Raw genomic sequence first — 144,179 nt, forward strand, 5'->3', positions numbered from 1 at the left:
ATACAATTTATTCACCACTCCATAAAATCGCAACGCGTTTTGCGGTCAACAGTCCCGCTTCATCAGGCAGTATAGGAGCATAAAAAACTGTAACATATACAAGCATGCATATCAATATACCACAGATATGGACCATTAGCTCAAAAATATAAAATATAAAAAATGCGAGTACAAATTTATGCGAAACAACTAGGTATTTTTAAGATAAAAAAACTCTGTGTTGTGGATATTGCATGCATCTACATGCATGCATATGAATATACCACAGATCTGGACCATTAGCTGAAAAATATAAAATATAAAAAATGTGAGTACAAATTTATGCGAAACAACTAGGTATTTTTTTTTTTAGGAAGCAAGATGATCCCTCTCCCCTTCTCTCTAGTATAGGTAGCCAGATGACTCCTCCCCCCTTTCCCCTGTATAGGTAGCCAGATGACTCTTTCCCTCCAGTATAGGTAGCCAGATGACTCCATTAATCCCTCGTCTCCGCCTTTCAGTAAAGGTAGCCAGCTCGCAGAAGCTTCCTCTTCCTTTCCGTCTACAATGCTGGTCCAGTCCATAGCCACCGGCCACAATGCAAATGTACACAAAGAGCAAGATGGCTGCTGCACAGATAGCTAGCAGCAGAGTACCGAGGTCAGGCGCTCGCTTGCAAGCTTGCAAATGCTGCACCAGTTTAGCCTGCTGCTTTGGTGCCCTTCCTCCTGTTGTGCCCTAGGCCATGGCCTAGGTGTCCTTGGCCTAAATCCGGCCCTGGTTGCGTGACCACACCCATTTTTCGGCGTTTCAGGAGCTTTTATCAATATAAAATATCCGTTGACAGTAAGTTATTATCTTTGTCTGTAAAAAATAACATGAAAGGTTGGCAACACTGGTACAGGGCCCCATAATCTCCTATTGCCCGGTAGCCGCATAAGTTGTTAGTCCGCCCCTGGTTCCCTCCAATGCATTATTATTATTATTACTAGCCGACCCACGGCGTAGCATACGCCGCATAAGAGGGTAGAGGGCAGGAAGGGAGTATTGGGCACAGCGGTGGGGAGGGGGGTTGGACCCCCCTCAACTGGGTCCCTCATGTGTGCTCTACCTCCAGCTTAAGCTCAGCAGGAACCCCCCCCCCCCTCACCTGGGTCCCCCATGTGCACTCCCCCTCCAGCTTAAGCTCAGCAGGACCCCCCCCCCTCACCTTGGTCCCCCATGTGCACTCCCCCTCCAGCTTAAAGAGAAACTCCGACCAAGAATTGAACTTTATCCCAATCAGTAGCTGATACCCACTTTTACATGAGAAAAATAATGATTTTCACAAACAGACCATCAGGGGGCGCTGTATGACTGATTTTGTGCTGAAACCCCTCCCACAAGAGGCTCTGGTACCTTACGGTACTCTGGGCAAACTGCCACAATGTAACAATGTTCAGACAGGAAATAGCTGCTTACAGCTGTCTGTTAAAGCCAGACCAGCTACATAATTTGCCCACAGTAACAATGTCACCATGTAAAACATGTCAGAATGTGAATCTGGGAGAGGAAAGATTTTACAATGAGCAAACACTGACTAAATCATGTATACATAATTATTGTAAAAATGAAGCACTTTTTTTATTACATTATTTTCACTGGAGTTCCTCTTTAAGCTCAGCAGGACCCCCCCTCACCTTGGTCCCCCATGTGCACTCCTCCTCCTGCTTAAAGGGAACCTGAAGTGAGTAAAATTATTTAACATAAACACATGACGTAGCTGTAAAACAATACTACATACCAACCTCACTGTCAGTTCCCCTCAGAAGCTCACCATTTTCTTCTTACAGTGATCCCTTCCAGTTCTGACAATGTTTTGTCAGAACTGAAATATATCAGTTGCTGCCAGTTACAACTGAATGTGCAAGTTAATGTCCATGTTTCCCTATGGCTCAAGTGGGTGATATTATAGTTTAACAGTGTGGTGACCTGGAAGCTGTTATGGGGTAATGGACATTTTTAAAATGGAGGATGGAGCGTTCCATTGATCACAGTGGACAAATGGGAGGCAGTAGAGGAGAAGGAGATTGAGTAGTAGACTACACAGGAGGTAAGTATGAACTGCGTATGGTTATTTTGACTTTTTATTTTCAGTTCAGGTTCTCTTTAAGCACAGTAGCAGCCGCCACTATTAGTAAGAGGCAGCGGGCGGGGATGACTCACCTCTTCCGTGTTCCATCGTGCGTTCCACTGTCGTCACTTCCTGCAATGCCACACACTGTATTGGTGTAATTTGCCTTTTTAAAACAGAAGGAAATCTGCAATAATTCAGCTATAAGTGAACATTTGTGTTTACCCACAATGCACTGTTACTAAATATGAAAATTACCCCTTCTCCCCCTTGGAAAGCCAATCAAGCATCCAGAGCCGCTGGTGTCAAGCAAGCATATAGCTTTACATTTTACACAGTCATATCAAACCCACATGTAGACAGCCTGTTTCAGGACTTTTGGTCCTCATCAGTACATGGCAGGGATTGATACAGCTGAATGAGATAGGGCTTGGACCAGTACAACAGAGTAACCAAGCAGCTCAGGGTGACCCTAACCACTCGTAATGTATAGGGGGATAAGAGGGACCAAAAAGACCTCCTACTAAAAAAAGCAAAGCTTGGTGTAATTTGCCTTCCTAAAACAGAAAGAAATATGCAATTACTCAGCTATAAGTGAACATTTGTGATTACCCACAATGCACCGCTACTAAATATGCAAATTATTCCTTTTCATCCTTAGTAAGCCAAGCAAGCCTATAGCTTTAAGTTTTACAGTCATATCAAACCCACATGTGACAGCCTATTTCAGACCTTTGGTTCTCATCACTACATAGGCTATCATTCATAAAGCATTTCCGCATACGGAAATGCTTAAAACAGCTGACTTTCCCGCACACGTAGCAAAATCTGCATTCATAAAGGCTCCTTCCGCATCAAAAGCTGACATTACCGAGCAGAGCGATAAATCACCGCCTTGTGCGGTGATTGTTGTAAAAAATGTAGCAAAACGTTAATTCATAAAGATCACCGCAAGCGGTGTGAGGTCAGGAAGTACCGCTCCCTCTGATGTGGCGATAACAATGTTAAGTGAATGGAGACACAGAGACCGCCCAGGCAGCAGCAGTAGAGCGGAACACGGAGAAACGTATCAACTCAGCAGCTTCCGTGTCTCCGCAAGCCTACCGCCAGCCTAGTTCGGGGAAACTCCGCACTGCTACCGCACCTGGATACTTTTTTATGAATCAGCAGCCAGAAGTCTAAAACACCGTAAGCAGTGTTTTCCCACACTGATTTTCTATACCGACAGCACTTTCATGAACGATAGCCATAGCAGAGATTGATATGGCTGTATGAGATAGGGCTTGGACCAGTACAACAGAGTAACCAAGCAGCTCAGGGTGACCCAAACTTCTAAAAATGTATAGGGGATAAAAGAGACCAAAAATCCCTCCTACTAAAAAAAGCAAAGCTTGGTGTAATTTTCCTTCTTAAAACAGAAGCAAATCTGCAATAATTCCGCTATAAGTAAACATTTGTGGTTACCCACAATGCACTGCTACTGAATATGCAAATTATCCCTCTTTGCCCTTGGATTGATATGACACTACTTCTTCTTCTTGCTTGGACCAGCCCCTTCTTCTTGCTTGGACCGGCCCTGGGGGCAGGACGATACTTCTTCTTTTTGTTTGAAGGTTGAGGCACTTACTCAATTATATATATAGATTATTATTACTGAATATTTATAAAGTGCCAAAATATTCCGCGGCGCTGTACAATGTAAGAAACAAACATGGGGTACATAATACAGACAATGGTGTACACCAATATACAAGATACATAATTAGTGACAAAATACAAAAAAAAGATACAAAATACAGAATATAAAAAATATAGACTTGGTAATAACAGTGATAAAAGTAACATGATAAATAAAATGTATAAAGACAAAAAAGGGGGTGAGAGCCCTGCCCTTGCGAGCTTACAATCTAAAGGGAATGGGGAGAAACAAGAGGAGGGGTAGTATACGATAAAATATAGAGAGGCAGTGTTTTTTAGGATACTTAGTAGGAGTGCAATTTGGTCTTAGGACAAAGGGAAGTGGCCTAAGTTGGCCCAAATTAGTTTTTAGAGAGCGTTTAAAGGTAACAAAGGTTGGTGAGTGACGGATGTGTTGTGGGAGGGCATTCCAGAGGAGGGGTGAAGCACGTGCAAAATCTTGTAAATGTGAATGTGAGGAGGTGATTCTAGAGGAGGACAACAGAAGATCATGTGCAGATCTGAGATTGCGATTGGGTTTGTATCTGGAGATTAGTGAGGATATGTACCGGGGAGAGAGATTGTGGAGAGCTTTGTAGGTTAGGGTTAAGAGTTTGAACTGGATCCTCTGGTTAATTGGCTGCCAGTGAAGAGCTTGACAGAGAGGGGCAGCAGAGGAAGATCGAGAAGAAAGATGAATGAGACGAGCAGCTGAGTTCAGTACCGACTGGAGCGGGGCCAGTCTGTTAGAAGGTAGTCCACAAAGTAGTATGTTGCAGTAGTCCAGACGAGAAATTATAAGGGCATGTATTAACATTTTCGTTGTGTCTTGAGTGAGAAAAGGACGGATGCGAGATATGTTTTTGAGTTGGAGATGGCAGGAGCTGGTTATGGAGTTAACATGAGGAATAAAAGAGAGCGGTGAGTTGAATATTACCCCTAAGCACAGTGCTTTGGGAACTAAAGTTATGGGAGTGTTATTAACATTTATTGTTACTTCAGGCAGAGAGGTGGACAGAGACGGTGGAAAAATTATTAGTTCTGTTTTGCTCATATTAAGTTTTAGGAAGTGAGAGGACATGAAGGAGGATATAGCAGACAAGCAGTCAGGAATGGGGCAGCAATGTACTGCTGCTTCTTCTGAAAAATCTGGGACTGGAACTCCAGTTGTGTCTACTGCACATGCCCAGTCATGTCCGTGCACCTCCTGCACATGCGCAGTTCATATAAACCAGGGGTGTAACAATAGACCCTGCAAGAGATGCAACCGCAGGGGGCCCCAGATGCCACAGGGGGCCCATGGGGGGAGAAGTTTCTTTTTCCTGTCCTGCAGTGGCGTATCTAGGTAAGACAGCGCCCATGGCACATACTAAAATTGCGCCCCTCCACACACACACACACACACACACACACACACACACACACACACACACACACACACACACACACACACACACACACACACACACACACACACACACACACACACACACACACACACACACACACACACACACACACACACACACACACACACACACACACACACACACACACACACACACACACACACTAGTATCCTGCCTAACCTTTTTGGACAGAGTAACCCCTTCATGCATTCAGAACACACACACACAAATACCAGAATGTAACAGTCACTGAAATAAATGAGGCTATCCTGCTGATCCTCTGCCTCTAAAATTTTAAGGCAGGGAACATACTTGACTGTTTTCATACGCGTTTTCTGCACAGAAGAACTTGTGTTAATCAAAGGACTAGTTCACACTTACTATGTTTTTCTTGCACAGAAAAAAAACTGACATTCTGCATGATAATGCTGCACATTTTGTCAGTTTTCTGTATCAATTACACTGTTGTGAAAAAAACGCATGTGTTTTTCTGCATAGAAACACACTTGGGCCTTGATTCACTAACCAGCACTAAGCTGGTTAGTGAGCCTTAAGTCCTAGTGGGCGCAAACCACAGAGTTAAGTGGTTTGCGCCCACACATCGTGCACTGCCCAGGGCAGTGTGCGCGCAGCCGTTAATAATGTACAGTGCGACAATAACGTCGCACCCACTGCCCTGTAAGCGCATCGGGTGCCCCCGAAGCGGCACCCGATGCGCTGTTTTCATCAGGGCAGCAGGTGCGACGTTATCGTCGCACCGCGCATTATTAACGGCTGCACACACAATGTAGCTTTGCGGAACTATTAGTGCCCGCAAAGCTACTTATGGGGCACTAAGTGGCTGTTCACTCCGGCGCTATCACTTAGAGCTGGTTAGTGAATCAAACCCTTGGTGTGCAGAAATGGTACGCAGAAAAAGGCGAGCTGAAAACTGAAAGACAAGTGTGATTCCTGCCTAAGCCATAGACCCTGAACTATGAGACATCTGACAAGATTAGCTGCATGCTTGTTTCAGGTGTGTGATTTAGACCCTACTGACCAGAGTATTGTTTAACACACTTGGCGTTATGATTCTTTCTGGATTTTAGGGCCTAAAAGCTGTGCAATTTTTTTGCACCCTTTCAGACCCTAAAACCTGGAAAAAAAAATCATGCTGCCAGGGAGATCTGCAGCAGTTCTGCAATCACTCACCTCCCTGGCTCCAGTGCTGCAGTTATGCCTCCATCCTCCAGGTGGCGCTGCAACTCTAAAGTGAAATTGCTGGCTGTTGTCATGACGACAGCCAGCGATCTCACCAGCAGGAAGCAGAGCCCCGGAGGAGAAGAAGAATGCCGGCCGACGTCTGAATCCCCGGGAGGTATGTAGAAACGCTCCCGCTGCGCGCATTGCTCTGCATACAGCCTCCGGAGGCTATCCCGAGCAGAGGTCGGGATTACTGCTTTTAGCTACGGTTTTCCACCCCGACCCTATCTCAGGATAACCGCCAAGGAGGTTAAAAGGAAATAAATATGGCAGCCACCACTCTCATATGAATGAAAGCAATGAAACATTTGCAGCAACGATTATAACATAATAAAAGCCTGACAACCTATTAAATATCAGTAGATAGATACTGAGCTAGAAATGTAATGCATTTTAACTAATGAGGTACACTGTACAAGAGAGAAGTTGTTAAAACTGGCCACAGATATTCCAGCAGGGTAATGGTTAAAGGGAACCAGAGATGAACGTTTCACACAAAATAAACATATCAGTTGATAGCTTGTAAAGAATAAATGCTCTACCTGATAATTTTGCCGCTCTGGTGTGCCTTTTTTAGTGTTTTTTATCCATTATTGCTCCAGGAAAAATCAAATATGGCCGCCGGCTCATATCCCTTCTCCTTCTGGGTTATCAGTTGTTCTGGATGTGCTGTCTAGGCTATATGAGACTATGCTGCTACCTAGGCTAAATGCAGCCTTTCATCTATGTGCTTTCATTTTGGTATGATGTACAGCTGCCTGTAGGAAGTCTCTCTCATAGAAATGAAACTGCCGTTATTATCAGTATCTAGTGCACACAGAGCACACAGGGATCATATTACAGCCACAGAGCTTCTCTCTCAGGAGCAGCAGCCTCTCCCATATCATCACAGCTCTCAGTATGCAAAGCAGGAAATCTAAGCCAGGAGAGGGGAAGGCTTGGGCTTGAAAAGACTACACAGAAGAGTGACTCAGCTATAATGATTCCAGGTCAAACCTCGACTGAATAGTCGGTGGATTCTTATCACAGTTGCTAATAGACTAATTAAGCAGATAACAATGAAACTAAAAGCAGGGTAGGTGTTTACTGTCATGTTCCCACTGATAAATGTAATAAAATACATGAGGGTGCTTCATCTCTGGTTCTCTTTAAAGTGCAGAGAGTGTCATAAATAAAAGTAAGTAAACAGAACATTGAGATAAGGCTGAGGAATGTGTGAATGACATGACTGCATCTGCTTAGCCACTGATAAGGAATCATACAAAGATTTGTAGACAGTCTCTATTCAGTGTGCAGCAGGCTCTTGTGTACAGTGCCCTGCCTCCAACCTCTCTACCCTTCCCCAACTGCTACCGTAGCGATGCTGGAGAAGTCTGCAGAGCTAGTTTTGCTCCATCAGAGGTGGACTGAGTGAGTGTTCTGCACACCATATGTATGTGTGAAAACATGCACATTCACAAAAGGTAATGTAATCGATAGAGAACATGCTCCCAGTGCTTCACTGCTGTCTGTTTTTATCTGCATGAGGAAAACAAATTTGAGTGTGCACTGGTCAATTGAACAACATTGGTTCTCAGTTTACCTGTGCAGAGAGCGGGGGGGGGGGGGGGGGGGGGACCCAGAGTTTTCTAGCTACTCCCCTGATAAAGACTTTTAAATGTGCATGTGCACAGTACTCCCGATTGCAGAGGCACCTGGACAGGACCGTACATGCACAGTAAGTAAAAATACATATATTTTGTTCCTATACAGGTGTGCAGTGTGCCCCTCCGCGTTTTGTTGCATGCTCCAAAAATGAAACAAGACTACTCCTTGCTTTAGGGCCTATTCACACTGGGGCGATTTGCGTTAACCACTGATCTCTGAACCACCCCGCAATCGCTACCGCCTTAAAAAAAGCTAGTGTAATTAAACGCATCGTTGGCAATTTGCGATAAAATCAAATGTGGTGCATGCAGCTCTTTTAGAGCAATAGCGATTGAAATGTTTAAATAAAGCGATTTGAATCGTTTAAAAAACATGAAAATGTCCAATAAAAATATCCGTTAATCGTGAAGAAATCCTCGTCACAAAATGTTAGCGATTTTGCTAGCGTTTTGCAGTCCCCAGTGTGAATGGTCCCTTAGGCTATGTTCACATTATAAATCGCCAGCGCTATTGCAAGCGCTGGGCGATTGTTTTTAATTGCGTGCACTTTTTAAGCGCTTTTGCATATCGATTCATAAATACAATGGGCTTGATTCATTAAGACAAATAGCACACCTTATCAAAGTTAACATGCCTTATTAGAGTAGCATAGCGAGCGTTAGGAACCCACAGGGGCTCAGGGCAGGACGAGTGGAGCTCTTGTCATTGCCAGTTAGCAGGCATAAGTTCGCTATGCTACTCTGATAAGGCATGTTATCTCTGATAAGGCATGCTATTTGTCTTAAGGTGGCCACACACCATACAATTTTTTAAATATCTGTTCAATGTAAGAATTGCAATAAATTTTTCCGACTGATTGTTACATTTCAAAAATCTGACCAATGTACCACACACGTATGTTCAATTTTTTTCCAATTATGATTAAAATTATTGGAATCTCTGACAAAATTGCTAGGGTGTTTATATTAATAAATTGACAATCTAACACACACCATACAATCTTCAGAAAGGTTGAAGAAAAATATCTGGCATTGCGGATCGATAAAAAAACGAAGAAAACGGGAAATCCGATCGGATTTTTCAGTCGAATGAAAAAAAGCTTTTGATTTTTTCGAGAGATCCGATCGTTTTTATCGAATTGCCGTAAAATCGGCCACCTTTAGTGAATCAAGCCCAATGTATTTATTCATAGAAGTGCTTGGGAAATTGCAATACGAAGCGCTTTGCGATTACCCTATACCTTCCATTGACCCAAATTAATGTGATGCAGAGGAGGGGATTTGGTCCCAAAACAGGGCGTGTCCCTCCAGATACAGCTGGAAGCTATGTCCTCAGAGGGCCACGTATATAATATTATACGCCTAGGAATGAAGAACATTATTTGAGAAATGCACTTATGATTGAAATAATGTTTAGGATGATTCCTGCCATCGCCGTGGTCCTGCAGCCCGCCGTGACAGCACTCGAGGGTGACAGGGGACCCCGGGCTGCCAGCTGAGCACCCTCACTACTGACCGAACAAGTGATTAAAACAGAAGCAGAATAACCTCCCAGAGTAAAGGTTCAAATGTGGCATTTAGTGCTGAGTTTGCTGCGTGCAACTGGCCAGTAAATGAGACATGGACGCTACGGACACAAGGCCTGACCCCCTCCAGCTAAGGGTTGCCTAGCAACCGAATAACCCGAGATTTCCCACTGGCCTCTCTGCTCTGGGGCCTGCACGTTCTGTAGCCTGCAGACTTCTTCAATCAATTCTCCCTCTTCAATACATGATTAGATATTTGTGGGACTTTATTTTTTTTAAACCATCTCTTGGCAAAATGTTTTCCACGTTTTTTTTTTTGCAGTCATACACATGGAATTATCTAGGCTAATATCCATTATGAAGGAAGATGGTTACCAAGTACCCCCCCCCCCCTCTTCCCCACTGTTGTGGAAAACACCCTAACAGATTCCCATCCAACGCATCTTGCCAAACATACGGCATATCTAGATTGGTTAAAAGGAACCTAAACTGAAAAGGATATGGATTTTCCCTTTTAAAATAATACCAGTTGCCTGACTCTCCTGCTGATCCTATATCTCTAATACTTTTAGCCACAGCCCCTCAACAAGCATGCAGATCAGGCGCTCTGACTGGATTCAGACTATGGCCCAGTGCACACCGAGCGGTTTTTGGAGCGATCCGCCGGCCGCATCCGCCTCTAAAAACGCTTGTCTAATGTATCGCAATGGGATGGTGCACACCGGCGGTTTGCGGTTTTTGCCAAGCCGCAAACGCGCCTCCTGCTGCGCGTTTGCGGTTTTCGGAAGCGTTTCGTCCTCAATGTAAAGTATAGGAAAAAGGCAAACCACTCTGAAAAACGCTAGTTCAGAGCGGTTTGCCAGGCATTTTTGTTACAGTAGCTGTTCAGTAACAGCTTTTACTGTAACAATATATGAAATCTGCTACACAAAAACGCACCCAAAACCGCTAGGTATGTTTAGAAAACCTCTCTAAACATACCTAGAATCGCTCTGAAATCAGCTCCCAAAACCGCTAGCGTATTGCGGATCTGCTAGCGGTTTTGGTGTGCACTGGGCCTACATTAGCTGCAAGCTTGTTTCAGATGTGTAATTCAGCCACTACTGCAGCCAAATAGATCAGCAGGACTGCCAAGCAAATGGTATTGTTTAAAAGGAAATATCCATGTCCCTCTCAGTTAAGGTTCCCTTTAACCCTTTGAGGACCACCTGCATTAGATTCTACGCCGCACTTGTGGCTGTTCTAGCCTGATGCGGCGTCGGATCTACTCCACCCGCCGTTACCGCTCCCCGACGCGATCGTGCGCACCGGAGAGGGAAGATTAAGCTGTCATATGACAGCTGACATCTCCCCTCAGTAATCAGCAGCCATCGCATATGGCTGCTGATCATGTGATCACTATGATCGCCGGTTGATCATAGTGATCACTTACAGAACTGCAGCGGTGGGGGGGGAGAAGAGGTTCCACTCACCTCCCTGCTGTTCCCCCGACGATCGGCGCTCCCCACCGCTCTGGCCGCATCTCTGCTCGCTGTGACGTAAGTACCGGGCTGTGGCTTGTTGACGTCATCCTGTATTCTACGCTAGGCGGTCCAGTAATTCAGCCAGTCAGTGCAGGCGCAGTCCAGCCTCCACACGCTCCTCGGTTGCACTTCCAGCGATGGGAGCGCAATAGGAGTCGGACACGCACCTGTTCAGTTCCCCCCCGACTGGCTGAATTACAGGGAGGAGGATCCAGGGGGCCTGGGAGGATGGCGAGGGGCCGCTGAGCCTGAAAGGGGCTGGAGGAAGCCCCAGGTATGTATATATATTTTTTTCTATATCTCAGGTTTCCTTTAACAACCTGTGTTTACAAATTAGCTGCTCTGCCGAGATTCCTTAGATGACACAGTTAAGAGATAAAATTAAAGTTGTGAATAGTCACAGATGCGGGGAAATTAGACAAGCTAAACCAGGCATGGGCAAACTTGGCCCTCCAGCTGTCAAGGAACTACAAGTCCCACAATGCATTGCAGGAGTCTGACAGCCACAGTCATGACTCATAAAGGCAATGCATTGTGGGACTTGTAGTTCCGTAACAGCTGGAGGGCTGAGTTTGCCCATGCCTGATCTAAACTCTCTAAATGCATACACGGGGCATTTCTTTATGTTTTCCTTCTATCCTGTACAAGAGGTCAGGTTCACTTTAAAAGCACTGTATGATTAGATTTGAATGCTTTCCAGATATTCTCATGCGCATTGATTAACTAAAACCTAGTTATTCAGGTAGTTTTCTTTATACAGGTAGTCCCCGGTTAACAAACAAGATAGGGACTCTAGGTTTGTACTTAACCTGAAACAGTTCTTAAGTCAGAACACTGGCATCTCTGTCCCCTGTACCCCCCCTGTGCCTCCTTCTGTCCACTTTGTGCCTCCTTCTGTACCCTTTGTGCCTCCTTCTGTACCCTTTGTGCCTTCTTCTCTTCCCTTTGTGCCTCCTTCTCCTTCTGTCCCCTTTGTGCCTTATTCTGCACCCCTTTGTGCCTCCTTCTGTCCCCTTTGTGCCTTCTTCTGTCCCCTTTGTGCCTCCTTCTGTCCCCTTGGTGCCTTCTTCTGTCTTAGCGATAATTGTAATGTGCTAATTTTGCTTATGCAAAAATCCACACAAAATTTTGCAATTACTGTCATACATAATTTTAATTTTGAAGTTAAATTGATTTCACGTAATTCACGCAAACTTCCAAAGGTCCCAATTGCTGGATAACAGGTTTGCTTTGAGTTGTGTATGCAGAACTCAGGACTTGGTACTGTATATAGTATAGTGTAACGCATTCAAATATATATCTCTAATATGGCGCCCAAAGCAGAGAAAAGGGTGTCCGATAAACATAAATTTCAACATTAGAACAATAACGTTTTTGAAATATGTTATCGTTTTAGAAACTTGCAACGTTATAGTTTTGTCATATTATTTTGTGCCTATGTACAGATTTTACGTTATCACATTTATTATCGTTTTTACGTGTTTAATGGTGTTTGTGCAGGTGGAGTGGTTAGAGTTAGGCACCACCAGGGGTGGTGGTTAGGGTTAGGTAACACCTGGGGGAGGGGGGTGGTTTGGGTTAGGCACCTTCAGGGGGGGTTAGGGTTAGGTAACATGGGGGGGGGATAGTTAGGGTTAGGCACCACCAAGGGAGGGTTCTGTGTAAGAGTAAGGTTAAGTTAAGCTGTATTCTTGAATAATGTAAGAGATTTTAAAGTTAATATCTTTTTTTGTTTTGATTTCCTGTCTGTTTTAAAATGGTATTTATTGTTAACCAATTTAGTTAACAATGTTTATCATTACTGAGAATTCGTTATCCACCAAGACCAATTTGTTATCTAGCAGTGCCCTTTTTCCTGTAGCCCTTCTGTCATGCATGCGTTTATATATTTGAACGCTCTGAGACACAGGTACAGATTGTTACATTGAGCTGAGAAAATGTTTTTTCTTTCAAGTTTTTAAACATAACATAAATCTGTGTGCTATCTATAAGTCATTTTTAGGAGTAGAAGGATAGATACAATTGCTTATCTCATCACTTTTGTTTTCACTTAAGTTTAACTTTAAGCATATTTTCCGTTCTTAAAACATTCATTTAACATTTATTTATTTATTATATTTATAAAGCGCCAACATATTACGCAGCGCTGGACATTAGTTTAGGTTGCAGACAATATTTAGGGGTGACATACAGCAATATGACAATACAAGAATACAAGAAAACCAGGTCACACAGCACAGTATGAGTACAAGGTAATGCTTAGTCACTGGATGGGAGCATAGAGATTAGGCAAGTTAGGTTCACTCAGATGCATAGCATGGGTGCACAGTAATGGAGGTGCAAGATCAGGTAGGACACAAAAGGAGGAGGACCCTGCCCAAAGGCTTACAATCTAGAGGGAGAGGTAAGGACACGAACGGTAGGGGACCAGAGTTCAGCTGCGGGTTTAGAGCACTTGTGAGGTGTAGTAGGCCAGAGTGAAAAGGTGAGTTTTGAGGGCTTTCTTGAAGATGTTGAAGGAGGGGGCTGCCCTCATGGGTGGAGGTAGGGAGTTCCATAACATGAGAAAATATTCATAATAAAAACGTTTTATTGGTCTATGAATGTTTAAAGGTATGTTTTTACAGCAAATACAAATTGTCACATTTACTGTGTGTAAAGGTTTTATTGATCTGTTATAGATTGAGGTACAGGCGCAATCTCTCTGCCTTGGATTGTGTGTTCCGGATTCGAGGTATCATTCATGGCTTTATTTAGCCTGTAAATCGATATTAAGGAATGGATTCCCATGGAAGGAAAAATGGGGACTTGATCCCTTGGGCAACAGTTATGGGGCATGTCTGTACAGACAAACTAGCCTGCAGGCTAGCGACAGGTTCCGTTGCTATGCTATGGAGAGGGGAGGAGAGCTGATGGCACAGTGCACTATGTAGTGGGTGTAAGGTGTAGAAGAACTATGCCCTCATCCTGCACTTGGCTGACAAACTGCCAGTCAGATGAATCGCTGACGCATTGAACAGCACTGCTGTACACATGTTAGATTCTTCTTGGCATAGGCAGCCATACCTAGTCGCCTAGTAGGCTACCTGATCCGGGGGGCTGGGCGGATCAGGTAGCCGCAAAAAACATTGCTCCCGTGGGCCGCAATGGCCCACTTCATGACCTATAGCTCACGACACTGCACTGAGAGACTGTGTGTCTCTCACAGTGTGCAGGGAGGCGGGGGAGTGGCAGGGGGCGCGGCCAGGGAGAGAGATCTGCCCAGTGGGAGCTCAGTCAGGAAACCCTGCAGGAATGCCCCGGGCAGTCATTTTGAACAGGAAATCTCTCTCCCTGTGTTTACGTTCGAGATAGCGACAAACATCATCGCTAATCTCACGGGGCTATAGCGTGTGGGGGGGGGGGGGGGGGGCAGAGAGCGGCCGTGTTGGGACACAGAGGCATGATATGAGGCAGAGAACATGCCTCTCTGTCCCATCTGCCCCCCCCTCCCCCCAAGAACCACCTTGGGTTTTCTTTAAAGTCAGGGGCGGACCTACCATGAAAGCACCTGAATCACGTGATTCAGGAAGTAAAATCTATTGGGGGGGAGGGCGTTTGAAAAAAACAGTCTGGGGCACCTGGCGCCTCCTCTCAGCTTTCCCGCCATCCTGGCACACACACACTACCCTCCTCATCCATGCATTCCCGAATCTCCGTCCTCAATCTGTGGCACCTGCCGCCCTTCACTATGACATCATAAGCAGGTGAGGTGTTGATATATGCGTCTTATCGAGGCATGCTACGGTAAAACCCCATCACCAGCGAGAGATCACCATGGCCAGTCAGAGGGGAAGCTTCGGCATGCGAGCAATCAGGAGGGGGTTCTGGCACCAGACCAGCCACTAACAGCCGTCTGCTGCTTTTTTTTGCTAACTGGTGCAGATGGTCTCATTGGGCCAATCACTGCACTCGATCAGTAGCAGTGACATCTGATAGGTCACTGCTAGTGATCGAGTTCAGTGATTGGCCCAATGGACTACTTTTTTACTAATAAGGATATCAAATTGATTTGCATCAATATCTATATTAGGACTTTGAATGTTCATTGAAACGGAAGATATGCAGTTTTTGCATTGAGCTGCGTGTATAGTATCCTGTGACCATGGAGATGAATCAGGTGACCGAAGCTGTAGCCAAGACTACGGGTGACGCCTTAGCCACGCCTGCTAAGCGTACCTACGTACGCATAAATCACTCTCCTGCCCGCCACGCCACGCATCCTGACGAAGCTCACAGTGAGTGGGCGCAACGCGTCGGTGGGCGGGGATACACCCGGTGTGCGTTCTGAGCGCTTGAACGGGCCGGACGCGCGGCAAAAGTATTTTGTTCTATACCGCTCCTGCTCCCCGTGGCCATGCTGTATGTCGGGTAGAGCTGTGAGCCAGATGGAGGCAATCACCTCTCACCAAAGCTGGAGACTAGGAGCAGCAGGGTAAGCTCCCCGCAGCACTGGTTACGCTACATTGTTCAGCCAAGAGAGGAGCGGAGAATCAGCATATCCAGGAAGGGATCGCTGATGATCGGAGAGGATATTTCTATCTGCCGGGTGGTAAGACACGGAAGGCAACTGTCAATCATTACTGCGGTCTGTTTAGCTGGAAACTTGAATTTGCTTGTGCTTTGCTGGCCCATCTTGAATCCCCAGGCAGCTATACCTATCTCCGCACTCTGAAGACAAAAGACAATTGGTACCCGGTACCAGGGTGAATGGAGTGAATGTGGGTTGCTGTGTTTGGTGATTGTGAGGAGCGTTCCGCACTAATTTTAAGTGTTTTTAGGGTAGGATTAGTGTATTTGGTTTTTGATTATGACAATAATAAAGGTGTTTATACTTTTGGATTCCCTGAGCAGCAGTATAGTTTTGTTTTTTCTAATGGCCCAATCACGGTGCCACGGTCCTGCCAACGAGACTATCGGCACCAATTACAAAAGGAGCAACGAGTGGCTGTAACAGTCCCTGCTTAAAGTAAATCAGAGATTAACGAAAATAAACAAAATAAATAACAAAAATAAATGAGTTAGATACATATAGAGAGGGAAGACTCTGGACTCTGGATAGCATAGAGCAGCCTTTCTCAACCTCTCTACCCTGGAGGAACCCTGCAAATAACTTTTGGATCTCAAGGAACCCCTACAAATACTCTTTTGATCCCAACGTTACAACCAAAACATGTAAAATTCGACAAATAAATTGGTTGTGTGAAAATATCGATTGTTTTTTGTTTATTTGAAAACATTTTTAGGGAATTGCCATTTTCTCAAGAATTGTTGATCAGGGAGGTTGGAAAATATGTCAATTTGTCCAGAAATTGAATGATGTGCGGTACGTTGTATGAAATGTTTTCAACCAAACAAATTGTATGGTTACATTCAAGATGAAAGTAACTATTTGTAGTAGGAATGAAAAAGACAACAGTAATGAATAAGAATGGGATGATCTTAATAGATGTAATAGATGTAAAGTTGATTGATGAAATGTTTTTGAGAAAAGTTGATAGGAAATAGATTTGAGAACCCAAGGCCAAGCTATAGAAGTCATGTTTAGGCAGAAACACATACAAAGCAAACACTCCAAACTTTCAGGGAAATACAAGCCCATTGCATCTTTAACCCTCCTGGCGGTCTATTAAAATCTGCCAGGGGGCAGCGCAGCAGTCTTTTTTAATTTTTTTTTTAAATCATGTAGCGAGCCCAGGGCTCGCTACATGATAGCCGCTGTGCAGCGGCATCCCCTCGCCCGCTTCGATCGCCTCCGGCGATCTCCTGAAAGTAGCAGGGACCAGCATACAATACAGCTGGTTTACAATCAGTAAAGGCACAGAGTAACACCTTACACTGTACACACTGGAGGTAAATCAGCACACAGTGCAGGCACTAGAGAACAGCGTATACTGTACATACTGTAGGCAGCAGAATTCAGCACACTGCAGCTAGCGTGCCAAAAATATGAGGATCACGTTGTGCGGCGTGCTCATCGCACCGCACCGCAAAATGGGTGGGCCATGGACCAGAATATAGGTGTGGTAACGGGTGGAGACAAATTTACATGAACCTAGCAATGGTGGGACATTAGATTATGACAGTGGTGGCGAACCTTTTGGAGGCCGAGTGCCCAAACTGCAACCCAAAAGTCACTTATCTATCGCAAAGTGGCAACAGCAATTTAAACTAAATACTGTACAAACGTTTTAACTCATACATGAACATTATGGAAAATCCAAGTTGAAAATAAACTGTGGAGATAAACAATTTCATCCATCCTACTCCTGAAAAATGTATTCAATTTTTTAGAACCTCCCAGTTTTATTTTCTGTTTTAAAAAGCTAAAAAAGTAGGTTTAATGCTATTGTCTCATATGATAAGGATTCAGCTTTTCCCATAGTCTCGCAGTTAGCAATCATGTGACCCCCAACAAGACAAATTCAGCAATCATGAGGCCCCCAACAAATCATGAGGCCCCCAACAAGACAAATTCAGCAATCATGAGGCCCCCAACAAATCATGAGGCCCCCAACAAGACAAATTCAGCAATCTCGAGGCCCCCAACAAATCATAAGGCTCCCAACAAGACAAATTCAGCAGTCATGAGGCACATAAATAGACAGCATTTCACATAAATAGGCAGAATGCACCCTTAATATGGTAGCCCCCCAAGTTAGGTAGTGAGTGACAGGGACCCCCAGGTTAGCTAGTGAGTGACAGGCGCCTCCAGTTAGGTAGTGAGTGACAGGGATCCCGATAGTGAGTGATAGGGAGCCCCTTTAGGTAGTGAGTGAGTGACAGGGAGCCCCTTTAGGTAGTGAGTGAGTGACAGGGAGCCCCTTTAGGTAGTGAGTGAGTGCCAGGGAGCCCCTTTAGGTAGTGAGTGAGTGCCAGGGAGCCCCTTTAGGTAGTGAGTGAGTGCCAGGGAGCCCCTTTAGGTAGTGAGTGAGTGAAAGGGAGCCCATTTAGGTAGTGAGTGAGTGACAGGGAGCCCCTTTAGGTAGTGAGTGAGTGACAGGGAGCCCCTTTAGGTAGTGAGTGACAGGGAGCCCCTTTAGGTAGTGAGAGAGTGACAGGGAGCCCTTTTAGGTAGTGAGTGAGTGACAGGGAGCCCCTTTAGGCAGTGAGTGAGTGCCAGGGAGCCCCTTTAGGTAGTGAGTGAGTGCCAGGGAGCCCCTTTAGGCAGAGAGTGAGTGCCAGGGAGCCCCTTTAGGTAGTGAGTGAGTGCCAGGGAGCCCCTTTAGGTATACTGGGTGCACCTACCTATCTAACATTTACTGTGGGCACCTACCTATTTAACCCATACTGGTGGCAACTATATGGGCTACCCTATACTGCAGGCACCTACCTATCTAGCCTATACTGCCGGCACCTACCTAACCTATACTGCAGGCACCTACCTATCTAACCTATACTGGGGGCAACTACCTATCTAACGTATACTGCGGGCACCTACCTATCTAACCTATACTGCGGGAACCTACATATGTAACCTATACTGTGGCACCTACCTATCTAACCTATACTGCGGGCACCTACCTATCTAACCTATACTGCGGGCAAAGACCTATGTAACCTATACTGTGGGCACCTACCTATCTAACCTATACTGCGGGCACCTACCTATCTAACCTATACTGCGGGCATCTACCTATCTAACCTATACTACGGGCACCTACCTATCTGACCTATACTGTGGGCACCTACCTATCTAACCTATACTGTGGGCACCTACCTATCTAACCTATACTGCGGGCACCTACCTATCTAACCTGTACTGTGGGCACCTACCTATCTAACCTATACTGCAGGCACTTACCTATCTAACCTATACTGGGTGCACCTACCTATCTATCCTTTACTGTGGGAACCTACCTATTTAACCCATACTGGTGGCAACTATACGGGCTACCCTATACTGGAGACACCTACCTATCTAACCTATACTGCAGAGACCTACCTATCTAACCTATACTGCAGGAACCTACCTATCTAACCTATACTGCAGGCACCTACCTATCTAACCCATACTGGGGGCAACTACCTATTTAACCTATACTGTGGGCACCTACCTATCTAATCTATACTGCGGGCACTTACCAATCTAACCTATACTGCGGACACCTACCTATCTAATCTATACTGCAGGCACCTACCTATCTAACCTATACTGGGTGCACCTACCTATCTAACATTTACTGTAGGCACCTACCTATTTAACCCATACTGGTGGCAACTATATGGGCTACCCTATACTGCAGGCACCTACCTATCTAGCCTATACTGCAGGCACCTACCTAACCTATACTGCAGGCACCTACCTATCTAACCTATACTGGGGGCAACTACCTATCTAACCTATACTGCGGGCACCTACCTATCTAACATATACTGCGGGCACCTACCTATCTAACCTATACTGCGGGAACCTACATATGTAACCTATACTGTGGGCACCTACCTATCTAACCTATACTGCGGGCACCTACCTATCTAACCTATACTGCGGGCACCTACATATGTAACCTATACTGTGGGCACCTACCTATCTAACCTATACTGCGGGCACCTACCTATCTAACCTATACTGCGGGCACCTACCTATCTAACCTGTACTGCGGGCACCTACCTATCTAACCTATACTGCAGGCACTCACCTATCTAACCTATACTGGGGGCACCTACCTATATAACCTATACTGCGGGCACCTACCTATCTAACCTATACTGCAGGCACTTACCTATCTAACCTATACTGGGTGCACCTACCTATCTATCCTTTACTGTGGGAACCTACCTATTTAACCCATACTGGTGGCAACTATACGGGCTACCCTATACTGGAGGCACCTACCTATCTAACCTATACTGCAGGCACCTACCTATCTAACCCCTACTGGTGGCAACTATACGGGCTACCCTATACTGCAGGCACCTACCTATCTAACCTATACTGGTGGCAACTATAGGGGCTACCCTATACTGGAGGCACCTACGTAGCTAACCTATACTGTGGGCACCTATACCTGGCTCCACGGGGAGTGGAGGCGATTTTTACACCCTCACCCTGGGAGAAATTTAGCCTAGAAACTGCCCTGCGTGTCGTTTATTTCTTCGAATGCTTGTGTCAAACACCAGATGTTGACAGTTGTTTCGGGGCCACGCAGGGTCCCCTTCTTCAGAACAGTGCAGGCAAATGCTCCCCAAGCCTTCCAAGGGCCCCGGGAGGCGATGTCACTTCACTGGGGAAATAATCATATTTCTGAAGATAAAAGTACTGTGGTTTAGGAGAGGCTTCAATCAGCTCTGCTGGGCATGTATAATTTTGCTGAGCAATATCCACTTTAGGTGTACTTTCAGCTAGCTGTTGAAGTACTTATAACAGGAAGAACAAAAGACTGAAGCACCACCGGGATTTGCAGTTTTGGGTCTGATTCATGCAAATTAGAGCAAAGAAAATGGATCTGTGCAGCCCTGAAAATTACATTAAAGCTTAGCATCAGACAGCAATCCAAATACATACAGATAGCTAAATTGCTACTGCATTCGTTGTCTGAAGTGCACCTGCCACTACATTTACCAAAGTAAACAAAGGTCTGCATTATGGACTCTCGGGGCCTGATCTAATTCACTTCTTCTACAAGTTTTCACCTAGGTGATATTTGCATATTCAGCAGTGTTGCATCGTGGGAGACATCAGTATGCTCAATCCGAAGACATAACAACAAAAGTTGTTTAGGTGACACCTTTAATGACTAACTGTACAAGATTCCTTTGCAAGCTTTCGAAATTTTAAGTTTCTTCTTCAGGCATGTTGCAGAGCTGGATCAGAACATTCCTGAACAAGAAACTTAAAGTTTCGAAAGCTTGCAAAGAATCTTGTACAGTTAGTCATTAAATGTATCACCTAAACAACCTTTGTTGTTATGTCTTCGGATTCTCCTCATGACCAACACAGGACCACACGCAACTGGCATCCGTAGGCTCACTCCAACATTTTAATAAGGCAAACTTTAGTTTTGCTTAACATTTTAGTAAGGGGGCTTTTTGGTCCTTTGTAGCCCCCTTACACACTCCTAGGATTTCTGGTTGCCCCCCCCCCCCCCCCCCCAACACAAGACCCTGATGCACACTTGGGGACTGTCTCCAAACCTTTGTATCATTCCATATCAGTGGCTAAGCAGACGCAGTCATTAGAACAACTGTGCAAAGAGCAGACAGCTTTTTTTCTCCGTACCCGTCCCTTTGTTGTCAGGCTCTCTGAACAGGAAAATAAACTTTTTCCCCCCTGGGAAGATTTACAGCATTTGTAGACAGCTCTGCACTCCAGGGGCAGGGCCGGCCCGCTCATGAGGCGGGGTGAAACTTTTGCCTCAGGCGGCAAAATTCCAGGGGCGGCACCCGCCCGTCCGTGGGTGCGGGGAGCCGGCCGCCGAGCTGGAGGGGTAGCTGGCAGGACGGGGGTATTGGGCCTAGCGGCGGGGAGGGGGGTCGGACCCCCCCCTCCCTCGCCTGGGTCCCCCGTGCTCCGCTCCCCTCCAGCCTTAAATACAAGCAGCCGCTATGTGTAAGAGGCACGGGCGGGGAGGACTCACCTCTTCCTCGTTCCAGCGTGCGTTTCACTGACGTCACTTCCTGCAACGCTGCAGGAAGTGACGTCTGTGGAGCGCACGCTGGGAAGAGGTGAGTGTCCTCCCCGCCCGTTCCTCTTACACACAGCGGCTGCTTGTATTTAAGGCTGGAGGGTAGCGCAGTTTGGGGGACCCAGGCGAGGGAGGGGGGGTACGACCCCCTCCCCGCCGCTAGACCCAATACCCCCGTCCTGTCAGCTACCCCTCCAGCTCGGCGGCCCCCCAGAGCGCGCCCCCCACCGGGGGGGGGGGGTGGCGGAAATTTTTTTTTTGCCTCAGGCGGCAAATAGTCTAGGGCCGGCCCTGTCCAGGGGATGTCAGGATGGTCTGAGTGACAGGCAAGCTAGTGCTGCTATTGAATGACATTCAGAATGTACATTATACTAGCAAGCATCTCCCTCAGAACTTGCAGTTCTAGTCAAGTGTCTGATAAGGGCTTCATGTGCTTCATGGACATGGTAAGACCCCCCTGACAGGGCCCCAGAATGCCATGGGCACCATACACCAGTACCCCATTGATGGTCTATCGGCAGCCCTGCTCCCTGCTGATGGTTCCCGACATCAGTGTGTGTAATGACACAAATTTCAGGAGAGTTGTGACTTGTGTGGGCTTAGAAAGATTGATCTCAGAACGATAGTACACTGATATCAGTGGCAGAGCAGCTAATTTGTAAACATAGGATGTTAACCCTATGTCTGCTCCCATGAAAGCAGGAAGTAGACACACTGCAGATTTATTGCACTATTTGTATCAGTTGTAACGAAGAAATGTCTTTCTTTAAAGGTTATTATGCAGTTGCTTATCTTTTAGAGCCGATAGGAAGTTCTGAGTTCAGGTCTGCTTTCAAGTTAACCTCCAGACTTAACATTTTCTCTGCTGCACTGAAAAGGCTTGGTGTTCCTTTACCCACTTAAGTCTATCTGGACGGATATATCCGTCCAGATAGACTGTGCAGCTCCTGCTGCCTGACGTGCGCCGTGTGTGCTCCCGCCGCCTGCCGTTATCCCCCCCCCCGATCAGTGAATGGGAATATAGTTCCCATTCACCGATCTAAGTCCCCCGCAGGAAACCCGACGGCCTCTTTCTAGTTCCTGGAAGCGTGATCACACGCTTCCAGGACTTTTGACTGTAATCTGTACCCATATACATTTTGTATTAAATAATTACATTACATTACATTTAAAATTAGCTGTTTACCTCCCACACCAAAAATTACCCAAATACATTTTTTTAATAAAAAATAAATAAATAAAATTACAAAAAGAAAAAAAAAAAAAAAACCAACAACATAAATAGTTACCTAAGGGTCTGAACTTTTTAAATATACATGTCAAGAGAGTATATTATTATATGTTTTTAAATTATAAGCTGGTAAATAGTGATGGACGCAAATTGAAAAAATGCACCTTTATTTCTAAATAAAATATCAGCGCCATAAATTGTGATAGGGACATAATTTAAACAGTGTAATAACCGGGACAAGTGGGCAAATAAAATACATGGGTTTTAATTGCGGTAGCATGTATAATGGCCAAAATCTGAGAAATAATGAATTTTTTCCATTTCTTTCTTAATCTTCCTGTTAAAACGGATTTAGAAAAAAATAATTCTTAGCAAAATCTACCACCCAAAGAAAGCCTAATTAGTGGTGGAAAAAACAAGATATAGAACAATTAATTGTGATAATTAGTGATAAAGTTATTGGTGAATGAATGGGAGGTGAAATGTGCTCGGATGCATAAGGTGAACAACACTGTAGGCTGAAGTGGTTAACCATTTCACAGCATCAGAACTTTGTTTTTCTTACCCAAGCCTCATTTTTAGCTGCACAGAAGCTAAGCTCCGCCCCATCAAAGAAATCTGCTTGGGCATTTTTCCCCTGATGCTGTGTAAAGCATGATGGGATTCTGATGTTGTTGTTCTCGTTGCCTAGCGCGCGCAGCTGGGAGGGGTGATCAGGAGACAGGACAGTTCACGTTCAAAGCTTTTAGGCGTGATAACTGAGTTATCACCCTTTTGTGAATCGAGCCCTTTGACTATCTGTGTTTTGGGAGGAAACTCTGTCCCACTGCCTCAAAGTTACATTACAGTTTGCTCCGCCCACACCATGTCATGGACATGCCTAGTTTTCCACTATGGTCATGGACACGCCCATTTCCCATCCCAGGTTGAGCATAGAAAAATCTGGTCATTGTAGCTTTAAGTATAAGCACATGAGCACTTTAGCACCTGTTTGAGCTGCAGGGTCCATTCTTCACGCTTCTGGTTTGTATTCATTACCTCTCTTCCTCCACTGACCAGGGCCAGTCATATTATTACTGCTCATCCAACCTCACAATATTTCAGTCATCTCTTCAATTAAAGGAGGCCAATGCTCTATTAACCTTTTGCCATTTTTAACATTATTTATTGCACCGAGAGACAGCGATTGTAAACCGTATGATAGAAAAGCATATATTATCCAGTTCTGGGCCATCTCTGAAGGTGTAAGTGTTCATTTTTCCTTCTGAAAAAAAGCAGAACGTTTCATCAAATCCATGACCTTTGAGGGACCTTGTGATGCGTTTGTTGCAGGCGGAGCTCCGCTACCACCAGCAGGCAGCATGAACGTGAATGCACAATTAGGGCTGGAGGCGCACATGACTCTGTGGTCAATTCTCACCTGTGTAATTGGTAAAACAAACAGAAAGTGGACCTGAACTCTTGCACAGGACAGAAGGAAAACCTAGAGAAATGCACCCTGTATGTATTGAGAGAGTTTAGCCTGGCTTGCTGAGCACACAGTACAACAGTCCATGGAAAAGAGGCCTAAAGGTGGCCACTAATGATCCAACCTTTTTCATCCAATCTTACCATTTCTATGTAATATAAGGGAACTGCTGAAATGATCCATTTAGGCTACTTGCACACCAAGACGTTGCGTTAGGTGCCACGTTAAGGTCGCATAACGTGCACCTAACACAACGTATGGTGCTGCAAGATAGGACGGTAGAGTGAGCCGCGTTAGGCGGCTCTATCCCTATAAGGTCTCCCAGAGTGGCGCTGATTGGCCGGCGGGACCACGTGATGCGGAGCGAGACACTCCGCATCACGTGGTCCCGCCGGCCAATCAGCGCCCGCCAGTGCAGTGAATATTAAGTAGCCATGTGCGCGGCTACTGTAGCTGGCTCTCCCCGCCTCCTCTCTGCCCCCCACTGCGCATGTGCAAACAGTCTAACGCGGCTATAGCCGCTCCAACGCCGTAGCATGCTGCACTTTGCGGAGAACATGCAGCGTTACATGTAACGCAACGTGGGCTGTGTGAACAGCCCACTTGTGTTACATTGCTGTGCGTTGGGGGAGCGTTACAGGCGCACTAACGTGGGCCTGTAACGTCCCTGTGTGTAAGCAGCCTTAATGTATTCTCTCAATTCACCCTTCTACTACATAGATTTGGTAAAATTAGATGAAAAAGATTGGATCATTAGTGGCCACCATTAGGCCTCTTTTCCATGGACTGTTGTACTGTGTGCTCAGCAAGCAGTTACCAGGCAGCAGTGAGCAGTTAACAGGCAGCAACAAGCAGTTTCCAGGCAGCAGTGAGCAGTTGTGAGAGTTTGAGAGGCATTTCACTGCGTATCAACAGTCCATGGAAAAGAGGCCTAATTCCCCCTCCTCTCTGACTAATCACAAGTGTAATTTGATCTCAGCTGAGTCAGCTGTCTGACTTGGCAGAGCAGCTAATTTGTAAACACAGGATGTTAACCCTATGTCTGCTTCCAGGAAAGCAAGAAGTAGATACACTGCAGATTTATTGCAGGATTTGTATCAGCTGTAACAAAAGAATGTTTTGGTTATTATGCTGTTGCGTATATTTTGTGTATCTTTTAGAGCACGTTATGAGTTCAGGTCTGCTTTAAATATTAAAATTAACAGTATGCAGCCAACAATAAGTTTCCAAAAGTGTAAACAAATAAAAGGATGCTTGTTTGCCACCTATGGCAGGCTAAGGCCTAGGACCTACTAGTGCGATTTCAGTAGCGTTTTAGGCACTAGTCGACTTTAGTCATACCTCCCAACCTTTTGAGATTAGAAAAAGGGGCACTTAAGCCACGCCCCTGCCACAGCCAGATAACTAGAGATTAAGGTGCTGGGGGGGGGGGCTCTGGGGCACCTTAGTCTACTAGCAATCAGTGTGTGACAGCTGGGGTGGGAGGGATGGAGGGGCGCACTTTGGTGTCTCAGCCTTGGGTGCTGGAGGACCTCGTCCCAGCTCTGGTAACCATGTGCATTTCTAATAGCATTGCGGTAACACACAAGCCACTAATGGGTTAATGGCTGATGCTCCCCCCTGCGCCAGTGACAATAATAAAACAAAACACTTTGCTGTACTTTAGCGCATCAGGCCCAGCGAATCATCAGATACATAGAAGGCCCAGTGCACACCAAAAGCCTCCAGCAGATCCGCAAAACGTTAGAGGTTTCTGAAGCAGATTTTCTGAGCGATTCTAGGCATGTTTAGAGAAATTTTCTAAACATGCGTAGCGTTTTTGTGTAGCAGATGTCATATTTTGTTACAGTAAAGCTGTTACTGAACAGCTTCTGTAACAAAAACGCCTGGAAAACCGCTCTGATCCAGTGTTTTTCAGAGCAGTTTTCCACGTTCCTATACGTTAACATTGAGGCAGAAACGCCTCAGAAATCCAAAAAATGCTGCAGGAAAGGAGTTTGCGTTTGTGGAAAAAACGAATCGCTCTGGTGTTCACAAGCCCACTGAAATACATTAGCCAAGCGTTTTTCTATCCCCAGTCGTTTTTAAAAACGCTACAGAACCGCTCTGGTATGCACCAGCCCAAAGTCTGTCTGCACAAAGCAGAAGGTAAAAGTTATGGAAACAGTAAATTCGGGCGCCTGAGGCTAGTGGACAAATCGGGCGCCGCCATTCACTCCTATAATAAATATCGTTTAATGGGCGCCCGATAGGAAAAAAGGGCGCCAGAGAAAAATAACGTTTTAAAAGCGGCGCCCGGACACTTAATGTTTTATTACTGTTTCTCATGATTACACATTATTTAATGATTTATACATTTTTAAATTTTATTTTTAAACGAAAAACAGTACAATATTTTTTTTCAAACATTACTTTTAAACGAAAAACAGTACATTTTTTTTTAACATTATTTTTAAACGAAAAAACCAACAGGGGGGTCTTAGGTTTAGGCACCAACAGGGGGGTCTTAGGTTTAGGCACCAACAGGGGGTCTTAGGTTTAGGCACCAAAAGGGGGGTCTTAGGTTTAGGCACCATCAGGGGGGTCTTAGGTTTAGGCACCAACAGGGGGGTCTTAGGTTTAGGCACCAACAGGGGGGTCTTAGGTTTAGGCACCAACAGGGGGGTCTTAGGTTTAGGCACTAACAGGGGGGTCTTAGGTTTAGGCACCAACAGGGGGGTCTTAGGTTTAGGCACTAACAGGGGGGTCTAGGGGTTAGGGGTAGGTACAGGGAGGGTTACTTAGGCACCAACAGGGGGGGTCTTAGGTTTAGGCATCAACAGGGGGGTCTAGGGGTTAGGGGTAGGTACAGGGAGGGTTACTTAGTAATTTTTTTTTTTAACGTTATTATACGTTTCACTATTTAAACGAAAGATTAACGTTTTTACAATTGCCGATTTAATGCACATTATTTAATGATTTATAACTTTAAAAAACATTAATTTTAAACGAAAAACAGTACAATATTTTTTTAAACGTTATCCATGCTTATCGTTAAAAACCCGGCGCCCTTTTTTCCCAGCGCCCCTTTTTAACGTACGCAAAAGTTATGCCCTGTGCTGTCTTTATAATTAATGATTTGAATGTTTCCATTCTGCATTCTGTCCCAGAATGGGAGGCACTGATGTTCTCTTTGAAAAGGAACGTGTGTGGAATGGGGAGGGGGGGGGGGGGGGTCACCTGATGAGCTTGAAGTTTACCTTGTATGTAGCCCATAAAAATCTTATGGATTCTGATCTTTAGTCCTGTCAGGTAATCTCTGCGGAATGTTCATTTACTGAGAGTTCCAAAGCTAGTACAAATAATACCTGGTCTTCTAGAATGGTCTGGGAGGAGAATTCCGTACTGTCATTAAGGGCTGGGACCCACTTGGTAGCATTTTGGGATCGTCGGCAATTCCCAAAAACACTTTGCCAAGGAAAGTGAGTGGTAGGGAACCCACTAGTGGGATTAGGATTAGGGTTAATCGCAATTCACAAGACATGCAGCATTATGAGCGCCCAATGCTGTATATAGTAGTGGTGCAGTTGTCTATTGAAAATCTGTCCAGATGTCCGTCTTCTGTCTGTAGCCCCACCTCTAGCAGATGAGGTCACAGGCGATTCTCTGATTGGTCCTAGAGAAGCACCTATGACCTCTTCTTTTAGGGGGCGGGGCTACTGACGGAACCCAGACAATCCAGACACCTGGTAAGTATAATTAAGTTTATTTAACACAAAAACCGTGCAAATCACTAGTCGGACGCGCTGTACTGTTTACTGTACAGGGATTCTAAGTGCGGGTTCCAGGCCTAACAGTGAATTTTACTGTACTATTTACTGAATTTTACTGCAATAGTGGTATATTTACCTCCGCTGTTAAAAGAGAACTGTAACGAGATAGATGGAGGCTGCCATATTTGTTTCCTTCTAAGCAATACCAGCTGCCTGTTAGCAGGAGGAGCGTAGCAATAGGGGGTGCAGATGTTGCGACCGCATCGGGGCCCTTGGGCCAGAGGGGCCCCGAAGGGCCCTCCCTCAACTGCAGTATTAGCTCTTTATTGGTCCTGTGCTCATAATAATCACTTCTATAGATACATTGAATAGTGGTAAACATTAACAAACTGCTCCCCATCCCCTTCTTGCACCTCTGACTCTGTAGTTGCCATTGGCAGGTTTTGGTGCGCCGCATCAGTTGTTATGTATAGAGGTGCTTGGGGGGCCCCATTGTAAAACTTCCATCGGGGCCCACAACTCCTTAGCCCCCTTGCCGTTCCAATTATGTCGGCAAGGGTAGGGATGGTCGGAAATGCCAATTTCAGATTCCGCGGTAATTCCGCATACCGCCATTGCCAAATACAAATTCAGCTTTCCGCTACCAATTTCCGCATTCCAATGCCCGACTTTAACATCGATTTTCTCAAAAACTATAAGGTCTTTTTAAAAACTTTTTTTGCATTTTGTTCAGAAGATTCTGTTTATTAAACGCTGAAAATTTGGTGTTTCTAGGACTTATGTGGGCTTTGCTATTACCTGTTAAAGTCTGCGGATTTTTACTGTATTGTAAATACAGAAAATAGGCAGAAGCAGATATTCTGCATTTTACATTACAGTAAAAATCCGCCGACTTTAGCGGTTAATAGCAAAACTTTTTTCAAAAAGACCTTATAGTTTTTGAGAAAATCGATGTTAAAGTCGGGTGGAATTTCCGCGATTTCCGGCGGAAATCCGCCTAATGCACTTGCATTCCCGATTTCCACATTCCGATGCGGAAATGCAATTTCCGATCGGAATTTCGGAAATTGCATTTCCGCGGAATCTGAATGAGCATCCCTAGGCAAGGGGGTGGCGCAGCACTTTTTTTTTTTAATTCATGTAGCTAGCTTAGCGCTAGAGTTGGGCCAAACCTCCGATTTTAGGTTCGCGAACTTCCGCGGAAGGTTCGGTTCGCGTTAAAGTTCGCGAACCGCAATAGACTTCAATGGGGATGCGAACTTTGAAAAAAAAAATAATTATGCTGGCCACAAAAGTGATGGAAAAGATGTTTCAAGGGGTCTAACACCTGGAGGGGGGCATGGCGGAGTGGGATACACGCCAAAAGTCCCGGGGAAAAATCTGGATTTGACGCAAAGCAGCGTTTTAAGGGCAGAAATCACATTGAATGCTAAATGACAGGCCTAAAGTGCTTTCAAACATCTTGCATGTGTATACATCAATCAGGTAGTGTAATTAAGGTACTGCTTCACACTGACACACCAAACTCACCGTGTAACGCACCGCAAACAGCTGTTTGTGTAGTGACGGCCGTGCTGGACTGGTGCGCACCATGGCGAGAGTGCAGGTTTTGGTGGCTTTACAGCCCATATGGTCGCCTGGCTGATGTAGCTGAATGACAGAACAGTGACTGTCCAGCTGATCAAATTTGGTCTGACCACAATGAGGCAACGACCTTATTATCGTGGGTGTGCCCTGCGAGACACTCATCTAGGCGCCGGTCATTGCTTCATTGTGATACGCAAGCCCCTTCACCACGGCAAGGTAATGATCACGAAGGGGAATGGGCGCATGTACATGCCTTTTCTTTTGTTGTTGCAGCTGCCCGCAGTGCAGCCAGAAAAATTAGGCAGTCATGTTCACGCACCAGAAAAATTATTACAGCGGCCGCTGCTAGCAGCGGCCTAAAAAATTCAGCAATCCGCCTGGAGTCCCGGACCCTGTTGGTGGTGGCGGAGAAGGTAGTCAAGCGGCATGCAGGCAGACATGCTGTGTGGAGGGACTGGGAGCGACTTAGTCTTCTTGGGGCAGGCCAGACAGCCAGTCACACGGCGTGCAGGCAGAGATGCTGTGAGTGCGGGGACTGACTTAGTCTTGGGGCGGGCAGCAGCCCTCCGGGATCCATGCCTCATTCATTTTGATAAAGGTGAGGTACTTAACACTTTTGTGACTTAGGCGACTTCTCTTCTCTGTGACAATGCCTCCAGCTGCGCTGAAGGTCCTTTCTGACAGGACGCTTGCGGCAGGGCAGGAGAGAAGTTGGATGGCAAATTGGGACAGCTCTGGCCACAGGTCAAGCCTGCGCACCCAGTAGTTCAAGGGTTCCTCATCGCTGTTCACAGCAGTGTCTACATCCACACTTAAGGCCAGGTAGTCGGCTACCTGCCGTTCCAGGCGTTGGTGGAGGGTGGATCCGGAAGGGCTACGGCGAGGCGTTGGACTAAAGAACGTCCGCATGTCCGACATCACCATGAGATCGCTGGAGCGTCCTGTCTTTGACTGCGTGGACACGGGAGGAGGATTAGTGGCAGTGGTACCTTGCTGGCGTTGTGCCGTCACATCACCCTTAAAGGCATTGTAAAGCATAGTTGACAGCTGGTTCTGCATGTGCTGCATCCTTTCCACCTTCCGGTGAGTTGGTAACAGGTCCGCCACTTTGTGCCTGTACCGAGGGTCTAGTAGTGTGGCCACCCAGTACAGCTCATTCCCCTTGAGGTTTTTTATACGGGGGTCCCTCAACAGGCAGGACAGCATAAAAGACGACATCTGCACAAAGTCGGATCCAGTACCCTCCATCTCCTCTTGCTCTTCCTCAGTGACGTCAGGTAAGTCAACCTCCTCCCCCCAGCCGCGAACAATACCACGGGAAGGTTGAGCAGCACAAGCCCCTTGCGATGCCTGCTGAGGTTGTTCTCCTGCCGCTGTCCCCTCCTCCTCCTCCTCCTCCCCCAAAGAAACACCTTGCTCATCATCCTCTGAGTCTGACTCGTCTTCTGCACACGACTTCTCTTCTTCCTCCTCCTCCCCCCTCTGTGCTGCCGCAGGTGTTGAGGAAACAGCTGGGTCTGATGAAAATTGGTCCCATGCCTGTTCCTGCCGTAACGGTTCCTGGTCACGCTCATTCACAGCTTCATCCGCCACTCTACGCACAGCACGCTCCAAGAAGTAAGCGTAGGGAATTAAGTCGCTGATGGTGCCCTCACTGCGGCTCACCAGGTTGGTCACCTCCTCAAACGGCCGCATGAGCCTGCATGCATTTTCCATCAGTGTCCAGTTGTCGGGCCAGAACATCCCCATCTTCCCAGACTGTTTCATTCTACTGTAGTTGTAGAGGTAGTGGGTCACGGCTTTCTTCTGTTCTACCAGGCGGGAGAACATGAGCAGGGTCGAGTTCCAGCGAGTCGGGCTATCGCAAATGAGGCGTCTCACCGGCATGTTGTTTTTGCGCTAAATTTCCGCAAAGCGTGCCATGGCTGTGTAAGACCGCCTCAAATGCCCACAGAACTTCCTGGCCTGCTTCAGGACATTCGCTAAGCCAGGGTACTTTGCCACAAATCTTTGAACCACTAGATTCATGACATGTGCCATGCAGGGTATGTGTGTCAGCTTCCCCATATGCAAAGCGGCAAGCAGATTACTGCCGTTGTCGCACACCACGTTGCCTATCTCCAGGTGGTGCGGGGTCAGCCACTCATCCACCTGTTTCTTAAGAGCAGCCAGGAGAGCTGCTCCAGTGTGACTCTCCGCTTTGAGACAAGACATGTCTAAGATGGCGTGACACCGTCTTACCTGGCATGCAGCATAGGCCCTGCGGAGCTGGGGCTGTGTAGCTGGAGAGGAGAACTGCCACTCAGCCAAGGAGGAGGAGGACAGCGAAGAGCATGTAGCAGGAGGAGAGGAGGTGGCAGGAGGCCTGCCTGCAAGCCGTGGAGGTGTCACAATTTGGTCCGCTGCGCCCTGCTTGCCATCGTTCACCACCAGGTTCACCCAATGGGCTGTGTAGGTAATGTAGCGGCCCTGCCCGTCCTTGGCAGACCAGGCATCCGTGGTCAGGTGTACCCTTGACCCAACGCTCTTCGCAAGAGATGACACCACTTGCCTCTCAACTTCACGGTGCAGTTGGGGTATGGCCTTTCTCGAAAAATAAGTGCGGCCTGGCATCTTCCACTGCGGTGTTCCGATGGCCACAAATTTACGGAAGGCCTCAGAGTCCACCAGCCGGTATGGTAACAGCTGCCGAGCTAACAGTTCCGCCACGCCAGCTGTCAGACGCCGGGCAAGGGGGTGACTGGCCGAAATTGGCTTCTTCCGCTCAAACATTTCCTTCACGGACACCTGACTGCTGCTGTGGGCAGAGGAGCAGGAACCGCTCAAGGGCAGAGGCGGGTGCCTGTGAAGGTGGAAGGGAGAAAGCGGCAGAAGCAGATAATGCACCTGATGGAGGAGGAAGAGGAGAAGGAGGGTGGCTTTGCTTTTGTGTGCTGCTGCTGCTTTTGCTCAGGTGGCCATCCCATTGCTGTTTGTGCCTTTTCTCCAGGTGCCTTCGTAAGGCACTTGTCCCTACGTGAGTGTTGGCCTTTCCACGGCTCAATTTTTGTTGGCAGAGCGAACAGATGGCTTTGGTCCGATCTGAGGCACACACATTAAAAAATTTCCACACCGCTGAGCCACCCTGGGATGTGGGCACTATGGGGACCTCAGCAGCTGATGCTGAAGGGCAAGTTGGCTGGCTGTACATAGGTGGCGATACATGGTGCCGGACTCTGCCACCAGCTGTTTCTGACGAAGAGCTGCCCCAGCTTCTTTCAGCAACTTCTCTCCTCCTACTACTCTCTGACTCCCCCTCTGAACTGTCCCCCTCTTCATCTCCTCTATTGGGAACATACAGAGGATCCCTATTACCGTCATCATCGTAGTCATCCTGCCCAGCTTCACTTGCCTCAGACAAATCCAAACTTGCACCATCAGTAGGTCCTTCATCCTCCTGACACGTTACATCCATAGTGTTGCCGCGTAACTCAGACATATGAGCTGGTGAAAATTCATCTGGCTGTAACAACAATGGCTGTGCATCAGGGATTTCACCACTAAATAATTCTTGCGAAGTGTCAAATGCAGCGGAAGTGGTGCTAGTAGTAGCGCTGGTGGCTGAGCAAGATGAGGTGTTCTGTGTCGCTAAATACTCAACCACGTCCTGACAATCTTGGGAGGTGATGGGACGTGCCTTCTTCCGAGCACTGTACTGTGGGCCAGGTCCACACGAAATTACATTTACACGACCTCGCGCAGACCTGCCGGGTGGCCTTCCTCTGGCTCTGGCACTACCTCTTCCTCTACCTGTTTTGTCCATATCGGGTATGCACGGAGTGGTATATCACACTGCGTGCACTCACGTAGGTAGGTGGGTTCACTTAGCTGCACAGGTATGCGCACTGATGCGGTGGGTTCACTGAACAGAACAGGTATACAGTGGCGGGTTCACAGAACAGGCATGCAGTGGCAGGTTCACTGAACACAACAGGTATGCAGTGGCGGGTTCACTAAACAGAACAGGTATACAGTGGCGGGTCCACTGAACAGAACAGGTATGCAGTGGCGGGTTCACTAAACAGAACAGGTATACAGTGGCGGGTTCACTGAACAGGTATACAGTGGCGGGTCCACTGAACAGAACAGGTATGCAGTGGCGGGTTCACTGAACAGGTATACAGTGGCGGTTCCACTGAACAGAACAGGTATGCAGTGGCGGGTTCACTAAACAGAACAGGTATACAGTGGCGGGTTCACTAAACAGAACAGGTATACAGTGGCGGGTTCACAGAACAGGTATGCAGTGGCAGGTTCACTGAACACAACAGGTATGCAGTGGCGGGTTCACTGAACAGGTATACAGTGGCGGGTCCACTGAACAGAACAGGTATGCAGTGGCGGGTTCACAGCACAGGTATGCAGTGGTGGGTTCACAGAACAGGTATGCAGTGGTGGGTTCACAGCACAGGTATGCAGTGGTGGGTTCAATGAACAGGTATACAGTGGCGGGTCCACTGAACAGAACAGGTATGCAGTGGCAGGTTCACTGAACAGGTATGCAGTGGTGGGTTCACAGCACAGGTATGCAGTGGTGGGTTCACAGAACAGGTATGCAGTGGTGGGTTCACAGCACAGGTATGCAGTGGTGGGTTCAATGAACAGGTATACAGTGGCGGGTCCACTGAACAGAACAGGTATGCAGTGGCGGGTTCACTGAACAGGTATACAGTGGCGGTTCCACTGAACAGAACAGGTATGCAGTGGCGGGTTCACTAAACAGAACAGGTATACAGTGGCGGGTTCACTAAACAGAACAGGTATACAGTGGCGGGTTCACAGAACAGGTATGCAGTGGCAGGTTCACTGAACACAACAGGTATGCAGTGGCAGGTTCACTGAACAGGTATGCAGTGGTGGGTTCACAGCACAGGTATGCAGTGGTGGGTTCACTGAACAGGTATGCAGTGGTGGGTTCACAGCACAGGTATGCAGTGGTGGGTTCACAGCACAGGTATGCAGTGGTGGGTTCACAGCACAGGTATGCAGTGGTGGGTTCACAGCACAGGTATGCAGTGGTGGGTTCACAGAACAGGTATGCAGCCAGACAGGAACAAGTTAAGCCTAACTAATCTTTCCCTGAGAGACAGTCTGCAGCAGCTCGCCCTACTCTCACTAACGCAGGCAGCACACGAGTGACCGTAATGGCCGCCGCTGCCTGCCTTATATAAGGGGGGGGTGGGGCTCCAGGGGCTAGTGTAGCCTAATTGGCTACACTGGGCCTGCTGACTGTGATGTAGAGGGTCAAAGTTGACCCTCCATGTGCATTATGGGGCGAACCGAACTTCCGCAAAGGTTCGCCTGCGGGACGCGAACGCGAACCACCGAAGTTCGCGTGGAACCGTTCGCAGGCGAACCGTTCGGCCCAACTCTACTTAGCGCTAGCTACATGATAGCCGCTGACAAGCGGCATCCCCCTACCTACTTCGATCGCCGCCGGCGATCTTTGCAAGCAGGAAATCCCGTTCAGAACTGGATTTCCTGCTCGGCTTCTAAGTGTTACACCTTCATCGGAAATAATTTAGATCTTTCCTTAAGTATTGGAAAATGCCTTTCTTGGAATGAGAGCTTCTGATTTTTGCTTTGCAGAAGAAGAAGATGAAAAAATATGTCTGTGCTTAGCGATCTGCAGAGATGGTCTTTATGGTTCGTGATTTTACTCAACCTGTTAGGTTACTAAGGTTGAAAGGGCAACATAAGTCGTAAGCAGGAATAAAAACTACGCATTTTCCTGTTTATTAAAGGGAACCTGAACCGAGTAAAATTATTTAAAATAAACACATGATGTAGCTGCAAATGCATATTACATACTTACCTCGCCGTCAGTTCCTCTCAGAAGCTCACCATTTTCTTCTAACAACGATTCCTTCCAGTTCTGACAAGATTTTGTCAGAACTGAAATATATCAGTCGCTCTCAGTTAACCCTCTGGGCGATACAATTACATCGCTCAGGAGGGGGCGCAGCACTTTTTTAAAAAAAATTTTATTTTTTAAATCATGTAGTGAGCCCTGGGCTCGCTACATGATAGCCGCTGCGCAGCGGCATCCCCCCACCCACTCCGATCGCCTTCGGCGATCAGAGTAAGCAGGAAATCCCGTTCAGAGCGGGATTTCCTGCTGGGCTTCCCCGGTCGCCATGGCGACGGGGCGGGATGACGTCACCGACGTCATGGACGTCGGGACGTCAGAGGGAATCCCGATCCACCCCTCAGCGCTGCCTGGCACTGATTGGCCAGGCTGCACAAGGGGTCTGGAAGGGGGGGCAGCGCTGCATGGTGGGTGGCGGCGAATCGGCGGCGATCGGGATATGCATGCAGCTAGCAAAGTGCTAGCTGCATGCAATGAAAAAAAATTGTGAAAATCGGCCCAGCGGGGCCTGAGAAATCCTCTTGCGCATGGTACCCCGAGCTGAGCTCGGGATAACCGGCAAGGAGGTTAGCTACGCCACTGATGAGCAGGACAGCCAGGCAACTGGTATCGTTTAAAAGGAAATAAATATGGCAGCCTCCCTATCCCTCTCACTTCAGATGTCCTTTAATAATGAGCGTGACATGGTGGATATCAGCTGCCATGATATTTTCGCAGGGTACCTGCCCCTCCTTCCCCTTTGAGCTGTAAGCTGATGTAAAGGTGAATATTTTTTAATACGTAGCAGGTTGCAACCTCTCATAATTTTTTAGACAATTTCCAGCATTTCCAATAGACCAGAGCCCTTGCACACGGTAGTTATCTCCGACATACAGACACTTCCAGGAACCTGCCTTTGTCCACCAGATGACTGCTTGCAATTTTCATAATATAACCATTTACCTCACCCTGCCGCTCCTGCAGGATGGATCTGATGTGTTTTACAGATGATTATCATCCTGAACGCCTCTGATAGATGTGTTGGGAAAGGTTCTGATGTCGTATTGATCTGTCAGGAGAAGGGGCTAAGGTGGTCCGCAGCCGTGGCAGGATATTGCACGATTGAACGTCAAGTGAACTTGAAGTGGCCGGTTTGAGGTAGAAACGGCTCATTTAGGAGATGATTAGGTGTCCTCCAGGATATCTATGGCCATTTGACCGGTGCAGGGTCGCTGATTGCAATGGAAGAGTAATGACTGTTTTTGCAGCGTGCATTTTAGAAAAGGGGGGGGGTCAGTCAAATGCGTTTTCAATTCAGGTGAGCCGCAGTGCGGAAAATTCCAGATTAATGGCTACTTGGACGGCGGTGCAACCTTCTGCCAAGATTAGAATGTTAATATTGATTCATATTGCACCAACATATTCTGCAACGCCGTACAGAGTGTGCATAGAGAAAGGGTCTCTAATGATCACATTAAAATGTCCCCAGAGACATTGATCACCAGAAAAAGGAGGTCAACTTGGAAGAGCTTAACTGACAAGAAGAGATGTATAAAGGAGTAGTTGCTGGTAGCCAGAGTAAGAATGTTATGCTAGGTACACACAATGAGATTTACTGCCAAATCGATTATTTCCAACATGTTCGATCTGATTTTTGATCGATTTTCCGTTCACTGCTATGGAAAATCGATCGGAAATCAGATTGGACATGTTGTAAATAATCGATCTGGCAGTAAACCTGCCAGAAAAGCTCATTGTGGATTTGCATACTGACATTATTGCCTAAGGCCGGCCTTTGTGCTTGAGGTGCAATGCTCCGCCCCATCACGTCACACAGAAAAAAACTATGCCGATTGGGTCATATGCATAGCCCCTTCCCCTTGCACAACCCCCGCACTCCCTTCACCACCCCTTGCCCCTTAGGATACTTCCTGCTGGACAGGAAGTACATTATTGGGATTTCCAGGTTCCCAGTGATATTTGCGTCGTTCTGTGCATGCGCTCTGCACCGCCCCCAACGTATTTACATTTTCTGTGTCACCCATTGACTTAACATGCTTCACGTCACCGTGGAAATCTGACGTGAACTGACGTTGATTTTGCGATGGCTCAGCAGCAAATCGGGCACTTCCGGTGTAATGTGACGCAACGGGGTGAGTGTGCCCCATAAGATCTTCATTGCTGTAGCGTTGCCCTGCATGCAGAAAGATTAATGCAATGCAATGAAAGCATCATAGTGTAAAAAGGGCCTAAAGCTGATAGACTAGAATTTTTTTTTTCTGGCAATTTCAGCAAGGTTGCCCCTTTAATTCTCTTACATACTTCCATTAAAAAACTCCTTCTTTTGAAATCTTTCATGCAGTTTCAGCAAAGCACAGACAATAATATAATGTGGGGCCAGGGGCCAGGTGTGTCATAGAAAAAAGCCACCACATTATCACTTCGGCCTGATGTCCCACAATGCCTTCTGGCAGATGGGGGATGGCACAGGAAATACTGCCTTTACTTTGTTGGAGGAAGTAGGGTGGGGTAATCATGGATAGCACTCTCCTTGGTTTGAACCTCAGCCAGGGCACTATCTGCATGGAGTATGTATGTTCTCCTCTGTGTGGGTTTCCTCCAGGCACTACAGTTTCCTCCCCATCCCAAAAACATACAGATACGTTAATTGGCTTCCCCCTAAACTATGATGGACATATGAATTTTGCATAATTGTAACTTTGCATCTCAAATTTCAATTACGATACAAAATCGTAATCCAAAATTTCCAGCAAATTTGTAATTCATTTCACACATAACCATAATCATATTCCATAATTTCGCGATTTTGCGTAATTTTATGTGAAAATTAGATTTTTTATTTTTTTTTTAACAAATCAGTTTTTTCTTTCAAAAAGACCTTGTAGTTTTCAGAAAAATTATTTTACTAAATAAAAAAAAATATCTTTGCTATTGGATAATTTTCATGGATTACTGCATCAGGGTCCAAATCTTGCATCTCTACAAAGAGGAGGTCCTTGGTGTTCTTACTTCCAGAACTGCTTCTGTACTTTATGCACAGCTTAGATCAGTGGTCCTCAAACTAAGGCCCGGGGCCGAATGTGGCCCCCTGAGGCTTTTTTCCCGGCCCTCCACACACAAATTGTATCACTTATAGATACGGTCAGCTACATCTTTAAATATTGGTGGTCTGCATATAGAATAGCAGTGCTGGCACCACCCATCCACATGGAAGCCAGAAAGCAGTAATTTGCTAGTTTCCAATCAAATTCCATATCAGGTGAGACTGCAGGCCGTCACCTGGGTATGATTCACTGTCTGGCCCGCAAAGACTTCTACATCATTTTATGTATACTCCGGCCCCTCAGCTGTCTGTAGTATTTTGACCCCGGCCATCGACCCAAAACGTTTGGGGACCTCTGGTTTAGATAATAAAGATAATTTCTTCTACTTGCTTATGCAATTAGCTGCACAGAGCAGAAGCACTTATTTTTTTACACCTGTGCTAACTGAGCGACTGGCTTTGTCATTCTTAATCTAGCAGTATCTGTTAGGATCACTGTGGAGTGACTGCTGTGTAAAAAAGGTAAAAAAGTCACAAATAATGTTTGCTATTAGTTCTAGCAGCAAAAAGTCGGAAATGCGATGCAATGTTATTTTAAATACATTACATCTGCAGTAAACACGTTTTCTCAATTTGGCAAATCACATATGAATTTTAATCCGTGCAATCCCCGCCTAACGCTCCATTCACAGTGATAAGTTGAATTGCGTTCCCTGTGACAGCAGGAACGCAACGCAACGTTAGAGACAGTGTTGCAGTACATAGTTACATAGTTATTTGGGTTGAAAAAAGACATACGTCCATTGAGTACCGCACTGCATACAATAACAATACCAGTTGCCTGGAAGCCCTGCTGATCTGTTTGGTTGCAGTAGTGTCTGAATTACGCCACAAACAAGTATGCAGCTAATTTTGTCTGATCTGACAATAATGTCAGAAACACCTGATCTGCTGCATGCTTGTTCAGGGTCTATGGCTCAAAGTATTAGAAGCAGAGGATCAGCAGGACATCCAGGCAACTAGTATTGCTTAAAAGGAAATAACTAGGGCAGCCTCCATATCCCTCTCATTTCAGTTGTCCTTTAACTGGATTTGCCTCATGCTTGTATCAGGTGTGTGATTCAGACATTACTGATGCATGAAAGATCAGCAGGACAGCCAGGCAACTGGTATCGTTAAAAAGGAAATACATATGGCAGCCTCCCTATCTCTCTCACTTCAGGTGTCCTTTAAACAGGAACGTTAGCGAAAAGGGGAAAAAAACATAAATCAATGCATTGCAAAGTGAGAAGTTAAAAGAGAGATCAAGAAATTATTGATATTCACTAGGTAATTTGTTAATGTTGTTTGATCTACAATCAGCCTGGACGTCATCATCTTTACTACTGACAGACATTAAAAAAAAACAGGCAGCACCAACTGCCATTATCTATAACCACAACCCCTAACAATGCGATAGGCTAAAATGTTGTTTTTTTAATAGATACATACTGTATATGCACAGAGAGAGGTATTGGTTGCTAGGAAGTTGGAAACAGCTGTTATTTCCCACAATGCAACAAGGCTCCCACAGTGTAATAACAAGACCATGGTCCTGACATCACACTGTGGGAGGGGTTTCACCACAATATCAGCCATACAGAGCCCCCTGATGATCTATTCGAGAAAGGGTAAAGATTTCTCATGGGAAAGGGGGTATCAGCTGCTGATTGGGAGGAATTTCCATCCTTGATTACAGTTCCTCTTTAAGCAGCCCACCTTACAAAAGTAATATAACGAATTTGTCAATGAATACACTTTTTTTTTCTTCAGTGTCGTATAAAGTTTTCATGGTTTGTCTTTGACCCTCAAGCTGATTGGACTTAAGAAGCACATTATAGTTTGATGAAAACACATGTTTTTATAGTACATTATCCCCCCGTGTATCTTCAAGAGGGAAAAATGCTTTGTAGTTAATATTTTATAAACAATCTCCTTTTTCAAGTTGTAGTGAATGCTGCATCTATAATATAGGTTTGTTTTTCTGTTCCCGCCCCACCTGGCCGTCTGTGTACAACGAGAGGGCAAAAAATTTGCACATTGCGTTCCGACTTCACATCAAAGCAAAACAGAAGTCATCTATTTTTCATTCACATACCAATCAATACTCTATCAGGCTGCTTTGGGCTCCCAGAGGACTTTGTTCATATGGAAAGGTTCATATTATAAAAGGGTGTTTCTAATAGAATTCAGAAGACTGGTGAACAAAGATTCATAGGCTCTATATCATAAATGACACAAGGGAAGAAGCGGACAGAAGGTTGGTTGGAGAAGGAGGCGTCTCTCCTGCATACAAAACAGTCCGCTGGCATTCTTATGAACAGTTCAGGAATGTCCGGCCTTGTCGTAGTGCTTCTAATGATCTCAATCCTCTGGAAGATTCCTCTTTGTTTTGGTCTGTTTCAGAGCTGGGACAAGGTCCTCCAGCAACCAAGGCTGAGACACCAAAGTGCGCCTCCCTCCCACCCCACCCGTCACACACTGATTGCTATTAGACTAAGAGGCAACCCCCCCTTCCCAACACCTTAATCTCTAGTTATCTTGCTTGCAGTCACTGACATGTATCCCCTTTTCTTATTTGAGTGAGTGAGTTGTGCGCCCCCTCCTACACTGCGCCCTGAGGCTGGAGCCTCTCTTGCCTCTGCCTAGGCCTGGCCCTGGTCTGTTTGAAGAAAATCTAATTATTATTATTATACAAAGGGGTAAAGAGGTGCCCAGATGTATATAAAATTGGGTTAAAAACCGCTAAAATCATAAAGTTGAGGTGGCTTACCTCAATAACGACAAGCTCATAAGAGAAGAAATGTATTTGTGCATGCAACGCGTTTCGTGGGTCAAATGCCCACTTCCTCAGGCCAATATAATGTTGCAGCAGCAGATAGCCTAAAGCATGAGACGCCTCTAATTATTATTATTATTGATTTATAAAGCGCCAACATGTTCTGTGGCGCTGTGCAAAATAAGAAACAAACTTGGGGTACATAATAATACAGACAATGGTATACACCAATTTACAAAATACAGAATCGATACATAATACAGAATTGGTAATTAAAATGACAAAAGTAAACTGATGAATAAAATATATAACAAATTCCAAAGTCCTGCTCCTGTGAGCTTACAATCTAAAGGAAAAGGGAGGGAACAAGAGGTAGGGTGGAATACAATATTCATAACTAGAGGCGATGTGTATTTAGGTTAACTAGAAGGAGTACAACTTGGCCAGAGGTCAAAAGGGAAGTGTCCTAAGGTAGGGTGCATACTTCTTGGAAAAAGTGAGTTTTGAGGGAATGTTTAAAGATATCAAAGGTTGGAGAGTGACAGATGTGTTGTGGATGGCGATTCCAAAGGAAGGGTGAAGTACATGAGAAATCTTGTATACATAAATGCAAGGAGGAGATTCTAGACTAGAGGAGGACAAAAGAAGGTCATGAGCAGATCTGAGATTGTGATTGGGTTGGTATTTGAAAACAAGTGAAGCGATTTACAGGGGAGAGAGATTGTGGAGAGCTTTGTAGCTCAGGGTTTAGAGTTACATAGTTACATAGTTATTTTGGTTGAAAAAAGACATACGTCCATCAACCAGAGAACAAAGTACAACACCAGCCTGCTCCCTCACATATCCCTGTTGATCCAGAGGAAGGCGAAAAAACCCTTACAAGGCATGGTCCAATTAGCCCCTAAAGGGAAAAATTCCTTCCCGACTCCAGATGGATAAAATCCCTGGATCAACATCATTAGGCATTACCTAGTAATTATAGCCATGGATGTCTTTCAACGCAAGGAAAGCATCTAAGCCCCCTTTAAATGCAGGTATAGAGTTTGCCATAACGACTTCCTGTGGCAATGCATTCCACATCTTAATCACTCTTAGGCCCGGTTCACACTTGCGGTGGCCCTCCGGAATCGCCGTGCCGGAGCCGCACCACCTGCAGAACGGACGGAACGGACGCACGGCATAGCAATTAAAGCCTATGCGTCCGTTCACATGGGTCCGTTCTGCAGAACCGGAGCCGGACCGGATCCGGGCCGGATCCGGACTCCGGCCTCCGTTCCAACATGCGCTATTTTTTCATCCGGCCCCTCCGGCAGCCGTATCCGGGGCGGAGCCGGACTGCACCATCCGGCCAATACAAACAAATGGGAACCGGAGGCCGCACAACACACTGGCTGAGAAATCCGGATCTTCTACCCCACTTCCTATGCGGATTTTTGCGGCGATATTGGCTGGGGACACATGGGCAAGCATTTTGGAGTGGAGCAGCACGAGCTGGAGGTGTTGGCAGGATGTTGGCAGCATGTCGGAGGTGGAGGTGAGTGCTAAACAGCAGAGGGCCTGATTCCACAGGTCCCCCTTCTGCTGACCTCCCAGACCCCAACATTTTTTTTTTTTTTTACGTATATTTTGCCAAACGGATCCGGATCGCATCCTGATTACCACCTGATGCAACCTGACCGGATCCGGATCGGATCCGGATCAGAACCGTACGGTTCCGATCCGGATCCGGTCCGGATCCGGTCAGGTCATCCGGTCCGTTTGGCAAACAACCGCTAATGTGAACCGGGCCTTACTGTAAAGAACCCTTTCCTAAATAAATGGCTAAAACGTTTTTCCTCCATGCGCAGATCATGTCCTCTAGTCCTTAGAGAAGGCCTAGGGACAAAAAGCTCATCCGCCAAGCTATTATAATGCCCTCTGATGTATTTATACATGTTAATTAGATCCCCTCTAATGCGTCTTTTCTCTAGACTAAATAAACCCAGTTTATCTAACCTTTCCTGGTAAGTGAGACCTTCCATCCCACGTATCAATTTTGTTGCTCGGCTCTGCACCTGCTCTGAAACTGCAATATCTTTTTTGTAATGTGGTGCCCAGAACTGAATTCCATATTCCAGGTGTGGCCTTACTAGAGAGTTAAACAGGGGCAATATTATGCTAGCATCTCAAGTTTTTATTTCCCTTTTAATGCATCCCAAAATGTTGTTAGCTTTAGCTACAGCGGCTTGGCATTGAGTACGATTATTTAACTTGTTGTCAATGAGTACACCTAAGTCCTTCTCCAAGTTTGATGTCCCCAACTGTATCCCATTTATTTTGTATGGTGCTATGTAATGGTGAATGTAATATGTATGTAATATATTCCAGCAGCATACTTATAGCTCCGGCTTCAATCCCCAGACTGGCACGGGTGGGATGGAAATCATCACTGGATGTCGAGCAAATTGCTGAAAAGGGACAGGTCCCATTGCTGTTGGTTGCCAGACAACCAGGAGCGCTGCCTAGGTAGGGCATGGAGGTTGGATCTTCTCAACATCCTTATTCTGTATTCGTTAACAAAGACCAGCAAGGATCGCTATTTAAAGTGATCCTGTAGTGAACAAGGCCGGAATTGAGGAAAGGCTACAACGGCCATGGCCTAGGGCACCAGGAAGGACCTCACACTAAAACTGCCAGACATGTAAACGTTCACATCATGGTTGTGGAACTACACCCCTACACCCCCAGTCCTGATCGGCACAAGCTTCCCATTCTGTGCCCCCAGCCCAGTATGCAGAGCATCGGGCGCAGAAGTTGTACTTCTCTCGCCTCCTCTGGGTTCTCCAGTAATGTCAATTTTTTCACCACTTAATTCTCGCTCTAGTGCCCGGCATCCCCATCTCTTGATGACACGTGTAATCAAGCGATGCAGGAGAAGATACTGGACACTTGAGCGAGAGGAGAGCAGAGAGGGATGGGCAGCAACCGCCTGGTGGAGGTGAGGGAAAACCATGCCTACTGCTGTGCATATATTCTGCTGTTTATTCTGGGCTTGGGGAACACAGTTTGGGGAGGAGCACGGCACAGGACGGGGGAGCACGAGATGGAGGAGCACAGGATGGATGGGTTTTTCTGTTTTCGCAGCTTAAGGATGACTTCTTTCACCTGCATGGAGAGCTCTTTTAGCCGCATGTTGTCTGTTCACAGCAAAATCTTCCACATGCAAGCACCACATCCCAAATCAACTCCAGGCTTTTTATCTGCTTAATTAATTATGACATAAGGACGGACTTGCCCACACCTGCCAATAAAATAGCCCAAATTACACTCCTGTCGCTGGTGCTATATAATCACAATTGTATCCCCTCTCCACAGCATAATTAACTTGTTAAATTATGATGACACTTTAACAACAGTTGTACTTCCTCACCCAACTTACACTTCCTGGCACTGCCATAGCCAGTAATTGGATCTAACACCACAGAAGAACAGGGTCCGGGCACCAAAGACTTGCAAAGATCCACACTTTATTTCATCTCCAACCAGGGCCGGTTCCAGTAACAATTGGGCCCTAGGGCAAAATTAGCCTGAGGGCCCCCCAACAGACAACCCCTGACCAAAAAGCGTAATTAGAGGCCCTTTGTTGCAGCCAAATTTCCCTCCTGGGACCCTGAGCTGGCTGCTGACCCTCCCCCAATCACCTCCCAACTTAACAGACTCTACAGAGTCCCTGAGGAGCAACAGTTAAGATGGGGGAGGGACACCTTGGGGGCCCCTACAGGCTCTGGGGCCCTGGGACAATTGCCCATTTTTTCCTATGGTAGCTCCGGCCCTGTCTCCAACAAGACAGACGCAAGTGAGCAGGGCTGGTCTTACAGCTGTTTCACAAGTTATGCTTGCTTCCTCAAAGGAGGCACATTGACCTGCTCACAGCAACCCCAGCATAGCCTGCCAGCAGCATCTAGTGCCGATTGTTACTCTACTCATGTGCTATTATAGCCAGTAATTGCATGGTAGACTATGGTGGTGGCCAAATGAACAGGTGCACTGCACCAATCTTCACTGCTTCGATTTATAGCAGTCCTTTTGCTGCAGACACTGCTCACAACTCATGTATCTGAGGTCCAGGCGTTGGCAGTTGCTGTTTCTTCTACAGACCTTGGCCTGGCTGCTTCAGCTGTGTAGCCGGTGGTTCAAGTCTCTGGATTCAGGAAATTGGGTTAAAATTAGGTCTTTGTCTTGAAAAAAATCTGCTCAAACCCCATGGACTTCTCCGGAGAAAATGGAATTGGTTGTGACCTTCTCGCCTTGGACATGCGGTTACTTCTTGCAGGAGAGATACATGTTCTTGCCATACGCCTTTTTTGATGTCTGTGCAGATTATTTTATATGACTGAAGTTGAAATACTTTTTAAAAAAAAAAAAATCATAACTGTAAATGAATTTAATTTCAATTTCAACTAATTTTTCCAGTGACTACATTTTCCTTTGAGCGTGCCCAGGACTGGATTTCTGAAACCGCCACAAAGGCCCAGGCCTTGGGTGGAACATAAAACAGAAGTTGCTGTATAGGAAAGAGGAGGCTCAAAATTTGGGAGCAGCACGTCAAAAAAGGGAAACTGATGCTCAAGGGAGCTTCATGAAAGAGAGGGGCTACAGTACATGGATGATACACATGGAAGAGGGGGCTGCACATGGAATGGGAGGGGCTGCTGTACATGGATGATACACATGGAAGAGGGGGCTGCACATGGAATGGGAGGGGCTACAGTACATGAATGGATACACATGTAAGACTGGGCAGCAGCACATGGAATGAGGGGCACTGCTGCACAAGAAAGGGATCCACAACAGTTCCTCTTTAACTGCTGCAGTGCTGCCTTCACTATTTTGATATAAAAATTATATTGTGTGGATCATTACAGAAAAAATGATGGAACAAGTCTGTTTTAGGGCCCTTTTCCACTAGCAATTGCAATCAAAAATCACAAATGCCAGCGATTGCGATTTTTCATTAATTCTGTTATGCGATTGCGATTTGTGATTTTCATTTGCATTGCATTATCATTGTAAAAATCGCTCCAGCAAGCGATTGCGTTTTGCGATTAGCGATTTCCAAATCGAATCACTGTAGTGGAAAATACTTCTCGTGATTTCTATGATAAAGTAACAACTCTAGCGATTTAAAAATCACTAGCGATTTGCGATTTTGCGATTCAGCAATCACAATCGCTCTAGTGGAAAAGGGCCCTAAGCCTGTGCAGTACATTACTGAGTGTTGTACATTGGTATGAGTTTATTTAAGAAAATGATATTTACCATTGCTGCAGAACGTGATTCTAGCTCACTTCCAGAACACGACTGATAGCTTGCACCCTTGACCTCAGCCCTGAACCTCAGATATTGCCTGTGACCTTGACTTTGGCCTGGTGATGGACCTTCTTTTTCCGAGAGCCTCTGACCTTTTCTAGCTGCCTACATTCGTTTTTATTCTCGTGTAGGCGGTATCCTGGATGAACTATCCTTGACCTATAGATATCTTTGTTGTGTCTTTATTTAAGTGGCCAGAAGCTCCACAGTCTCCAGGGTTCTGCAGGTAAGGTTGCCACACAGGAAGAACACTCTCCCTGAGTCTGTCATTATCTCTGGTGGTCATGGCATTTAGATTGTTTAAAGTGTTAAGGTACCCATACAACTAGCGATTTTGGTGTCAGATTGACTATGAGACAGATCTCTTTCTGATCGAGTCTGATCGGAGAGAGATCTGTTGGCCGCCATAAACCTTAGGCCAATTCACAATACATTTCAGCATGAAATCTGCCTTGGGATGCCATACTTGGCCGTATCTCCTCAAATGTTAGATGGACCCCCGGTGCCCATGCGTTAATACTTCACCTGATCGCTGTCCCCGAGTGTCCACTGCTGTGTCCTCATTCTTCTTCCTCATTGGTGCTCTACGTGGTCACCAGCGTATTGGCGCCCCATGTGGTTGTGGTCAGTGTAAATGTACAGCAAGTGTAATATACAGGAACCTTTGCGTAAGCACAGGATATACAGATAAAATGGCATATGGTGAAACATACATGAAAGGTATTAGTAATGATCGCAATCTGCTCATTACGATTACGTGAAATTTCACTTAATTTTTCACAATCAAGGCCAAAGGTAATTACGATTTGGAAATTAAATTGATTTCATATAATCAATTCATGATTCTTGCGTAAATTTCACGTCATTTCAATGCAGATTTTAGCTGTTAACAGCAAAGCCCACATTTATACTGTCTATCATGATCAATTTTTCAAAAAGACCTTGTAGTTTTTGAGATAATTGATTTTGAAAATGCAAAGGAAAAATGTCTTTTTAAACTCTAATTTTTCTGAGTTTAAATACCATTCTTCCTTTGCATATCCTTTGCATTTTTTAAATCAATTTACTCAAAAACCACAAGGTCTTTTTTTATCCTTATTCCCATTGCAGTGTGGTGACGATGGCATGTATGCAGGCTTTGCAATGAACCGCTAAAGCCGGCAGAAAATTATACATTACAATCTTGCATTGTAATTCTGAATTACGATTATGCAAAATTTGTGCTCCTCACTGAAAGGCATATGAATAACCCTACTGCTGCAATAACTCAGCATTGATGAAGTACCTATACATATATACAAATGTATCCAAGTGAACTACTCAATAGGCAGCATAGCCATAGCACATATCGTTCACCTTCTCTCACCTTCTCTCCATTTGTCTCACACTAAACGGAATGTGTTAAGTCTTTTAAATCTGTGTGTGTGTGCGTGCGTGCGTGCGTGCGTGCGTGCGTGTGTATGTGTGTGTGTGTGTGTATGTATGTGTGTGTGTGTGTGTGTGTGTATATATATATATATATATATATATATTTTTTTTTTTTTTTTTTTTTAAAAGGGAGACTTTATTCAGACTACCACATCACGCCTCAAAATTGTGCGCATTAGGAGAAAAAGACACTTCTGGGCCACCTCCTGATGTGCAGCAAGCAGGGTCTCCGACAGGAAAGTTTTTGTGCTGGAATGCAAATCATCATCATGAATTACTCCCCCAAAAAAAGGATGGGATTTAGCATGCATAAAATGGAGGCGCAAGGAAAAATGGGCATGCCTAACCCTAAAACCCCTTCCAGACGTCGAACCCTAAAACCTCCCTTCTTGAGGCCTAACCCTAAAACCCCCTTCCTAATGCCTACCCCTAAAATCCCCCTTCTTGACGCCTAACCCTAAAACTCTCCTTCCTGATTCCTAATCCTAAAATTCCTCTTCCTGATGCTTAACACCCCCTTCCCTGATTCTTAACCCTAAAACCCCCTTCCTGTGATTTAGCCCTAAAGCCCCCCTTCCTGACACCTAATCCGAAAACCCCCTTCCTGGCGCTTAACCCTAATATCCTACTCCCTGGCACTTACCGTAACCCTGAAAAAAACCCTCTTCCTGACACCCAACCCTAAATCAGCGTGCATCAAAAAAGAAAAAGACAAATAAACTGACAGATCTGTCAGATTTTCACTACACTGTAAGTGATAGTGACATAGAAAAAAAAAATAATTGACAGCGCATTTTACTTCTTTAGAAATGTACATTTCAATGTATGTATTGAAAATTTTACAATTTTTTGTGATCGTTACCTTTTAAATAAAGAGTGAAAATGTACACTTTACACGGCATCCTTTGAAATGGGATTGTATCTATTGCTTAGGACTAGAGTCCTCCAAAATTCGGTATAAATATCTTTCAATCATTCCCTTATGACTTTTCAGTGCAAATAAGAAAAAATAATATTCATGCTGGTTTGTTTATATTTATCTTTTTTCAACCTCGAAACTTACTCCAGTAAGTTGACTGTGGCAAGTCCCAGCACCCCCTGAGCCCATCACAAGTACCCCCCGCGGTCCGCGTGGCATGTGTTGGGAAGCTAGGCTGTTAAGCAACTTCTCTGCTTTCTTCTAAGATCAGGGCCGTCTCCAGCAAGCTGCAATCTGCTGAACCATGTTAACACACTACGATCAAGTGCTGCTATTTCTCGAGGAAAGCTGCGAGTCGGCGCTTTGAAAGATAAATAAAAGCAGTTATCAGAACAGAACTTATCTGCGGTGAGACATTAAAGGAATATGACTAGCTCACAGCGTGAAAAAGTTGACTCTTTTTTTGTGATGAGGAACAAGCACTTGCCCCTGGATACAACTGGATAAAAATTCCCCCGAGGCCTATTAGGCCTTGCTGTGCGGGAGATGACTCATTGTTCATTTTTAGTGCCAGCTGGAGCAGGAACACTTTCCTTCATTTTTATACAGTCTCTACCTGTCACAGTGCCAGTTCTGTTTCCTTTTGTGGCCAACGCCGAGGATGAACGGCGGCAAACAGGCGCGCTCCGTATTGTATCGCGTGCAAGCGCTGCACTTGTTTGGTTTAAAGCAAAATACAATGTTTTAAATTTAAGACATTACCAGTGCTCCAAGGATTTTTTTTAAGATACCTTAGTCCAAAGGAAAATGTAAAAACTGGGGGGGGGGGGGGGGGAGCAGGCATTAGTAGTGGGTTTTCTTCATGCCCACCGATCCCCAGTTTTCCTACGATGCCCTCTGTTACTCCACATAGTGCCGCAGCCACGCGATATGTCACTTCACCAACCAGGAAGTCGCTTAGGAGAATCGATACAGAGTAACGGAGGGGGACGGAGGAGAACGGGGGGAAAGGTGGGCATGAGGAGAGGAGAGCCGACTACATATGCCTGCTCCCCTGTTTTTAAATTATCTTTTGGACTAAGGTATCCTTTAAATGAACCTCCTCATAAGAGAGGTTCTCAATGGAGTGTGTTGTATAGGGTGGGGGTGGGGATTGGGATAATCTGCATTACTTACTTGTGGGGTGCTGCTCATCTGGCCCAGAGCCCATATGGGATACTCCATCTTCTCAACACACCAACTACAGCTGCCAACTAGTGTTGTCCGGATCATGAACGATTCGGATCTTTGATCCGAATCTATTTTGTCAGTCGAATCATCCGAAGCATCAAAATGAGTGATTCGGATCGCAAAAGGGGCGGGGCCAGGAGCGACACGCCCCCTCTCAGCGGGCAGCGGGGTCCTGGAAGCAGAGCTGAGATGGATCGCTCTGTAGGAGGGGAGCCAGCCTTGCAGGGAGACAGGTAGATGAGAGAGAGGGGACATGGGTGCCACTGCCAGATATGTGTAGAGCACACATACTGGCTGAAACGTGCTGCTGATTACAGGCTATCTGTTCCGTAGTTGTGCACAGTGAACAAATTGGAAGCTTTTGGCTCAGCACAGCTCAGTAACTTTGCAGGCACTGTGATTGCAGCGCAATTTGATCCTCCTGCACTCCCTCTAAACAGCTGCACTTTACTTCTGGGAATGCTTTGGGGAATGCTTTCTTTCACTGTGCGACGTTTGCATTCAAAGTACACAGATGACCATATAGGTGAAATACATGTAAAGCATATGATTGCAGCATGTGGGTATTGTGTGCAAACATTTCTGCTCTCTGCTCGTCCCTCCTCCCTTCTCTGTCCACTCCCTGCCCATCTTCTACCCTTCTCTGTGTGTCCACCCCCCTCCCCTTCTCCTGTCCTGCTAGTCATTTCACCCCCAATGCTTCGGTAGTAAAATGATCCGAGATTCGGATCAAAGATCCGGGTCTTTTCAATGATCCGATTCGAATCATGCGGATCATTGAAAAGATCCGAACTTCCCATCTCTACTGCCAACTCTGCATTTCCCCGGCAGTGTTGTGCGCGCACGCCTGCTGCTATGCATGCTGGGAGGTGTAGTCCAGGGATGCAAGTACTGCCAGGTAACTTGTATTGTTTAAATGGAAATCAATATGGCAGCCTCCATATAGCCCTCTCACTTCAGGTGTCCTGTAGGGGCCATTCTAAAAAATTGCCCCTGCTCCTAAATGATACCAGGAATGGCATTTACAGTGGGATTAAAGATTGTGTGTGTGTGTGTGTGTGTGTGTGTGTGTATATGTGTGTGTGTGTGTGTGTGTGTGTGTGTGTGTGTGTGTGTGTGTGTGTGTGTGTGTACTGTGTGTGTGTGTGTACTGTGTGTGTGTGTGTATTGTGTGTGAGCGTGTGTGTATATGTGTGTGTGTGTGTGTGTGTGTGTGTGTGTGTGTGTGTACTGTGTGTGTGTGTGTGTGTACTGTGTGTGTGTGTGTGTGTGTGTACTGTGTGTGTGTGTGTACTGTGTGTGAGCGTGTGTGTGTGTGTGTGTGTGTGTGTGTGTGTGTGTACTGTGTGTGTGTGTGTACTGTGTGTGTGTGTGTGTGTGTGTGTGTGTGTGTGTGTGTGTGTGTGTGTGTGTGTGTGTGTGTGTGTGTGTGTGTACTGTGTGTGTGTGTGTACTGTGCGTGAGCGTGTGTGTGTGTGCATGTGTGTGTGAGCGTGTGTGTGTGTGTGTGTGTGTACTGTGTGTGTGTGTACTGTGTGTGAGCGTGTGTGTGTGTGCATGTGTGTGTGAGCGTGTGTGTGTGTGTGTGTGTGTACTGTGTGTGTACTGTGTGTGTGTGTGTGTACTGTGTGTGTGTGTGTGTGTGTGTACTGTGTGTGAGCGTGTGTGTGTGTGTGTGTGTGTGTGTGTATGTGAGCGTGTGTGTGTGTGTGTGTGTGTGTGTGTGTGTGTGTGTGTATGTGTGTGTGTGTGTGTGTGTGTGTCTGTCTGTGTGTCTGTCTGTGTGTCTGTGTGTGTACTGTGTGTGTGTGTGTATGAGCGTGTGTGTGTGTGTGTGTGTGTGTGTGTGTGTGTGTGTGTGTGTGTGTGTCTGTGTGTGTGTGTGTGTGTGTGTGTGTGTCTGTGTGTCTGTGTGTGTGTGTGTGTGTGTGTGTGTGTGTGTGTGTGTGTGAGGTGGGGGCGGGGCTGGTTGTTTGGAGCTAGTGAAAGCGGCGTTTTATCGGTCCCAGCGGATTTAAAGTTGCTCCTTTTGTATGTTGCCTGAGGAAGCAGGCTATAGACCGTGAAACGCTTTGCAGCAATTCTTGGAGAAAGAAATAAACATTTAGTCCTTAAACTGATTTGAATCTGTCGAGTGCTCTGTGGGTAGGTAAGACCACCACTAACTCCCCCCCCCCCCTCCCCTTCCTTTAACTGGCGCCTCTGTTTCCAAATATCAGGTTTATCCACCCTGGTGGAAGGGATTTTGCCCACAAAAACCCTTCTACTACTACAGTCTTAGCCTGAATGGGGACAGGCAAATTTCCCCATCTGCCTATACAGTGGTTGTCTTGGAGGTACCTCATCCTTGTGCGTAGTTTTTCATAAATCAATACTATTTCGTATCCTACCTTCTCTATTCCATTTTTTGAGTATAATAATCTGGTAATAATTCGAACATTTGTATAGCGCTTTTCTCCTGACAGACTCAAAGTGGATTTGAACCCTGGTCTTCCACGTCAGAGGCGGTGCCCTTAAAGGGACCCCAAGCAGTAAAAATAAACGAAATTGGTACTTATTTTAGTTTCTCCAGCCCACCGTAGGTCGGGATGTCCCCAGGCGTCCTCCTGGCTCCTCTCCCAGTTCCTCGGTTGCATACCGCACCGGTGACACATACCGCACCGGCAACGCGCAGCGGCCAGCGTGATGACGAAGAGCGTCACCGTTAAGGAAGTGGGAGCCGGACACGAGGGTGCGGTATGTGGCGGAAGGACTGGGAGAGGAGCCAGGAGGACGCCGGGGGACCTCCCGACCTACGGTGGGCTGGAGAAAGCCCCAGGTAAGTACCAATTTTGTTTAATTTCACTGCTCGGGGTCCCTTTAACCAGTACACTATCCAGCCACTATAGTATAGTCTATGTCACCTAGTCAGGCCACAGGGATGATGTGTAAAATCATGTAGAAATCACGCGACAATGATTCTGATAATCCCTTTGGCACTTTATTATTTCATTTATCACATTTTCCAGCTATCACTGTTGTGTGTGTGATTTATTGGTTGCCATTTCCTGTGGTTGGGATTTCAATCCAAATTCAGACAACAGCATCACAACCGAAGCAGAATGACATCATCATGACACAATTACATCTCTGCATCAGAATGGGATTTTGAACACGCTGATAGTGTTAACGACTGCCAATATTTTTGAGTACGTCAAACCTCCCCCTCCACCCCGGATAAAGGCACTAAGGAGCCTCGAGCTACTGACGCATTGCAAATGAATGCCTGTAGGCACTTGAAAGCCTTGACAGGAAACACAAATGCAGCGCGAGTAAACATGAAAGCATAGCGTTCATGTCTGCAAAATTCAGCCGATATAAGACTAAGACTGCACAGCTCAGCAAAGGTTAAATGCACCAAACTCAAGGATCCCATGGGGTTTATGGAAATAAATGGTGTATGAGAAAACAAGACATTACAGACTACAACGTGGCCGTGCTGAAATGTAATAAAACTGTAATTGCCAATGGTTGTACCATGAGATCCTGCAACTGTTGTGAACAAAGCACCACAAATGTGTTATACTCTGCTGTGGGAGCATTGCATACAGAGGCTCTGAACAGAGCATGTCAGATGAATGGTCTTCTAACTACAGCAGAGATATCATCTGACCTTGTTTATTCAGTCACTTTGTTGAGAGGGCTTGACTTTAAAGCGGTATTGTCACCATAAAAATCAAATTTCAACAGCAACTGGTCTGAGTGTATTAAGTGATAAAGATGCTAATCCTGCATTCAAAACTTTTTCTGCTGCTATGGTTTGTAGTTATCACATACTTTAGGAGCACTGGCCCTAGTGCCAAACAGTGCCAAAGAGTTGAATGCTGGGAGTTCTTTTTATCTATAATATATTCCTCCTCTTCCATTTATTTCCCTGCCTAGCTCCTTATCAGAAACACCCTCTGATTACTTGTGTTTACAAGCAAGGCTGAGCTGACTCAGTGATTGGATGTGTAAACAAAAAAAGACAGTGCAGTTGTTAGTATACACCTCAGTGGGAGTGTCTGAAGACTCTGGGAGGAGGGCAGTTAATGAATACACAATGAGCAAGAGAAGGGAGGGGGGAAAACAAGAGTCAGGGAGGATATGATGTCAGCATTAGCTTGGCAAGATGGTCACTGCCTAGAAAATAATTTTCTGTTTTTCCTTTATAAAATTCACAGGAATCATTACGTGGATAGTACAATACATCTGTTATGTAAGTAGAAGTAGTATTATCTACTTATATATACGTGTTTTTTATTTCTAAGTTAGCATGGGTGTAACCGTAACCAAGGATGGAACTTCAACCCAATCAGTAGCTGATACTCCATTGCCCATGAGAAATCTTTACCTTTTCTCAAACGGATCATCAGGGGGCTCTGTATGGCTGATATTGTGGTGAAACCCCTCCCACAGTGTGATGTCAGGACCATGGTCCTGACAGTTTCCTGTCTGTGAACCTCATTGCATTGTAGGAAATAACAACTGTTTACAGCTGGGTCCAACTGCCAAAAAAGCAAGCAGTATCTCCTTCCACTGACATCACCTGCCAGCAGTAAAAATGTCACCATCAGGGAGAGGAAAGATTTTACAATGGGAAAACACTGACTAAATCATTTATACATAATTATTGTAAAAACAAAGCACTTTTTTTATTACATTATTTTCACTGGAGTTCCTCTTTAAAGAGAAACCGTAACCAAGGATTGAGCTTAATCCCAATCAGCAGCTTATTACTGTGCTCGCTATTATGGTGTGCCATATTATACTGCTGGCACTTATTACTGTGCTCGCTATTATGGTGTGCCATGTTATACTGCTGCTACTTATTACTGTGCTCGCTATTATGGTGTGCCATGTTATACTGCTGCTACTTATTACTCTGCTCGCTATTATGGTGTGCCATGTTATACTGCTGCTACTTATTACTGTGCTCGCTATTATGGTGTGCCATGTTATACTGCTGCTACTTATTACTGTGCTCGCTATTATGGTGTGCCATGTTATAGTGCTGCTACTTATTACTGTGCTCGCTATTATGGTGTGCCATGTTATACTGCTGCTACTTATTACTGTGCTCGCTATTATGGTGTGCCATGTTATAGTGCTGCTACTTATTACTGTGCTTGCTATTATGGTGTGCCATGTTATACTGCTGCTACTTATTACTGTGCTCGCTATTATGGTGTGCCATGTTATACTGCTGCTACTTATTACTGTGCTCGCTATTATGGTGTGCCATGTTATACTGCTGCTACTTATTACTGTGCTCGCTATTATGGTGTGCCATGTTATACTGCTGCTACTTATTACTGTGCTTGCTATTATGGTATGCCATATTGTGCTGCTACTCCTGTCCCCAATTTTTGTATAATAAAATGATGAAACAGAAGCACCAATAAAGATAAACAACGTTAAAATGCACAAAAAGTGGGTGAATTGGTACTCACCTCTATGTAGAAGATTTAAAGAGAAACCTTAACCAAGAATTTAACTTCATCCCAATCAGTAGCTGATACCCCCTTTCCCATGAGAAATCTTATCCTTTTTTCAAACAGATCACCAGGGGGCTCTGTATGGCTGATATTGTGGTAAAAACCCTCCCACGGTGTGATGTCAGCACCAGGGTGCTGACATCACACTGTGCCAGCCTTATTGCATTGTGGGAAATAACAGCTGTTTCCAACTGCCAAAAATGCATCATCTCCTTCCACTGACATCACCTGCCAGCAGTAAAAATGTCACCATGTGGTAAATGTCAGTATGTAAATCAGGGAGAGGAAAGAATTTATAATGGGCAAACACTGACTAAATCATATATAAATAATTATTATAAAAATTCCTTTTTTGCATTACATGATTTAATTACTTTATTATTTTATTTAACTACTTAAGGACCTTAGTAATTTAAATCTACGCCCTGTTTTGATGGCTATCTAGCTGCCAGGGCGTAGATTTCAACTCACCGCGCTGCGCGCATCCGCCGTTGAATCACAGCCGTCTCTCGCTGCAGCTCACTGGCTCTGCCTGTCTCTATGACAGCAGAGCCCTGTGAGCCGGCCAGGAGCCGATTTCATTGGCTCCTGGCCCTGTCTTTCAATGTTAGCAACTCCCATTGGCTTACATTGAAAGGCAGGGTCAGGAGCCAAAGAAAGCGGCTCTTGACCGGCTCACAGGAACTCTGCCGTCATAGAGGCCCGGCATGCAGCGGTAATGGCGGTTGAGGCGCGTATGTGCGGCGATTGTCGGGATTCCTGTCGCGATGGCTGCTGATCACTGAGGGGAGATGCCAGCTGTCATATGACAGCTTAATCTCCCCTCCTCGGGTGCGCACGATCGCGTCGGAGCGGAAACGGCCGGCAGCGTAGATCCTACTCCGCATCAGTCTAGAACAGCCACAAGCGCGGTATAGGATCTAATGCAGGCGGTCCCCAAAAGGTTAAAGAAGCAATCCTTTTTTATGTGCTTTTAAATACATGTAAGAAACCATACAAGATCACTTTCAGCATTAAAGTAAACCTGAACTGAAAATTAAAAGTCAAAATAAACATACATAGGTCATACTTACCTTCCATGTAGTCTGCTCATCAATCCCTCTCTCCTCTCCCGTGTCCTGTTTATGCACTGTGATCAATGGAATTCTCCTTCCTACATTTTAAAGATGCCCATTACCCCATAACAGCTTCCATTTTCTGGTCAGCACACTGTTAAACTGTAATATCGCCCACTTGAACCATATAGGTGGACATTACCTTGCACATCAGTTGTCCTTTCAGTTATACAACTTTAAACAATGGATGCCTGGATAGCAGGTGAGCAGGTGTATAAGACCTGTATGAGTTGCCGGTGCCTAGTCTCAGCCGGATTGCTCTAACGGCTTAGGATACATCCAAACAAATAAAGAGACGGCACACGACTGGCTGCAATCAATTTGCTTGTATTCAGGTAATAAAAAGTTTAAAATTCGCTGGGAGGCAGTGGTGGACTTACCTCCAGAAAGCAGACTCACAATACTGTCTGAATTAAACAAATAAATGTATTATTGGTACCCCAAAAGATGCAACGCGTTTTTCAGGCACAGCCCGTTTCATCAGGCAATAAGATAGGGGACAAACAGTAGCTCATCAGTAGCATGAATAGCGCCTCTGTATTTGTGCGAGCTACTGTTTGTCCCCTATCTTATCGCCTGATGAAGCGGGCTGTGCCTGCGAAACGCGTTGCATCTTTTGGGGTACCAATAATACATTTATTTGTTTAATTCAGACAGTATTTTGAGTCTGCTTTCCGGAGGTAAGTCCACCACTGCCTCCCAGCGAATTTTAAATTTTTTATTACCTTTTATCCTGCTGGCGCCTCTGTTCTCTTACGATAATACTGTGTCCACCCCTGGTGGAGGGGTGACCTACCCCTACTTTTCGGATCTACAGAGGACAGGTCTAATCTCCTCACCTGCATCTACAGTGGTTGCCTAAGAGGTAACCCATGTTTGTGAGTATATTCATCTCACACTTACATTTATCCACGGTTTCCAATACATACTACACTATATTGGGCTCTCTGTGTTTCTTATTTATCTCTCTACTTGCTTGTATTCAGGAACAAGTACACACTACAGTTTTGGATCTACATCCTTCCTCAGGTGTTAAAACGTGAGGAAGGATGTAAATCCGAAACTGTAATGTGTACTTGTTCCTGAATACAAGCAAAGTGATTGCAGCCAGTAGTGTGCCGTCTCTTCATTTGTTTGGATGTGTCCTTTCAGTTATAACTGTCAGCAACTGATATATTTCAGTTCTGACAAAATCTTGTCAGAACTGGAAGGAATCGTTGTAAGAAGAAAATGCTGAGCTTCTGAGAGGAACTGACGGTGAGGTAAGTATGTAATATGCATTTGCCGGTACATAAAGTGTTTATTTTAAATAATTTTACTCGGTTCAGGTTCCCTTTAATAAACAGGAAAATGCGTAGTCATTTAGCCATCTCTTTCTTCCTGCTTACGACCTATGTTGCCCTTTCAACTTTAGTAACCTAACAGGTTGAGTAAAATCACGAACCATAAAGACCATCTCTGCAGATCGTTAAGCACAGACATATTTTTTTCATCTTCTTCTTCTGCAAAGCAAAAATCAGAAGCTCTCATTCAAAGAAAGGCATTTTCCAATACTTAAGGAAAGATCTAAATTCTTTCCGATGAAGGTGTAACACTTAGAAACTAATTTGTGACACTCCAACACTTTCCATCTACTCCGAGTCTGACTCCAGAGGTGTAAGATGCCATTTGCACTGAACAAAAGAATAGGTGTTAAAAAGGTAAGATAAAAAGCTAGTTACTAAAGCGTGGAAAGTGAAAACATTATAGAAATGCTCTAAAAGCTGTCATGTTTGGAAATTAGGGAATAGAAAGTTCTCATACAGTCTAATAATGTAAGCGTGGGTGAGAAATGTGTGAGAGGACAGAAGATAAAGAAACGCAAGCAGTACCTACAAAACCTTTCTTTACAATGGTATAAAGAGGAACTGTAGTAAAAATTAATGTAATGAATTAAATTGCTTGTGTTTTACCATTTTGATTTATAAAGTATTTAGCCTTTGTTTGCTCATTGCAAAATCTTTCCTCTCCCTTATTTATATTCTGAAATTTATCATCGGTAGCGGCATCTTTAGTCCTGTTAGGTGATCTCTGCAGAACGTTTGTTTTCTGAGAGTTACTGGTTGCTTTGCAGGTGGAAACAGCTGTCATTTCCCACAATGCAACGAGGTTTACAGACAGGAAACTGTCGGGGCCATGGAGCTGACATCACACTCCGGGAGGAGTTTCAGCACAATATCAGCCACACAGATGTCCCTGATGTACACATGGATGTGCAGGGAGTACATCCATGTTCGCCGGCGGACAGTATTCTGCGAACTTCCGCTGTTCGCATTCACGGTGAACAGCGAACATGTTCGACCCGCCCCTATACATCATCATTGAGCTAAACTTTGACCCCTTACCTCACAGTCAGCAGACACATGGCAGCTAATCAGCTAGCACCCCCTCCTGGACCCCCCGCCCCCCTATCAAAAAGCAGTTGCAGTGGCCATATTGGATTCATTTTCTGCTGGCTGCTGACTGTTAGTGAGAGCAGGGACATAATTGCTGCAGAGGTAGGGAAAGCATTAGCTAGGCCTGTATTCTTGTTCCTCACTTGCTGTGAAAGCACCCCAAACAGCCCTTTTGAGAGCTAGCACATGGATCTCCTGTGTTTTTTTTTTTGTGTGTGTGTGACGCTCCACAGCCCACTGACACCCAGAGCTGTGTGCACACTACTGCTGTTGCTACATTAAGTTGCACGCACAGTAACACTACAGTGCATTATTATTTCACTGTTTTCTGATAGTACTATTGTATCTCTCTGTGTGTGACACTCCACAGCCCACTGACACACAGAGCTGTGCATAACGTGAATGTGATTTCTGCCCTTTAGGGATTAAAACCTGACTTTGTGTCAACTCCGCAATTTTTGGTGAGACTTTTGGCATGGATCCCCCCCAGCATGCCACAGTTCAGGTGTTAGACCCCTTGATCCAACTTTTCCCTCACTTTTGTGGCCAGAAAGTCTTTGTAGATTTTAAAATTCAACTGCCCATTGAAGTCCATAGCGATTCGCCGAGTTCGCATGTTCGCGAATATTTGCGGAAGTTCGCGTTCATCATTCGTAAACGGAAAATTCTATATTCGCGACGTGTCTAGCAGGGTGGAGAGAGGTTGCTCAGTCATCAGAAGATGTGTCTTTCTGTTGACTTTTAACCTGTCTTGAAGGGCTATTTCAGACTTAAAGAGAACCTGAAGTGAAAATAAAAAGTAAAAATAACCATACACAGGTCATACTTACCTCCTGTGTAGTTTACTGCTCAATCTCTTTCTCCTCTCCTGCGTCCTGTTTGGCCACTGTGATCAACTGAATTCTCCATTACCCATTTTAAAAATGTTATAACAGCTTCCTGGTCAGCACACTGTTAGGCAGGGAACACACTTAACCTTCAGTTTTCCGCGCGCGTTTTTCTGCATACTTTTTCTGCACACCAAGTGTGTTTCCATGCAGGAAAACGTGCGCGTTTTTTCACAGCAGCTGATGTAAATGATAGAGGAAACTGCCAAAATGTGCAGAGTCATCATGCAGAATGTCAGTTTTTTTTTGCGTGCGAACAACATAGTAAGTGTGTACTAGCCCATTGATTAACATGAGTTCTCAGTTTTTCTGTGCAGAAAACGCGTACAAAAATAGTCAAGGGTGTTCCCTGCCTTAAACTGTAATATCACCCACTTGAGCGATAGGGAAACATGGACGTTACCTTGCACATTAAGTTGTAACTCACAGCTGCTGATATATAACCAACAGCAACTGGGATATTTCAGATCTGACAAAATATTGTCATAACTGGAAGGGATCACGGTAAGAAGAAAATGGTGAGGTTCTGAGAGGAACTGACAGTTAGGTTAGTATGTAATATTTATTTGCAGCTACGTCATGTGTTTATTTTAAATAATTTTACTCACTTTAGGATCCCTTTAAAGAGGAACTCCAGTGAAAATAATGTAATAAAAAAAGTGCTTCATTTTTACAATAATTATGTATAAATGATTTAGTCAGTGTTTGCCCATTGTAAAATCTTTTAAATCCCTGATTTACATTCTGACATTTATTACATGGTGACATTTTTACTGTTGGCAGGTGATGTAGCTGCTGCATGCTTTTTGGCAGTTGGAAACAGCTGTATACGGCTATTTCCCACAATGCAACAAGGTTCACAGACAGGAAACTGCCAGGAGTACCACGGTCCTCAGAGTTTCTTGTGGGAGGGGTTTCACCCCAATATCAGTCATACAGCACCCCCTGATGGTCTGTTTGTGAAAAGGAATAGATTTCTCATGTAAAAGGGGGTATCAGCTACTAATTAGGATAAAGTTCAATTCTTGGTCAGAGTTTCTCTTTAAGGTATACATACACCTAGTGATGATGGGCAGATTCAACCAAGAGATAAATATCTCTTAAATCAAATCTGATTAGAGAGAGATCTGTTGGCTGCCCATACACCTCAGGCAGATTCCCGGTCAATTTCATGCTGATCATCAGGCCACCTTGCCGACCCGACGCTATTCTCCTAATGTTTAATGTCCCCCCCCCCTCCCCGGTGCCTAGTGCAAGCTATACATTACCTGTCTGTAGCCACTGCTTGTCCTCCGCTAGCTCCGTGGCTTCCTCCATTCTCCATATACACGTACCACGTGGTTGCCTAGTAACGTGGGTGTGTGTGTGTGATGTCTGACTTCATGCGCCCTTACTTACTCCTTACTATCTATGGAGCAAGGAGTGCGCAGAGGACAAGCAGCGGCTACATACAGGATATGTATAGCTTGCACTGGGCCCAGGAGGAAAATGAAACATTATGGGGGATAGTGCCGGGGGTTTCAATGCGTTTGTCACTCGTTCCAATATCACTCGCTATTACTGCCGCGCACACGATCGACCAAGTCAGCCCTACATCTTGCAGCATGTGCGGTCATCTAATGTCGGCCTGAAATTGGTCGCATTGTAGGTCGGGTATGCACTTGGCAGCACCAATTTTCATTCGATTTGATTATAATAATTGAATTGGATAGTCGATCGGCCACCAAATCGCCTGGTGTATGGCTACCTTTAGTGAGAGGCCACTAAGCTAAAATGTGTTTATAGATATTAGGCTCAACACACACCATACAATCTTGGTTGTTCAATCTTACCACTTTCGTGTAGTATAAGAGCTTATTCAATCAATCATTCAAGGTATTTTCAATCTGCTGGCCCTTATACTACATAGATTTGGTGAATCTGTACAACCACGATTGTATGGTGTGTGTTGAGCTTTAGAGTGTCTTTTGTTCGATTTTAGCCCTATATCAATTAAAAGAGTTGACTTATCGATCCCTTTGGTTTTCGATTGTTTCCCTTCCCAGTACAATCATTTGTCTGTTCAAATGTAGCAGTTTCAACTGATTCACAAGATTCTCTGTGACAGATTGGAAGTTCGTTGAAAAACGTGTGCACCTGCCAGGGACGATTTTGCTCTTTCCTATTTAAAGAGGAACTCCAGTGAAAGTAATGTAATAAAAAAGTGCTTCATTTTTACAAAAATTATGTATAAATGATTCAGTCAGTGTTTGCCCATTGTAAAATATTTTAAATCCCTGATTTATATTCTGACATTTATTATATGGTGACATTTTTACTGCTGGCAGGTGATGTAGCTGCTGCTTGCTGTTTTGGCAGTTGGAAACCGCTGTAAACAGCTATTTCCCACAATGTAACAGGGTTCACAGACAGGAAACTGCCAGAAGTACCTGGTACTCAGAGCTTCTTGTGGGAGGGGTTTCACCACAATATCAGTCATACAGCGCCACCTGATGGTCTGTTTGTGAAAATGAATAGATTTCTCCTGTAAAAGGGGGTATCAGCTACTGATTGGGATAAAGTTCAATTCGTGGTCGGAGTTTCTTTTTAAAATCAGCAGAGAAGGTGTTTTTAATCCCATTTGTTAAAATATCCTTTATTATTACAGCTTGCACATGCAATTGGCCACTTCCAAATAAGGATGCTCATTTGGATTCCATGGTGTAACGATCGGTGTAACACAGAGAGGATCTGATTATTGGTGATCTGCAGTATCACCAAAATACAGATATATACCTGATTATTGATGATCTGCAGTATCACCGATAATCAGATATATTACTAACCTCTGGACACCTGAAAGATATGAGTGTTTGGTGCAACAGTAATACTTTGAGAACAATACCAGGAGGACAGGTACAAGGCAGTAAGGAATACTGCTAGAGTAAGTACCTTCCAGCAGCCTGAGACTCTCCCGCAGGGAGGAGTCAGACTGGGAGAGGGAAGGACCAGAGCATGAGTGACACCAATAGAGGATGTCACTGACTGGTCTGTGAACTATCTCTAAACTGGGGAGATAGCTCTCAAGGTCGGACAAGCCAGGTCGGCAACACACGGACATACACAGTACAAAGACAGGAGGCTGATTTGGTAATCCAAAGGCAAGCAGGGTTTGGCAACAGAGTATCAGATATAGCGAAGTACCAAATCAGTGAACAGAAGAGTGGTCAGGAAAGCAGAAAGTCATAACAGATAATAAACAATGCCTAGTCTTGGGTGTGAGCTCCGTGATCATCCACACCCTGGAACTAGTCTGAAGTATAACAGAATGGTAACACAAGTCCCTAATCTTGGGTGTGAGGTCCTTGATCATCAACACCCTGGAACTAGTCTGAGGTATAACAGAATGATGACACAAGTCCCTAATCTTGGGTGTGAGGTCCTTGATCATCAACACCCTGGAACTAGTCTGAGGTATAACAGAATGATAACACAAGTCCCTAATCTTGGGTGTGAGGTCCTTGATCATCAACACCCTGGAACTAATCTGAAGTATAACAGAATGATAACACAGATTCTGACAATAAGGTCTGAGTGCTTCCACGTAGTGATCGCAACGGCAGACAACCAGCGAATGACCAGCACCCAGTATATATAGCCCAGCGCTCTCCAGCGCCTCCCCTAAGTGCTGGACCAATGGGAGCTGGTACAATCGTCAGCTGACCGGCTTGGTCAGCTGACTCCCTTCTGGTTGTCATAAAAGTTCTGCCTCTCAACGCGCGTGCGCGTCCTTCTGAACCTGTGTGGACTATCAGTCCCAGCCACACCAGACATGTCTTGCGTACCACCCAACGCGCTGGACGCGGAGCCAGCCGCACCGCTATCAAGGCATGCAGCGGTTTCTCCACGTTCAGCCATACTGACAGATGTAGGCCTACGCGTGCAAACCGACGCGTTGGACGCGGAATCAGCCGCCTTGTTCTGAGCGCACGCGGCGGCTTTTCCGCGTTTTCTCACAGTACCCCCCCCCCCCCCCCCTGAGGAGTGGACTCCGGACAGCTCCTACCCGGTTTCTCAGTATATAGGGGGTGGAACTCCCTCTTCAATTCATCCGCATGCATGCGGCACTCAGGTACCCATGTTCTTTCCTCAATGCCATAACCCTTCCAGTGAACCAAATACTGTACTGAGTTCTGTACAATACGTGAGTCTAAAATCTTTTCCACTTTATACTCAGGTTGGTCGTCCACCATCACAGGGGGAGGAGGAGTGGAATCCACCTGCACTGCTGGCTTAAGCAGGGATACATGGAATGATCTCACACCCCGCATACTGGCAGGAAGATCAATGGCATAAGTAGCATTGTTGATTTTCCTGGTTACTGGGAAAGGGCCCACGAATCTGGGTCCTAGCTTGGGTGAAGGCTGTTTTAGGGCCAAATGACTAGTGGACACCCAGACCAAGTCTCTTGGCCGAAACTTCCACTCTATGGAACGTTTCTTGTTAGCTTGTCCTTTCTGACTCTGAAAAGCCTTCTCTAGATTCTTTTTCACCATTCCCCAAATGTTTTTAAATGACTTTTGCCAAGCCTCCAGAGCTGGAAACAGAGAAGAAACTACTGGCAATGGGGAGAACCTAGGCAACCTTCCTGTTACCACCTGAAATGGAGAGAATCCAGAAGAAGAGCTTTTCAAATTATTGTGTGCAAATTCTGCAAACGGCAAGAACTTGACCCAATCAGTCTGTACATCCGCCACATAACACCTTAAAAATTGTTCCAGAGATTGATTAATTCTCTCGGTCTGACCATTGGTCTGTGGGTGGTAGGCAGCCCGACGAAAACGACAGTTGCATGCCCAACTGATGACAAAATGCCCTCCAAAATTTAGAAACAAATTGGACTCCCCGATCAGACACTATATTTTCTGGAATACCGTGTAGCCGGAAGATATGCAGGATGAAAAGATCGGCCAACTCCTGGGCCGAGGGGAGTCCTTTCAGGGGCACAAAATGGGCCATTTTACTGAATCTGTCGACTACCACCCAAATGACCGACATGCCCTCAGACTTCGGGAGTTCGCCCACAAAATCCATGGACAAATGGGTCCAGGGTTCACTCGGGGTGGGTAAAGGATGCAATGTTCCCACAGGTGCCTGACGGGAGGGTTTACTTCTTGCAAATACTGCACATTCTCTCACATACTCCTTGCAGTCAGTTGCCAATGAAGGCAACCATGCACACCTAGCAACAAAATCCTGTGTTCTGGTGGCACCAGGATGTCCAGCATTCTTGTGGGAGTGGAACATCTGCAAAATCTGGAGGCAAAATGGCAACGGTACAAACATGACCCCTTCAGGCTTTCCCTCAGGGACGTCCTGTTGGAAAGGACTTAAAGTTTCAGTCCAGTTCCTCCAGGTCTCTGTGGCTGCCAACACCACTTTCTGTGGGAGAATAGCCTCTGGGTCGGAGGGCTGTGCTTTCTCTGGCTCGAAACATCTGGATAAAGCGTCTGCTTTAATGTTTTTACTACCCGGGGTATACGTGATTATAAATATGAATCTCGAGAAAAACAGTGACCACCGAGCCTGTCGGGGACTCAATCTCTTAGCCCCCCTGATGTATTCCAAATTTTTGTGATCAGTGTAAACTGTAATCATATGTTCTGCTCCCTCTAGCCAATGACGCCATTCTTCAAAGGCCAATTTAATGGACAGGAGCTCCCTGTTGCCTATATCGTAATACAGCACAGCACAGCCCCTACCCCAACCTCTGAGGCATCTACCTCTACAATAAAGGGATAGGAGATGTCAACGTGTCTGAAAATGGGCGCAGTACAAAACAATTCCTTCAGGGTGGAGAAAGCAGCAAGAGCTTCGGAGGACCAGTGGTTAGTATCTGCCCCTTTCTTTGTGAGACTGGTAAGGGGTGCGATGACTGTGGAGTATCCCTTTATAAACCTTCTATAGTAGTTAGCGAACCCCAACAATCTCTGGAGAGCTTTCAGACCCACGGGCTGAGGCCACTCCAGAACAGCAGAGACCTTGGCAGGGTCCATAGAAAGGCCTGAGGTAGAAATTATATACCCCAGAAAGGTGACAGATGTTACCACAAAAATGCATTTCTCCAATTTGACATATAACATGTTTTGTCTTAGCTTGTGCAACACAAACCTGACATGATCCCTATGCTCTGAGAGGTTGGCTGAGAAGATCAGTATATCATCCAAATATACTAGGACAAATTTGCCTAAAACCTCTCTGAACACCTCATTAATGAGTTCCTGAAAGACGGCCGGGGCGTTACACAACCCAAAGGGAATCACCAGGTACTCGTAATGCCCATCGGGTGTGTTAAAGGCCGTCTTCCATTCATCACCCTCTCTGATCCGTACCAGGTTGTATGCACCCCGCAAATCCAATTTTGAGAAGATCTTAGCATTGGTGACCTGAGTAAATAAATCGTCTATCAAAGGCAATGGATAGCGATTTTTTACTGTGATTTTATTCAGGCCCCGATAATCAATGCACGGCCGAAGGCCTCCGTCTTTTTTCTTTACAAAAAAGAAACCTGCACCAGCAGGCGACCGGGAAGGGCGAATGAACCCCTTAGCTAAATTTTCACGGATGTATTCCTGCATGGCCAATTTTTCGGGCCCAGATAAATTGTAGAGATGACCTCTAGGGGGCATACAACCAGACCGGAGATCAATAGGACAATCGAAAGGGCGGTGTGGAGGAAGTTTATCGGCCGATTTAGGACAAAACACGTCTGCAAACTCAGAATACTGATCTGGCAATCCTTCCACATGAATCTTGGTCTCACCCAAGGTTACCTTCGCTAAACAATGATGAAAACACTGGGAAGACCAGCTCGTTAGCTGACCAGTGGCCCAGTTAATCTGAGGTGAGTGAAGTTGTAACCAAGGCATGCGAAGAATGATCGTGGAGGTTGTCATACGTAACACAAAAAAACCAGGATACACAATTTTTTTGCAAATTCAAAATCCATAAAATTAGCCGCTGAGCCCGAGTCAATGAAGGCTTCAGTGACTTCAGACCTATCTTCCCATGAAATAGTACAGGGAAGAAGCAAACGTTTATCATCTAGGGGTAAAAATTGCATGCCTAGGGTATTACCCCCGACTACACCTAGGCAGTAGCGTTTCCCGACTTCTTAGGGCAATTCTGTACTCTATGGCCCCCCTCTGCACAATAAAGACAGAGACGCTCTGAGATTCTGCGTTTCCGCTCCACTTGAGACAACTTTGACCGACCAATCTGCATTGGCTCCGGTGGAGGTGAAGCGGGTGGAAGTGGAGTCACTGGGGGAGCAGCGTGGGACACCATTCTCACATGGTTTTTACCCCGGGTCTGTCTCTGATATCGCAGCCGGCGATCTATCCTGATGGCCGATGAAATGGCTTCATCGATGGACTTAGGTTCCGGCTGACTTAACATAAGATCGGAGACCTCGTCTGACAACCCTGATAAAAAACAATCTAAAAGGGCAAATGTGTCCCACCTGGCCGATACTGACCATCTCCTAAATTCAGCAGCATAATCTTCAACCGGACTCTTGCCTTGACGTAAAAGTTTGAGCTTCCGCTCAGAAGTCGAGGCAATGTCTGGATCGTCGTAAATTATAGCCATAGCTTTAAAAAATTCCTCTACAGAGATCAGGGCCTGGTGACTGGAGGGAAGGCTATACGCCCAGGTCTGAGAATTGCCAGATAACAAGGTTTTAATAAAGGTAACCCTTTGGGCCACAGTTCCTGAAGAATTAGGTCTTAACTCAAAGTATGATAACACTCTACTTCTAAAATTTCGGAAGTCAGATCTGTGACCAGAAATTTTTTCAGGCACAGGCATACGTATGTCTGTGCTAAGAGGAGATCGCACATCCTTCACTGCCGTCTGGAGGGTTTGTAAAGATCCAGACAAAGCGTCCATTACCGTCTGGTGACTGCCCAGCACTATATTGATGTTTTCCACAGAAGTGGTAAGTGTGCCCAGACGGCTGGTGAGTGCGTCCATTTGCATTTTTTGGTCTGCCGTTCTGTAACAATGTATTTGTAACACAGAGAGGATCTGATTATTGGTGATCTGCAGTATCACCAAAATACAGATATATACCTGATTATTGATGATCTGCAGTATCACCGATAATCAGATATATTACTAACCTCTGGACACCTGAAAGATATGAGTGTTTGGTGCAACAGTAATACTTTGAGAACAATACCAGGAAGACAGGTACAAGGCAGTAAGGAATACTGCTAGAGTAAGTACCTTCCAGCAGCCTGAGACTCTCCCGCAGGGAGGAGTCAGACTGGGAGAGGGAAGGACCAGAGCGTGAGTGACACCAATAGAGGATGTCACTGACTGGTCTGTGAACTATCTCTAAACTGGGGAGATAGCTCTCAAGGTCGGACAAGCCAGGTCGGCAACACACGGACATACACAGTACAAAGACAGGAGGCTGATTTGGTAATCCAAAGGCAAGCAGGGTTTGGCAACAGAGTATCAGATATAGCGAAGTACCAAATCAGTGAACAGAAGAGTGGTCAGAAAAGCAGAAAGTCATAACAGATAATAAACAATGCCTAGTCTTGGATGTGAGCTCCGTGATCATCAACACCCTGGAACTAGTCTGAAGTATAACAGAATGGTAACACAAGTCCCTAATCTTGGGTGTGAGGTCCTTGATCATCAACACCCTGGAACTAGTCTGAAGTATAACAGAATGGTAACACAAGTCCCTAATCTTGGGTGTGAGGTCCTTGATCATCAACACCCTGGAACTAGTCTGAAGTATAACAGAATGATAACACAAGTCCCTAATCTTGGGTGTGAGGTCCTTGATCATCAACACCCTGGAACTAGTCTGAAGTATAACAGAATGGTAACACAAGTCCCTAATCTTGGGTGTGAGGTCCTTGATCAACAACACCGTGGAACTAGTCTGAAGTATAACAGAATGATAACACAGATTCTGACAATAAGGTCTGAGTGCTTCCACGTAGTGATCGCAACGGCAGACAACCAGCGAATGACCAGCACCCAGTATATATAGCCCAGCGCTCTCCAGCACCTCCCCTAAGTGCTGGACCAATGGGAGCTGGTACAATAGTCAGCTGACCGGCTTGGTCAGCTGACTCCCTTCTGGCTGACATGAAAGTTCTGCCTCTCAACGCGCGCGCGCGCGCGTCCTTCTGAACCTGTGTGGACTATTAGTCCCAGCCACACCAGACATGTCTTGCATACCACCCGCCGCGCTGGACGCGGAGCCAGCCGCACCGCTATCAAGGCATGCGGCGGTTTCTCCGCGTTCAGCCATACTGGCAGATGTAGGCCTACGCGTGCAAACCGCCGCGTTGGACGCGGAATCAGCCGCCTTGTTCTGAGCGCACGTGGCGGCTTTTCCGCGTTTTCTCACACATGGAAATGAAATTTCCGCATTTCCTATTGAAAATCAGTATTTCTGAATGGAACTTGGTATTTGGATTTCCAGCAGAAATACAGCATTACCGCAACTTGATCATTTGAGTCCAGTCACAGAACTCGGAAGCATCGGACCAATCAGAGAACGCAGAGTCATCTCGGAAGTATTTGGCCAATCAGAGAATGCAAAACATGACCCAAAAAAAAAGGCTCTTCGGAAATCGAAAAACCAAAATCAGATTTCTGCAGAAATGCTGCATTACCACAACTCGGTCATTTCAGCCCAATCACAGAACTCAGAAGCAGTGGACCAATCAGAGAACGCAGAGTCAACTCGGAAGTATTTGGCCAATTAGAGACTGCAAAAAATTACCAAAAAAATGCTCTTTGGAAATCTGAATCGGAAAACAGACATCGGAAATCCGCAATATCGGTAATCGGCATTGGCCGAAATCAGAATTTCTACGAAATCAGAAATCGGCATTTCTGACCATCCCTACTTCCAAACAATCTAGGCATTCATCTTCTCTAGCAAACCGCGAGATTGTGTCCTAAGTGCCTAAGCAGGCAGATGTGGTCATCACAGAGCTTTGTGTTTCATCTTATCCAATCAGAAAATAGTCCAGATATGGACACCTGGAAGACCAGCAGTCAGTTGAAGAGAAAATATGCACAGTTTCCTCCACCGGCTTAAGGCACACTTCTTCTTGTATTTAATGGTATTAATCTTCAGCACACAATATGAGCAGCAAGGCTACGGGATGACCTAAATCTGGTCATGCTGGTTAAGTCGTGATAAGTGTATTATGGAAATCATCCTTCAACATTTGGAATCCAGCAGAAGTCCTATCTTGCAATCTCCCCAAATAATGAATATGTGGAGATGACGGGTCGGGTGGGGGATGTAGCCCTGAGGCCACACTGGTGGATGAGCCTCGGTAATCCCATCTAAGCAAATGAAGTGAGGATCCAGAAGGAAGAACACAGATAGTAGATAGAGGTTACACAGTATAAACCGACTATTTAACGCCTCGTCAGAACAATTGATGGATTACACTGACTTTGGTGACATCCCCCCACAATAAGGGCACGTGTCTCTGGCCAGGCTGGGTTCTCTGCTATTGTCAAACCATTGGCAATGGCCTCCTGAAGGCTGTTATTTGAAAACTGCATTATATGGCTGCTTTTTTAAGACAGTCAAAAGACAGAGGAGCGAGCAAAACAGGAATACTCAGAGGTATAAAGGTGCCCGTAGGCAAAGAAGGGCAGTCAGTTGTGTAGGCACGATCCAACCCCCCTCGGGCAAGAACCTCTGCCAGCATCTCCATAAATGTGTCGGTCTTTTATGAACGGGTAAGGAATAAAAACGATAAAAAATGTGAAATAGGATAGGAAAACAAAATAAGTCACTTTACCGACCATAATAAAAATAACTGATCAGTCGTATAACCCTATTGCTAGGAGACAGGGCTGGGGAACAACAATGGTTCCAGGTACCATATACAGTAACATTACAGCAAAAACTGGTGTTTGTATTGGCTGATATAACTAATTTATATTGTTTCAAATGTATTTCAGCCCCCCTTCCCATTATATAGGGTGTATATAAAATACTTATTATTATTTAAAGTGGCCTGAACTCAGAACTTCCTTTCTGCTCTATAAGATACGCAGCAGGATAATGACCTTTAAAGAAAAACATTTCTTTGTTACAGCTGAGAAAAATCCTGCAATAAATCTGCAGTTTGTCTACTTCCTGCATTCATGGCAGCAGAGCAGACATAGGGATAACATCCTGTGTTTACAAATTAGCTGCTCTGCCGAGGCAGCCAGCTGACACAACTGAGAGATCAAATTACAGTTGTGGTTAGGCACAGATGAGGTGGAATTAAACAGGCTAAACTCTCTAAATACATACAGGGTGCATTTCTCTGTTTTCCTTCTGTCCTGTGCAAAAGTTCAGGTCCACTTTAAAGTACACCTGAACTGAGAGGGATATGGAGGCTGCCATATTTATAAACAATACCAGTTGCCTGGCAGTGCTGCTGATCTCTTAGGTATCACACACCTGAAACAAGCATGCAGCAAATTCAATCAGACTTCAGTCAGAAACATCTATAGCTTGTTCAAGATCTATGGCTACAATTATTAGAAACTAGTGATGGCTGCAATGGTAAATTTTGTAATTCCACGTAATTTTCGTAGTTAAGATTCCGATCATGAAAGCAAAATCGTAATTGTGAAATATTACACGAGATTTAGCGCAATTACGAATATATGTCTAATTTTCACAATTATGATTATTGCCGTAATTATGATTGATTTAATAATAGTGTAAAAGATAGTGGAGATATCGCCGCATGGCCAAGCGGCATGGTGGCTATCTCTGCGTATCAGCCGGCGGCCTCTGTCACGCAGCTACATGCTGCTGCTTTGCCTGGTCCTTCTAGTGCACATAGATTGAGAGCTACGCGCGCGCGCCAGGCGACAGGACCTTTATGCAAGTAAAAGAGGAGTCAGCTGATCAGCCGGTCAGCTGACTCCAGTAGTGCTCCAGATTGGCTGAGTGACTGGGGCGGCGTTGTGGAGCGCTATGAGTATATATAGGACCTGCCTATCAGTTGCTGGTTGTCTGCTGTTGCAAATGCTAACGTGTTAGCGTTCAGACCCTAGTCAGATCCTACAGTGTGCTAGAACCAGCTGGAGCTGGGGATCCACACTTAGCCAGTTTCCGTTGATAGCTTAAAGTACTAATTGCATTGTGTATCTGTGTACTTAGTCTAGAACCCAGGTGTTGAAACCAAGGACTTCACACCTAGACTAGGATATTGCTACATTGCTATTGTTTATCTGTTATGACCTTCTGCTTCCTTGACTACTCTCCTGTTTGCTGATTCGGTACCTCTGCCTATCTGAATATTGTTGCCGACTCTGCATGAACCTAAGCATCGAATCAGCCTTCCGTCTTTGTATTTTATCTGTCCGTACGTTGCCTACCCTGCTTGTCTGACCTTCCTGTCCTCACTAGTGGGCCTAGCCATTAGTGAGGAATCTCTAAGAGCTGTCACATACTCCTTAGGTGATCAGCCCTTGCAGCACTGTCTGTAACACCTGCTCCTCAGGTGATCTTCCTTGCAGTACAGTCAGTGGTCCCTGCTCCTCAGGTGTCCACTGGCTGCAGTACAGTCTTAATCTCCTGCTCCTCAGGAGATTCTTGGCTGTAGTGTAGTCTTAATCACCTGCTCCTCAGGTGATCATCCTTGCAGCACAGTCAGTGGTCCCTGCTCTTCAAGTGTCCACTGGCTGCAGTACAGTCTGAATCCCCTGCTCCTCAGGGGATCCTTGGCTGCAGTATTGTCTGAATCTCCCGCTCCTCTGGAGATCTCCTCTTCTCATTATTGTTGCAACAAAACACAATCCCACATTGGTTGTCCCGTGTCTAGCTATACTAGCATTATTGGTGATTCTGCAGATCACCACATAATCAGGTATAGTATCTGTATTATTGGTGATACTGCAGATCACCAATAATCAGAAAAATCTGTGTTGCTGACACCAATCGTTACAAATAGCTAATTTGTAATGGCACACAATTTTGTATAATTACAACCAGTATGATAAATTATGATTCATTTTTGTGTAATTACGATAAATTACGTGAAATTATGAAAATTGTGAAATTGCGCACAAAATTAGGAATTAACGCAATATTATGAGGCAGCATTTTGATTTTAGGAGTTTGCCGAAAATGACTAATCACGATTTTGCATCATAATTGCAAATTGCCATGTGAAAATATGCATATGCGGAATTTCGGCTCATCCCCATTAGAGACAGAGGCTCGGCAGGACAGCCAGGCAATCTGTATTGTTTGAAAGGATATAAACATGTCAGCCTCCATATCCTTCTCAGTTCACACAACACCACCTAATCTGGAGGATGGGGTGCACTGAATGTAGGCCTAATAGTTGGGCCTTCCCCACAGCCCTGGGCCTCCCTGGTCACAAAGGCTGCTCCCCTATAGTTGCCACGGCCAGTTCTAGACTTTTTGCTGCCTGAGGCAAACTTGTGAGGATGTGCCCCAACCCCCCCACCCCCTGCAGTACTTGTAATATAGCTGTCCCCAGTGCCTGCATCCCATCCCCTGCAGCCCCCCCCCTCCCCCTCACGGCCGTTCACTCCCGTTACCTTACTCCTTCATTAGTCCCCTCCACCCCCCCCCCGCCTTCCCGTGCATGTGATGTCATACAAGTCTCTCCCAGCGGCGTGTCCCGCGGCTGCTGTGTAGAATCAGGAAGCAGGAGAGCGGCTCCCTGTAGTGGCGATGTATATCGGCATTACCATGGGAACCGCCACCAGCGGGGACTAATGAAGGAAGCGGACGCCAGCTCATAGGGTGGAATAGCTGCTCCAGGCCAGAGCCGGATTAAGGCTAAATGGGGCCCCTAAGCAAAGTAACTGATTTGGGCCCCCCATCATGTCGTAATAGAATCAGAAGATGCAGCTGCACAGCAACATGCCGCACACACCGGGGCAGCCGAGCTACTGGTTGCTATGGGCAACAGCCCGCTTTCCTCTGTGGGTGCACAATGCAGGGAATAATAGCGGCAAAATGCAGAGTGAGAGATGAATGGCTGGGACATTTGCACTCAGGGGCTGGGGCACCCCTGTGAAGAGGGCGCTAGATATCACAGCAGCAGCACTTTCCCCCTGCATCTCCAGCCTGGCAATAGCAGAAAGCTCTGGACACCGCCAAACCGGAAGCCGTTCCCCAGACAGAATTACATAGCAACCCCCACCACGAACAACCGATTTCCTCCCAAACTAGACAGCCACCATGCTGCCTCCATCCCAGTGAATACGATAGTCCAGCAGAGAAGGCAGCCGCAGCGGGGGAGAATGACTGCACCAGATGACTCACATTCACCTATTGCAATCCAAGCAATAGAGGTCCCGTCATCCGGAGCCCATCTGTCTCCTCTAGAGTGCTGCCGCTCTGTTACTACTGCTATTACTACTTCCTACTTCCTGTCTGATCTGAGAATCAGGAAGTTCAGAGCGAGCGGCTGCACTGTAGAAGAGACAGATGGGTTTCAGATGACAGGATCTCTATCGCTTGGATCATGGATAGGGGAGTGAGCGTTTGCCATCTGCTGCTATTATTCTTGCTGCAGCTGTGGTTCTCTGTGGGAAGGGAGGGAGGAGTGGGCAGCAGCAGAGCGCACAGTAGCAGGAGGGGGACCTAGTAGGAGAGCCTGGCTATGAAGACAATCAGCAGCGCACGGCATCATTTGACAAGACAAATAACATTTATATCGAGCTTTTCTCCTGGCGGGCTCAAAGCACCAGAGCTGCAGCCACTAGGACGCGCCCTATAGGCAGTAGCAGTGTTAGGGAGACTTGCCTAAGGTCTCCTACTGAATAGGTGCTGGCTTACTGAACAGGCAGAGCCGAGATTCGAACCCTGGTCTCCTGTGTCAGAGGCAGAGCCCTTAAAGCCAATGGGTACCGTTTCTAAAAACAAAAAGTCAGATACTCACCTAAGGAGAGGGAAGGCTCGGTCCTAATGAGCCTTCCCTCTCCTCTCCCGGTGCCCTCGGTGCTGCGCTGGCTCCCCCGTTCGCGTCCGCCGCCGCAGAGACTTCGGAGGTCTTCGGGAGCACTCGGGCTTCCGAAGACGGGCCGCTCCATACTACGTACGCGCTAGCGCGTCATAGAGGGCGCTCGCGCATGCGTAGTATGGAGTGGCCGTGTCCTCGGGAGCCCGAGTGCTCCCGAAGCCTTCCAAAAGCTCCCTTCGGCATGCGGAAGTGGCAGTATTTGACCGAACTGGTCGAATACTGCCACGGGGGATCCTGCGCGGGACTGGGCACCGGGAGAGGAGAGGGAAGGCTCATTAGGACCGAGCCTTCCCTCTCCTTAGGTGAGTAGCTGACTTTTTGTTTTTAGAAACGGTAAACATTCACTTTAAAGGGACTCCGAGCAGTGCCTGTGGGTACGCCTTTAAGCATACCCACAACTAATTAATTACATCCTCACACCTACCAGCATGATGTTTGTAATTATATCCCCCTGGGTTCCTTATATTTCATTGCATTGTGCTGAATCGAGCTGCCGACTTTGGAGAAAAGTCGTCCTGTGTAATACAATGTAACTATGGAAAGATGCATATCATTTTGAAGATCGCAATTGCCGTGGCCGCGATTTCAATCACGAAAATCGTGAATACTAAAAGGCTTAGGACGGTGGTTTATATATCATTGGAAAGAGGAAAAAAAGAGCTTTAAAATGATATGCATCTTTCCATAGTTACTGCACTGCTCAGAGTCCTTTTAACCATTATACCATCCAGCCACCGCTGACAGGTTGGTAAAGGCTGGTTTATGTGCTGATGGGGCCCCTTTGACTCTGAATGGGGCCCCAAACGACTGCTTTTGTTGCCTGGTCGGTAATCCGGCCCTGCTCCAGGCCCATGCCGCCTGACGTCACTTGGCGTCATGGGCCAACCATCCCTGATAGTTGCGACTCTGAGGTTGTAGTTTTTCCAGACAAAAATGAGATAAGTCTTAAAGAGAGCCCGAGGCGGAATAGGACACAGAGGCATGTTCTGTGTACAATTACATGCCTCTGTGTCCTCCTATTGCCACCGTTAGCCCCCCCCCCCCCCCCCGGCAAATCGCACCAGGATAGCAACAATCTACTTGTCGCTAGCCTTCTATTTACCTGCAAATTCATGATCTCTCCCCCACCTCCTCTATTGCAGGGCTCCTCTGCCTCTGACCCTCGCTGCCCGCCTCCGTGAGCTTCCTCCAATCGGAAGCTAAGCCGTACTTCCTGGGTCGCAGCTTAGCTTCCGATTGGAGGAAGCTCACGGATGCGGGCAGCGAGGGTCAGAGGCGGGGGAGCCCTGCAATAGAGGAGGCGGGGGAGCGATAACAAGCAGATTGTCGCTAGCCTGACGCGATTTGTTGTGGGGGGCAGCAGAGCCGGTGGGGGGGGGGGTCTCTTTAAAGTGTAAGCTGTAGGAAAAAATGCCCAACGTTAGATTACTTACTTCAGTCTGAAATGTAGTGAGCACGAGCGCCTCTAATTAGGCTCCTGCTTGTGATCACTACATTCCAAACACTTTTATTGACCTGAGGAAGCGAGCCAACACCCGTGAAACGCGTTGTCTTAACGTGCATCAAGAATTTTTTTTTTTCCATTGCACTTGGTTTGTCTTTCTGGCAAGGTAATACTGTATATAGACTTCTCGTTCCTACTATAGCTTATAGTCCACCAGTGTGTTTTTTAGTATATTCTGTTTTAAGAAGGCAAAATTATATTCTTGTGACTTTCATAGCAAACATAATAATGAAAAATACAAAAATAATAATACAAAATTGAAATTGTGTGTGGTTAGGGGGTGGGGCTGCCATTGGGTGATGGTAGATGATGGTTGGCCATAGGGAAGTGAAAGGTATAAATCTGGTGCAGGTTCTCAGAGGAACCCTGTGGTTGGCCAACCCCCACTAACACAAAGCTACTACAGTCCTGCTTTGATGTCAGCAAGGTAGCAGGTCACTCTTCCCCACTTAGCTGAGTAAACAGGCACAACCTACCCCCCCCCCCCCCCCCCATGCCTCTTTTGATTTTCCTCTGGTTTTGTTGCAGGAGACACAGAATCCGAGGGTGCAGACACAGACCACAACAGCTACTGAGAGACTTTACAATTTTCAAACGTGTTCTCGTCAATTAGGCCAGCAAGGCAGCGGCCTGACCTTCAGGCATTCTGGTGGACACCCCGGGATCCACTGCATCTGTCTGTTCATCTAAAAAGAGTTTCTAATTACAAGCGTGCTTCCAGAAAAAGGTCAGCGGCGTGGCGAGGAACTGAGAACAGCATGCCTTTCAGTTCAAATAATAAAAATTCCTTTAACGCAATTACATACATTGATTTTTATTAAATGTGAAAGTCAGTTAGCCATCCAGTATTACTGGTGCCAGTTTGCCAGCTGCTTAATTATTTGCCATTGCTAAAATGTGACGACACCCTAAAATAAGCATGGAGGGGAGACACAATTTAAAAGCCCAAATTCAACAAGGCAAAATCTGAAAAAAAAAAACCAAAACCTGTTGCTGGAAATGAACTTTTCAAATTGTGCTTCCATGAACCCCAGATCTGTTACCAGGCAGGGCCAGTTCACCAGTTCATATGGACTTCGGTGGGCGGTGCGTTAACAGATGCATTTTTGCAACCAAGCAGTAAAGTCAGTTCCCTCAACCCAAGGAAGGGTCTGCACACAAGCTGAAAGCAGGAACAGTGTAAATGTATTGTCCCATCAAACACACATGCAAATACATCTGACCGTTCATTGAAACATTCAATAAATTGATTGGTTCTTTGACCAATGTATTTTGAATGCATTTCCAGACTTTTTTGGGGGGTGGAGTTTACAATTATTGGAGGTGTGGGAGTTACTGCAAAGTTTTTTTTATTTGGTTTTGGCGCATTTAGGATTTGTACATGTTTTTCTGCCTGCACCAGTGCTGACTCACTCCCATACAGGTGTACCATTATTTTCGATTGGCTTCAGTTCCCGTCGTTCTCTCGTGTTTTGAGCCCTGATGGGGGGGGAGCACAGAACCACTGAATGCAACTGCTGCGGCATGCTACATACAGCATCCGAAATATTAGGCTTGACTGCGATGTTCGTGCAATTGCAAGCAAACAACATTAAACGCATTGAGATGGAAAATCGGTTTTATCTCAGTGTGAGAGTTTGTTGATCCTGGCGGTAAACGACATATCCGAACGCCGGAAGTTGCAAGTGTGACAGCCCTTAAGGTACCCCCCCCCCCCCACACACACACACACACACACACACCCCACTTTCTGTAATACCCCCACCTCATGTCAGCACATGGTTTTCATTGAAATGCTGGGATTCTAGGAAATATAGTTGGGCATCATTTGTTCTTCCTAGTTTGTCACATGCTCAAAATCTGAAATTCCTGTCCAGGAGCTGCAGCAGCAGGAGAAGGAGAGAAAAAAGGTTGTAGTATATTTTCAAGCACATTTCCCCATAAAAAAAGGCATTTTTGTCTACGGACATCAAAAAGGGGCGCATGTAAATTTTGGTGAGTAGAAAAGCAGATAGTAGATTATCTGTAAATTTCCTGGTACTCTACTATTGAAGTGGAAAAAATTATAGTAAACAATCATATTTTACTACAGCACAGCAGTTTATTGTGTCAGTGTCTGCACAGCGGCCTGTCAGGGGTTACAGTCTATAATATCAGCAGTCACAGTCTCTGCACAGCAGCCTGTCAGGGGTTACAGTCTATAGTATCAGCAGTCACAGTCTCTGCACAGCAGCCTGTCAGGGGTTACAGTCTATAGTATCAGCAGTCACAGTCTCTGCACAGCAGCCTGTCAGGGTTTACAGTCTATAATATCAGCAGTCACAGTCTCTGCACAGCGGCCTGTCAGGGGTTACAGTCTATAGTATCAGCAGTCACAGTCTCTGCACAGCAGCCTGTCAGGGGTTACAGTCTGTAATATCAGCAGCCACAGTCTCTGCACAGCAGCCTGTCAGGGGTTACAGTCTATAGTATCAGCAGTCACAGTCTCTGCACAGCAGCCTGTCAGGGGTTACTGTCTATAATATCAGCAGTCACAGTCTCTGCACAGCGGCCTGTCAGGGTTTACAGTCTATAATATCAGCAGTCACAGTCTCTGCACAGCGGCCTGTCAGGGGTTACAGTCTATAGTATCAGCAGTCACAGTCTCTGCACAGCAGCCTGTCAGGGGTTACAGTCTGTAATATCAGCAGCCACAGTCTCTGCACAGCAGCCTATCAGGGGTTACAGTTAGTGTTGGGCGAACACCTGGATGTTCGGGTTCGGGCCGAACAGGCCGAACATGGGCCAGATGTTCGGCATGTTCGGCCCCGAACGCCGAACTCAATGGGAGTCAATGGGACCCCCGAACATGCCCATTTTGGGGGCCCTATGGGGTCGCAGGCATAAGGGGGGAGCATGCCCCGGTCGCGGGGGGGGTCGGAAATTCCCCCCACCCCCTCCGCTAGCGCTCCCCCCTCCGCCCGCTTCCCCATAAAAAAAGTTTAAAGCAAGTTCAATAGTACCTGGGCTGGTGGCACTGGCTGGCAGTGGAGTGAGGAGGAGGAGGAGTCCGAGTAGCAGAGTGACGTTGAGGCCGGGCAGCGGGCGGTTCAGCGCTAGTACCCTTGTGGTACTTCCGCCCTTTCTCTGACCTCACGTCCTCGTATGCGTCATCACGCAGGTCAGAGAAAGGGCGGAAGTACCACAAGGGTACTAGCGCTGAACCGCCCGCTGCCCGGCCTCAACGTCACTCTGCTACTCGGACTCCTCCTCCTCCTCACTCCACTGCCAGCCAGTGCCACCAGGTACTATTGAACTTGCTTTAAACTTTTTGTATGGGGAAGCGGGCAGAGGGGGGAGCGCTAGCGGAGGGGGTGGGGGGAATTTCCGACCCCCCCCCCGCGATCGGGGCATGCTCCCCCCTTATGCCTGCGACCCCATGGGGGGCAGTATTCGGCCGAACAGGGCCCTGTTCGGCCGAACAGGGGCCCTGTTCGGCCATGCATTCAGCAGTTCGGCGAACCCCGAACAGTTTGGCCGAACACCACCAGGTGTTCGGCCGAACTCGAACATCACCCGAACAGGGTGATGTTCTGCAGAACCCGAACAGTGGCGAACACTGTTCGCCCAACACTAGTTACAGTCTATAATATCAGCAGTCACAGTCTCTCTGCACAGCAGCCTGTCAGGGGTTACAGTCTGTAATATCAGCAGTCACAGTCTCTGCACAGCGGCCTGTCAGAGGTTTCAGTCTATAATATCAGCAGTCACAGTCTCTCTGCACAGCAGCCTGTCAGGGTTTACAGTCTATAATATCAGCAGTCACAGTCTCTGCACAGCAGCCTGTCAGGGGTTACAGTCTGTAATATCTAGGGTGACCATATTTTGATTTCCAAAAAAGAGGACGATTACAACAGCATGTGGGCGTGGTAATGGGTGGGGCCAAATATACAAGACCTTAGCAGTGTGCTGTCCAACTTTACGGGCATGGAGGGCCGTTTTTTTTTCCAGACCACATGGTGGAGGGCTGGCCAACCACAAAATGCAATGAGATTGGCAGCACATTTCCCCCCAAATTTAATGAGATTGGCAGCACATTTCCCCACAAATTTAATGAGATTGGCAGCAGATTTCCCCACAAATGCTATGATATTGGCAGCACATTTCCCCACAAGTGCAATGAGATTGGCAGCAGATTTCCCCACAAATGCAATCTTATCGGCAGCACATTTACCCACAAATGCGGTGGTACGCTGGGGGCCCCAGGCTCACATCAGCATCACCTTATTATTATTTAGTATTTATATAGCGCCGACATCTTCCGCAGCACTGTACAGAGTATATTGTCTTGTCACTAACTGACCCTCAGAGGGGCTCACAATCTAATCCCTACCATACTCATATGTCTAGCGTAGTGTATGTATCATAGTCTAGGGCCAATATTTAGGGTAAGCCAATTAACCTATCTGTATGTTTTTGGGGATGTGGGAGGAAACCAGAGCACCCGGAGGAAACCCACGCAGACAGGGGGAGAACATTCAAACTCCTTGCAGATGTTGACCTGGCTGGTATTGGAACCGGGGACCCAGCCCTTGCAAGGCAAGAGCGCTAACCACTACGCCACCGTGCTGTTGGCAGTTGGCTTGGCTGCGCACCCCACCCAAGGTAACCCACCTTGAGTCCTCCTCCTGCTGCTGCCTGCTGAGCTATTGGCTGTCCTCTTCGGACTCCGAATCTCCGAGTCACTATTGAGTGACAGTCTGGTCTGTGGCTGGCTGCAATTGTGAGATGACACTTCCCGGTGCTGCTGCCTACAACAGCCGGCATCGGGCTCTCTAGCTGCCTGCTCCCATGAGTTATAAGTCGACTCAAGAGTCAAAGATTGCTGGCCTGGATTCTAGGCCAGCTATCTTTGACTCATGAGTCGACTCATGACTCACAGGAGCAGCCAGAGTTTGGATGGGAAGTCTGGCTCACTAAAGAGCCGCAATGATTGGGAAGTCCGGCTCACTAAAGAGCCGCAATGAAGTGCTAGAGACGAGCCTCTGCCTGAGAATCTCTGGCTGGCTGCTGTTCTGGCTGCTCCTGTGAGTCATGAGTCGACTCATCATAAAGAGCGAAGTGGCTAGAGAGCCTCTTCATACCCGGACATTTCAAAAAACCGGCCGGACGCCCCGGACAGGTCCACTTTTTCCGACGCCTGGTCACCCTAGTAATATCAGCAGTCACAGTCTCTGCACAGTGGCCTGTTAGGGGTTACAGTCCATTGTATCAGCAGTCACAGTCTCTGCACAGCAGCCTGTCAGGGGTTACAGTCCATAGTATCAGCAGTTACAGTCTCTCTGCACAACAGCCTGTCAAGGTTTACAGTCTATAGTATCAGCAGTCACAGTCTCTGCACAGCAGCCTGTCAGGGGTTACAGTCTATAATATCAGCAGTCACAGTCTCTGCACAGCAGCCTGTCAGGGGTTACTGTCTATAGTATCAGCAGTCACAGTCTCTGCACAGCAGCCTGTCAGGGGTTACTGTCTATAGTATCAGCAGTCACAGTCTCTGCACAGCGGCCTGTCAGGGGTTACTGTCTAATATCAGCAGTCACAGTCTCTGCACAGCATCCTGTCAGGGGTTAAGGTAGCCATACACTGGCCGATTTGCCATTAGATCGACCAGCTGACAGATCCCTATCTGATCGAATCTGATCAGAGAGGGATCGCATGGCTGCCTTTACTGCAAACAGATTGTGAATCGATTTCAGCCTGAAACCGATCAGCCTGTCAGGGGTTACAGTCTATAATGTCAGCAGTCACAGTCTCTGCACAGCAGCCTGTCAGGGGTTACAGTCTATACTATCAGCAGTCACAGTCTCTGCACAGCAGCCTGTCAGGGGTTACAGTCCATAGTATCAGCAGTCACAGTCTCTGCACAGCAGCCTGTCAGGGGTTACAGTCTATAATATCAACAGTCACAGTCTCTTTACAATCCGTTAGTGGTCCCATTACATCATGTTATATCAGTCACCAGCAGTTATAGGTACCAGTCATGGTCTATGTAACAACTGTGGTCACGAAGCTTATTTTATAAAGATTGTGATATACATGAATGCTTTTCTCCTGAGAATGGCTTTACATTCAAATAGAACCCCCTTAATGCCTTTATAATCCTAACTGCTTTGACTAAACCTCACAAATAGCTGTTACTTACTTTCTCTCCATTCCCCAGCTGGAGATAAAATAATTGTATTTCAAACCACTATTTTTGAGTTCAAAGCAATTCTGAAGCGGTGTAGGAGTGAAGCAATTATCATTTCAAATGGCTCATATTCTTTGTGAAGTGAGCCTACAGCTTTTATAATAGCACAGGCATCTATCACAGTGTGTTTAATAGCGACAGTCAGTGCTTTTATAATCTCTCTGTAATAGAATCAATCACTGTATAGTCTATCTATAATAGAAGCAGGACCGGTTCTACAAACAATGGGGTACATTTTAAAATGAATCCGAGGGCCCCCTGACAGACCACCCCGCTAGGGCTGCATTTACCATAAGGCACTGTAGGCTCGTGTCTACAGGCGTCTAATATTGGAAAGGCCGGATCACTCCCTTCCTCAATTGCCTCCCTCCTTCCCTATGCAGAGTCCCAAGTGGAGCATACATGAGAGGTTACTCACACAGCTCTTGGCATTCCACTGACAAGATCTCCCTTTAGTGGGGGGCACCTCTAGCTACCTAATACCTGGGGCACATTTAGCTGCTTAGTACTAGGTAGCCAGAGGTACACTCAGTATTTAGGGACATCTGTGGCTAACTAAACCGAGCATGGGAAGTAAGGAAGACAGGGGAGCTGGGCCAGCCAGCACAGTGGCAGTGTGGTGCAGCGCGGTTTGTAGGTTCATGGAGGGTGAAGTCTGGGGTGCCAGGGCATCAGTGCCTATAGGGTCCTGTGATGTTAATCTGGGCCTGCTCCCCCCTTCCCTGAAGCATTATTAGGGGCCCTTTGTTGCTGCCCAACCCCCCCCCCCCCCACCACCACCACCACCACCTCCACAGGCACTGAGCTGGCTGCCGGGACACCCCAGGTCATTCTCCAACTTAACTGTGCTTCTGGGAGCCCCACCAGAGTCTTTGGCAGAGTAGCAACTCACTTGCGTGCTCTTTCATTGGTCTGTTGCCAAGGCCGGATTTATACTTTTTGTGCCTCTAGGCCAATTTTCTTGCTCCCCTTCCATGTACAGCACCCCCTCCTATCCCCTGTGCAGACTCCTCTTCCATGTCTAACCTTCATGTACAGCATCCACCTTTTATTATATACAAATCCCTTGGGCTGCAGTTCCCTATTTGTATCTTTTGCTCATTATTTGCAACCTCTGTGTTCCATTTGCAGCAACCTCTCTTCCATGTCCAGCCGCCCCTCAATCAGCTGCTGCCCAAGGCCCAGGCCTTTTTGGCCTTTCTGGAAACCCCGCTCTGTCTGTTGCTCCATGTTTACCCTCGCAGACAGTGGCGGCATTACAATTCATACCCCTCCCAGCAAAACTTTACCCTCCCCCCCCTCCATTGTTCACACCCCTTCCCTTGCCTCCCCTTGGTGTCCTTCACGGCCTGGGGGTCCATCTCACAAGGGTCATAAAACAAGTGTGGCCATCATGATCCTCAAACCCATAACAAGTGTAGCCACAAACACACCTGATCTGAAGTATGGTCCTCTGTATAGGAGGGAGGGAAGGTTGGTAGTTGAGGCCCCTCACAGCACTGAGCCCCCTGCAATCGCAGGGGCTGCTCTGATCTAGTTACATAAACCAACACTTGTTGGGGGACATTTATCAAGACTGAGGCAAAATATTAGGAGGTTTTTAGAAATCCGTGCAGAATTGTCTCAGGCATCCTAAGAAATCACTAAATTGTGCAGTTCCTTCTTAAACTGTTAGGAATAGGAGGAGTTAGGAAGGTCTCTCAGGCAGTGCAGTGTGTGAGGGAAATTGCTGTTGCTGAGGTAACCAATACATCTGCTGTATTGCATCAATGCCCAGCACTAGAAGGGTTAAGTACAGAACAGCTTCACAGGACACCTGGCAGCAGGTGGGAGGAGCACTTCACAAATCATGCCTAGCCTGCACTGCTGCACTGTCTGTAAAACTGCTACTAAGCACTTCTTAATCTGCGACAGTTTAGGGATGGATTTGCACTTTTCTTAAATGTAGTGCAGCTCTAGAAATTCACGTTAAACTGCTGCTATTATGTAGGATTTGAGAAGTTTCTTATTATCATGCAATAGTTCCCCTGCCGGTTAGAACAGTTTAAAACTGTTGGTAATGCTTTCTGGCCCGTTGTTACGAAATAAAATGCTGCCTGTCACAGAGAAGATGCAGCCAGTGGTGGATGAAGGCGGGAAGCAAAGCTCCACGGAATGACAGAGGAACACGCCAACCAGAACAGGTTAGTCGCCACTCTGTCGACGATCATGCAGGGACCCTGGGGAACATAGTTAGGTTAGAGGGTGACCTGAAGGGGGAGAGGGCAGCTGCCAGCCCAGATTGTCTATATGTACCGCCATCCCTGATTTGTAGTAGCTGCAGACTCTGTAAGTGTCAGTGGTCACAGTCAGGGCCGGATTTCTGGAAAGGCCACAAAGGCCACGGCCTAGGGCGATAAAATCAGATAAGATAAGAAGGGCGGCATGACTTGGAGAGAGAAGAGGTCATATGTCAAAATTAATCACCTCTTATGGTCCCGCAGCGCAGCCAGCCAGCGCCCTGCTCTGCACTAATAGCTGAATTCCAGAGTTCCCCAATTCCAGCAAGTCTCTCTCTCAATCAACATCTGCTGTCACCTCATCTGATGATCAATTCCTCTTATCATGATCATACAAGTTGATGTGAGAAATACCAGGGATTTACATTACAAAGCAGATAGAACTAAGTTCCGCTGAGTTTTAATGCAGGCATTCAAAGACATCAGTGAACTCTGCTAATTTCTTCACTTTCTCCTTTACAGTTTTGACACTGACCCCAGCAGCTGTTAATTACACTTTCTTATCTCTAGTCTACTTAAATTTATGGCTTTAGGGTTTGTTTTCTTCCTAGCCAGCAGTGGTCTCAGTTAACTCTTTCCTGACTCATTTTCTGTTCCTACCATCTATGAGAGGAATAAAAATGCTGTTTGCTTTACTTTCATTGCTAAACTGTCACTGTCACCTGAGCTGTTACTACCTCTATGCTAGTCTGTATAGTTTGGCATCCTTCTCCTTTCCTGTAGCAGTAAAGCATTGTACCATTTTAGCCACAGCGAAAGCAGAGAGTTTTGAATGAGGATGATACCATTTATTGGCTTAAAAGAAAAAAAGTAATCTTTCTGTGAATAAGCCTTCTTAAGACTTTGTTCCTGTATACTGTCAATATGTTAGAGCAAACCACCATATGTACTTTCAACATTCAAAAGAGATACATAGATTTTTCAAATATAAATAAATATCATTCAGATGCTTTAAAGTGGAGCTGAACTCTTGCACAGGACAGAAGGAAAACATAGAAAAATCTACCTTGTATGTTTTTAGAGAGCCTGTGTAATTCCCCCTCATCTGTGTCTAATCTGACGTTGTAATTTGATATCTCCTGTGTCCCCTGACTGCCACAACATCTAAGCTAATTTGAAAGCACAGGATGTTAACAATATGTCTGCTTCCATGAAAGCAGGAAGTAGACACTGCCGATTGATTGCAGGATTTGTATCAGCTGTAACAAAGAAATGTTTTTTTAAAGGTTATTATGTTATTGTGTATCTTTTGAAGCAGAGAGGAAGTTCTGAGTTCAGGTCCGCTCTAATTACAACCAAACATCCAAAGTGGGTATTGACAGGATGTTTGCTACTTACCTGTTCTCTGTTTCTCTCCATTGAGCTGTCCTGTCACCTGTTTGTGGCTATGACTGCAGCCAGTCGCACAGAGGACAAAGAAGCAGCGCATGCTCTGGCCACTCACGCTCCCTGTCACCTGTTTGTGGCTCTGACTGCAGCCAGTCTCACAGAGGACAAAGAAGCAGCGCATGCTCTGGCCACTCACGCTCCCTGTTACCTGTTTGTGGCTATGACTGCAGCCAGTCGCACAGAGGACAAAGAAGCAGCGCATGCTCTGGCCACTCACGCTCCCTGTCACCTGTTTGTGGCTCTGACTGCAGCCAGTCTCACAGAGGACAAAGAAGCAGCGCATGCTCTGGCCACTCACGCTCCCTGTCACCTGTACGTGGCTATGACTGCAGCCAGTCGCACAGAGGACAAAGAAGCAGCGCATGCTCTGGCCACTTGCGACTTGCGCAAGTTTTCTGCTCCTGCCCAGATGTGCACAGCAACCAACGCCAGTACAGTGTTATGCATTCTTGACAAGTACATATATCAGCGTCATTTCTCAAGTATGCATACACAGAACACTATTGGCTGCTGTGCACTTTCGGGCAGGAGCACAAATTGCAGGAATTATTGAGCAGACAGAGCATCCTCTGATTCTTGGCTGAATGGGAGGCAGAGCAGCACAACTGAAATGAGCCCATTCAAACCAATGATCGATAGTCAGTGTTGGTCAGAATGTTTTTTGGTAGTGGTGGTGGTGGCGGGGGGTGGTAGATGACAGCAGGCCTAGGGCACTGGAAAGTACAAATCCGGCCCTGGTCACAGTGTGTGTAATAAGTCACTGGTCACTCATTACACTGTTAAAGCATATTTTGATATGCGTTTTCCCTGCAGCCCATAGACTTCCATTAGCGGCAAAAACGCAGCGTTTTCCGCAACGCTAGCGTTTCTGCTATGTGTGCACCTAGCGTTAGAAGTTCCTACTGACCAGAAAGATCAGCAGGACAGCCAGGCAACTGGTATTGTCTAAAAGGAAATAAATATGGCAGCTGTCATAGGTCTCATGTTCCATTTAACAGTTGATATTTATGGCCACTACATATCTAAAATAGTCCGAAGTTTCTCCTTAAAAATGGCACACATTTATAGCCGCCGGCACACATTTTCTCATTTAATCTCTTTGCCGTATATTTTATGGTCCAAAATTAGTCATTTCTGCGACAGTAAAACACTGTAAAATACATATAAATTTTTCCATAAAGGGATGCAGGCCGCTGTGACCTTTTAAAATAGGCTCAACTTATCCTCCCCGACTCGTGTTAACAACTCGCTCTCTCGAAAAAAAACGCACTACCGCCATAGCTACCTTTAATATGTCTCCTGAACATCTTCATAATAAATGAAAAATGTTATTGCAGCCAATCAATAAAGTTGTTAGGGAGGATTGATCTAATGATGCAGGCTTTTGCGGGTACATTTTTTCACCTCCCAGCTGCAGATGAATCCCTGGAGCCCTGTCTCGCTGATAGACACTTAAGTCTGACCACACTGGATGGTGCGGGGGGGGGGGGGGGGGGGGCAATTAATTAAAATCTTCCGGAGTGACATTCACTGCTGTTCATATGAAAAGCACAAATATTCTGCAGCCGGCAGTGATTGCTGCTTACACCGAGCATTGCTAAACACGGAGGAGAATGTCAGGACCTCTTGGGTGACAATGGAGTTTTTGGGACAAGTGGAGGAAGAGGACCTGTCATAATGAGGCTCTCAGAGCTCCCAACTGTCCCCAAGGCTGAATTTATATATTTTATACACCTAGGCCAAATGTGTTGTGACTTTCTATTCTGTGTGCAGCAGCACCCCTCCCGTTACATGCACGGCCCACTCTTCCATGTGTATCCATGTACTGCAACCCCCTCTCTTTCTTGTAAGTGGCTGTCTCAGTCCTGACTACAATGTGACCCTCACTGATAAGAAATTCCTACTATAAAACACTTTCCAAACAGAACATGGCTTCTGAGAGCAAGAAAGAGATAAAAAGGGGAATTTCTTATCAGTGAGGGCCACACTGTAGTCACTTCCTGTCTGAGTCAGGACTGAGTCAGCCACTTACATACCTGATATTTAACTCTTTCAGGCAAAGCAAGAAAAAAAGGAACACAGCCTAGTTATTTGTGTGCTAGGCACTGTACATACCCATGTCTATCTCATCATGTCACATATCACTTTGGTTATCCTTTAAAGGTGTTTGTGCAGGGGATAATGGTTAGGGTTAGGAGTCAGGAAGGGTGTTTGTGCTGAGGGGGTGGTTAGGATTAGGCACCACCAGGGAGGGGGTCTTAGGGTTAGGCACCACCGGGGAGGTCTTAGGTTTGGGAACCACAGGGGGGTCTTAGGTTTGGGTACCACCAGAGAGGGGGTCTTAGGGTTAGGCACCACCGGGTGGGGGTCTTAGGGTTAGGCACCACTGGGGGGGAGTCTTAGGTTTGGGAACCACCGGGGGGTCTTAGGTTTGGGTACCACCAGAGAGGGGGTCTTAGGGTTAGGCACCACCGGGTGGGGGTCTTAGGGTTAGGCACCACTGGGGGGGTCTTAGGTTTAGGCACCACCGGGGGGATCTTAGGTTTAGTCACCACCAGGGGGATCTTAGGTTTGGGCACCACTGGGGAGGGGGTCTTACGGTTAGGCACCACCAGAGATGTCTTAGGTTTGGGCACCACTGGGGAGGGGGGGGGGGGGTCTTAGGGATAGGCACCAGCCGTGGAGGGTTCTTTGTGAGAGTAGGGTTAGGTTAAGCTGTATTTTTGAGTAATGAAATGGTTTTTAAAGTAAATATATTTTTGTTTTCGTTTCCCATCTGATACTTATCGTTTACATGTATTCGGCTTCATTTCGTGACCAGTTGAAAATGATCTTTATCGTTGATTACGATTTCTTTATCCATCCGTGCCCATTTTTCCTTGCGCCTCTTTTTCCTGTTTAGGTGCCCCCTTGTGCTGCAGCCGCCCAAGGCCCGGGCCTTTCTAGAAATCCGGCCCTGACTGTCCCTCTTTCGGAGGGACAGTCCCTCTTTGGGAAACAAAACCCTCTGTCCCTCTTTCGTCCTCATTTGTCCCTCTGTCAGGACTCATGTACAGATCTATACAAATATAAGTATTTTTCTCCTAATAAAAATATATTTAAATGACTCAGTCTAAACTTTATTCTTAGCTTTTAAATGTATATTTTCTTATTTTCCAATGTTAATATGAAGGAAAAGCAGTGATGATAAAAGGACCAGTTTGCTATGAATGATAAAATTACAACTATTGCTTATGAATTCTTTATGGTATGCCTGACTAGGGAGTCGTGGGTGCAGGGGTGTATCTGGGTAATATAGAGCCTATGGCAAACACTGAAATTGCGCCCCCCATCCCTGATCGGAGCCCCTTTTCCCTCTAAAAACTGCACCCTCTCTCGTGTACATGTGTTATGGTTGCCTGTGTTCTTTGGCTCGTGATATTGCTGAAGTTACTCTTTTGGAAATATCGCTTATTTCCTTTCTGTCCTCATTACACTAAGCCAAGTGAGCCCTCCATACATAGATTAAGTAGCCATGTTCTCCAGGAAACAGAATTGATCTGAGTTCTGAGTGACAGGGAGGCACAGGCACAGCACAGGAGCAGGCATGGCGCCCATGATGCTGTGGCGCCCATGGCATGAGCCATGCCTGCACCCCTCTAGATATGCCTCTGCGTGGGTGTGTGACTAGGGGTGTGGCAGGGGCGTGTTATAGCAAAATGTTGGGAGGGATGGGCACTAAGTTATCTGACTTCTAATCTATACAGGCTATTTGTGAAATGATCACATGATCGCAGTGATTAGGATTAGGAGCACTGTGTCGATGTGACACATTCACAGTGATTAGTGTAACAATGTGTCAGCGAGAGCACAAGTATCTGATTATGTGGTGATCTGCAGTATCACCACCTAATGCAGATATATCCCTGAACCAAGGTAATCAGTATCTTACTGATAGTAGATCAGCGGAAGGCTCACTAGCACAAAATCAGTACTTTAATAAGAAATGTGATCACAGGTGTTTAGTGCACAGTATGCAGGAGTACTCCTATGTGATAGCCCCCTAGCTGTAGGGACTATCACTAACAGAGTGGTCGTACATGCAAAGTCGGTAACGGATCGGCAGCAGTACAGAATCTTGAGGCTAATCGTAGTCAAAGGTAAGCTGAGGTCGGCAACAGGTCGGGCAGATAGGGTACAGAGTCGGAAGTACAGGCAGAAAATCGGCAACAGATCAGATAGCTAAGTACAGATTTAGGAGGCAGAAATCAGAGTCAGAAATTCGAACAGAGGGTCATACACAATAAATCAACAATAGTAACGAGTTATAATTTTAGCTATCAAACAATTCCTATCTTGTGTGAAATCTCCGGTTTCCTCCCGGATCAAAGCACACCGGAACTATCTAAGCTCTGAGCGCTAACACCAAGTATTCGCAACAGCAGACACTGAGCAAATGACCTCTCCATGCTTAAATACAGAAAGCATGTTCAACCAGCCCGCCCAGGGGGCTGGAACCCAGGTCAGTTGATTGGCTGGCTGGAGTCAGCTGATCGCCGGATCAGCTGACCTGTCTTCTCAGAAGATAAAGGTCCTGCCGCCCCGGCCGCGAGCGTGCTGACCTAATCTGATGTGCAGAGGAGAGACCTGTCCTGCCAGGGACTGTGCAAGATGACTGAGAGGATGCGGCCGCCGCTGGGGCGACGTCCGACGCGGTAGCGGCGGCCGCTGGTGAGGTAATACTGCTATACCTGACAATTAGGAGCATTGTGTAGATATGAAACGATCACATGCATTGATTAGAGATTAGGAGCACTGTGTAGATGTGAAATGATCACATGATCGCAGTGATTAGGAGCACTGTGTAGACGTGAAACGATCACATGATCCCAGTGATTAGGGAACTTTGCAGTAAATTGTTAAAATTTCTAAAACAAACTTCCCCTAAGGGAGGTTCCTACATTTTGTGAGTGTTTAGGGGTGCTTGAAGAGTTCACTTAACTATGGGGGGCTGCTACATGCAGGCCTCCATCTTTTCTGTCTGTGTACCGCAGGTTGAAGTACTCGCGTAGATGTTGCGCCTTCCCGGCTACCGCTATGCATGCTGGGAGATGTGATCCATTTATGATCTACAGTACATCTGTGCTCCCCTCCTGTCACATTTCCTTAAAGAGACACTTAAGCCAGAAAAAAAAATGAGTTTTACTCACCTGGGGCTTCTACCAGCCCCCTGCAGCAGTCCTGTGCCCTCGCAGCCACTCACTAATCCTCTGGTCCCCTGCTGCCAGCTAGTTTCGTTTTTGCCGACAGGCCCGTCAGGACGGGCCACGCGTAGCTTTTTCTGCATACCCGACTGTAATTAGCGCTATTGCGGGCCGCAACGCGTACAAAAATACGCGTTGCCGCATTACGCACGCATAGATGTGGCAACGCGTATTTTTGTACGCGTTGCGGCCCGCAATAGCGCTAATTACAGTCGGGAATGCGGAAAAAGCTACGCGTAGCCCATCCTGACGGGCCTGTCGGCTAAAAACGAAACTAGCTGGCAGCAGGGGACCAGAGGATTAGTGAGTGGCTGCGAGGGCACAGGACTGCTGCAGGGGGCTGGTAGAGGCCCAGGGTAAGTAAAACTCATTTTTTTTCTGGCTTAAGGTCCACTTTAAAGTCTGTGAAGTTTTTTTTTATTATTTCCCTTCCGTCCTCCACTTTCCATCAATCAGACCCATTGCTGAAGATAAAGAATTGCTGGTAAGAAAAATGACACTGTACAGCGCTTTTGATACACCAGCAAGGATACGTACTTTACTCTGAATTCTGCAGCCTATGAGGGAACACTTCTATAAACACCATCTTATTATTATTGTGATCACAGTCAATAACATGGATTTTCCATATTTCATGACATTTGCTTTTAATACGTGGCAAGCATATCACCAGTAAATGAGTAAACCTGAAAGTATTGATGAAATAAAATAAAAAAATGAAGTAAAATAAACACACTCATAGTTGCCAGGATTTATCATATTTACGGAAAACTGGCCAGAAAATTATAGAGGGTGAGGGTGATTCGCTAAAACCTCGTGATGGTGATAATGCCAAAAATGGGTGTAAGTCCAAAACCATCAGTGTGTATGAGTGGCATACAGCCCACAGTGACTATACAGGAAATCATACCTCTTTTACACTATACGCTGAAAAACTCATGCGTTTTAACTTGCTATAGCACTGCACTGTGAAAAAGCTTTCAGTTAAAATGTGTATAATGTGAACTGAGCCACAGGGAAACTGGCTATTTTGCATAAGCAGGGATAGATTTCTGGGAAGGCCAGAAAGGCCATGGCCTGGGGCGATAAAATCAGATAAGATAAGAAGGGCGACAGGACTTGGAGAGAGAAGAGGTCATATGTCAATGTAAATCATCTCGTCTGGTCCCGCAGCGCAGCCAGCCAGCTCCCTGCTATGCACTAATGGCTGAATTCCACAGTTCCCCAATCCCTGCTTCTTTCTCTCACTTCCTGATGTGTTATGACAAATTCAATCAGCAACCATCTGCCATCACCTGATGATCCATTGATGGACATATAATAATAATATAATAATATAATCCAAACATTTATATAGCGCTTTTCTCCTGTCGGACTCAAAGCACAAGTGGATGTGAGAAATACCAGGGATTTACATTACAAAGCAGATAGAACTAAGTTCAGCTGAGTTTTAATGCAGGCATTTACAAACATCAGTGAGCTGCTAGTTTCTTCACATCTTTTACACTGTGACACTGACTCCAGCAGTTGTTAATTACTTTCTAACCCTAATTTATGACTGTCTTTTTTTTCCCAGCTAGCAGTGATCTCTTCCCTGCTTCAGTTAACTCTTTCCTGACTAATTTTCTGTCCTTCAGCTCCTACCATCTATGAGAACTGCTGCAGGAATAAAAATGCTGTTTGCTTCCCTTTCATTGATAAACTGCCACTGTCACCTAAGCTGTTACTTACTACCTCTATGGTAGTGTGTATGGTTTTGCATCCTTCTGCTTTCCTGTATCAGTACAGCATTGTACCATCTTAGCCATCAGCGAAAGCAGAGAGTTTTGAATCAGGATGATACCATTTATTGACTTAAAAGAAAAAGAGTAAGCTCTCTGCTAATAAGCCTTCTTCAGACTTTGTTCCTGTATACTGCCAATATGTTAGAGCACACCACCATATGTACATTCAGCATTCAAAAGAAACACACAGATTTTTCAGCAAATATAAATAAATGTCATTCAGATGCTTTAAAGTGGAGCTGAACTCTTGCACAACACAGAAGGAAAACAGAGAAATGTACAATGTATGTATTTAGAGAGCCTGTCTAATTCCCCCTCCTCTGTGTCTAATCACAAGTTGTAATTTGATCTCTACACTGTGTCACCTGACTGCCACAACATCTAAGCTCATTTGAAAGCACAGGATGTTAACACTATGGCTGCTTCCATGAAAGCAGGAAGTAGACACACTGCATATTTATTGCAGGATTTGTATCAGCTGTAACAAAGAAATGTTTTTCTTTAAAGGTTAGTATGTTGTTGTGTATCTTTTAGAGCAGAGAGGAAGTTCTGAGTTCAGGTCCACTCTAAATACAACAGAACATCCAAAGTGGGTCTTAACAGGATGTTTGCTACTTACCTATTCTCTGTTTTGAATGGGCTTCTCTCCATTGCACTGACCTGCCACCTGGTTGTGGCTCCGACTGCAGCCAGTCGCACAGAGGACAAAGAAGCAACGCATGCTCTGGCCACTTGCGCTCCCTGTAATTTCTCGCTCCTGCTCATGGCCGGTACAGTGTTATGCATTCTTGACAAGCACATACATCAGCGTCATTTTTCAAGTATGCATGTTATCGGTTGCTGTGCACATTTGGGCAGGGGCGCAAATTACAGGAATTATTTGTTGAATGGGGGGCAGAGCAGCACAACTGAAATTAGCCCATTCAAACCAGTGATCACTAGTCAGAGTGTTGGACAGAATATTTTTTGGTGGTGGTGGTGGTGGGGGGCCGCGGTTGGTGACAGCAGGCCTAGGGCATTGGAAAGTACAAATCCGGCCCTGCGCATAAGCAGAAACGCACTCTCCTGGCCGCCCCTCAATAGGGTCAGGTGTGCAGGGCTCACTTCCTGGGTATCACCGGTAGAGTTGGGCCGAACCTCCGATTTTAGGTTCGCGAACCGGGTTCGCGAACTTCCGCGGAAGGTTCGGTTCGCGTTAAAGTTCGCGAACCGCAATAGACTTCAATGGGGATGCGAACTTTAACCAGTTCGGCCTATCTGGACGAGCTTCCTCGTCCAGATAGGCACTGGTGCTGCCGCCGGCTCGTGCGCGATCGGGCGCGCCCCCGCGCGCGCTCCCGCTGCCCGCCGCTAGCCCCCCGATCAGTGAATGGGAATATAATTCCCATTCACCGATCTAACTTCCCCGCAGAAATACCGACGCTTTCTCTCCAGAGAGCGCGGTATTTCTGCCCCCAGGAAACAACTCCTCAGCATTTTAGTTCCTAGATGCGAGCTGGTTCGCATCTAGGACTTTTTTCACTGTGGCCATCTTGTGGCCAAATAGTAAACTGCACCCACATACATTTTTGATTAAAAAAAAAACCATTATTTTACATTTAAAATTAGCAGTTTCCCTCCCACACCAAAAATTACCCACATACACTTTTTTTATTAAAAAAAAAAAAAAACAATTAAAAAAAAAAAACAAAAACAACATAAATAGTTACCCAAGGGTCTGAACTTTTTAAATATGCATGTCAAGAGAATATGTTATTATATTATTTAAAATTATAAGCTTATAAATAGTGATGGACGCAAATTGAAAAAATGCACCTTTATTTCTAAATGAAATATCGGCACCATAAATTGTGATAGGGACATCGTTTAAATGGTGTAATAACCGGGACAGATGGGCAAATAAAATACATGCGTTTTAATTACGGTATCGAATATTAATTTCAAACTATAATGGCCAAAAACTGAGAAATAATGAATTTTTTCCGTTTTTTTCTTATTCTTCCTGTTAAAATGCATTTACAGTAAAGTGGCTCTTAGCAAAATGTATCACCCACAGAAAGCCTAATTGGTGGCGGAAAAAACAAGCTATAGATCAATTCATTGTGATAAGTAGCAATAAAGTTATAGGCGAATGAATGGGAGGTGAACGTTGCTCGGATGCATGAGATTTTCGGCACTGCGGCGCTGAACCGGTTAAAAAAAGAAAAAATTATGCTGGCCACAAAAGTGATGGAAAAGATGTTTCAAGGGGTCTAACACCTGGAGGGGGGCATGGTGGAGTGGGATACACGCCAAAAGTCCCCGGGAAAAATCTGGATTTGACGCAAAGCAGCGTTTTAAGGGCAGAAATCACATTGAATGCTAAATGACAGGCCTAAAGTGCTTTAAAACATCTTGCATGTGTATACATCAATCAGGTAGTGTAATTAAGGTACTGCTTCACACTGACACACCAAACTCACCGTTTAACGCACCGCAAACAGCTGTTTGTGTAGTGACGGCCGTGCTGGACTGGTGCGCACCATGGCGAGAGTGCAGGTTTTGGTGGCTTTACAGCCCATATGGTCGCCTGGCTGATGTAGCTGAATGACAGAACAGTGACTGTCCAGCTAATCAAATTTGGTCTGACCACAATGAAGCAACGACCTTATTATCTTTTGTGTGCCCCCCGAGACACTCATCTAGGCGCTGGTCATTGCTTCATTGTGATACGCAAGCCCCTTCACCACTGAAGGGGCTTGCGTATCACTGAACACAACAGGTATGCAGTGGCTTGCGTATCACTGAACACAACAGGTATGCAGTGGCGGGTTCACTGAACAGGTATACAGTGGCAGGTTCACTGAACAGAACAGGTATACAGTGGCGGGTTCACTGAACAGAACAGGTATACAGTGGCGGGTTCACTGAACAGAACAGGTATGCAGTGGCAGGCTCACTGAACAGAACAGGTATGCAGTGGCGGGTTCACTGAACAGAACAGGTATACAGTGGCGGGTTCACTGAACAGAACAGGTATGCAGTGGCAGGTTCACTGAACAGGTATACAGTGGCGGGTTCACTGAACAGAACAGGTATACAGTGGCGGGTTCACTGAACAGAACAGGTATACAGTGGCGGGTTCACAGAACAGGTACACAGTGGCAGGTTCACTGAACAGAACAGGTATACAGTGGCGGGTTCACTGAACACAACAGGTATGCAGTGGCGGGTTCACTGAACAGGTATACAGTGGCAGGTTCACTGAACAGAACAGGTATACAGTGGCGGGTTCACTGAACAGAACAGGTATGCAGTGGCGGGTTCACTGAACAGAACAGGTATACAGTGGCGGGTTCACTGAACAGAACAGGTATACAGTGGCGGGTTCACTGAACAGAACAGGTATGCAGTGGCGGGTTCACTGAACAGAACAGGTATACAATGGCAGGTTCACTGAACAGAACAGGTATACAGTGGCGGGTTCACTGAACACAACAGGTATGCAGTGGCGGGTTCACTGAACAGAACAGGTATACAGTGGCGGGTTCACTGAACACAACAGGTATGCAGTGGCGGGTTCACTGAACAGGTATACAGTGGCAGGTTCACTGAACAGAACAGGTATACAGTGGCGGGTTCACTGAACAGAACAGGTATACAGTGGCGGGTTCACTGAACAGAACAGGTATACAGTGGCAGGTTCACTGAACAGAACAGGTATGCAGTGGCAGGTTCACTGAACAGGTATACAGTGGCGGGTTCACTGAACAGAACAGGTATACAGTGGCGGGTTCACTGAACAGAACAGGTATACAGTGGCGGGTTCACAGAACAGGTATACAGTGGCAGGTTCACTGAACAGAACAGGTATACAGTGGCGGGTTCACTGAACACAACAGGTATACAGTGGCAGGTTCACTGAACAGAACAGGTATACAGTGGCAGGTTCACTGAACACAACAGGTATGCAGTGGCGGGTTCACTGAACAGAACAGGTATACAGTGGCAGGTTCACTGAACAGAACAGGTATACAGTGGCGGGTTCACTGAACAGAACAGGTATGCAGTGGCGGGTTCACTGAACACAACAGGTATGCAGTGGCGGGTTCACTGAACAGGTACGCAGTGGCAGGTTCACTGAACAGAACAGGTATACAGTGGCGGGTTCACTGAACACAACAGGTATGCAGTGGCGGGTTCACTGAACAGAACAGGTATACAGTGGCGGGTTCACTGAACAGAACAGGTATACAGTGGCGGGTTCACTGAACAGAACAGGTATGCAGTGGCGGGTTCACTGAACAGAACAGGTATACAGTGGCAGGTTCACTGAACAGAACAGGTATACAGTGGCGGGTTCACTGAACAGGTATACAGTGGCAGGTTCACTGAACAGAACAGGTATACAGTGGCGGGTTCACTGAACATAACAGGTATGCAGTGGTGGGTTCACAGAACAGGTATGCAGTGGCAGGTTCACTGAACAGGTATACAGTGGCGGGTTCACTGAACAGAACAGGTATACAGTGGCGGGTTCACAGAACAGTACAGGTATGCAGTGGCAGGTTCACTGAACAGGTATGCAGTGGCAGGTTCACTGAACAGGTATGCAGTGGTGGGTTCACTGAACAGGTATGCATTGGTGGGTTCACAGAACAGGTATGCAGTGGCAGGTTCACTGAACAGGTATGCAGTGGTGGGTTCACTGAACAGGTATGCAGTGGTGGGTTCACTGAACAGGTATGCAGTGGTGGGTTCACTGAACAGGTATGCAGTGGTGGGTTCACTGAACAGGTATGCAGTGGTGGGTTCACAGTACAGGTATGCAGTGGTGGGTTCACAGAACAGGTATGCAGTGGCAGGTTCACTGAACAGAACAGGTATGCAGGTACTGAACAGAACAGGTATGCAGTGGTGGGTTCACAGTACAGGTATGCAGTGGTGGGTTCACAGAACAGGTTCACTGAACAGGTATGCAGGTACTGAACAGAACAGGTATGCAGCCAGGAACAAGCTAAGCCTAACTAATCTTTCCCTATGAGAGACAGTCTGCAGCAGCTCGCCCTACTCTCACTAATGCAGGCACACGAGTGAGCGTAATGGCCGCCGCTGCCTGCCTTTTATAAGGGGGGGAGTGGCTCCAGGGGCTAGTGTAGCCTAATTGGCTACACTGGGCCTGCTGACTGTGATGTAGAGGGTCAAAGTTGACCCTCATGGTGCATTATGGGGCGAACCGAACTTCCGCAATACTTCGCCTGCGGGACGCGAACGCGAACCACGGAAGTTCGCATGGAACCGTTCGCAGGCGAACCGTTCGGCCCAACTCTAATCACCGGAACATCAAACACAATCATAGGAGTCCGCACCACCATGTAATGAACTAGCAGATGTTTATTAAAGTTAAAAATACATAAAAGAACTGTTGGGCGATGAGTCGACGACAGATACTGTTTCAGGCTCCTGCCATGTATCAAGTTGCCTAGTTCACTTGGAGAAGGACAAACTTGGAGAGGGACTTAGTACTCATTGACAACAAGTTAAATAATCATATTCAGTGCCAAGCCGCTGCAGCTAAAGTTAATACAATTTTGGGATGTATTTATTTAGAGGGCAATAGAAACTTGGGATGCTAGCATAATTGTCAGGCTTGTCTGGTCACCTGCTGTGAGTCAGGCTGTATGCCCATATGACTGACATATAACCCAGCCCTAATGCCTGCAAAAGCTCCTACCTAATACAAACTACAATACTCTGCAGGCAGATATAGCATACAAACTGGCAGACAGCAATCACCAAACACAGCAAAGGCAATGTAACACAGTATACTGAATAGTCACCTGAGGCCTATAGGCTGAGGCAATCCAGATGAAGACAGGGAGGGGGGAATGGCTGAAGTATAATCACTAGACTGATGCGTGGTCAATCAAGCCAGGGTCAGTACAGGCAGCGTTCATGCGAATCCTTTAACAAGTCCGGTTGGTAACAGAGTATCCAATACAGAGGTGTGGTCAGGTTCAAGCCGGGTCGGTAACAGGTAATCCAATCTAGAAGAAGCTTAGTCAAGAGACAGACACAAGCTGCCAGCAAGACAAGCACTTGGCGTGAGCGCAATCTCAGCAACAAGCCCAGCATAGGCTATCACGGGCGATGACAGGGGTTGCTCACCTTTCATTTATACTAGAACTAACCAATCAGAAAGTAAAGCAATCCAAAGCAACCAATCCACAGAGAGCATGTCAGCAGAGCTGCTGACACGCTATGCGCACACGTGGTTACTGTTTACAGCGGCAGAGCGCGTATTGAGAGCGCGTCCACCGCTAATCCAATGAGAGCTGAGTGCCATGCTCTCCGGTGACGTCAGAGACAGGCCGATACCCAGAGGCTTGTGCCTCAGCGTGGGTCTCGGCGTTCCGCTGCCATGAGCGGCAACCGGATCTTATAATAATATTGCCCCTGTTTAACTCTCTAGTAAGGCCACACCTGGAATATGGCATTCAGTTCTGGGCATCACATTCATGGAAAGATATTGCCGTTTTAGAGCAGGTGCAGAGAGGAGCAACAAAATTGATACGTGGGATGGAAGGTCTCACTTACCAGGAAAGGTTAGATAAACTGGGCTTATTTCGTCTGGAGAAAAAAACGCCTAAAAGGAGATCTAATTAACATGTAGAAATACATCAGAGGGCAATATAATAGTTTGGCGGATGAGCTTTTTGTCCCTAGGCTTTCACAAAGGACTAGAGGACATGATCTGCGCATGGAGGAAAAACGTTTTAGCCATTTATTTAGGAAAGGGTTCTTTACAATAAGAGTGATTAAAATGTGGAATGCATTGCCACAGGAAGTAGTTATGGCAAAATTTATATCTGCATTTAAAGGGGGCTTAGATGCTTTCCTTGGGTTGAAAGACATCCATGGCTATAATTATTAGGTAATGTCCAGTGGTGTTGATCCAGGGATATTATCTGACCGCCATCTGGAGTCGGGAAGGAATTTTTTGCCATCCTCTGGATCAACAGGAATATGTGAGGGTGCAGGCCTTTGTAGTACTTTATTTTCTGGTTAAACTCAATGGACATATGTTTTTTTTTTCAACTAAATAACTATGTAACTATGTATAATAGGACCAATGCAAAGGAACAAAAAAGTTGTACAGCACGTTATGGCCTCATTGTGTTTCTTACAATAGCACATACAGTCAGTGAAAAGTATGCTTTACAACTACTGTTAACCTCTTGCCGACTGCCTAACGCAGGATCGCGGCGGCAGAGAGGCTCCCTTGTTCCTCTGTGACGCATATGTGCGTCATCTCGCGAGGAATGAGATTTGGCGGGAGCTCGTGCTCACATGAGCGCGAATTCCCGTCACTGTAAACAGCGGTCCCTAGCGATCAGCCTGCCAGCGGCTGATCAGCACTGGCAGGCTGTTTTTTTTTTAATTTATATACGAAATTGTATTTATATAGCGCTGACATCATACGCAGTGCTGTACAGAGAACAGTTTTGTCACTTAACCGTCCCTCAGAGGGACTCACAATCTAATCCCTACCATAGCCTTCGGCTTATGTATGTTTTGTGTACTGTATGTATCGTAGTCTGGGGCAAATTTAGGGGGAAGCCAATTAACTTATCTGTATGTATATATATATTTTTTAATTTAGGACTTTGTTGATTAATTAAAAAAAAATGAAAAAACATAGCATCAATCAAATAGCACCAAAAGAAAGATCTATTTGTGAGAAGAAAAGGTGGTAAAGTTCATTTGGGTGCTAAGTTGTATGACTGAGCAACAAACCATTAAAGTTGTGAAGTGCAGAATTGTAAAAAATGGCCCTGGTCACTAGAGGGGTATAAGCCTCTGGGGCTCAGGTGGTTAACAAGGGTGTTTACGGGTAATGCATTGCATGCAGTGTGTTTCCATACTACAACCCGTTATAACACAGGGCATCCGGCGCACTGTGATTGTGACACCTATGTGACATAGGTGGTGCGTTGCAGTGCAGTAAGTCGCATTACAATGTGGCCATTATGCCGCACCGCAACACTGTGAGCGGGCAGAGATGGATTAAGATGTAATGGAGCACTAGACAAGGTAGTAGATTTGGGGCCCCAATAGGCCCCAAGCACCTGTCTGGGTTGCCTAGTGGACGATCCTGCTCTGTGAACGAGGCCTCAGGTCTCTTTTACACGGTTGTGCTGCAATTATTAGATGATTGCAGCAGTCACAAGTCGCACTATGCATTTATAACTCTGGTGCAACCAAATCAGTGAGGTATATTTTCCGTTGAAGGTATGCCTCGCGTTCGCGGTTACAACTCTTGCAGTGATGCCACGGAACCCGCTGCAATACCATCGATGTAATAGCCCCATAGGGCTATCACTTATTCTGCAACGGGATGCAGCTGTTTTGGGTGACAACACGTACCGAATTAAGTCTGAAGCGGAACTAAACTGAATCCCAGCCAACGGCAATGGTGTAATCCTCGGCTGCTGAGTAGCGCCAATCCATTTCCAAGGGGTGTGTAGACTCAGAAACCAAGCCACGCCCACAGTGTAATGACTGACACCAAGACAAAGTCACTCCCATAAGTCACTCTAGCAAAGAATCTGTACTTAAAGAGAAACTCCAACCAAGAATTTAACTTTATCCCAATCAGTAGCTGATACCCCCCTTTACATGAGAAATCTATTGCTTTTCACAAACAGACTATCAGGGGGCGCTGTATGACTGATATTGTGGTGAAACCCCTCCCACAAGATGCTCTGAGGACCGCGGTACTTTTGACAGTTTTCCACAATGTAACAATGTTCACAGACAGGAAATAGCTGTTTACAGCTGTCTGTAACAGCCAAAACAGCTAGCAGCAGCTACATAACCCACCCACAGTAAAAATGTCACCATGTAATAAATGTCAGAATGTAAATCGGGGAGAGGAAAGATTTTGCAATGGGCAAACACTGACTAAATCATTTATACATAATTATTGTAAAAATGAAGCACATTTTTATTACATTATTTTCACTGGAGTTCCTCTTTAAATACAAAAAAATTATGGAGATAGCATAAAATGAAGTAAGTACAGAAAACAACACCTATGGGATGCGTATACATCAATCAATCTTACGAATCAATAGGTATGAAAAATGAGGTACTTTAACTGAACTTTCCTTTTAACCGAAGATAACTTTTAATTGCCTGGATTTTCATGCTATGCTTATTTTCCATTGCGTGCACTGCAGGCTTTTTATTTAATGAATAAAATAAAGCGGGAACATAATTTACAAACGCTCGGTAAATTTCTCGACCGTTGGCAAACTCATCACGCCACCCAGAGACAGGTAAGGAGTGCAATGAGCAGAATATGGTTAGACGAGGGGATAAATTATGCGCCCACGCCTGCATTTTACTATATTCCATATTGGTGTAAATACTCCGACTGCTGAACTCCGTATATAAATCCTGACAGTCCGGAATTCAGCCACTGTCAAACTCCTCTTCAGACTTCCATCCATTATATAGTATAATTGATTTGCAATATTTTTGGGGAAGTTTTATGGAAGAAATGCTAAAATTGAATGTTCTTTGCAGTAAAGATTAATTTCCCAGTTGTATTCAATATGAAATTGCTTTTCAACTATGCCCAGTCAAAAAAAAAAAATGATTGGACTGTGCAATTATATTTCCTTTCATTCTAAGCCTGCCGGTGTTTTTTTATGATAACGTTGCGGGGACATTCTGTTTTTTTTTTCTTTGTTATCTTTTTCTTTTTTATTCTGCTTCCAGGCCATTTAAATCTGGGAGAAATATGCATACTTTTTGCACTGAAGATGGCTGCATTGGTAATGTGATTGTATAATAAGTTGCCGGGGTCCAGTCTGGCCGGGCTGCTGCTGACTACAAAAGAAAACCTACAATTTCCGCTTCCATACTCCATAGTAATTCCAATTTTGTTAAAAATAAATTGGTGTATTGCATTGATATTCAAACTACTTTGTATTTCAGAGTTATTAAAGGGAACCTAAACTGAGAAGGATATGGATTTTTCCTTTTAAAGGATACCCGAGGTGACATGTGACATGATGAGATAGACATGTGTATGTACAGTGCCAAGCACACAAATAACTATGCTGTGCTCCTTTTTTTCTTTCTGTGCCTGAAAGAGTTAAATATCAGGTAGGTAAGTGGCTGACTCAGTCCTGACTATAAAACACTTTCCTAGCAGAAAATGGCTTCTGAGAGCAAGAAAGAGATAAAAAGGGGAATTTCTTATCAGTGAGGGTCACACTGTAGTCACTTCCTGTCTGAGTCAGTACTGAGTCAGCCACTTACATACCTGATATTTAACTCTTTCAAGCAGAGAAAGAAAAAAAGGAACACAGCATAGTTATTTGTGTGCTAGGCACTGTACATACACGGGTCTATCTCATCATGTCACATGTCACCTCGGGTATCCTTTAAAATAATACTGGTTGCCTGATTCTCCTGCTGATCCTTTGTCTCTAATACTTTCAGTCACAGCCCCTGAACAAGCATGCAGATCAGGTGCTTTGACTGAAGTCAGACTGGATTAGCTGCATGCTTGTTTCAGGTGTGTGATTCAGCCACTGCTGCAGCCAAAGAGATCAGCAGGACTGCCAGGCAACTGGTTTTGTTGAAAAGGAAAAATCCATATCCTTCTCAGTTTAGGTTCCCTTTAAAGCCTCACTCCATCTATACATGCCTAGATGCTTATGCCAAAAAAGGGAGCCTAGATTTTAGTAATCCCGATAGGAGAATATTGGTAAATCTATATATATAATAGACTAAGTGCCTCAACCTTCAAACAAGAAGAAGAAGTACTTTGCATGAGAAAATTTATGCGTGCTCAAACACCAAGTTTAAGGCCTCTTTTCCACGGACTGTTGAGCTGTGTGCTCAGCAAGCAGTTACCAGGCAGCAGTGAGCAGATACCAGGCAGCAACAAGCAGTTACCAGGCAGCAACAAGCATTTACCAGGCAGCAGTGAGCAGATACCAGGCAGCAACAAACAGTTACCAGGCAGCAACAAGCATTTACCAGGCAGCAGTGAGCAGATACCAGGCAGCAGCAAGCAGTTACCAGGCAGCAGCAAGCAGTTACCATGCAGCAGCCGTCTGCACCCTTCACTTCCTGCTTCGGGTATGCGGAAGTGCACAGAAGTGTATTGTTAAAATAAGCTTCCGCGCATGCGCGCTGCAATGTCACGACACCAACATTTTTAAAATCCCAGCGTCGCTAACTCGCTATAGAGTAACATGACCTCCGGTCTGACATTGAGCGACGCAAGTACACAGATTAACGTAGTTTTGTCCTAGCATCGTGGATGCAGCAAAAACCTCACTTTTGTTGCATCATACCGTAACGTGGCAGTTGAAAGTCTCCATAGACTTTCATTGCTCAGCAGTGGGGTGCAGGCCATAACTGTCCCCACCGCCGCAAATGTCCCCCATGCCTAACCTTAACCGGTCCTCCCCCATGCCTAACCTTAACCGTTCCTCCCCCACGCCTAACCTTCACCGGTCCTCCCCCACGCCTAACCTCAACCGGTTCTCTCACACGCCTAACCTTCACCGGTCCTCCCCCACGCCTAACCTCAACCGGTCCTCTCCCACGCCTAACCTTCACCGGTCCTCCCCCACGCCTAACCTCAACCGGTCCTCTCCCACGCCTAACCTTCACCGGTCCTCCCCCACGCCTAACCTCAACCGGTCCTCCCCCACGCCTAACCTCAACCGGTCCTCCCCCACGCCTACCCTTAACCATACCATACTTCCCCCACGCATAACCTTAACCGTCCCAGCTGCCACACCTCCCCCCCCCCCCCCACAGTGGAAAACAAACTTAAATTTAGTGTCCCATTGTAATGATTGCCCCAACTCAGTTCAGTGATGTGCTTCCTGCTGGACAGGAAATATGTCACTGGGTTTTTACTATCAGCACATGCGCCCTGCACCGCTTCTGCAATGATCTATAATAGATTGCTGTGGTGCCATTGACTCTAATGCAATTGTGCGGTACGGCTTAATTAACGTAGTAGCGGGCAAGCTAGTGAAGTATCGTGGTAGCGATATGTCAGTTCCACACAGTTATTGAAAGTATCAGTTGTTACTCAGGTAGCATAAAAGATACAGGCGCTCCTACAAGTAATACACATCGCCAGCTGCTTATGGTAACCACTTCCAGTATGGTCTCGGTCAGATTGTATATAAAACCACAGCGCTTTGGCACTCTCCTTGGTATTCTGCAGGTCACCACAGTGTTCAATGCAAACTCATATAGGTGACTGTCACCAGACAAAGAAAGCACAAAAACTGGTCACTTCTTCTCCAATTAAAATCACAAATTTATTCCAGTCAGCAGAAATTAAGTATACAATAACTTACTTCACGGGTCCCTTCAACAGCATATAAAACGCATGTAGTGCGAAAGCGTGCACAAATCAACATCACAGTGTCAGTATTAGCAATGCCCGGTCTCCAGTTCCTACCGGTTTCGGCCTTCCGCCGTCCTCAGGGAACCTGTCGCACTACATGCGTTTTATATGCTAAGGGTGAGGGTCCCTGTTGAAGGGACCCCTGAAGTAAGTTATTGTACTTAATTTCTGCTGACTGGAATAAATTTGTGATTTTAACCCTCTGAGCGGTATGGACGAGCTCAGCCTGTCCATTACCGCCGGAGGGGATATCATGGCAAAGGGAGATTTTTTTTTACAAAAACTTTTTGTACATCATGTAGCTAGCACTTGGCTAGCTACATGGCTAGCTACATGTGTTGCCCGATTGACGCCGCTAACCCCCCCCCCCCCCGATCGCCGGCGTTGTACGTACCCCCGCCGGAGCCCGCGCTGTCGCAGCCTCTTCGATCACCACCAGGCGTTGTTATGGCGAGGATCGGGACTGCGCATGACGTCAGAAGTCATGTCTGATCGTCGCCATAGTGACGACCGAAGCTGAAAGAAGAAATTACGGCTCTCGCGGGATCCCGGAGCGGTAAATATAGCCAGCGGCGATCGGGGGCGGGACACAGCCCCTGGGCGATCGGGGGACACATGTAGCTAGCCTAGTGCTAGCTACATGATTTAAAACAAGTTTTTTTTGCAAAAAAATAGCCCTCCCGCGGCCGAAACTCTGCAACAATTGAACACCAGGGAAGTTAATTGGAGAAGAAGTGACCAATTTTTGTGCTTTCTTTGTCTGGTGACAGTCACCTATATGATGAGTTTGCATTGAGCACTGTGGTGACCTGCAGAATACCAAGGAGAGTGCCAAAGCGCTGTGGTTTTATATACGGTTGTTACTAGGTAACACATACCTACACTGCCACTAGTGTGTGCGTAGCATGCCACAAGGGATCATTAAGTCAAGCTCATTTATTAGCGCACAGAGGAACAGATAACTCGCGCTGTTGTAGGGCGTTACTAATAGTGAATCTAGCCCATAGAGACTATTGGCCACTGTGACGTGGGAGCGGCGGGGGAGAGTACTGCGACGCAATCGTGTGAAAGGGCCTAAATGAAGCCATTTAGCCAGGCAAGGTAATGTAGTCCAACATGGTTTCCATAATTGAATCATGTAAATACTTCTTTGCAAGCATCAAGCCATCGCCAGCCCTTCACCTCAGCGATCGCCGGCATTGTTTCTGGGCCTCAGCGAGATCTTTGTTCCATTTGTTCCTGGGAGCTGGCTGATACCCTCTCACAGCAGATGATTGCCAGGTGTCTTAGCTTCCCGCTATTACTGTGGTCTTCATATCACTCATTATAGTGAGTGGCGACACCTCTCCCGCGCCGCAGGGTCACAGCATCGATTTGTGAGAACACAGAGCGGAATCGATAAGTCACAGGAGTAGCAAAGTCCTGAAAATCTTCCAGTACACATGACAAGTATAAAAAAAGACTGTCGCCGTGAGCATAATTCCGTATCTATGGACAGAATTAGAATAAAGCGGCACGTGGCACTCCTTGTCCCAACCTTGTACTTTCATCTGACAACTGTAATAATCAGGAACGTCACAAATCTACAGTTTCACTGCTTCCATCTAGTGATGCTCAAATACCCCTTTTTAAAATTCGAGTTTGGTCGAATTCGAATAGTAAATTATTCGAGGTCAGTCGAATATTCGAGTCGAATAATTTTTACTATTCGATTCGACCTCGGACTTCGAGCTCACTATTCGAGTCGGTATTCGAGCTAACTATTCGAGCTGACTATTCGAATTGGCCTTAAATAGCTTCCAACACTTGTTTTGAGGGTGAATGATGCAAGAAACCTCTTTTTTTCCAAGTAACAACAGCAAGTGATTATGTGGGGATGTTCCTTTAAAAAAAAAATGTGGAAAGAGAAGTTGTGTCCTTAATTTTGTTCAGTAGTGTTACTGTATATACTCCTCCTCCTCCTCCTCCTCCTCCTCCTCCTCCTCCTCCTCCTCCTCCTCCTCCTCCTCCTCCTTCATCTTCTTCTTCTTCTTCTTCTTCTTCTTCTTCTTCTTCTTCATCTTCTTCTTCATCTTCTTCATCTTCTTCATCTTCTTCTTCTTCTTCTTCTTCATCTTCTTCTTCTTCATCTTCTTCTTCTTCATCTTCTTCTTCTTCATCTTCTTCATCTTCTTCTTCATCTTCTTCTTCTTCTTCATCTTCATCTTCTCCTTCCTTTTCAATATCGTCTTCTTCTTCTTCACGTATTTCTCTTTTCAATTTTTTTTTTTAAGAAATGCAGCTATTTTTGAGCGTAACAAATAGCTGGTGGGCGCACGCATGTTGGAAGCGCCATTGTATGTGCTCCCTGGCAGTGGAAACACAAAGACAGCAGGAGGTAAATTCAGCAGCAGGAGGAGGAGGATGAGTGTGTGGCAGCAGGCAGTCAATGAGGCAGGCAGCTCGCCGTGACATAATAGCCCTGGTACCTAGCGGTGATACCAGGGCTGTAAATAAACACAACAGGAGGTCCCAGACAGCGGTCGTGCAGCCCACATTGTGTCCAATACACAACTGGGACAACACAGTTTTCAACCCGGGCACCTCAGAAAAATTAAACCTTTTTTTTTTTTTTAATGGTTTGTTTGGTTTTGGTTTTGCAACCAATATAGCTATTGTTTGACGTAATAGCTGGTGGCAGAGTGGCAGCAGAAGGTAATTCTGTGTACCCTGGCAGTGGGAAACACAGACAGACAGCAGCAGCAGGAGGAGGAATGGAGGAGTAGGCGAGCAGCTATTGTTTGACGTAATAGCTGGTGGCAGAGTGGCAGCAGAAGGTAAATCATCTGTGTACCCTGGCAGTGGGAAACACAGACAGACAGCAGCAGCAGGAGGAGGAATGGAGGAGCAGGCGAGCAGCTATTGTTTGACGTAATAGCTGGTGGCAGAGTGGCAGCAGAAGGTAAATCATCTGTGTACCCTGGCAGTGGGAAACACAGACAGACAGCAGCAGCAGCAGCAGGAGGAGGTATGGAGGAGCAGTGTGAGTGTGGCAGCAGGTAGGCAGCGTGACATAATAGCCCTGGTACCTAGCGGTGATACCAGGGCTGTAAATAAACACAACTGGAGGTCCCAGACAGCGGTCGTGCAGCCCACATTGTGTCCAATACACAACTGGGACAACACAGTTTTCAACCCGGGCACCTCAGAAAAATTAAACCTTTTTTTTTTTTATGGTTTTTTGGTTTTTGGTTTTGCAACCAATATAGCTATTGTTTGACGTAATAGCTGGTGGCAGAGTGGCAGCAGAAGGTAATTCTGTGTACCCTGGCAGTGGGAAACACAGACAGACAGCAGCAGCAGGAGGAGGAATGGAGGAGTAGGCGAGCAGCTATTGTTTGACGTAATAGCTGGTGGCAGAGTGGCAGCAGAAGGTAAATCATCTGTGTACCCTGGCAGTGGGAAACACAGACAGACAGCAGCAGCAGCAGCAGGAGGAGGTATGGAGGAGCAGTGTGAGTGTGGCAGCAGGTAGGCAGCGTGACATAATAGCCCTGGTACCTAGCGGTGATACCAGGGCTGTAAATAAACACAACAGGAGGTCCCAGACAGCGGTCGTGCAGCCCACATTGTGTCCAATACACAACTGGGACAACACAGTTTTCAACCCGGGCACCTCAGAAAAATTAAACCTTTTTTTTTTTTTTATGGTTTTTTGGTTTTTGGTTTTGCAACCAATATAGCTATTGTTTGACGTAATAGCTGGTGGCAGAGTGGCAGCAGAAGAAGGTAATTCTGTGTACCCTGGCAGTGGGAAACACAGACAGACAGCAGAAGGGCAGTACACAGCAGCCCACTGTAGGTGTAAAATGTGTGGCTGCAGGCGACGTAATAGTCAAAGTGAACCAGGCTGGCTTAGTGAGCAGGAGCCAGGAGGTGGTAAAGGGTGGTAAGGCACATTAACGATGGTTCCGGCAGCCAGTTCATGTCCCCCTCTCGCCGACAACAGGGGCCAGGAACTCGCCTTCCACCCACGCCTGGTTCATCTTGAGAAACGTCAGTCTGTCCACAGACTTGTGAGACAGACGTGAGCGTTTCTCGGTGACCACGCCACCAGCTGCACTGAAGCAGCGCTCGGACAGCACGCTGGAAGGGGGGCAGGACAGCACTTCCAGGGCGTACTGCGCCAGCTCGCTCCAGATCTCCATGCGCTTGACCCAATACTCCATGGGATCAACAGGGGCATCGCTGTCAAGCCCGCTGTACGACCCCATGTAGTCAGCCACCATGCGGGTCAGGCGCTGGCTGTGACCGGAGGAGGATGCTGCTGCATGCATCTCCTCTCTAGTCACTGCTGCCGGAGCCTCTACAGTCCTGTAGAGCTCGTGGCTGAGAGACAGCAGGTCTGTGGGGCGCTTGCTGCTGCTGGATGCAGGCACCTGCTGCTGCCTCTGTGCTGGCTGCTGGACAGTGGGGGTGGAAGGCTGGGGGAAGGCTTCCTCCAAGCGCTCAACAAGGGCCTGCTGCAAGCTCCTTATTTGTTGCGCTGGGTCTCCTCCTGCAGGCGGCAGGAACTGGCTCAACTTCCCCTTGAGGCGTGGGTCCAACATCATGCTGATCCAGATGTCCTCCCTCTGCTTCATCTGGATCACCCTGGGGTCCCTGCGCAGGCACGTCAGCATGTGCGCTGCCATTGGGAAGAGGCGGGCCACGTCTGCTGGCACATCGACGTCAGTGCTGTCCTCATCCTCCTCCTCTGCCGCCTCATCCTCTCTCCACCCCTGCACCAACTCAGCTGCGCTGTGCTGATCCCCCTCATCAGCAGCCAGGTCAGGGACCTCCACCAAGTCCTCCTCCTCCTCCCCCTCAGAGGTGGACTGCGCAGCTGGTTGCCGCTCCTGCTGGTCCAAGGCTGCCGCTCCCTGTTCCAGCAAAGCATCGAGGGCCCTGTTCAGCAGAGAAACCAGGGGCACCCACTCGCAGACCATAGCATGGTCCCTGCTCACCATGTTTGTGGCCTGCAGGAAGGGAGCCAGCACTAAGCACACCTGCTGCATGTGCCTCCAGTCATCATCGGGGACGATGGACGGGAAGTTGCTGGTCTTGTCCCTTCTCTGAGCTGCGGAAACAGTGGCCAGGGCAAGGTACTGTTTGACAGCGCGCCTCTGTTCAACCAGACGCTCCAACATCGCCAGGGTGGAGTTCCAGCGAGTCGGAACGTCAAGGATCAGCCGATGGCGTGGCAGATCCAGCTCCTTTTGCACGTCTTCCAGGCTCGCACAGGCTGCAGCCGAGCGCCGGAAGTGACGCACAACATTCCTTGCCGTTTCCAGCAGTTCGCCCATCCCCTGGTAGGTGCGCAGGAACTTCTGCACCACCAGGTTCAGCACGTGGGCAAGACAGGGGATGTGGGTCAGGTTTCCCCTGTCTATTGCGGCAACCAGATTGGCCCCATTGTCGGCCACCACCTCTCCGACTCTGAGGCCTCTGGGGGTCAGCCAAATCCTCTCCTGCTCCTGGAGTTTGGCCAACACATGGGTTGCCGTCAGCTTGGTCTTCCCAAGGCTGACCAAGTGCAGCAGCGCTTGGCAGTGGCGGGCCTTCACGCTGCTGCTGAGGCGGGGGGTTTGGCCAGGTGTGCCGGAGGATGGCAGAGGATCGGAGGAACCTGCTGCAGTTCCCCTGAGCCTGCGGGGTGGCACCACCCACTGTGTTGCTGCTGCTGCTGTGCCCGCTGCTGCTCTCCCATCCTCACCCCCTTCCACCAAGCTGACCCAGTGGACAGTGAAGGACAGGTAGCGGCCTGTCCCGAAGCGGCTGCTCCAGGAGTCCATGGTGACGTGGACCCTTTCACCAACCGCGTGCTCCAGCCCTCGCTCCACATTGGCCATCACAAAGCGGTGCAGTGCAGGAATGGCCTTGCGGGCAAAGAAGTGTCTGCTGGGGAGCTGCCAGTCTGGGGCTGCGCAAGCAAGCAGCGCACGAATGTCGCTCCCCTCCTGCACGAGCGTGTACGGCAGGAGTTGGGAGCACATGGCCCGTGCCAGCAAGCCGTTCAGCTGCCGCACGCGACGGCTGCTGGGAGGCAGAGCCCTAACCACCCCCTGGAAGGACTCGCTCAAAAGGCTCTGGCGTGGCCTTTTGCTGACACGGGAATCAGCAGACACAGCAGAGGAGGCCACTGAGGACTGGCTGCCAGAACAGGCCTCAGTGTCGGCGGCAGGAGTTGCAGAGGGGGGAGGAGCAGTGCGTTTCCGCACTCCTGCTGGTGCTGCTGGAGGAGCAGGAGGGCGGGTGGCTGCTGTTGCTGCTGCTGCTGCTGAAGGCTGTGCAGTGATGGGTGTGGTGCCACTGCCAGCACCAGATGCCTTCAGCCTCTGGAACTCCTCATGCTGGTGGAAATGTTTAGCCGCAAGGTGGTTGATGAGCGAGCTGGTGCAGAACTTTAAGGGGTCTGCACCTCTGCTCAACTTCCGCTGACAGTGGTTGCAAGTGGCGTACTTGCTGTACACAGTGGGCATGGTGAAATATCGCCAGATTGGTGACTTAAACATCCCCCTACGGCATGGAAGCGCTGCTGCCTGTCTCCCTGTGGTGGTTGGGGGGGGGGCTTGGGGGGCTTGGGTGCGGCTGGTGGTGGTACTGGCAGATGCTGCTGCTGCTGCTGCTGAGCCTGAGACACCAGCAGGCTGTGGGACCTGCCTACTGCTGCTGCCAATGCTTGCAATGATGCGCCTCCTTGCAAGGCCCACAAGAGCATCCTCCTCCTCCTCCTCAGAGCTGCTGAGGACGACATCCCCTGGAGGTGGTGGCACCCAGTCTCTGTCTGTCACCGGGTCATCATCATCCTCCCCCTCCTGAAACATGTCCTGCTGGGATGAGGACCCCCCAAACTCCTCTCCTGATGCATGGATGGGCTGCTTGACTGTCGCCACAGTCTTGCTGTCCAATCCCTCATCCCCCAAAGTGCCCATCAGCATCTCCTCCTCAAGATCGCCAACAACAGCAGACAATTTACTCATGATGCCTGGGGTCAAAAGACTGCTGAATGACAGGTCGGCGAGTGACGGTGAACTGGCCTCCTCCCCAGACCCTGCTGGGCGGCTGCTGCGAACAGGGGTGGTGGTGGTGGTGAGGGTGGAGGCCTCGGATGCAGAGCTGATGGCGGGCTGCTCATCCTCCGTCATGAGTTGCACCACAGTGTCTGCATCCTTTTCCTCAATGGGACGTTTCCGACCCGGCTGGAGGAAAATGGGAGCAGGTGCTACACGCTGCTGCTGCTGTGTCTCTGCAGCGTGAGTTGCAGATGCTCCTGCTGGGCGGCGCCCAAGGCGTCCACGGCCAGTGGCTATGGGAGGAATGTTAGCCACTGACGCTGCTGCTGCTGCTGCGGAACTGTGCATGGTGGCGCGCCCGCGGCCGCGGCTTGCCACAATGCTGCTCCCTCTCCTCCTGATTCCCTTGCTGCCCTTCCCCTTGCCCAAACCGCGCTGGCTGCCACTTCCAGACATCTTAAATGTTTTGGGCGTATAGACAAAAGTTTTGTAAAAGGGCGGGTGAAAAGTGGGGTACTTTAATGGAGTGGGTTGGTTGGTGAGGTGACTGAGTGAGTGTCCCCTAGTACAGTAAGTAAGTAGTAACAGTCAGGAAGTACAACTAGCAGTTACAATAATCAGTAGTAATCACAAGTAAATTTAGTGTGTGTACACTCAGACAGTGAGTGCACGCACGCAGGAGCTAGTAGCCTATGAACACAGTGACTGAGTGTCCTAGACTCCTAGTACAGTAAGAGTAAGTAGTAACAGTAAGTAGAACTAACTAATTACAATAATCAATCAGCGATCAGAAGGAAATGGAGTGTGGGTGTGTGTACACTCAGACAGTGAGTGCACGCACGCAGGAGCTAGTAGCCTATGAACACAGTGACTGAGTGTCCTAGACTCCTAGTACAGTAAGAGTAAGTAGTAACAGTAAGTAGAACTAACTAATTACAATAATCAATCAGCGATCAGAAGGAAATGGAGTGTGGGTGTGTGTACACTCAGACAGTGAGTGCACGCACGCAGGAGCTAGTAGCCTATGGACAGTGACTGAGTGTCCTAGACTCCTAGTACAGTAAGAGTAAGTAGTAACAGTAAGTAGAACTAACTAATTACGATAATCAATCAGCGATCAGAAGGAAATAGAGTGTGTGTTGTGTGTGTACACTCAGACAGTGAGTGCAGTGCGCACACGCAGGAGCTAGTAGCCTATATGAACAGTGACAGTGAGTGTCCCTACGGGTACAGTAAGAGTAAGTAGTAAGTAAGTACAACTAACTAACAATAATCTATCAGTAATCAGAAGGAAATAGAGTGTGTGTACACACAGACAGTGAGTGAGTGCACACACGCAGGAGCTAGCTAGTAGCCTATAAACAGTGACAGTCAGTGAGTGTCCTACTCCTAGTACAGTATAACTACAATACTATTAGTAAAGGACAGCAGAAATACTGGTATAGATGAGAGAAATAAACAGAGGACAGCTGCCCACAGAGGCAAGGCCCCCCTGAGGCCTAAACCTGTAAGCTTGCAGCAGCTGCCTGTCTCTAATGTAACACACAAGCTACTAACTAAAATACAATGTCTATCTAACTAACAACAATATAGGTGTATATGGCAGGTGTAGGTGAGCAAAAACGCTAGGTAAATGATCACAATAGAGCACTTGCTAAGCCAAAGCACAAAGGAGCAACTCTCTCTCTGTACAAGTCTCAGGCAAGCATGGAGAAACGGAACATGGCGGCCGCTATTTATAGGGTAGGGGCTGGCCAGGGTCCCCCTCTGTGATTGGCTGCCGTCAGAGGGCCTGGGAGCCCTCTGATTGGCTCTAAGGACATCAATCTGGGCTATGACGCTATTCGAGCTCGGTACCGAGCTCGAATAGCGCCGAGTTGCTCGAATAGCTCGAATAGTGAATGGGCTATTCGAGTGTACTCGGATAGCCCATTCGAATAGCTCCAGCTATTCGGAGCTCGAATACCGAGCTCGAATAGCTGAAAAAGAGCTCGAATATTCGAGCTACTCGAATATTCGAGCTCTGCTGAGCACCACTGCTTCCATCATGAAACCAGCCGACAACTCAGCAGTGGAATTTGTCCAGCGAGTCCTCCTTGAACTGCTATGTGCTGATGTTCCTTTGTGGCTTTATAACAGAACCATACTTTCTAAAAAGGGAACACAAACGTGAGAAGGATATGGAGGCTGCCATATTTATTTCCTTTTAAAGGACAATTGTAGTGAGAGGTATGTGGAGGCTGCCATATTTATTTACTTTTAAAGGACAATTGTAGTGAGAGGTATGTGGAGGCTGCCATATTTATTTACTTTTAAACAGGACTAGTTGCCTGGCAGCCCTGCTGATCTATTAGGCTGCAGTAGTGTTTGGAGAACATCATTAACAAGCATGCAGCTAATCTAGTCAGATCTGACAATAATGTCAGAAACACCTGATCTGCTGCATGCTTGTTCAGGGTCGAGGGCTAAAAGTATTAGAGCCAGGGGATTTGCATTACAGCCAGGCAACTGGTATTGCTTAAAAGGAAATAAATATGGCAGCCTCCATATCTCTCTCGCTTCAGTTGCCCTTTAAGCAGCACCAGTTGCCTGGCTGTCCTGCTGATCAATCCTGCACCGGAAGTACCTAAATCACACACCTGAAACAAACATGCAGCTAATCCAGTCAGACTTCAGTCAGAAACATCTGATATGCATACTTGTTCAGGGTCTATGGCTAAATGTATCAAGCCTTGTACACATGCTTGATTTAAGTTGGCTGAGGGGGCTGATAGCGACTGCCTCAGCCAATGATCAAGTGCGGGGCAGTTTCGAGGCTAAATTGCTTCAAGGGCGAGGGTGTCAAAATTTCAACCCCCCTCCCCCGTGGGCTCTAGAACATTATTTGCGCTGTGGTATTTAGCTCCCCAGTATAGGTAGCAAGGTATAGGTGCCTCTAGTATAGGTAGCCAGGTATAGGTTCTCCCAGTATAGGTTAGCCATGTATTGGTGCCCCAGTAAAGGTAGCCAGCTATAGGTGCCCTATTATAGGCTAGCCAGGTATAGGTGCCCCCAGTATAGGTTAGCCAGGTATAGGTGCCCCCAGTATAGGTTAGCCAGGTATAGGTGCCCCCAGTATTGGTTAGCCAGGTATAGGTGCTCTCAGTATCGGTTAGCCAGGTATAGATGCTCTCAGTATAGGTTAGCCAGGTATAGATGCTCTCAGTATAGGTTAGCCAGGTATAGGTGCTCTCAGTATAGGATAGCCAGGTATAGATGCTCTCAGTATAGGTTAGCCAGGTATAGATGCTCTCAGTATAGGATAGCCAGGTATAGATGCTCTCAGTATAGGATAGCCAGGTATAGATGCTCTCAGTATAGGATAGCCAGGTATAGATGCTCTCAGTATAGGTTAGCCAGGTATAGGTGCTCTCAGTATAGGATAGCCAGGTATAGATGCTCTCAGTATAGGTTAGCCAGGTATAGATGCTCTCAGTATAGGTTAGCCAGGTATAGGTGCTCTCAGTATAGGTTAGCCAGGTATGGATGCTCTCAGTATAGGATAGCCAGGTATAGGTGCTCTCAGTATAGGATAGCCAGGTATAGGTGCTCTCAGTATAGGTTAGCCAGGTATATGTGCTCTCAGTATAGGTTAGCCAGGTGTAGGTTCTCTCAGTATAGGATAGCCAGGTATAGATGCTCTCAGTATAGGTTAGCCAGGTGTAGGTTCTCTCAGTATAGGATAGCCAGGTATAGGTGCTCTCAGTATAGGTTAGCCAGGTGTAGGTGCTCTCAGTATAGGTTAGCCAGGTATAGGTGCTCTCAGTATAGGTTAGCCAGGTGTAGGTTCTCTCAGTATAGGTTAGCCAGGTGTAGGTTCTCTCAGTATAGGATAGCCAGGTATAGGTGCTCTCAGTATAGGTTAGCCAGGTATAGGAGCTCTTAGTATAGGTTAGCCAGGTATAGGAGCTCTCAGTATAGGTTAGCCAGGTATAGGTGCTCTCAGTATAGGTTAGCCAGGTATAGGTGTGCCAGGTATAGGTACCCCAGTGTATGCTACCTAGGTATAGGTGCCACCAGTATAGGTTAGCCAGGTATAGGTGCCCCCAGTATAGGTTAGCCACGTATAGGTGCCCCCAGTATAGGTTAGCCAGCCCTAGTGTAGGCTAGCCAAGTATAGGTGCCACCCCATTTATATATGTTTTTATTGTCTTTGGTGCCTCCTACTTTCTTCTTGTATGTACAGATTGATGACCTCACTATCCATTATCCATCCTTTCACTCATCTCCATGAATAGAGATCAGTTCATCAGAAAGTCAGATCAATGAATATGCTGAAGTGAATAATGTCATCACTAGGCTCGGTTTATCATCCTCTTGGTGAAATCGTCATGCTGCTCTGCTTTATGGTGATCATCTCCAGAATTCACTATAAGATGAAGGTGATGCCAATGAGGGCTCGGCAGAATCTTAATGTGCAGACATAAAAGTGTCATGATGATCAGGATTCTTCTTAATGCATGTCTGCATGGAGATGAGACCATTATGGGAGGCGAGCTATCCTGACAGACAGGCACTTAGCTTTATATCGTGCCCTGAGTGTCAATGTCCCGAACGCAAGAAAACACACACACTTCTGAACATGATACTATTCAGGATTTCTCAAGAGCTGCCCCCACCCTTTGGAACTTCCTTCCGCTGCCCATCTGACTTGCCCCCTCTTTCAGCATATTCAAGCAAGCCCACAAAACCGAACTCTTCAAGATGGCCTACTCACCCCTACCACACAGTAACTCTTTACTGAATACTTATTCTACAGCCCTACCTCGTGTGTCCCTCTCCCCTCCCCTTAGATTGTAAGCCTTTGGCAGGGTCCTCCCTTCCGTAGTGTATTCTACATGATTGTATGATCCTTTCCTATGATCACCTCATGCTTGTATTACCTAAAATTTTATTACTTGGGCCAAATTTGCATGATCATGTACTTTATGCCCTGTTTGCCGTGTATAGCTTGTTACATCTGTCATCCTTTGTATCATTGTATATATTTATTGTCCAGCGCTGCGTAATATGTTGGCGCTTTATAAATACAACAACTAATAATATTCTGGGAACCACTGTTCCATTCTGAGGTTATCTCTCCTTATCTGCCTTAACTCCCATTTTTTTTCTCCTTATCTGTTTTATCTCCTGTCTCCTTAACTGTTTATCCTATGAATGATCTCTCCTTATCTGTATTGTTGGACGAACTTGGTGCAGTTCTCCTAACAAACCGGATGGGGCAAAATGATGACATGCGGTTCACCGGCCAACCTGCAAGTTATCGGTCGAGGGTTTGTGAACCTGCAAATCCCAACACAAGCATAGATTTGCCTGCCAAACCCCACCACAAGAATGCTGGCGGTCGGGGTCACCTCTTTCTCTCTTCTTACCATCCTCTAGTAGGTTCGGCCAATGGCCGACACATCTAACCATGCTGAGCTTGATGGGCAGTCTAAATGGGCACTCCCATCCAGCTCTCTCTGCTCCTTCGATGGTGATCCCGAAGACCATAGAAAGCTAGATGGGCAGGCTGGTTCGGACTGTTCATATAGCCTGCCCATCCAGGTGGCTATGGTTCGGGGGCAGTGACATCAGCAATGGTACTGGAATATGGGGCAAAAAGACAGGCGGGTCAACCGAAGTTCCAGGAAGACAAGTCAGTAATAGATGAGATGAGTGGATGTCAGGAGATCTCAAAATTGAGTGTTCAGGCGTTGGTGAACTCACAAATCTTCACGCGATGGAGGAGGAGCAGGAGCTGTAGGGGAACTATGGCCCACAGTGTTGAACTATATCAAGCAGTACAATGCTTGCAATTTAATCCACATTTGGTAGATTTTTACTGAAATCTATTGAAATTGAGTTTGCCCTGCAGGGTTTGAATCAATCACTATCTGACCCAATTTCAATCAGATAGGGTTCAATTGACTTGGCCAGTGGAGGTGGAGCACGTGGATGGGTTATTCTTCTCTAGGTCGGATTTGGTGATCTGTGGTGCATTTAAGCAAAACTGCAGTGGGAGGGGTGTGAAGGCGGCCATCTTTTGTACTTTTCAAAAATGTTACTTACCTTACTGATTGGGTGATCTTCTGCCTCCAGTACTTTCTAATACTTTCTGGCTCTGCAATTGCTTAATAAAAACATCCATGACGTATTTAATTAACATAAGTGGCCTTGCATTCTCGAAACACTTCCATCAGCTCCTTCAGCGGCTGTGATGGCAGTTCAGGCATTTCACAAAGTGATTGCGAAGTGCTAACCTTTGCCTAGTTGCCGGCTAAAAATGCAGGGATGTTTTAGAATTATTTCCATGGGATGTTCGACAGAGAAAATGCTTACATTATAACATCCGGGCCGGATTTACCGTAAGGCACTGTAGGCACGTGCCTACAGGCGCCTGATGATGGAAACGCGGCCCACTCCTCTCCCCGAGTGCCTCCCTCCCTCCTTCCTTATGCAGAGTCCTGATGAGATAGTAAATTAGAGATTACTTAAAGTGAACCTCCAGAGTAAAAATCTACTCAGCAGCACTGAAAAGGCTTGGTGTTTCTTTAACAGTTTCACAGCATCAGAACTTTGTTTTTCTTATAGAAGTCTCATTTTTAGCTGCATTTTTAGCTAAGCTTCGCCCCATCAAAGAAAACTGCCCAAGCTTTTTTTCCCTAATGCTGTGCAAAGCATGATGGGATCTCCTATGTTGTTATTCACGTTGCCTGGCAACTGGGAGGGGTGATCAGGACACAGGACAGTTGGAACTGTGTCTCATGCTCCCTGTCACCTTCTTTCAACCAAAAAGATGGCTGCCCTCATGAAATCACAAACCTTTGCATGTTCTTTTCAAACAGGGTGGGTAAGAGATTATATTACCTATCTATTTTAATTAACATAACTAATGTAACTTAATGACAGTATGTTTGTTTAGGCTGAAGTTCCTCTTTAACCTGCACTCGGCATTTCACTGACGAGAGCTCCCTTCAGTCATGGGCACCTCTAGCTACCTAATACTTGGGGACACCTCTGGCTACTTAATATTGAGGTTCCTTTAGCTACTTAATACTTGAGGGCAACTCTAGCTACTTAATACTGAGGGTACGTCTGGCTACCTAATGCTAAGGGGCACCTGTAGCTATCTGTGACAAGCAGAGGAAGTAAGGGAGAAGTGACAGCTGGGACAGCCAGCACACTTACAGTGCGGTTCAGTCGGGGTTTGTAGTTTCCTAGAGGGCGCAGTCTAAGGTGTCAGGACATCTATGCCTATAGGCTTCTCTGAGGTAAATCCAGGCCTGCTTGAAAAGTTTATTATTTTGTTTTTTCTCACACAGCTAAACAAAAAATTGATTTTCCCCCTTTATGCCCATGTGACTAAAGGGGGCATTTTTCCAACTGACCGGAATAGAGGAGGCAGCTGCAAGTCAACGAGGAGTAGGAAATTAGTTTCTATAAGCTAGCTCGGTATTTTCATTTTCCTCAGCTCTCCACAATTGCATCTCCTCAATAGTTTCCAGATCCCAGCCTCAATCTTTGATCTGCACATGACCTTCTTCTCTCCTCCTCTAGAGTCACCTCCTCGAATTTACGTATACAAGATTTATCATGTAAGCTCGCCAGGACGGGACTCTCTCACCATTTTGTGTCTTAGATATCACAATATATTTTGTTCACCATGTTACATTTGTCACAAATTACTATGGCCTCAATTCACTAAGCATTACTGCATTCGGTAATGCAGAAAACAGCTGATTTTACCGATCTTCTCGACAAATGTCAATTCACTAAACTTATTAATGCACTGAAAAGCAAAATTACTGACTAGTGAGGTAAATTACCAACTTGTGCCGTAAATACCTCAAGAAATTGAAATTCACAAAGAGTAAAGCATTTGGTAAATCAAACAAAAGTGTTCGGTATTTACCTCCAGCTCTGACCAACCGATAATTATCTCTGTCCATGCGGTAACCTATTGACAAATGTAGCAGGCAGCCAATAGGGAGAGCCACACAGCCCTGCTTCTCGCCTGATTTGGTCTGACACTCTGGAGGGCGGGACTTCAGTCCAGCAGAGCAGGGGAAGGAGACTTTTTAAAAGTCTTTTCTGTATCCCTTTAGATGTGAATATCTGTATGATCTTATACAGAAGAGCTCCCCCTAGTGGCTGCAGCACATTTAAAGGGATGCAGGGGATGCACTGGACAGAAAACTCCGACTCGTGCACACAGATTCACAGCTTCCTGACTGACCAGCTGGTAAGTGACACTTACAGAGCAGGGCTTAGTGAACTGAGGCATGCTGGGTAAATTACTGAACTTCTACCACATTTAGGAAATCTTAGTGAATTTTTTTTGAAAAGTGTAAAATACGTTATGCGGTATTTTACTGATTTAAATTATTTTACCAAACTGCCCTTAGTGAATTGAGGCCTATGTCTACCAATTCTGTATTATGTACCAGTGTCTATATTTTTTGTATGCCTTTGTCTGTATTATGCATCCCATGTTCTGTTTCTTACTCTGTACAGGGCCACAGATAAGGTTGGTGCTTTATGAAACAATAATACCAATAATTCATAATTTTGCAGGAAAAAAAAATTCTATTTTTTTTACAAAACGTTTTATTGTATAATTAGTGGAATATAATGTTTTGCTTGAAGAGGAGCTGTCAGCCATACTATCTCAGAAAAAAACACATATATAAGTAGATAAATACTTGCTCTAATTACATAACATATTTATTGCACTGTCCATGTTTTTATTTTAGTGATTTTTCTACAGTAAAAAAAGAGAAAATCCTTGTTAGCATTTACCATTTTAACAGTGGCTATTTTGAAGCCAATCCTGATGTAATTTCCTCCCTTACTCTCCTCTGCCTGATTGTGTATGCATTGCCCGCCTTCCACTGTAGAAAGTGCGTTGTATCAGCATGAGAAATTTTGGCTAATCAGAGAGGAACAGAAGTGTGGGAGTGGAAAACAGGAGGGAAAGAGGCTTCAGCCAATCAGGCTGCATTAGTTAAATCTGAGGGGAAAGTAGAGAAGCAAAAAAAGGACAACCCAGCATGCCCTGCAACTTCCTTTGTATGTACCAAATAAGAGTCAGGTAAACTGGGGAATGATCATTTATAAACAAGAAAAGTAATAGTGATTTTAACTTTTGGATTGCCTGGTTAGCATCCGTATTACTTGTTTACCAGATAAGAATAAATAATTGATTTTTGATTTTATGCCCGACAGTTACACTTTAATGTTTTAGCAACATTCCATTACAAACAGAATTGTCATGTCATGTGTTCTATCAACTGCTGTCCCAAAGCGGGGTTCCCTTTTAAAAAAATAAATAAATTAAAACTCTGGAAGTTTCTTTTATTTCCTTCAATAAATCTTCTTAAGAGAACTCCTGGGAGTATTTCATCAGCATGGCTTTAAAAATAACTTGATGTTTATCTGAGAGTCCCTTTTTAAGCCAGACACCAGATTAAATTAGCTGTGTGCGGTATCTGGAGATTGAACATTAATGAATTGACATAACAAGGGCCTGAGCAGAGCTATCCCTGCTAATAGGACTCCGCACTGTCCTGTCGCCATAACAAGCAAATTACTCATGACAGCGATCGGCGGCGTCTCCTCCAGACGGGTAAGTGTTTGCTCAGACCTATATAAACATGTTATCGCAGCGGCGGACAATGGCGTATCACGGCGTGCTCATACCTATTCTTCCCAAACTGATAGCAGCCTGACTCTATTAATCCTGGTTATTAATATCCTCAAACAAATGAGAATGGTAAACCTAAGTCTGGCTAATAAGTAAAAAGGTGTTCCAACGGTTATCTCTGTGTACATAAGGCCAGAGTTGACATTTTCCTTTTTTGTTTCCTATTTGTAAATTGTTAAAGTGGACCGGTCACCTATTTTCCAAGCCTGCAAGTATATAATTATGGAACAACTTATTACTTAAAGAGAACCCGAGGTGGCTTCCTAAGAATGAAATCCGCACACAGAGGCTGGGTCTGCCTATACTGCCCAGCCTCTGTTGCCATCTCAAACCACCTAAGTTCCCCCTGCGCTCTGCTATCCCCCATAATTCACAGCCGCGCTGTTGGCACACAGCATGTCACAGCGGGCTGTATTTACATCTGTAGTGTCACTCTCGCCGCTCCCCCTGCCTCCTGCATAGCTCCGGTCCCCACCTGCGTCCCTTCCCTCCCCGCTGATTGGAGGGAAGGGACGCGGGCGGGGACCGGAGCTATGCAGGAGGCGGGGGGAGCGGCGAGAGCGACACTACAGAGGTAAACACTGCCTGCTGCTTGTCGACAGCGCGGCTGTGATTTATGGGGCATAGCAGATGCAGGGGGAACTTAGGGGGGATTGAGATAGCAACAGAGGCTGGGCAGTATAGGCAGACCGACCCAGCCTCTGTGTGCGGATTTCATTCTTAGGAAGCCACCTCGGGTTCTCTTTAAAGCGAATCTCCAGACTAAAAATCTACTCAGCAGCACTGAAAAGGCTTGGTGTTTCTTTAACAGGTTCACAGCATCTGAACTTTGTTTTTCTTACCCAAGCCTCATTTTTGGCTGCACAGAAGCTAAGCTCCGCCCCATCAAAGAAAACTGCCCGGGCATTTTTCCCCTGATGCTGTGCAAAGCAGGATGGGATTTCTGATGTTGTTGTTCTAATTGTCTAGCAACTGGGAGGGGTGATCAGGACACAGGACAGTTGGAACTCCCTGCTCCCTGTCACCTCCTTTCAACCAAAAAGATGGCTGCCCTCATGAAATCACAACCATTTGCCTGTTCTTTTAAAACAGGGTGGGTAAGAGATTATATTACCTATCTATATTAATTAACATAACTAATGTTTGTTTAGGCTGAAGTTCCTCTTTAAAGGACCACTATTGTGAAAAATTGTAAAATGTAAAATCCATGTAAACACAGACAAGTAAGAAGTATGTTTCTTCCAGAGTAAAATGAACCATGAATTACCTTTTTCCTATGTCCCTGTCACTTACAGTAGTTCATAGAAATCTGAGGGAACTGACAGGTTTTTTGACTAGTCCATCTCTTCATGGGTTATTATCATTATTTCATTTATTCTTTACAAAAGCACTCCCTAGAAAGGATCTATACAAAGATGCAGGCCACCGCCCCTATCTGTTTTCACACTATTCTGGCAGTTGGAGTGAGCAACTGCCGTTCGCCAAGTGATTTTGAAAATAAAGAAAACGCCGAGAACCCCCCATGAGGAGATGGAATAGTCCAAAACCTGTCCGTTCTTTCAGATTTCTATTATCTACTGTAAGTGACAGCAACATAGGAGAAAAATTAATTTATAGCTCATTTTACTCTGCAAGAAATGTTCTTTTTATTGATGTGTTTTCAAGTAATTTATTTTTTTATAATGGTTTGCAATAGTGGAACTTATTTACGGTAATCAAAACAAGTTAAGATGATCAGGAATGGATGCTTGGCTATAGTATAACTGAGCGCCAGGGGTTCATTTTGGTGCTGAAGTTTCGCTACAGTGGGCACCGAATCAGGAATGGCTGAACGGCTATTTTGTAGCCTAATCCAAGGGGTTACTTTGGGTGCTGAGATTCGCTTACACATACCTCCCAATATTTTGAGACGAGAAAGAGGGGAATTTAAGCCACGCCCCTGCCACACCCCTGATCACACCCCTGTCACACCCGTAGTCATGCATACCATAAAGATATCATAAGAAAAATATGTTGTATTCAAACATATTTAAACCACACTGGTCCTTTCTATCCTGGTTCATTTTCCTTCATATTAACATTTTAAAATGAGTAATATATCAATTGAAATCATGGGAATAAAGTTTAGAGTCAATCAAACACATTTTTAGTAGAGAAATATATATATTTACATAGAAAGAGGGACAAAGTCCTGAAAGAGGGACAAATGAGGAGGAAAGAGGGACAGAGGGACAGGGCTCCCAAAGAGGGACTGTCCCTCCGAAAGAGGGACAGTTGGGATCTATGGCTTACAGCACATAGTTAGTGGTGGGGCTTCAGTTATAGTATAGCCAAGTGCCGGGAGGAAGGGGGGGGGGGTCACTAGTTAGACAGTGATAGCTGTAGGCAGGGGTCCTTAGTGTTACGCATAGTAGTGTTAGGTAGAGGTGTTAGTGTGAAAGATAGGTTAGGGAAGGCAATAGTAGAATACCCCTGACAATGCTGGAAGGCACAACCAGTCTGATCTTGTCTCTTCCTGTTCAGTAAGCCAGCAGCTATTCAGTAGGAGACCATTGGACAAGACTCCCTAAGGCCTCGTTCACATCTGCTGCGCTGAAAAACGTGTTAAAGCGCATGGTAAAAAACGCATGCGCTTGTGCGCGCTTTAGTCCGCGTTTCTGTGCGTTGCGCTGCGCTTCTTTAAAGCACGTTTTGCTTACTGTAGCAGCAGCAGTTGTCAATAAAACTTTGTTTTTGTATGTAAATGTATTTTTTTCTCCAATTAGGGGTAAAAAACGCATGCGCTTCTATGCGCTTGTACGCGCTTCTATGCGCTAAAAAAGCGGACCCATTCACTTGCATTGCTGTGCGCTTTACAGCTCAGCGCACAGAAATGCATGCAACACTACGTTTTTGTAATGCTGCTCAGTGCAGCGCATAGATGTGAACCAGCTACATTTAGTTACATGGACAAATCAATACCTTGCTGATCGCACAGGGCAATGCGCTGTGGAAAGCGCACAGAAACGGCCCTGATGTGAACGAGGCCTAACACTGCCGCTACCTATAGAGCACATTCTAGTAGCTGCAGTTGTCTTCTTGTTGTCTTATAAAGCGGAGAACCACAAAGGCTACAGGGAAGATAGTGGTGCCCTGCCCTGTAAGCCAGTTGCCACAGATTGCCACCAGGAGTACCGCATCACTTGCTGGCCAGTGGAATGGCATCATTGACCATTTGTTTCCTAGTTTAGATACATTTAAAGGTCTAACTACCCTGAAGAAGGGACTCTTGTGTCCCGAAACGTTGGCTAGTGTCTTCTGTATTAAAGTGTAATTTTGTAGAAGCGTCAGTCTCCAGAAAACCTCTTGTACATGTATATGTGGCCACGGTGAGAGTCAATGCTACTGACTTGGCCAAGAAGCTGCCTCAGGGAACTGGACCAGTGAAAATAAACAGGAACAGTGGTATAGCTAGGGAGCTTTGGGCCCAAGTGCAAGTTTTAGATTGCCCCCCCCCCCCCCCCCCAGCACTCAATAAATAACAATTGATATGGTGCACCAAAACCTGCCAAGGGCAGCCATAGTGTCAGAGGTGCAAGCAGAGGATGGGGACAGTTTGTTAATTATTACCACTATTTAAAGCATCTATAAAAGTGATACTTATTAGCACAGGACCAATAAGGAGCTTATACTGCCATTGAAGGAGGGCCCCTCTTGCCCAAGTGCCCTAGTGTGGTCACAAGTTCTGCATCTTCTATTGCTAAGCCACAGCATTTACATACTGTAGTAACATAGTTTGGCTTAAAAAAGATATCCTGCTATCAACCAGAAGAATAAGAAACCCTGTCCTGCACCCGCACATATCCCAGTTGATCCAGAGAATGGCGAAAAAATCCTCACTAAGTTTGAACCAATTAGCCTTAAAAGGCAGTCAGATAAAATCCCTGGATCAACACTGCTGGGATTTAGCTAGTATTTATAGCCATGGATGTCCTTCAGTGCAAGAAATGCATATAACCCCTCTTTAAACTCAGATATAGAATTTGACATGCCTACTTCCTGTGATAAGAAATTAACCGCACTTACTCTAAAGAGCACCTTTCTAAACAGATGGCAAAAACTTTTTTCCTCCATACGCAGATCATGTCCCCTTGACCTTTGCAAAATCCTAGGGGCAAAAGGCTAATCTTCCAAGCTTTTATATTACCCTCTAATGTATTTATACATGTTAATCAGGTCACCTCTCAATTTTTTTTTAAAAGCTAAATAAGCCCAAGTTGTCCAACCTTTCTTGGTAAGTGAGGTAAGTGAGACCTTCCATCCCTCTGATTAATTTAGTTGACTAACTTTGTACTTGTTCTAGAATGTCAAAGTCCTTTTCATTGTGGTGGTGCCCAAAACTCTATCCCCTGCTCCAGATGTGGCCTCACAAGTGATTTATACAGAGGGAGTAGTATACTAGCAACTAATGATTTTATTTCCTGTTTTGAATGATTTTATTTCCAGAATTGTATTTGCTTTCGCTGCTGCTGCTTGACATTATGTACAATTACTTAACTTGTTATCAACCAGTATTCCCAAATCCTTCTCCAAGTCTGATGTTCTCAGTTGTATGCCATTTACTTTATATTCTGCTCTAGTCTACCATTGGCATGTCCAAGGTGCGTGACATTTACCAATATTAAATTCCATCTGCAATCTGTCTGCCCATATAGCCATGTTGTCAAGATCCTGTTGTAATACATCAATATCCTGCAAGTGTTATTAATTCTGCATAATTTTGTATAATCTACAAAGATGACAACATTACTCCGGATTCCGTCTACTAAATCATCAATCAAAGAATTGAAAAGGATTGGACCTAGTACTGACCCTTGTGGGACCACTCTGGTAACAGTTTCCCATTTTGAGTATCAGATTCCAAGCTGTACACAATTCGCATGAATTATTAGCTGGGATTATTACCCTCTTACTGACCACATCTAGTGAGGAGGAACAATTGTGGCTGGCGGTGGCGATCTCATACTCCAGTGCTAGGGAAAATTAGGTGCAGCAAGGATACGCCTAAAATAAAATCTGATCGCAATTTTAAGAAGACTTGCGGGACAAATTTTAAGTAGACTTGTGTGATTTACGTTTCTGGCAATTCTGTAATGACAGTGGGATTTCTCTTTCATTGTACGCAAGCCCTAAATGCTCAGTCAATCCTAACCGATGCCTTTAACAATGTAGCTCGCGTATTTTTCGAGCTCTCCTGGAGCCTGTTTTTGGTCATATCACACAATAGACGTGGTTGGTTATTTCAATGATTTCTTTCTGAACTGAGATATCTCGCGACGCTGAAATATAATGATTTTCACCAGGCTTTCAGTGCGCCTTATCCCCCCCTCTTTGTCTGGTATTATCGGCTGAGACAGATAGCTTAGTGCCGGTGCCCACAGTGACAGCCATTCCTAACAGCAAGCTCCGCTACACTAAAAGCCACCCTGCCGGTTGCGGCTCACCATTGATCGCGTGCCATGCCTTCTTTTTATTTTTTTTCTTTCTGGCCTTAAATGGCACATAGTTACTTAGTCACTCTCTTCTCTTTGTCTTTCTGCCGTCTCTAAGGGATAATTGCATTGACTCCGCGCCCCTCCTTCTTCACACTGGCACTGTACACGGCTTGTCCTAATATCTACCGTTAGCGTATGTTCCCAGGAACGGAAGCGCAGATGCGTTAGATGGCAGAGTGTATTCGCAACCTTTTAAGTGTAGAGATTTTAAGAGATTTGTTCCCTTTGTGCTCTGAGACAGAGGTGAGACGTTATTCACAAAGCCAGGCTTGCATAGCGCATTTTATTGAATTAAAGGGACACTGAAGTGAGAGGGCTATGGAGGCTGCCATATTTATTTCCTTTTAAAGAGGACCTGAACTCAGTACCTATGTATTCTAAAAAATAAGCAGCTTGCTGGTGGTTTAAAAGGGATTTTATGACAAGGTGTAAAAATATCACCGAGGAGAAAACTCAGGAGAAAAGTGAATTGCATATGGGCCTGTATGTGGAGAAAATCAACAGTTCTATAGTCGATTGGAAGACAGATTTTAAGATCATATCTGAAGAGAGAAACTGCCCTAATTGACCTGTTTATGGGAACAATCGATAATTACCTTCTGATGGAAGCAGGAAATTTGGGTGCCTGGGGCTGATGGAATATTTGGGGGCCCTGTAGTCGCTAATGCAAAATATTTTATATATAATATGAAATTTGGGTGCCCAATAAATAGCGGGTGCCGGGCCCTTCCAACTGAAATGTTTATGTTGTGAGAATTATTGTTTTGAAATTTGTTTAGAGACTTATCATTTAGTAAATTATCATTTTGAAATGTATTGTCTTAGAAATGTATATTTTTTTATGTTATATGCGGTGGAAGGGGAGGGGGGGGGGGGTTAAAGTTAGATGTCAGGTAGGGGGTCTTAAAGGGGCACTATGGCGAGAAATTGTAAAATATGTGCAAACATAAACAAATAAGAAGTACGTTTTTTCCAGAGTAAAATGAGGCATAAATTACTTTTCTCCTATGTTGCTGTCACTCATAGTAGGTAGTAGAAATCTGACAGAAGCGACAGGTTTTGGACTAGTCCATCTTTTCATGGGGGTATTCTCAGGGATTTATTTATTTTCAAAAGCACTTCGTGACTGGCAGTTGCTCTGTCCAACTGCCACAAAACTGTGTAGCGAGCAGGGAGGCTGGCCAGAATCATTGTTTAAATCCTTTTTAGGGAATATCTTTATAAAGAATAAAAGCCTTGCTGAGAATCTCCTATGAAGAGATGGACTAGTCCAAAACCTGTCACTTCGGTCAGATTTCTACTACCTACTGTAAGTGACAGAAACATAGGAGAGAAGTAATTTATGGCTCATTTTACTCTGGAGAAAATGTACTTCTTATTTGTCTGTTTGCACACATTTTAAATTTTACAATTTTTAGCCATAGTACCCCTTTAAGGTTAGGCAACAGGAAGGGGGGTTTTAGGGTTATCGTCAGGAAGGGTTGTTTTAGGGTTACGCACCACCAGGCAGGGGCGTACCTAGAAATCACTGGGCCCCCCTGCAAAACTTTGGATGACCCCCCCCCTCGCTTTCTGCACAGGTAAACTGAGAACCAATGTTATTCAATTGGCCAGTGATCACTTGAATGTGTTTTCCCCATGCAGATAAAATCAGACAGCCATGAAGCACTGCGGGCAGTTTCTCTATCAATTATATCAGCTTCTGTGATAAAATGTGCATGTTTTCACACATACAGACACACATGGGGCTTTATTCACTAAACCGTGATAACTCAAATATCACACCTTATCAAAGACATCACACCTTAGTAAAGTGAACACGCCTTATCAGAGTAGCATAGCGAGGCTACAAACCCACAGGGGCTCAGGGCAGGGCGAGTGCCATTGCCAATTAGCAGGCATAAGTTTGTAGCGCTCGCTATGCTACCCCGATAAGGCGTGTTCACTTTGATAAGGTGTGATATATTTGATAAGGTGTGATATCGTTGATAAGGTGTGATATTTTAGTTATCACGGTTTAGTAAATCAAACCCTAGGTGTGCAGAAAACACATACAGAAAACTGACAGGCGAGTGTGCTCCCAGCCTCAGCTTATTACACTCACTCTGTCCATCTCTCATGGAGCAGAACTAGCTCTGCAGACTTCTCCAGCATCACTACAGTACACAGCACTTGGGGAGGGGTAGAGAGATTGGGGGCTGGGCACTGTACACAAGAGCCTGCTGCACACTGAATAGGGCCTGTCTACAAATCTTTGTCTGCAAAACTTTGTATGATTCGTTATCTTATCAGTGGCTGAGCAGTTGCAGTCATTAAAAGAATTGTGCAGAGAACAGAAAGTTTTTTTTTCTCTTTGTGCCCTTAGTTGTCAGTCTCTCAGGACAGAAAAAAAATAAACTTCTTGCCCCACCGGGCCCCCTGCAGCTGCATCCCTTGCAGGGTCTATTGTTACGCCCCTTCCACCTGGGGTGTCTTAGGTTTAGGCACCACCTGGGGGGGGTCTTAGGGTTAGGCACCACCAGGGGTGTCTTAGGGTTAGGCACCACCTGGGGGTGTCTTAGGGTTAGGCACCACCAGGGGTGTCTTAGGGTTAGGCACCACCTGGGGGTGTCTTAGGATTAGGCACCACCAGGGGGGTCTTAGGGTTAAGCACCACTGGGGGGGTCTTAGGGTTAGGCACCACTGGGGGGGTCTTAGGGTTAGGCACCACTGGGGGGGTCTTAGGGTTAGGCACCACCAGGGGGGTCTTAGGATTAGGCACCACCAGGGGGGGTCTTAGGGTTAGGCATCAGTAGAGGAAGGGTTCTGTATTAGAGTAAGGTTAGGATTAGTTGTAGTAAAATATCGGTAATATTTACCACTGTTTTATTATTCTGATTACGACTGTAAATATTTCTTTGTTTTCAGTGTTATAGATGATATTTCCACTTGACCCCGCGCCCTTTTTAACACCGTTATTTTAACACATTTATTATTCTAAGTGAGATAAAGATGAAGAAATTATTTTTTTAAAAATTGCTATAGACGATATTTTACAATTTCAACTTCACCCGCACCCTTTTTTCCCAGCGGCAGCGCCCATACTTGCCGCTCTGATTACTTACAATCCCGCGAATCTGATCGAACGATCACCACCGAGGATAATAATGTAGTGGCCACCTTTGCAGCCTGTCAGTAAATACGCTTATACACGTAGCAGTGCAGATCTGCCTTTATTGGGGGTGAATGAAGTAGCAGGTTGACTTAAAATAAAGATAATTCCCCAGTAATTGCATCTGCATATCCGTGTGCCATAAACTATATGGATCCTCTGGTGCCTGGGCGTCCGGCTATCTCTGGCCTAGATAATAACTTGAACCGGCTTTATCTCTAAGGAAAATAGAATATTCTTGAGATTTCCTTAATGTGTTTATTAAGTTTATCTGCTGTGGACTGTTCTTTGTGTGCTAAGCCCCATGGGATAGCAAACACATGGCTGCCCTTTGCCTTTTACCCTCCTCTTAACCTTTGTCTATGGGCTCCTAGCAACTTCCACAATCTACAGAGCACAGGAGCTGCCAGAGAGAGAGGCCTATTGATTATCTCTGCTTAGCAGTCATTATAGTATAAAGAAGAGAAGTGTGATGCCCAAACCATTAACTCACAGCAAATAACACGTGTCAGGTACAGAGAGCGGCGGTGGCCTCATATTGCGCATACCGTAACACGCATGCAGCTATCGCCAGAGCCATGCGCAGCCTATGGAATAATGGAACCAAAAAATGAAAGAGGAGCTGTAACCAAGGATTCAACTTCATCCCAATCAGTAGCTGATACCCCTTTTTCAATGAGAAATATTTACCTTTTCTCAAAAAGGTTATCAGGAGGGGCTGTATGGCTCATATTGTGGTGAGACCCCTCCCACAGTGTGATGTCAGGACCTAGGTGTTGACAGTTTGCTGTCTGTGAACCTCGTTGCATTGTGGGAAATGGTGGATTTTTCCAACTGCCGGTATCTCCCTCTGACCCATATGCAATTAACTTTTTTCTCTTTTTCTCCTGAGCACTCTATTAGGTGATATTTTTAAACGTGTTAATAAAATTCCCTTTAAAGCGCCAGCAACCAAGAAAATACTCAAAATAATTTTGATTACACATTTTTTACCTTCTTTTTGATACTTTTTCAATTACAAAGTGGCCAAAAATTATTTTAAATAGAAGATGAAAAATTTTCTCCTAGGAGAAAACTCAGGAGAAAAAGTTAATTGCATATGGGCCTCTGTGCATATGTATTTAAAAAAACAACAACCTGAACAAATGACATGGCAACAAGTATCAATCATTTCTTGATCTCTCTTCTATTTTCAACTTCTCACTTTGCAATGTATTGATTATGAGTATTTTCCTACTTGCTGGCGTTTTTTCTTAAAAGAAATTTGAAGACAAGGACCCATATAGAATTAACTTTTTCACCTGAGTTATCTCCTAGGTGATATCTTTTATCTTCTCTTTAAACTAACTTTTCAGCATTTTACAATTGAAAAAGTACCCAAAAGTTAGTGAAAAAGTGCTATCAGATTTATTCTGAGTGTTTCCTTGCTTGCTCGTGGCTTAAAAGGCATTTTATGACAAATTGTGAAAATATCACTAAGGAGAAAAAGTGAATTGCATACGGCCCTGTGTGTAAAAACCTTTACTTTCACTGCAGAGAGCAGTACACCCTACCCGATGCCTAACCCTAACTGTGTCCCCCCCTCCCCCCTGCACAAATACCCCCCACCCTGCCACGCACAAATACCCTTCCTGAGGCCTAAGCCTAAATGCCCTCCACCCCCCCCCCCCCACCTAACTTTAAATCTCCCCCCCCCCACCCGCCACGCACAAACACCCTTCCTGAGGCCCTAACACAGGGTGTGTCTCTGTGTGTTATACTGTGGGTCTGTGTGTTATACTGGCCCCACATGGGGGGGGGGGGGGGGGAGGTTATTGCAAGTTTGAATCCCAGGAAGGGTATTCCATGCCAGGTTTTTTTTGGGGGGGGGGAGCTGTGGGTTGTTATTATGCCCCTAAGCATTTTAAACTAAATGGGGGTTACAATCGGGGGGATTTCTGGGATATGGAGGAGGCAATATTTTATGTTGAAGGGGCTTACCTTGGGGGGGGGGGGGGGGGGGGGTTGCTGGGATGTAGAACAGCTGCCAACTTTCCCTCTTTCAGAAGGACAGTCTTTCTTTGGGAACCAAATCCGTCTGTCCCTCTTTCTTCCTTAAGTGCCACTCTTTCAAAACTGATGTACAGATCTGTGTTGATATATCTATTTTTCTACTGAAAAAATATGTTTAACTGACTCTAAACTTTATTCCCATCACTTAAATTGATAGTTTTTCTTCATTTTATCATTTCAAAATAAGAAATATAATTATGATAGAAAGGACCAGTGCGGTTTCAATGACAAAACTGCATCTTTTGATTTTGAACTCTTTGCGATATATGTGGCTAGGGGTGTGGCTAGGGGTGTGGTTAGAGGTATGATGGGGTTTGTCTTAAAGTGGACCTGAACTCTTGCACAGGACAGAAGGAAAACATAGAGAAATGCACCCTGTATGTATTATCAGAGTTTAGCCTGTCTAATTCCCCCTCATCTGTGAATAATCACAACTGTAATTTAATCTCTCACCTGTGCCAGCTGGCTGCCTCGGCAGAGCAGCTAATTTGTAAACACAGGATGTTAACACTATGTCTGCCTCCAAAGCAGGAAGTAGACACACTGCAGATTTCTTGCAGGATATGTATCAGCTGTAACAAAGAAATGTTTTTTTCTGTAAAGGTTATTATGCTGGTGCTTATCTTTTTTTAGCGCAGCAAGGAAGTTCTGAGTTCAGGTCCACTTTAGAGTATCCCTCTGTCTTATCTCTAAAAGTCGGGAGGTATGATAGAATAGTATTATTACTTTACATGGGGGAGGTACTATTGTGTGTGTGTGGGGGGGGGGGGGGAGGGGGGCAGAACTAATTGAATTTTTTTCCTGATATCCGCTCTGCACTACAACACACTGACGCAGGGGCGTAACTAGAAATCACTGGGCCCGCCTGCAAAACTTTTCATGGGGCCCCCTCCTCTCCATGCCCAGACTCCTTACAAAGCACTTGGGGAGGGGTAGAAAGGCAGGGGGTAGGGCAGCACTGTAAACAAGACCCTGCTGAACAGGGAATAGGGACTGTCTAGAAATCATTGTCTGCAAAACTTTGTATGATTGTTATCAGTGGCTGAGCAGATGCAGTCATTAGAACAATTGTGCAGAAAGCTTTTCCTCTTCGTGCCCAGACTCCTCAAGCATCACTACAGGACACAGCACTTGCAGAGGGTTAGAAAGGCTGGGGGTAAATAGTACTGTACACAAGACCCTGCTGAACACTAAATAGGGACTGTCTTACAAATCTGTTTGCAAAACTTTGTATGATTCCTTATCAGTGGCTGAGCAGATGCAGTCATTAGAACAATTGCGCAGAGAGCAGAAAGTTTCTCTCGCCTTACCCTTATTTGTCAGTCTCTCAGGACGGGGTACCTTGTGGCTTCTGGGCCCCCATGCGGTTGCATCCCTTGCAGGGTCTATTGTTACGCCCTGCACTGGCGGCTCCGGGGCGCTTCAGTGTCCAAAGCCAAACTCAGGAGTGCACAGCCAGAGAGCTGCACTTCTTACCTCAGAACTTGTTGTTCTATGTAACTCAAATGGCTGCTGCGCCGCAATGCAAAAGAAGAAAATGAATTAGAAGGCAGACAAAATTTGCTAGAGTGCAGAGCGATCTCCCCTGCACGCCGCGTTGCTTAGCAACAGAGACAGTTAAACAAGAGAGCGGAAGGCAGATTGCATTGGCATTATCACACACAAAAGGAGGAAGCGCGCGGCTTGTCCGCTGGGTCACGGTGGGGCTCTGACAATATCCTACCCGCTGTTCTACACGAGTACAAGTAGTGGAAACATTTTACAAGATCTGGAGAGGATAAAATCATCCCCATCTCTGGCACTGGAGAGACCAGACACACACTGCACAGCTACAGCACAACAACTGCCAGACAAAAACAGTGTGTTAGTTATTCAAGCAAACCTGAAGTGAAAATAAACTCATGAGATAATGCATTTTCTGTATAGTACGGATAATGAATAGATCATTAGCAGCAAAGAAAAGAGTCTCATATTGTTTTCCAGTGCAGGAAGCGTTAAAAAACTTCAGTTGTTATCTATGCAAAAGAGCTTTTCTGAGCTCTTCGACCCTTTGGGTCAAATACAGTCCTGTTTTCTGAAGCAATTAAACAGCCAAGAAACAGTGAGAGGCAGGTTGAGATAAGATTTTACTGCAGGAAAGTTCAAAAGCGTCATCATTTCTGCTTTGTTTTTATAGCGCAATCTGAAAACTCACCTCTTCAGGCAAGCATACTGTCCTACCACTGCCCACTAACCACCATTGCTACCACTCCACACACAGCTTCCTCTTACCTACTGTCCTATACCTTAAAACTAGATTGTAAGCTCTTTTGGCCAGGACTCTCTTTCCTTTTGTCTCACAACGCTGTGTATTGGGTGTACATACCTCCCACCTCTGTGTATAATATGTAGTTAATTTGTTCACTGCATTAGCTGTTATACCCTCTTGTCTTGTATGAACTGTTGTATTGTATACATTGTATTGTTATACCCTGTATGTTGTTGTACAGTGCGACGGAAGATGCTGGCGCTATATAAATCAATAATAATAATAATATTAGCTTAACCATTTCAGCCCGCGGGGATTGTTCACCTTATGCATCAGAGCAATTTTCACCTCCCATTCATTCGCTAATAACTTTATCACTACTTATCACAATTTATTGATCTATATCTTGTTTTTTCCGTCACTAATTGGGCTTTCTGTGGGTGGTACATTTTGCTAAGAGACACTTTACTGTAAATGCATTTTAATTTTAGGATTAATAAGAAAAAAATGGAAAAAATTCATTATTTCTCACTTTTTGGCCATTATAGCTTTAAAATAATCCATGCTACCATAATTAAAACCTATGTATTTTATTTGCCCGTATGTCTCAGTTATTATACCATTTAAATGTTGTCCCTATCACAATGTATAGCGCCAATATTTTATTTGGAAATAAAGGTGCATTGTTTCCGTTTTGCGTCCATCACTATTTACAAGCTTATAATTTAAAAAAAATGTTTGTAGTATACCCCCTTCAAATGCATACGGTATTTAAAAAGTTCAGACCCTTAGGTAACTATTTATGTCATTATTTTTTTTTTTTTTTTTTAATTGTAATTTTTTTTTTCCCATTAAAAATTTTATTTGGGGAATATTTTGGTGTGGGACATAAACAGTTATTTTTTAATGTTGTTAGATGTGTAAATTGTAATGTAAAAAAATGTATTGATGTAGTTTTACTATTTGGCCACAAGATGGCCACCTTCATTTTTGGTTTCCCTCCTTGTACTTCTCGCTATGTGGAAGTACAAGGGGGATGTGGAAATTTTGCCGGGCAGAAGAGCCGAAGCCTCACGGGTGAGCGCTTCGGTTTTTCTGCGGGGGACAGGGATCGGTGATCGGGAACCATGTTCCCTTTCACTGATCCCAGGGCTACCGGGGGACACCGCGGGGACACGGGGGCGCGCCCGCGATCGCGCGCAGGAGCTGAGCAGCCGCCCGGACGTGAGCTTCACGTCTGGGTGGCTGAAATGGTTAAAAGACAGAGGCCCATATGCAACTAACTTTTTCTCCAACCATACTCTCCTAGGAGATCATTTTTCATGCGTTTTACATGCGTTTTTATGCGTTTTTAAAAATTATTTTGTGATGTATTTCCGCTTCCTGTTGTCTTCCTAGTTATTTGCATAAAATGCAATTGAAAAACATATGAAAAACACATACAAAACGCATATGCATTTTGTATATGCGAAACGCAAACGCATTAAAACGTATGCAAAACGCTTGAAAAAAGCATCTGCGGTACAAAAAAAAAAATGCAAACGCTCAAAAACTGCAGTAAAATCACACCAAAAACGCACACAAAAACAAATGCACATGACATAAAACGCTACCTTTCACATTATGTTATGTGTGCTCCCGACCTAAACTAACTTTTTACCACTCTGCAATTGAAAACTACTAACAAGTATTTTCTTGCTTGCTGATGGCTTAAAGGAAACCAGAGCTGAGATAAACTAAAAGTTTTATACATACCTGCGACTTCCTCCAGCCCCATTCGCCCCGAGACTTTCTAGCATGTCCAATCTATACTTTGGCCCAAAATTGGTTGAATTGTCAATCGGCATGCTCTTAGCAGCACCGAGTTTCATCAGATTCGATAATGATTATTGAATCTGATGGTCAAACGCACGACAAGTCTACAAATGTATGGCCAACTTTACTTTAGTGTTAACATTTTACATGTTGTCTCTCAGAAAAGCTCAAACTCTAATCCCTTCCCTATTATGGTCACAGTGTCATAAGCCTACCAAAAATCTAGGGCCCATTTGGGTGAAGTCCGTTAACCTACCAGTCTGTTTTGGGGATGTGGGAGGAAACAAGAGTGCCTAGATACAGGCATGGGCAAACTTGGCCCTCCAGCTGTTAAGGAACTACAAGTCCCACAATGCATTGGAGGAGTCTGACAGCCACAGTCATCATGACTCATAAAGGTAAATGCATTGTGGGAATTGTAGTTCCGTAACAGCTGGAGGGCCGAGTTTGCCCATGCTTGGCCTAGAACAAACCCACAAAATACAGGGAGAAGGTTCAAACTCCAGGCAGACAGCTGAGATTTAATGCGGACCTGAACTCTTGCACAGGACAGAAGGAAAACTTAGAGAAATGCACCCTGTATGTATTTAGAAAGTTTAGCCTGTCTAATTCCCCCCCTCATCTGTGACAAATCACAACTATAAATTGATATCTCAGGTGTGTCAGCTGGCTGCCTCGGCAGAGCAGCTAATTTGTTAACACAGGATGTTAACCCCATGTCTGCTTCCATTAAAGCAGTAAGTACACACACTGCAGATTTATTGTAACAAAAATGTTTTTCTTTAAAGCTGTTGCTTATCTTTTAGAGCAGAGAGGAAGTTCTGAGTTCAGGTCCCCTTTAAACGACAACTGAAGTGAGAGGGATACGGAGGCTGCCATGTTTATTTCCTTTTAAGCAATACCAGTTGCCTGGTAGCCCTGCTGATCCTCTGCCTCTAATGCTTTAGCCCTGAACAAGCATGCAGCAGATCCGGTGTTTCTGACATTATTGTCAGATCTGACAAGATTAGCTGCATGCTTGTTTCAGGTGTACTTCAGACACTACTGCAGCCAAATAGATCAGCAGGGCTGCCAGGCAACTGGTATTGTTTAAAAGGAAATAAATATGGCAGCCTCCATATTCTTCTCACATCAGTTGTCCTTTAAATAAGACCCTAGTGATACAACCAATTAGTTGCATTCCCTCCTGTGTTCTGTTTGTGCTTGTGAGGAGGTCAATCATTACCCACAATGCTCTTGGCAACCAGAAATCATGTGATTATTTTGCCCAGGCTAAATAACGTTACATTAGGAGCATTACATAGCATCATATTTGCCAGAAAAAGAGTTCCTTTTTCTTATTCAAAATGTTTTGTGATTTAGCGTTGCTGAAGCGTCTCATTAATTCACATTAAGCGTGAAGTTTAATGATAAGTCGGCGTTAATTCCTCGTAATCAGCTCTTGTCACCCTGACGCTGCCGCGCCTGTCGCACCGATATTAACTGCTTTCTCTCCCCTCACACAAAGGTTGCCACTAAATGTCATTCAGAGGGGCTCGCTGCTCATTGTTCAGCCACCGCGGCCCACAATGCAGCCTTTGTCAGTATGTAAATGCGCGACACGCCCACAATTCATGCCAACATGGCACACGCGCGGGATAGACACCAGAGATCGCTGCTGAATGCTGCTGTTTAACATGCAAATTGCTACTTTTACATAAGAGCTTTGATGCTGAGTCACAACATTCCACCGCACTAAAAATATGACCCCTCCCCCGGGCCACGCCTTTCTCTGCCGCTGATTTCAATGGAGGCGCATCCATATTCATTGTGTATTCCCCCTCTTTTTATGCGGAGGTCAGCGGAATTGTCACGCCTCCAGGATTTAGAGAGATTTCTGTCTTCTCTCGCATTGAATAGATGAAAGATAAAGCGTTTAACACAGGGGCCACCGCCGCGCGCTGATTAAAGCGACGGCAGCGATTACGCTCTCTATCCATTCTTTAAACAGTCAATACAATTACAAGCCGCTCTATTTGTATTTCAATTACGCCTTGATATATTGGTAGCCAAAGTTTTAAATTACAATCTATCGGCCGGGAAATTTGTGGTAGAACAACAGAAAAATGGCGACGCTGGGTCCCCGAAAGACATTGGCCAAGAAATCTGCTGTGGTTCAACTAAATACAGAAAGAGATAGATAGATAGATAGATAGATAGATAGATAATAGATGGATGGGTAGATAGATAGATAGATAGATAGATAGATAGATAGATAGACAGACAGGTAGTGTAATGGATGGATAGATAATGTATGGATAGATAGATAGATAGATAGATAGATAGATAGATAGATAGATAATAGATGGATGGGTAGATATACATATATATATATATATATAGATAGATAGATAGATAGATAGATAGATAGATAGATAGATAGATAGATAGATAGAGAGAGAGAGAGAGAGAGAGAGAGAGAGAGAGAGATACAGTAGATAATAGATGGATGGATACAATAGATAGATAGACAGACAGACAGACAGACAGACAGACAGACAGATAGATAGATAGATAGATAGATAGATAGATACAGTAATGGATGGATAGATTATGCATGTATAGATAGATAATGCATGGATAGATGTATAGATAGATAGGTAGATAGATAGGTAGATAGATAGATAGATGAACAGATGGATAGATAGATAGTAGATAGATGGACCGATGGATAGATTTCTCATAGATGGGTGGATGGTAGTAGATCTCCTCCGAAAAGTGGTAAAAAGATTTCTCTGATCTGAATCTGATTGGAAAAAGATATAGTTCTTCCACACACTGAACATAGATTTTCAATAGATTTTAGCATGAATTGCATGGAAAATCAATCGCTCCGCAGCATTGCACTGTTCGGTGCTGTATAACACTATGGGCCTTATTCAATTAACTTTTTCTCCTGAGTTTTATAATAATTTTCCGTCTTCTCTTTAAAATAACTTTTAATCACTTTGAAATGTAAAAAGTACCACAAAGCCGGTGAAAAGGCACTTTCAAAATTATTTTACATTTTTTGTTTGCTTACTGGTAGCTTGAAAGGCAATTTATTGTCAAGGTGGGAAAATATCAGCAGATGAAAAAACTCAGGAGAAAAATTGAACTGTTGCCTTGGTTGTGGGATGGGATCTGACAGGTTGGAAAACAATTATAGTACAAATCAGTGCAGATCTTCAAATACAGTGTAATATAATAAACAGTCTGTAAGACTTCACCACAGTGGTATTCAGGCCTCCTATATTCTTGTAGTCACCACAACACCCAAAGGAATAAAAGGGGCTTACCAGCTCCAAACAACCCGCACTATAAGGTTGTATATATTGCTTTCAATTGTAGAAGGCACAGGCCACAGTCCACCCATCGGGGATCCACACGACCTCCAGTCCCGCAATCCAAGAGGGTACAGTATCCAGACGGTTAATGTGAAAATCAACAAACAAATGGCAACTCTAAGTGTAAACCGTACATTTAAAACATATGTGTAAACCATAAAAGAATAAGAACTTGCATACGAGGTCCAAGTCTTTAGGAAGCCCGATATGAATTTGCGCATATGTGCTGGTCAACAGCTAAAAAGACAGTTAAGGTGACGCCTGTCTCCTTCCCGACCATTTTCACAATTTTGCATCATGAGGGGATCATGACCGGGATCTGACAGGGGCAGGGCCAGATTTGTACTCTTTGACGCCCTAGGCCACTGTCACCAGCCGCCCCCCCCCCTTCAGTATAGGTAGCCAGATGACCCCTCCCCCTTCCCTCCTAGGTAGCCTGATGACACCCCCCTCCCCCCCCCCCAGTATAGGTAGCCAGATGACCCCTCCCCCCTTTCCATCCAGTATAGGTAGCCAGATGACTCCCTTAATCCCTCCTATCCCCCCTCCCTTTAAGTATAGGTAGCCAGCGCACCTTCACACCGCAGCAGCCATCAGTGTCACTCATTTCTCTACTCATCTCCAGCGTAGAAACTTTCTCTTCCTTTCTGTCTCCAATGCTGCCCAAGTCCATAGCCGCCGGCCACAATGCAAACGTGCACAGAGAGCAAGGTGGCCGCTGCACAGGCCACTGACAGCAGAGTAACGCGGTCAGACGCTCACCTGATCTCCCTGCATTGCAGCATTTGCAACCTTGCAAGTGCTGCACCAGTTTAGCCTGCTGCTTTGGTGCCCTTGCTCCTGTGGTGCCCTAGGCCATGGCCTAGGTGGCCTTGGCTTAAATCCAGCCCTGGACAGGGGATCTGACAGGTTGGAAAACAATTGCAGTCATTTCCTGCATGAAACATATAACATTTATATTGCGCTATTCTCCTTGCGGACTCAAAGTGCCAGAGCTGCAGCCACTGGGGCGCACTGTATAGGCAGATGCAGTGCTAGGAAGGACTCCTTGCTGAATAAGTGCTGGCTTACCAAACAGAAAGAGCCAAGATTTGAATACTGATCTCCTGTGTTAGGCAGCAGGGACAGCCATACTATCCCAGGAAAAAACAAACAAACACACATATAATTAGATAAATACTTGTTTTACTTACAGTACATCTGTATTGTACTGTCCGTGTTTTGATTTCAGTGGATTTTATATAGTAAATAAAGAGAATTCAGTTCCTGCAATTTGCCATCCTGATTCCATCTAACTGAAGCCAATCCTGATGTAATTTCCTCCCTTACTTTTATTTTTCTGCCCTCAGCCAATCCCTCATCCCTGAACTGCCCTCAGCCAATCAGTGAGGAGCAGGAATGTGGGAAGGATGATGACAAGCTTCCTTCTCGTTGGCAATGGCAAAACTAGAATATAAGATTTGTTACAGCAGAAACATTTCTGAAAAGATTGGAGTGCTTACAATGCAGGGTCAGTTTGCAGGCTGCATATTAAACACAGAGCCATGGGTAAATGGAATTTGATTTTGTGTCTGACAATCCCACTTTAGAGGCAGAGCCCTTAAAGGATACCCGAACCGACATGTGACATGATGAGTTAGACATGGGTATGTACAATGCCTAGCACACAAATAACTATGCTGTGTTCCTTTTTTTCTTTCTCTGCCTGAAAGAGTTAAATATCAGGTATGCAAGTGGCTGACTCTGTCCTGACTCAAACAGGAAGTGACTACAGTGTGACCCTCACTGATAATAAATTCCCATTTTTTTACCTCTTTCTTGCTCTCAGAAGCCATTTTCTGCTAGGAAAGTGTTTTATAGCTGGAATTTCTTATCAGTGAGGGTCACACTGTAGTCACTTCCTGTCTGAGTCAGGACTGAGTCAGCCACTTGCATACCTGATATTTAACTCTTTCAGGCAGAGAAAGAAAAAAAGGAACACAGCATAGTTATTTGTGTGCTAGGCACTGTACATACACATGTCTATCTCATCATGTCACATGTCACTTCGGGTATCCTTTAACCAGTACACGATCCAGCCACCACCACAATAAGAGAGCTGGTTTCTTCTGTGTATTTGCTAGCTTGCAATCCATGGGGTGGTGAGATCAGGCCACGATATATCCTAATATTATAAATCTCTACCTAGCATCTATTGTCGCCATCCTTCACCTGGTGCAAATTCTGCATTCCCGGCAAACTCCATCATTTCCACATGTGAAGCCTATACGTTATGCAACGCAATGACAAATAACTTTGGTACTCTTAGAACCTGCAATTATTGCTTCTTGAAGCACGTCAACCATCCCCAACCGTGTCCTTCTCATTTCCTCTTCTCATCTCGCCTCCACTCTGTGCAGATTTATTCTCGTCATTCACTTCAGCAGAGCTTGGATCAATATCGTCAGCTTTCCAACGGGATTTCAACTAATTCCATCAGTTTCAGCCATGGGAATTTTAATTGACTCGTTTTGACTGTTTGTTTTGATTACAGGACACTCGAAATGAGACTGAGAACTTTCCAATCAAGAACATTAGCTCACTTGTGTCAACGGCCCATGCCGAAAGACTGCTTAACAATGGCAACAATACCGCAGCTGTATTCTGAAGAATGCGTAATAGGTGAGATCATGCTGAAGGACTGCGGTGGGAATAAGGGACCTATTTATAGAGAAGTGGAGATCAGGTAACAGACTGCCACTTCTACGTTCCCCATGTCTAAAAAGAAAATCAAGTTATCCCTTTAAGACCGCCATATTCATAAAATGGTGATATGATTTTTTTTACGAGGGTAATTAGCATTTTCTTTGCCTACTGTAATGACCCCATAGCTCCATGAATGAGGCC

The 144,179-nt window shown here is 45.8% G+C and overlaps 1 long non-coding RNA gene across 1 annotated transcript; it reads left to right on the forward strand.

Moving 5' to 3' along the window:
* The first annotated feature begins 6,465 nt into the window (after positions 1-6,465).
* Positions 6,466-77,802, forward strand: LOC137560377 (uncharacterized). The gene is made up of 3 exons (XR_011029823.1): positions 6,466-6,535; positions 54,718-54,752; positions 77,542-77,802. It is a non-coding gene; the product is annotated as an uncharacterized lncRNA (long non-coding RNA).
* Positions 77,803-144,179: the final 66,377 nt, after the last annotated feature.

Source organism: Hyperolius riggenbachi, chromosome 1, assembly GCF_040937935.1.
Source record: "Hyperolius riggenbachi isolate aHypRig1 chromosome 1, aHypRig1.pri, whole genome shotgun sequence".
Lineage (NCBI taxonomy): Eukaryota > Metazoa > Chordata > Amphibia > Anura > Hyperoliidae > Hyperolius > Hyperolius riggenbachi.